The 116,175-nt window shown below is 38.0% G+C and overlaps 8 protein-coding genes, 2 long non-coding RNA genes, 1 other non-coding gene and 3 pseudogenes across 13 annotated transcripts; 3 read left to right on the top strand and 11 right to left on the bottom strand.

Annotated features, from left to right (window-relative positions):
* The first annotated feature begins 500 nt into the window (after positions 1–500).
* Positions 501–5,984, top strand: LOC147489792 (ARF guanine-nucleotide exchange factor GNOM-like). Its single transcript, XM_086570933.1, has 3 exons — positions 501–676; positions 1,286–2,094; positions 2,257–5,984. The coding sequence occupies exons 2-3, from the start codon at positions 1,366–1,368 to the stop codon at positions 5,866–5,868; spliced, it is 4,341 nt and encodes a 1,446-aa protein (XP_086427059.1). The 5' UTR covers positions 501–676; positions 1,286–1,365; the 3' UTR covers positions 5,869–5,984.
* Positions 5,985–6,119: 135 nt separating this feature from the next.
* On the top strand, positions 6,120–8,501 carry LOC147489791 (putative E3 ubiquitin-protein ligase ARI8 pseudogene; annotated as a pseudogene).
* A 1,455-nt stretch (positions 8,502–9,956) lies between these two features.
* LOC147489789 (ERBB-3 BINDING PROTEIN 1-like) lies at positions 9,957–15,838 on the bottom strand. The gene is made up of 9 exons (XM_086570407.1): positions 15,644–15,838; positions 15,465–15,549; positions 15,232–15,381; positions 14,994–15,147; positions 11,229–11,444; positions 11,002–11,138; positions 10,817–10,908; positions 10,515–10,694; positions 9,957–10,268 (listed from the first exon to the last, which is right to left on the bottom strand). Exons 1-9 carry the CDS (start codon positions 15,735–15,737, stop codon positions 10,189–10,191), a joined length of 1,188 nt encoding a protein of 395 aa, XP_086426533.1. The 5' UTR covers positions 15,738–15,838; the 3' UTR covers positions 9,957–10,188.
* LOC147489790 (small nucleolar RNA snoR69Y) lies at positions 13,140–13,235 on the bottom strand. Its single transcript, XR_015203449.1, has one exon. It is a non-coding gene; the product is annotated as a small nucleolar RNA snoR69Y (small nucleolar RNA).
* An 88-nt stretch (positions 15,839–15,926) lies between the features above and the next one.
* LOC147489788 (GDP-Man:Man(3)GlcNAc(2)-PP-Dol alpha-1,2-mannosyltransferase-like) lies at positions 15,927–32,135 on the bottom strand (annotated as a pseudogene). The gene is made up of 7 exons (XR_015200957.1): positions 31,687–32,135; positions 30,232–30,540; positions 29,601–29,791; positions 23,328–23,395; positions 23,029–23,245; positions 16,398–16,510; positions 15,927–16,302 (listed from the first exon to the last, which is right to left on the bottom strand). The product of XR_015200957.1 is annotated as a GDP-Man:Man(3)GlcNAc(2)-PP-Dol alpha-1,2-mannosyltransferase-like (transcript).
* A 39-nt stretch (positions 32,136–32,174) lies between these two features.
* Positions 32,175–35,139, bottom strand: LOC147489787 (putative B3 domain-containing protein At5g58280). Its single transcript, XM_086570408.1, has 7 exons — positions 34,869–35,139; positions 34,288–34,353; positions 34,014–34,094; positions 33,583–33,638; positions 33,358–33,511; positions 33,038–33,244; positions 32,175–32,569 (listed from the first exon to the last, which is right to left on the bottom strand). Exons 1-7 carry the CDS (start codon positions 34,935–34,937, stop codon positions 32,285–32,287), a joined length of 918 nt encoding a protein of 305 aa, XP_086426534.1. The 5' UTR covers positions 34,938–35,139; the 3' UTR covers positions 32,175–32,284.
* Positions 35,140–38,077: 2,938 nt separating this feature from the next.
* On the bottom strand, positions 38,078–41,685 carry LOC147489786 (receptor-like protein 6). The gene has a single exon (XM_086574952.1). It carries the CDS (start codon positions 41,389–41,391, stop codon positions 38,233–38,235), a length of 3,159 nt encoding a protein of 1,052 aa, XP_086431078.1. The 5' UTR covers positions 41,392–41,685; the 3' UTR covers positions 38,078–38,232.
* Positions 41,686–43,018: 1,333 nt separating this feature from the next.
* On the bottom strand, positions 43,019–48,554 carry LOC147489785 (clathrin heavy chain 1-like). Its single transcript, XM_086574732.1, is given in 15 exon segments — positions 43,019–43,283; positions 43,363–43,485; positions 44,021–44,206; positions 44,291–44,458; positions 44,591–45,076; positions 45,250–45,732; positions 45,734–46,253; positions 46,333–46,611; positions 46,689–46,821; positions 46,937–46,950; positions 47,040–47,189; positions 47,269–47,381; positions 47,498–47,566; positions 47,637–47,699; positions 48,480–48,554. Coding segments are annotated over 15 exon segments (3,099 nt in total). The 3' UTR covers positions 43,019–43,046.
* Positions 48,555–48,695: 141 nt separating this feature from the next.
* LOC147489784 (uncharacterized) lies at positions 48,696–49,771 on the bottom strand. The gene is made up of 3 exons (XR_015200810.1): positions 49,459–49,771; positions 48,990–49,076; positions 48,696–48,784 (listed from the first exon to the last, which is right to left on the bottom strand). It is a non-coding gene; the product is annotated as an uncharacterized LOC147489784 (long non-coding RNA).
* Positions 49,772–54,250: 4,479 nt separating this feature from the next.
* Positions 54,251–63,118, bottom strand: LOC147489783 (uncharacterized). The gene is made up of 2 exons (XR_015200811.1): positions 61,762–63,118; positions 54,251–54,451 (listed from the first exon to the last, which is right to left on the bottom strand). It is a non-coding gene; the product is annotated as an uncharacterized LOC147489783 (long non-coding RNA).
* Positions 63,119–63,402: 284 nt separating this feature from the next.
* On the bottom strand, positions 63,403–64,430 carry LOC147489782 (uncharacterized). Its single transcript, XM_086574731.1, has one exon. The coding sequence runs from the start codon at positions 64,201–64,203 to the stop codon at positions 63,403–63,405; it is 801 nt and encodes a 266-aa protein (XP_086430857.1). The 5' UTR covers positions 64,204–64,430.
* Positions 64,431–82,347: 17,917 nt separating this feature from the next.
* LOC147489781 (clathrin heavy chain 1-like) lies at positions 82,348–85,036 on the bottom strand. Of its 2 annotated transcripts, XM_086570072.1 has the most exons (8): positions 84,957–85,036; positions 84,653–84,751; positions 84,438–84,546; positions 84,057–84,136; positions 83,728–83,959; positions 83,567–83,632; positions 83,272–83,388; positions 82,348–82,475 (listed from the first exon to the last, which is right to left on the bottom strand). In XM_086570072.1, the coding sequence occupies exons 1-5, from the start codon at positions 84,966–84,968 to the stop codon at positions 83,795–83,797; spliced, it is 465 nt and encodes a 154-aa protein (XP_086426198.1). In that variant the 5' UTR covers positions 84,969–85,036; the 3' UTR covers positions 82,348–82,475; positions 83,272–83,388; positions 83,567–83,632; positions 83,728–83,794. The 2 variants fall into 2 exon arrangements, with proteins under 2 accessions (XP_086426198.1, XP_086426197.1); XM_086570071.1 differs by having other exon boundaries at positions 82,354–83,388.
* An 8,363-nt stretch (positions 85,037–93,399) lies between these two features.
* Positions 93,400–94,985, bottom strand: LOC147489780 (mitogen-activated protein kinase kinase kinase 17-like). Its single transcript, XM_086574730.1, has one exon. The coding sequence runs from the start codon at positions 94,870–94,872 to the stop codon at positions 93,400–93,402; it is 1,473 nt and encodes a 490-aa protein (XP_086430856.1). The 5' UTR covers positions 94,873–94,985.
* A 12,755-nt stretch (positions 94,986–107,740) lies between these two features.
* LOC147489779 (ARF guanine-nucleotide exchange factor GNOM pseudogene) lies at positions 107,741–110,576 on the top strand (annotated as a pseudogene).
* The last annotated feature ends 5,599 nt before the right edge of the window (positions 110,577–116,175 follow it).

Genomic DNA, 116,175 nt, shown 5'->3' with positions numbered 1-116,175 from the left:
TGAAGCAATCCCGTCCCTTATGTTTAATGCATTCCTCAAATTCCTCAATTTGTTTCGTGTATTGACATTTCTTCTCAAACCCAAACAGCCCAGCGTAATATTTTTAAATGACATTGAAAAGGAGTTTCAAAATGTTCTAGATCCCAAATCCGTCCCAATCTAACTCAGATCTCCAAATAATCCCAACCACCATTTGTATTGCCATTGTGTTTTATTATAATAGATTTAGTAATACCTCCCGCACTATTTTAAGTCACCTCCTTCCTGTGTTTATTATTTTGTAATACCTCCCGCACTATTATTATTGTCACCTCTTACATATTTACAAATTTTTGACGTGGAGCGAGTTTCCATAATTTGGGATTATAGGTTCAGTTGATGAACTGGTAGGAAATGTAGACAGTGGAAACGTTTGACCGTAACGGGTCGAGCAAAACCAGATTAGTACCAGACAAGGATTTTAAAAGGCCCGATCCAGAATAAAGCCCAAAATAAAAATAATATGGGCCGAAGTTGCTGACTTTCCAATCTCCTTCGTCTTTCTTTTCCTTGTTTTGAAGAATTGAAGAAGATCTGCCCACGCCATAAATCCTTCAAAACCAACCGATCTTCTTATTTAATATAACACCGAATATTTCAATACCCCGTTTCTATAAAACGTGACAACAGTCAACAGGTACATTTTTTTTTTTTTTTTTTTTTTTTTATTGAGATGCCAAATTTCTTTTGCTGTTGTGAATGAATTATGATTTAGGATTTCATTTGTGAATTTATAATTGAGGAAATGCAACGTATAATAGTAGAGTCTAATGGTGGTGGCACTTTTCTGTTGTTTCCTCTTACCATGTCCTCATAAGCATATACATTCATACATGTTACATCCACTCAGGTCTTCCTAATCAAGGACTATAGGGGATACTTGAACAGGACTAGGCGAGTTGGTTTCTGGATAACTAGGCTACCTACTTATAAAGGCGGATCTAAATTTTGGTCTAGGCCAAGGTTTTCAGAATCATTATTCTGAGTGCTGCTAGTGCTTCCAACTCATTGATGGTATTGGGATTAAAAGCTAGATTCGAGGGGAATCTCATCTTCCTCATGAAGGCCCTTTGTGATAGCTATAATCCGATTTATTGATAAGGAAATAGTGTGAGATCTATTTTTTTGGCAACGGTTTTCCTAGAAACAAAAGACATCTTTAATAGTATCCTGAACTTTATTGTGAAAGTTTGATGATATTATATGAAATTCCTAATGGGACTACTTTTCTTTTTTTCTGTCACAGTGACTAGTATCTTTGTGCCAGTTTTCAGTGCCTTGCCCCTGTAGTTTCTAGTACATTTGGTAATTCTTGGAATATATGAAATGGGGGGTCTAAAGCTACAGTTGGGTATGAAGGCAGTCAAGGAAGAGCGTGAACATGGTTACTGTACATCTAGCAGAGGGGCTTTAGCATGTACAGTGAATTCAGAAATCGGTGCAGTGCTGTCTGTCATGAGGAGAAATGTCCGGTGGGGAGGCCATTATACGTCGGGTGATGATCACTTAGAGCACTCTCTCATCCAGTCTTTGAAAGATTTGCGGAAACAAATTTTTTCATGGAAATACCAGTGGAATACAATTAATCCAGTCATATATCTCCAACCATTTTTGGATGTGATTATATCAGATGAAACTGGTGCACCAATTACTGGTGCTGCCTTGTCTTCAGTTTACAAGATTTTGTCTCTTGATGTAATCAATCTGGATACTGCAAATGCAGAAGATGCTATGCATGTAGTGGTTGATGCAGTGACAACTTGCCGCTTCGAGGTGACAGATCCTGCCTCAGAAGAGGTGGTATTGATGAAGATACTTCAGGTTCTCTTGGCTTGCATGAGAAGCAAAGCAGCATTTCTGTTGAGCAACCAGCATGTTTGCACCATAGTGAACACATGTTTTCATGTTGTTCATCAAGCAGGAGCTAAAGGAGAGTTGTTACAACGAATAGCTCGCCACACAATGCACGAACTTATAAGGTGCATTTTTTCACACTTGCCAAATATTGACAGCTGTGAACAACCATTGGCTAATGGGAGTGCTGGCAAACAGGAGGTATTTGTGCGTGGCTCCTTTTTATTAATAATTGTTCTTCACATATGAGTTGATAGGCAAGGACTGAGTATTGAGGTGTCCTTCCCCACCAGCTTTTTTGGTTAGTTGTGTCCCTAGTCTTTTATTCCTCATTGATGTGTAAAGATGCTATTATTTGCGCAGTTTGATGCTATTGTTTCTCAAGGAAGTAAACAGCTAGACAATGGTAACAACAGTGCTGAAGGTGGTGGCCAACCTCCTTTTGGTATTACGTCTCCAAAATATGTGGAGAATATGACAAGTGAAAATGCGATTGCGACTGTTAATGACAAGAACAATTCTTCAAGTGACTTGCTCCTCATGACAAAGCCATACGGAGTCCCCTGCATGATGGAAATATTTCAATTTCTGTGTTCCCTTTTAAATATTAATGAGCACATTGGAACGGGTTCCAGATCTAGTACCATTGCATTTGATGAAGATGTTCCTCTTTTCGCTTTGGGTTTGATTAATTCGGCTATTGAATTAGGTGGGCCCTCTATAAGTCGACACCCTAAGTTACTGGCATTGATACAGGATGAACTGTTCCGTAATCTCATGCAGTTTGGGTTGTCAATGAGTCCACTAATTCTTTCGCTGGTTTGCAGTGTTGTTCTCAACCTCTATCATCATTTGCGTACAGAGCTAAAGTTACATCTTGAAGCCTTCTTTTCCTGTGTGATATTGAGGCTAGCGCAAAGCAAGTCTGGGGCTTCATACCAGCAGCAGGAAGTTGCTATGGAGGCTCTGGTCGACTTCTGCAGACAGAAAACATTTATGGTGGAGGTGTATGCCAACTTGGACTGTGATATATCCTGCAGCAATTTGTTTGAAGACCTTGCTAACTTGTTGTCAAAGAGTGCTTTTCCAGTGAACTCTCCGCTGTCTGCGATGCACATTCTAGCTTTGGACGGTCTAATATCTGTGATTCAGGGAATGGCTGAGAGATTAGATAATGAATCTCCTATTTCAGAACAGGTTCTTGTAGATTTTGAGGAATATACTCCATTTTGGACTGTGAAGTGCGAGAACTCTGCCGATCCTAGTCAATGGGTCCCTTTTGCCCGTCGGAGGAAGTACATCAAGAAACGGCTGACGACTGGTGTTGATCACTTTAACCGCGACCCAAAGAAAGGGTTGGAGTTTCTACAAGGAACTCATCTGCTACCTGAGAAACTTGATCCACAAAGTGTGGCTTGCTTTTTTAGGTACACACCTGGATTAGATAAGAATCTAGTAGGGGATTTCCTTGGAAATCATGACGAGTTCAGTGTTCAGGTGCTCCATGAGTTTGCTGGTACTTTTGATTTTCAAGATATGAGTTTGGATACCGCATTGCGTTTGTTCTTGGAAACTTTCCGGCTGCCAGGGGAGTCTCAGAAGATACAGAGAGTGCTTGAGGCATTCTCAGAGAGATATTATGAGCAATCATCACATATTCTTGTCAACAAGGACGCTGCACTCCTACTGTCCTATTCAGTTATACTGCTTAACACAGATCAACACAATGTTCAGGTTAAGAAAAAGATGACTGAAGAGGATTTTATTAGAAACAATAGACACATTAATGGTGGAAGTGATCTTCCACGAGAGTTCCTGTCTGAGCTGTATCATTCGATCTGCAAGAACGAGATTAGGACATTCCCAGGACAAGGTATTGGTTTTCCTGAGATGACACTAAGCCTTTGGGTGGATCTCATGTGCAAAGCCAAGAGGACTTCTCCATATATTGTCTGTGATTCAAGACCCTTCCTCGACCGAGATATGTTTGCTATCATGTCCGGTCCCACAATTGCTGCTATCTCAGTTGTATTTGATCACGCAGAGCATGAAGATGTTCTTCAAAATTGTGTTGATGGATTTTTGGCTGTTGCAAAGATTTCTGCATGCCATCATCTTGATGATGTATTAGATGATCTTGTTGTATCGTTGTGCAAGTTCACGACCCTCTTGGACCCTTCTGCCATTGAGGAAGCTGTTTTTGCTTTTGGTGAGGATGAAAAAGCTAGGATGGCAACAATCACCGTATTCGCCATAGCAAATAGTTATGGTAATTATATTCGTTCTGGCTGGAGAAACATCGTCGATTGCATCTTGAGGTTGCACAAAATTGGTCTTCTCCCTACTTTTCTCAACAGTGATGTTACTGATGATTCTGAGCTTGCTCTGGAACCTGGTAAACCTGTCACGACTTCCATATCTGCATCTGAAGTACCTTCCATGGGTACGACTCAGAAATCCTTTGGGCTAATGGGCAGGTTCAGCCAGCTCTTATCTTTAGAGACAGAAGAACCCAAATCTCAACCTACAGAACTAGAACTTCAGGTTCATCAACATGCACTGCAAACAATTCAGAAGTGTCATATTGATAGCATATTTACTGAGAGTCAATTTTTGCATGCTGATTCCTTGTTGCAACTTGCGCGGGCTCTCATTGGGGCTGTGCGGAGACCTCAAAAAGGTAACACTTATCCTGAAGATGAGGACGCTGCAATCTTCTCGTTGGAGTTGCTTATTGCTATCACCCTCAACAATCGGGACAGGATCCTTCTTCTCTGGCAAAGTGTATATGAGCACATATGCAGTATTGTCCAGTCAACTGTGATGCCCTGTGCTCTTGTGGAGAAGGCGGTGTTTGGACTCCTAAGGATATGCCAACGACTTCTTCCTTATAAAGAAAGTTTGGCTGATGAGCTCCTAAGGTCACTGCAGCTGGTACTGAAACTTGATGCTCGTGTTGCTGATGCGTACTGTGAGAACATTACCCAAGAAGTCATGTGTCTTGTGAAAGCCAATGCCACGCACATAAGATCCCATATGGGTTGGCGCACAATCACCTCTCTGCTTTCCATTACTGCTCGCCATCCTGAAGCATCTGAAGCTGGCTTTGAGGCACTGGTGTTCATTATGTCAGATGGGGTTCATCTATCGCCAGCAAATTATGTTCTTTGTGTAGATGCGGCAAGACAGTTTGCTGAGTCTCGAGTTGGGCAGGCAGATCGTTCTTTGTGTGCATTGGATTTGATGGAAGGATCTGTTGCATGTCTAGCACGGTGGTCTCGTGAAACTAAGGAAGCTGTGGGCGAGGAAGCTGCTACAAAAGTATCACAGGATATAGGAGAGATGTGGCTGAGGCTAGTACAGGGACTCAGGAAAGTGTGTTTGGACCAGAGAGAAGAGATTAGGAATCATTCTCTTTTATCATTGCAGAGGTGCTTGATGGGGGTTGATGGTGTCTTCCTTCCACATGATTTGTGGTTGGAGTGTTTCGACCTTGTCATTTTCAGTATGCTTGAAGAGTTGCTAGAGATTGCACAAGGTCACTCTCCAAAGGATTATCGTAACATGGAAAGAACACTTGTCCTTGCCATGAAGCTCTTGTCAAAGGTGTTCTTACAATCACTGCCTGATCTCTCACAGCTAACTGCTTTCAGAAAACTGTGGCTGGGTGTGCTAAGTCACATGGAGAAATATATGAAGGCCAAGATCAGAGGGAAGAGAACTGAGAAGCTTCAGGAACTAATCCCCGAGCTTCTAAAAAACACCTTGTTTGTTTTAAGGACGAGAGGTGTGCTCGTGCAGAAAAGCGTATTAGGCGGTGAAAGCTTGTGGGAATCAACATGGTTACATGTGAACAATATTGCTCCATCTTTACAATCTGAAGTTTTTCCTGAACAAGTTTCCGAGCAGTTGCAACAAGAGCAGCGAATAATAGTGGGGAGCCCAGAGTCTGATTTGGAAGGTATTAAAACATGAGCACGAGATGTATCAATTTTTGGACAAATATCTCTTGTGGATGCGGTAGTTACAGTTGACTATTATAATTGTAGCACACTAGCTCCATTGTCAAATATACGTCCTGGTTTGTGATTTTTCCCTGAAGCAGTTGCATGCTCATGTCCAACACAGACTTAAAAACACCCAAATGCAGATACAGGTGTGAATTAATTTCAACTTTACCATAGATCTTTTGTTTAGTGATATTCCCAATCTCTTTTTCTCTTTTAAATAGCTTGAAATACAATTTGAGGAACCTGTTCAAACATTTGCACCTAAAATTGTATGACCCTTCATGGCAAAGCCATTTTTTTCAAAATAAAAGCCCATTGGCGATGTTGAATCGTACACAAGTTTCTAGACTTTCTAGCTTCTAATAAATTTGAATACATAAGAAACTGTTACAGGTTTTTGGAAACACTATTAAAAGCCTATTTTCATTTTATCCCTTCGTTCATATTTTGATTAAGCGATTGCATCCCATGATTATGGACATGATAGTCATCATGTTTAACATTCTTTAATAATAGAACAATGATTTAGTTTGTTTGTCATTACATTATTGTTTTCTCATTTTTCTTTCTTTAGTTTGTTTGGGTACTAATCAAACCTTCTAAATAAATTATAACTCCTTCCTTCGTTTTTCTCAACTAGTTGCCTCATTTGCACGCATTATATGCACATTGAATGAATGATGTAAAAAACAGAATAAGAATACATCAGCTATGTCGTAGCATTTTCAATGGTTCTTTGGGTTGGAGAGCTTTTGTTGTCAATGCGCATTCCAACAAATTTCTGTATGCAAGTAAAACAACCCAAAGCAAGAGCCTTACTTTCTCAAACATAAGCAAACTTCCCCACATCCAATACATAATAACAAAAGAAGTTCACAAATCTTTAGCTTTATTTTTTAAGGAGAATAAAAAATAGAATAAAGAAATTGATTGAAAACCAATTTATTAATGGAAACATATTTTAAAAAAAAAGATTAAACTAATAATAATCCACATAGAAAAATTTGAGATCATATCACCTTCCAGGTTATCATATGGTTAATCTAAAGCTCTGAATATGCCAATTCTCCGGCATTGGTAGAGATAACTTTCAAACCTCTACACCAACCACCAAGAATCAAACCTCCAATCCAACAACAGTTCAATGGAATATATATGATGCCTATATAAATTTGAAAGTAATTTTTAGATATCCTTGAAGCTTCTTAGTGCCTTGTGTTAGTGTTGTTAATTTACGCAAAGTAAATTTCGCGGCTATAGCTGCTATCTTAACTGATTTTACTGGCAACAACTTGTAGTTATGTGGCTGAATATCTTTGAAAGGAATTCAAAACTTTCATTGTACTGTTGGTAAGAATACTGAAATCAAACCCCCAAATTTTAGGGAATGCGTATCCAGTCAAAAAAATTCTATTTCAGCATACCCCAAAATTTGGAAGTTGGGGTATACAAAATTTTGGGGTACTGTCAGTCCAACTTCCAAATCTCCATTTCAGCAGATGATGAAGGAGGTAATAGTGATTATGAAGCATCTCATCATCAGCAGCAGAATTACACTGTTTTGAGTGAGTATAACATACAACAGCTTCAAGAGGAAGCTATCACGGCGATATCTAATATGAATTCTATATCAAAAGTTTCGGCTACTATCCTGCTCCTTCACTATAATTGGAGTGTCGCGTCGACAAATTGCAAGATGCATGGTTTGCTGATGAAGAAAAAGCCCGCACAACCGTTGGGTTGTTGGAGGAACCTATTGTTCATTATCCAAATTCTAAGAAAGTGACTTGCACAATTTGCTTTGAAATATTTATCCGCCGTAGAATGCATGCCGCTGCTTGTGGTCATCCCTTTTGTAAAAAATGTTGGAAAGGTTATGTTGGCACAGCAATTAATGATGGCCCTGGGTGTTTAGTGTTGCGATGTCCTGATCCCTCATGTCACGCTGCTGTGAGAATGCTGTAGATTTTGAAGTTGGAAGTGAGAGCTACAATGTTTCCTGCAACTGCACATATAGCTTTTGCTGGAATTGTGCGGAGGACGCTCATAGTGACCAAGTGGATCTTGAAGAATAGTGATGAGTCTGAAAACATCAACTGGATATTAGCTAATTCGAAGGCTTGTCCTGAATGCAAGAGACCTATTCAGAAAAATGACGGATGCATGCATATGACCTGCAGACCTCCTTGTCGCCACGCATTTTGCTGGTTGTGTCTTGCTCCATGGACTAAGCATGGCTACGATGGTCCGTGTAATCGTTATAATGAGAAAGAAAAGAAAGACGGGACAGAGAAGAGAAGAAAGATGGCTAAACAATTGATAGATAGATATACTGCAAAAGGCGGTTGGAGATTTGAAGCAAATGCAAGATGTGAATATGGAGAAGCTGGGAAAAAATCAATGCCAGACTCTATTACAGCTCAAGTTCATAACAGAGGTCTGGCTACAGATAATTGAATGCAGGCGTGTTCTCGAGTGGACCTACTATGCCTATGGATATTACATACCTGAGCATGAACATAAGAAGAGGGAGTTACTTGAGTTCGAGTTAGAACGTCTTCATCTATGTGTAGAGAAAGAGTTTCAATAAATTCCGTGCAAAGCTAAAATTTCTGACCAACACTACCTGTAAAATCCTAACTTTAATCGATAACAAAACACTCTTCCCTTTTGATTTAGAAATGGAATCGCAACCCTTGCAGTAGCAAACCAAGGTGTATTTAAAGAAGATGAGGGAAGATCATTACATTTGTTTTACCTAGCTTCAAATTTGAGTATGTTGCTGATAAACACACGTCCTTATCGTTTTCGATTCTTTCTTTTATCACTTTGAAGATTGAGAGAGAGGAAAAGAATTGATCAATGGTGTACCCGCGGGTGAGGGGTTTTTTTTTTCTTGTTTTGCTTTTGATTTTTTTTCGTTAGATTTGAGGAAGACTTTTTCATATCATTCTACTTTTTAGTTTTTAATTATTTACTTACCCCTGGTGGACATTCAAATAAAGGCATATGTTTGGTTTTTGTTTTTCATAAGAACTGAAAAGACTGAATAGACTTCTGTAAAATTACAAAGTAGACTAATTTCAGGCGTATTTAAGTAAAAAAATAAAATAAATATTTTCAAAACATGGATTCTTTTAAATTTTTTGCTGATATGGCTCTCTATGAGCATCATGGGAGAAAGAGATATTAATATAGGTAGGATTGGACCAACATACTAAAATCCAGGGCAGCCCAAAGTGAAGAATTGAGCACTGGGAAGTGTTTTTTTTTCCCACGTATTGTGTGTGGAGGCCTTTTTTTTTTTTTAGAAAGAAGGGATTTACATGTTTAGAGTCCTGGTTTAAGAGAAAAAAAATTGGGATTTATCAAAATTAAGACCTATTTTTAAAGTGAATTTTGGGGGCAACTTACGAGGATAGCGACACTGCTAAAATCTCTACATACTAAATTTTTCGTTCGTTCATTACTTACATCGACACAAGAACTATAAAATTGTCTCATTAAGCATCTCTATGGAACGTTCCCTCAAGCTGCTTATCCCTTGCTAGTTGCTACAGCCGAAGGGCTAACATATACGAGCACAAAAGGACCAGAAAAACACCGAAGCGTAGGAATCTTTCCAAAGTGGGGTGAATTTGTAACTATCACACACCTCGACTTCTTTTTTTATGTGTATTGGAAATGACCCTAATTTCCCATCTAGTTGGGGGAAAATCCTAATTGGCTCATACAGTAAATAGTAGTTAACCCTAGTACAAAAGTTCATAGTTCATTACAGACATCAGTTTTAAGCATAGGAATCTTTCCAAATGTGACAAGAAAAAAAGGAGAATCATCCAATACCCTACAGTAATTTAAAGTAAACGTAATTAAAATTATATCCAAAAACCATCTAACTTATCACCCCCTATAACAATCTACCGGATGGAGAGCATGAGAAAATGATGAACACAAATATGTTGCATGATATAGTTTTTCTCTTGAAAATAAGCTATCAGAGTGAGCTCAGTGGAACAGCGTACTGTCTGCCTCATTTAACTCGAGAGCAACTATGTAACTGTTTTATCTGTTATTCATATAAGTATAAAGTGGGTGTTGATACATCAAGCTTCACTTCATTGAGTCCTATTTTTTCAGAATTGGGAGCAGCGACATAAAAACAGGTAACCATGTAATGTACTGCCCGCTTCATACAAAACACAATTCAGCCAGACACCAGATACTCAGCTACGCTCATTTCAGCAATGAAAATACAGCTGAACAAAATTGCAGACCCTATTCTTCAGAGTTCAGACATGTCATTTGTAGTTGTATCCATGGACCCAACTTCTCCACCCTCGTCAGCTTTGTCGCTGTTCTTCCCTGATAAACACAAAAATACTTGGCATGATGTTGGAACAATAAAGTGGGATGTCATGATATACATTAGCATCTATAAAATCAATGTAAATGACATTTTAAGTACTGAAAATGTCCCACTTGTTTTGTAATCCAGCTAAAAACTAGCTATAGTATATACACCAATCAATTCAACTCTGACATGCTTCATCCCTTCTACTTGATTCTCATAATTTAGAATAATTTTGTACGAGTTTTGTCATTACGCACCTTTCTTCTTCTTTCCACCACCTTTCTTCTTCGTTTTTGTGCCTAGAGCTAACCAAGCCTTTATCTCAGGGTCATCTACTGCCTTTGTGGGCTGCAAATCCTGCAGAGCATGTGACGTGATTCGATCTGACCCATTTGGCATAAGCAAAACTGTGAATTTGATATGGGCAACAAAATCACCTGCACAATAACCAAACCATATTATAGCATGAATCACAGATGGGTAGATAAAAGCTTCTCAAAAAAGTGCATTGTCCCTACTATCAGGTTGTAATAAGACATCTATTCTATTTGATTCTCACCAGGCTTTTCATGAAGAACAGGATATGGCTGTAGTAAATCATGGTTTACACATTCAACCAACCCCAGCCGAGCTTGTTTCTCTTCTAAAGCCCTAATAAGAAAAATAGCTCACTAAAGTTAGCATGAAAAATTCAACAGGTTGACACATAGAAACTGAACGACAATTGGATGAAAACTAGCAGACCTTGCTGAAAATGGCATGATGGGGAATTTTTGAGTTATTTCGCTAAAGATGAATCTGGATGCTTTCATCTTCAAGTGATAATTCTTATCCACAGCTCTTTTGTAAATAGTAGTTTGTTTCTCATCAAGTAGCTTAGGCTGCAATTTTTGAACAATTGCAGATTACACAATTAGCATTGCCGCAGAATAATGAGTATTTGATAGAAGGAACACACCGAACATACTTGCCTTGCCATCTCCTGTGCTAGTTACTATATCAATAGCATAGACTTCGTTCTCCTCAAACTCTGCATCATCAACTTTGGTATCTGGACTGGGAACACTCAATATGACCTTATTCCCATCAATAACAAACTGCTTTAGTTGATGACTAAGAACGCCTTCAACAATTTTGCAGTCATAGGCAGCAGCCACCTTCTGAATTGCTTCTGTTACTTCTTTGTTCTGCCAGCATCCAAAGAGATCCAAGCATAAGACTTGGGAAAACAACGATAGAAAAACTTTTCAAAAATGCAGGTATCACAATAAAGAATATATAGGTGCTGTCATCCCGATTTGCAGTATATATGTCATGATCATAATAAGCAATAAATAGAAGCCACCCATCAGTGAAACTATGACAAAATGAAGCCTCATTTGGACAATCCGTCCATAGCCTCCAATGACCATTCATCCCAAGGGGGAGCAAATTTACTTGTGAACATAATAAAATATGCAAAACCACAACAGAAGCACATCATTTCCATTTCAACAATAAAACTCTGTTAGATCTTATATATCATAAAGCTCTTTTTCCTCTGAAGAACTTACAGAAAGGACTGATTAGATGGAGCCTTGATCAGCGTTACAAGAAACAAGAAAATGAGGGATTGATACGCAGTTGATCTTTTGGATGTATTGCCTTTTTTGTTTCAATAATTGGTAACTGATCACCTTCGTAAAGATGCTAACATAGTTATACCTAGTAGTTATTTTTCAGTGCCAAGGGGGTTAATGGCATCTGGAAACTATATTAACTTTATTTTCATACACAGACTTGAAGAACTGAAGTAATTGGTCTAGTCAGAAAATGTTGGCCATACTAGGTTAAGTGAGCAAGAAAAAACATTACTCCAGCCCACTCAAGTATAGCCTCTAATGTGAGCAACAGGGAAAAAGAGGAGAACCAATTGGTACCTGATCACCTCAGCAAAGTTGCTGATGTAGTTATTATACCTCCTAATTCTTTTTCAGTTAACCAAGGAGGTTCTTCTTTAAAGCATACAAGTTATTATTACCTAGTGGCATGTGGCAACTACATCAAATTTTGTATGATGTCTAACGTGTATACGTAACAAGGGGGACCAATCACACCGAGAACTAATGAGGTCATACTGCCTACGGAGGAGCATATATATATAGGGGAGGGATCCATATATAACACTTTTTGTACAACAATTTATACAACAGCCTATATCTCACTCTACAAATTTACCTCGTTTACAATATCTACCATAAACACTCGTGCATATTTTTTGCCAAAGATCTTATACTGTCAAAAAACTGGTCTCCCACACTTGTAGTACGAGGATTAATAATCTAGGTTACTGATAAAAGAAAAATACAGAATTTATTACTTGAATAGAGAGAGAACATCTAGGTGCTGTTATCCTGACTAGCAGTCTAGATGTCATGAGCACATGAGCATTAGATAGAAGCCTCCCATCAGAGTAACTATGACAAAAGGAAGCCTCATGTGGACATCAGTCCATAGCCTCTACTAATTATTCATCATAAGGGGGACCAAATTTACTCATGAACTTCATGGAATATGCAAAACCATAGAACAAGCACATGATGTCCATTACAACAAAAGGCGCCTTCAACAAAATAGTAAATTTCTGGCTCAAATAGAACTGAATTTATCAGATTTGAAAATAGTAAATCGAATGATCAATCTCAACATATACATGGAGTAAAAACTTTATCCGCCCAAATAAAGCTTAACCAGAGTAGTGCAGTACTCTGAGTACATCAAACGCCATTACAAAGAGGGAGAAAAGATAAAAGTGAACAGAGAATTCATTATTGATCAGTTTCAAACTAAGTTATATAGAAGTACCAATACAAACAAAGAAAAATGAAAACTTAAAGAAGTAACGACGTGCTCAGATAATTTGTTAAGGAAAGTCTTATCTTAGACCACTAGGGTCTCATAATGAGCTGGGTATTAACAATATCATCACTGCATCATCAATCCCCACAACTAACAATATTTTTGGGAACAAAAACAAGGTTTAAAACCCATGAAATCAAACTGAAGAAAACCCACTTTGAATTAGACCTCAAACAACAATAAAATGCAAAAAAGAATATTAAGTAAATTAAAATTGAAAGAAAAAAAAAACAAGAGGCAGAGGAAGGACTAGTTTCAATGGTTTGAATCAGATAAAATGGATACTTTAGAAACGAGGCTCTCCAGAGGAGAGAGTGAGATTGCTGCATTGATATTGACACAGAAATCCTAGTCACTCCCAACAGTACCATTTAAGGAAATTGCTAGTCGCTCCCAACAGTACCAGTTAAGGAAATTGAATAACAAATAGGGACTGGTATACTCCATCGCCAAATATACCTCATGTAGTCATGTTGTCAAAGATATATTATGCTGTCATACACATCAAAAAGTTACATATCACTAGTTTACCAAAGTACATTCACATCCGACGAGAATAAAATGCCCTATCAGAGTAACTATGACAAAAGCTTCACTTGGACGTTAGTCCATAGCTTATGACAACTATTCGTCCTTTAGGAACATTACTAGACCTGGAAACATATAATTGGTGCACCAATAACCAAATGGATTTCATAAAAGGAAAAATATCAAAAAGAGAAAAGAAATTCCAATTCTACCTTCAAAACAAACTACAAAGCCATCTTGTCTACATATATGATATATCTTACTGTCACATTGTTATATCGTTATATACATGTTAGAATCACAGATCACTAATTTAACAAATACAATAATATCAACGAAAAAAAAAATTACCTATCAGAGTAACTATGACAAAAGCTTCACTTGGATGTTAGTCCATAGCTTATGACAATTATTCATCATTTAGGAACATCACAAGCCCTTGTGATATGGACTTCCTAAATACAAACTAACTGGTGCACCAATCCCAAATGGATTTCCAAAACCTTGCGACAAGTATGACAAGAATTGTGCAATACTCCCATCATTAACACTTGCAGTATTTGTTCTTAAAACCTAGTCTATCCGAATATACTGAACGAGGCAAGTGAATACAAGAAAAGTACGGATATAAACTACCTCAACTAATAGACCTCATATTGTCTTAGATACATTATATTGTCATACATAAAATACCACCAAATAACGATCACATCAAACAAAATAAATTCCCTATCAGAGTAACTATGACAAAAGCTTCACTTGAATGTTAGTCCATAGCTTGTGACAACTATTCATCATTTAGGGGTATCACTAATCCTGGGAACACTTGGGTATATACCTGGTGCTTCGATACCCAAATTGATTTTCTAAAGGAAAAAGAACAAGAGAAAATCAACTCCAATTCCATCTAGAGTAACAAAACATAAAACATGATATGACCAAGCAATGCTGGTTAAGGGGAAAGGGAACACAACATAAAAGGAAATATAAAATCTGAAAAAGCTTTAATCACATAATCTTTTTAGCGTTAACTATGAAATTTACCCATTATACCAATATTGTCATAGACACATAGCAATTACCAATCACTAGTTCAGTAAAAATACATTCACATGATCACACCAAACGACAAACACCTACCTTTCCACTAGGTTTTACATGAAAGGTCAACCACATAGTTTAAGTGCTTGGAAGTTTAAATAACCTTAAAAAAAACAAGTATTCTAGCAACCACTCGATTAGTCAAACACAACTTTAGAGGTATTCATAGAAACAGAGTAATATAAAATTCACATGAAATGAAATCTTACCTTTCTACCTGGTTTAACAAGCCTCAATGCAACTTCAGAAGCAGTTTGAGCTGCCGCAATAGCATCGGCTGCTCTTCCAGTCACTGGCCCACCCTGAAGAACATGGGTATGTCCAACTACTGCAATAAACCCATCGATATGACACCCCATATCACTGAAAACCATTTTAAAACTCGTCAATTCAACAAAAACCCACAAAACAACCCCAATACAAGTAAAATCTAACAAACAAACTCACATTTTAACAATGTTGCCTTCTTCCAATACAGATTCATCACTAGCCAGTGGCGAAAAGTGACAAACAGTATTATTCACCGAAATGCAAGTCGGAAACGCAACACCCCTTTCAATCTTCTTCTTAACATTCTTGTAAACATTCCCTGTTTGCCTACATCACAAAAAAACACACTCAAAATCATCAAAACCCGAATAAAAAAACATAAACCACAATAAAAAAAAAGAGACACTTACTCTCTAATATAGACATCCCCTTTTTCACAAAGATAAACAATCTTCGCTTTCGGTTTACATTCCGAAAGTACCAACTGCAATGCCTCTGCATTATAATAATAATAATAATATTACAACTACAGCCTTGAAATAAACAGTGAATATTGCTTATAAAACAAAGTGAGAAAAGAGAATAATACTGTTGACAATATCAGCTGCAGTTTTGTATTTGGTGACGACTTCAGGTGACGTCAGATCAAGTTCCTTCTCCTCATTCGCTTCGTCGTCCGACATTTTGGCTAAATAATATTAGGGTTTTAGTAAGAAGTAGCCGGCGTCTCTTTCTTCTATTGTTACTTGAGATAAAATTCAGGGTTTAAGGGTTAGCCACAAACTAGCTACTTTTATAGACCGTGCTTGGCTTTCTTGTAGGGCTTTGGTCTGTGGTCCGCTGGACCGGTTTTGGGCTTTTTGTATGTTTCTATTATTTGTAAGCGTACTTCAAGACAACCAATTAAGTGCTTACGATGAAATAACTGTAAACTCGTATGTTTAGAGCCTACATTATCAACCAACTTCATTTGACACGTAGGACTTCTATTCTCATGCAAAAATTTTACAGCTCTTCACTTGGAAGGAAAAGATAAGATTGGGCAGATTGGGCAGATTGCAATCTTGAAATCTTGATAAAATCTTTGCTCTGAAAAATCTGCTGGCATCTCAAGTCTCTCAATATGTGGCATTCTTAGAATCTGTAGGATGGCATTTGCATATTCGTCTGGATCAGAAGCAAGGAATCCCGTCTGATGCCCGTCTTCTTCCAAAACAATGTCCATTTTGGGGCCGGCCGAATTGTGAGCTGAAAGAACGAGCCGGATTGTAAGTCAGAAAAACTGAAAGTTAAATGTACTTGAGGTAAAATGTAGATTATGCATATAATGGTCATGCTCCGACCTATTGGAATCGCGCCTGCAGCCATGTACTCCACAACACTGATACCAAAGTGCTCGTCTGTCATGGAATGGATTCCTGCAATTGCGCCTCCTAAAAGTCTTACCAAGTCCCTGCTCATGTTAATAATTCACCAAAAATCAATATATCTGATTAGAACTTACAATTAAAACTTAGCCATACCAAACCAAATCACATTTTTAAACATAGATATTGATGTTAAGAATTATACTAAAAGATAGAAGTGTATTTGAACTAATTCGGGTCTCTATTTTGAAGGGAGTGAGTGATGCCACTAAGATCCTTCGGCTGTCTGCGACAAATATATCCCCCCTTAACATTCGACCAAGTCTCACCGGCACCGTTTATATGAGTGGGATAAAGCAATCCAACAAAACCGATATGCTTTGCAACCGGCAGCTGATTTCTTGGAAATAGTGCTAGTAATATTATAATCTCATGACAGATAAAGGAATACATATGAAAAAAGATTACCCAACATTCTACGACACCTACCATTGTTTCATTGCTAACCCTATTTAGTTCGGCTATTTAGTTCGGCTTTCGCCTCTTGGCATGTGTAATTCATTTTCACGTACAAAACACTACATGCTGTTGTAGGACTTTTATGTGTTCTGATGGCATTAGGATTATTTTAAATAGCATGCAATTAAATTGGGGACCCTTGTCCCATGTCTATGAAGAGTTTCAGCCACATTATGGTAAGAGATTAAGAAGATTAGGAAGACCAAAAAGTTTCAAACCTCTATAGAAATTTATCCATGTATTCACAACAAAAATGGCAATTTCTTTAGTGGGTCTCATACTCTAATTGGATTGGTTAGCATCTGTAATGTGCTGGTATCAGTAGGTTAACTTTCAGACAATCAAGAATGTGTTGGAGTTATCCCTCACATGAGGAGAGAAACTGGAGCTGGAGAGAAACGGGCGAAATTCGACGGCGATTAAGTCTCGGGCGGAGATAGGCGACTCAAGGCCGAGTTCCGATAGAATAGAGGCGACCAGCCATAGAGGGACCTTAATCTCAATCTGGCATTCCAAGATATTGAAGGCCATCGAGGGAGGAAGTCTATTTTTCGTGGGCTTGCTACAAGATTCCCTTGAAATTTGTTTTTGGAGATAAAACCAAAATCAAGGTTTTGGAAAACCTAACCAAACAAGTCGGAAGGATTGGAATCCGGACTAAAACAAAAGAGAGAACCTTTACAGATACAACCCTCAGAAAGAGATAAGAGTGATCTAGTAAGGTGAGAGACCGAAGGAGAGATTGTAATCTTCCTTCCCATTTTATTAAGAACTGGCTCTTGTGGAAGTAGGCATCATTGGCGAAACCACGGTAAATCTTTGTGTTGTGGTTTGCTTTACCGCTTTACATTATTATTTGTTGTTGATAGTTGTTTAGCGAGTTGGGCATGTTAGTATAGGTAGTTTGTGATATTTGAGATTTATCCGAGTTGAAGTGTGTTCATACAAGTTATCCGCGGTAAGTGGGGAACCGATTAGTATTGGTATAAACCCCAACAAGTGGTATCGAGCCTTGGTTAGAATAGCCTAGGGTGTTATCCGAATCTTGGTCGGAAAGGTGTTTGACTAAATTCCCGAGAGAAGATTTGAGGTTAAATAACTTGTAGAGATGGACCATTCCGTGAACACTGTATGATGAGTCCGAATAGGAAGAACTACACCATCCGGAAAGCCAAGATGGAAGACTTGCTATATCGCAAGGACTTGGCACTTCCCATTGAGAATGAGGGAGTAAAACCGAAAAAGACCGATGAAGGCCGAGTGGAAAAAGCTTGTGACGTAAAAGATTGGATACATTCGACCGGTGGATTGACGCGGTGTCTTTCACCATGTGGCCTAAGAGACTGACGCCTTCGCCTATGGAATAAACTCGAAGACCTTTACGGAGAGGAAGTCGGGTGGAAACAAAGTGCTAGTCGTTAAGAAGTTTGCGGAACACGAAGTACCAAGAAGGTTCTTCAATGTCCGAGCATCTTAATGAAGTACGTAATATCATCAATCGATGCATTTGATGAAGATCAATTTGGGAGACGAAGTTGAGGCTTTGTTTCTATTAGGCTCTCTCCCCCGAAAGTTGGGAGACATTAGCGGTTTCTACATGGAGCGACCAAGGATGGAATTGTTACCATGGAGATGGCTACCACGCCTTTGTTGAATGAGGAGACTAGAAGGAGTGCAAGAAGCGTTCTTCTCACCTCGAGAGATCCTTTCACGAGAAATGGGGAGAGGTCAAAACAGAAAACCATCTCGCTCTAGAGGTGATGACGTAATAAATCTAGGGGTGAAGCTAGAACTCCTAAGGCGCAGAGAGCAATGTTACTATTGTGCCACCAAAAAGGCCACTTCCGGATATGAGTGCGAAACGAAGAGGGATGAGAAGAATAACCGCGGTACATGAAGACATTACATGGTGGAGGAACGGAAACACGCAGAGATACTACCGCGACTAGTCGGCGACCCACTCCAGTGGGAATTGTGTCGGTGTGGTGGTGTCAGGCCGCCTTAGTACCTCATGTCGATCTGAGTGGGTGATAGATACGGAGCATCCTATCACGCCACACCGCGAGGGGATTCTTCACTACACGGTGTGGTGAATATGGTGAAGTGAGGATGGGGTAACGATGGCGCCCTCAAGATTATAGGCATTGGAGATGTTCATATATAAACCAATGTCGGGCTACACCTTGACACTCAAGGATGTAAGACATGTCCCCGACATACGGGGTTTCTAAATTTCGCCGGGAAATTAGATGACGATGGCTTTGTAAACTCGTTTGGTAACGGGTATGGAAACCGAAAGGAGGTTCCATTCAGAAGCGGCCGAGAGGAAAGAAAACTTGCTCTCTTTACAAAACACGAGGCTAGTTTGTGTAAAGCGAAGCGAATCGCGCGAAAAGTTAAGTTTCATCCGAACCGTGGCACAAGAGAGATCCGCGGTCACATGGGCATAAAAGGGATGGAAGTTCTTGCTAAGCAAAAGGCCATGCCGGACATTAAAGGTACACATTTAAATACATGTACTCATTTGTTTGGTAGAAAGCAACACGGTGTCTTTCCAAAGATTCCCGTCTCACGAAAGCGACACCGCCCTCGAGCTAGTGCAATACGACTTATGTGGTCCTATGAGAGTGAAGTCCCACCGAGGGAGCTTTTACTTCTTGACATTCATTGATGATCGCCAAGAAAGATATGGGCCTATAGTCACGAAGACCAGGATGAAGATTTACTTGGCGTGTTTGAGAAATTCCACAAACATGGTGGAAAGAGAGACCGGGAAGTTGTTGAAGTGTATTCGCCGGATAATGGGGGTGAGTACATTGGGCCATTTGAAGAGTATTGCGAGAGTCATGGGATTTGTCATGAGCGCACCGTTCCCAAGACACCGCAAACAGAATGGAATAAAGAGAGAGAATGAACCGTACCATTGTAGAGAGGATGAGATGCATGTTATCTCACTCTAAGCTACCTAGAAGCTACCGGGTAGAAGCAACGCGCGGTACCGTGCATGTGATCAACCTCGTCGCCGGCAAAAGCCTCCGAATAGTGATTATCCGCAGAGAGTATGGTCGTGAGAGATGTTGATTATGGATACTTGAGGGTATTTGGGTGCGGGGCATTTGTGCATATTCCGAAGGATGAGAGGATCCAAGCTTGATGACAAAGCCAAGCAAAGGCATTTTTCCGGGTTATGGAGATGAAAAGTTTGGTTACAAACTCTATGATCCGATTAACAAGAAAGTAATCCGAAGTCGAGATGTTGTGTTCTTAGAAGACCAAACCATAGCAGACTTTGAGGAGGGTGAGAAGCTATAGGCTTTCACCAATGATCTTGTTGATTAAGAACCAGAAGTTCCTACTGTGGAACGTCGCGTAAGGCATTGAGAATGCAGAGAACCATGAGTTTGAAGCTCATGATGAGAATCCTATTGCTCATGATGGGATAGAACCTATTGGTATAGAAGATGCGATGAGATGCATGAACCACCACCGAGCAAGCGAAGTGCATCCTCCCGAGGCACCGGCCAGATGGGGCAAGGAGGTCCGAGGAGGAGACTAGCTTCAACCGGTATCCACCACATACGTGCGCGCTACTATCGGATGGTGGAGAACCTATGTACTATCAATAGCACACTGAAGCGTACGGACAAAGAAAAGTGGTTGAAGGCCATGCATGGCGAGATGGATTCTTTGCATAAGAATCACACTTATGAAGTTAGTTGAGAAACCCACGGGGAGAAAAGTTCTCAAGAATAAGTGGATATACAAAGTCAAGCATGAGGAGAACAATCCTCACCCAAGGCACAAAGCTCGCCCTTGTTGTGAAGGGATTCGGTCAAAGGAAAGGGATTGACTTTGATGAGATTTTCTCCCTCAGTAGTAAAGATGACTTCTATCCGGGTGGTATTGGGTATGGCCGCAAGTATGAACCTAGAGGTTGAGCAGACTAGATGTTAAGATGCTTTTCTTCATGGAGACCTTGAAGAAGATGTCTACATGGACCAGCCCGAGGAGGGTTTGAGGTCGAGGCAAGGAGCACCTAGTATGCAAGCCGATAAAGAGCTTGTATGGGTTGAAAGCAAGCACCGGAGACGGTGGTACATAAAGTTTGACTCTTTTTATGGCGAAGCAAGGATACAAGAAGTCCGCTTCCGATCATTGTCGCGTTTGTTGAGAGATTTCCGGATGGGGATTTCATAGTGCTATTCTTTGTATGTGGATGATATGTTGATAGTTGGCCCAAACATCAACAAGATATCCAAGCTAAAGAAAGACTTGAGTAAGTCCTTTGAGATGAAGGATTTGGGTCAAGCAAAGCAGATACTTGGGACGCGGATCACCGTGATAGAAAGAGTGGGAAGTTGTGGCTTTCAAGAAAGCTACATTGAAAGGTGTTGAAGAGATTCAACATGGATCAAGCGAAACCCGGTCGGTTGTCCGCTTGGTGGCGAGCCCGCATGACCAAAGAGATGTGTCCTAAGGGTGAGCATGAGCAGAGTCGGATGGAAAAGATTCCTTATGCATCCGCGATTGGGCAGTTTGATGTATGCCATGGTGTGTACTAGACCCGGATATTGCTTTTCGCCGTTGGGGTTGTAAGCGATTTCATCAAATCCGGGTAAAGAACATTGGGAAGCGTTAAGTGGATATTGAGATATCTCAAAGGCACTTCCAAATCGTGTTTGTGTTTTGGTGGAAGTAAGTCCTTACTTGAAGGCGCTAATCGATGCGCACATGGCGGTGATGTTGACTCGATGAAGTCTACCTCCGGTTATCCGGGTTACCTTTGCGGGGAGCGGTTTCTTGGCAATCTAAGTTGCAAAAGTGTGTTGCCCTCTACTACTGAAGCCGAGTATATTGCAGCCAATCGAGTGTTGCAAAAGAGTTGCTATGGATGAAGAGGTTCTTCGATTTAACTAGGGCTAAAGCGTAAAGCGGTTTGTAGTTCTATGTGATGTCGAGGCGCCATTCACTCGAGCAAGAATCCGAAGTTTTCATTCTAGATCCAAGCACATACATATGCGTTATCATGGATTAGAGAAGTACTTTCGAGGACAAGCATTTGTGTATCGAGAAGATCCATACCGACAAGAACGGGTTGGATATGATGACCAAAGTCTTCTTGAAAGGTAAGTTTGATGTTTGTTGCGGCTATTCACGGAATGGCGACACGCACCTCCTCTGATTGATTTGGAAATTGCATGGAGGAAGCCTCTCACCGCTCGGGGGGGGAGATTGTTGGAGTTATCCCTCACATGAGGAGAGAACCTGAGTCGGAGAAATGGGCTAAATCGGCATCGCGATAAGTCGAAGCGCCAGCGGCCAGATAGCGCGACTTCGCTCGAGTTCGATAGAATAGAGGCGACCAGCTTCATAGAGGCGACCAGCCTTCGATCTCCGATTACAGATATTGAAGGCCAATGAGAGAGCGCTTCAGCTTCAGTCTATTTTCGTGGGCTTGCTACAGTACCCACGAAATTTGGTTTTTGGAGATAAAAACCAAAATCAAGGTTTTGGAAAACCTAACCAAACAAGTCAGAAGGATTGGAATCCAGACTAAAACAAAGAGAGAGAACCTTTACAGAGATACAACCCTGTAAAGAGATAAGAGTGATCTAGTAAGGTGAGAGACTGAAAGGAGAGATTGTAATCTTCCTTCCCATTTTATTAAGAACTGGCTCTTGTGGAAGTAGGCATCATTGGCCGAACCACGGTAAATCTTTGTGTTGTGGTTTGCTTTTACTGCTTTACATTATTATTTGTTGTTGATAGTTGTTTAGCGAGTTGGGCATATTAGTATAGGTAGTTTGTGATATTTGAGATTTATCTGGAGTTGAAGTGTGTTCATACAAGTTATCTGTGTAGTGGGGGAACCGATTGGTATTGGTATAAACCCCAACAGAATTTGCAGTTCAACATCAAAGCCAGAGAGCTCATAATAATGTTCCCTGTAGGCATGATATTCACTATCCAGCACGAAAACTTTCATGTCTGTCATGAACTCAAGTATAATAGGAACATTCACAATTTCACATGCATTAAAACTTAAAAGGACGGTTTACGAGGAAAAGAAGGAAAGATGATTGGAGACCCACCGTACATCAAATTCTTATAAAATTCAACATCCTTCTCCACCTTTAGCTCAATAGCTCTGTCTTTCGGTTTTCGCGACCCTATCCTCGCCCCTCCTTGTTCTGCAGAATCGCCCACAAACTGGAGCTTTGGCCGGGAGAGTTTGCTTCCAGTTCCTCGAGAACAACGGAGAAGGCCTCAAGTTGAAGAATGTGGGCGAGAAATAGTAAAGCAAGCTCACCTAACTAAGTGAACTTACAATGAGCTTTCAATGGAACTGATGTGTTTCGTACACATTGTGAGAATAAAAACTATTACCTTCTTTGGACGAAATTGTGCCCTGACGGATATGAAAGTTGGGTTTCGTTTGACCCTTCCAATGGGAGCTCTGTTTAAAAAGTACGTGAGGTCAGAACCAAAGCACGACAGATATAACATAATGCACACAAGCACAAGTGTAATGCGCACACTAAAAAAAAGTTTTAATATGCCCCAAGGCACGGTTACCATCCTTCTAAGTACACTTTCGCCCGAAAAAAGCTTACTTATCGGTTCCGACACGACATTTGTTAACCGGTTTTTAGCACTTTGCGGGATTTACCCATTGGTTGAGCTTATTGATTCATTCCATTTTGCTCCTCTTGTCCAATTACGCATTACACTTGTTTTCAGCTTCTCTATATCTTCCTAACCTTTTAGATTTTGAGATGTGTTAGAATAGTTGTATGAACACAAAGAACTAAAGTAGAAACGGAAGGAACGAGAGCAATGAAGAAACAAGGACGGAAGATGGCGGGAATAACCAAGCGCTGGATTAAAAGGCGTCCTTAAGGAAAGATTTAAGCCCCTTCCAATGGTGCGAAAGGCAACGATGGCGTCTTCCTCCACGAGGATTCAATGGTTAACAAGACTGACTTTGCACTAGAAACGGACTACCCTCTAGAACGGCAATATAACTCTCCTCGGCCGAAGAAGAAGAGAAGAAGAAAAGGTTTGAGTTTTAAGTTTTCTCGAGTTGAGTTTCGATCAAGTCTATTTTTCTATGGACTCACAATCCTATTTATAGAGGTTAGGAGAAAGAGAGACCAACTCCTAATAGAACACCGAAACTTGCTGCTTTCAAGAAAAAAGGCAAAACAAGTTTAAAGCTATTGGTCAAAACCACTACCCACAACAAGAAGCCCAAGCCCGGGCCGAACCCTACCCGATGTGGTGGATAACCAATGTGGGACTATCTACTATGCACTAAAGTGGCGAGAATACCATTTGTTCATCTCCTCCACTTTGCACACACACACATTAGTATTTAGAAATACACAAGAGATTCCAACAATCCCCCACTATTTTGGAATAGGATATTACAAAAGAAATGGGTTAACGAAATGCCGAGAGAATCGAAAAACAATGCATAAGATCTCGGTGCTTTTTTACGGGCTTGAACGGTCATAGGGTAACATGTCTTATAATACGTGAAAGTGGTGGATTAAAAAATCTTTGAACCAACATTCCCTTGTAGTAAAATAGAGGACATGCACCCACATTGCTCTTTCATTATATGCCCTTTCGGCGGTTGTTCGCTTTTTGGCCTCTACCGTGTTATGTGAATGCTCTAGAGTACTTGCCTGAATACTCATAAGAACCAGGCCAGTTCTACATTCATGTAGGTGGATATCCATCAAGTGTACATAGCAATTAGAATACACTATCTCATAAAAAATAATGGACTATGGATTCCATTAAAGAGTAAAATAACTTCACCTTTTCTCATTGCTATTCAAGTTATACAAAGTATACAATAATGCTATCTAGTCATAAAGGGTGGGACGCCTCAAAGAAAGACAATAGCATACGGGCGGCGAGGTGACTTGTTTTTCCCTTTGAACCTAATTCATGGGATCTCCAATCACATAGGTGGGGGGGTCCGATTGTCGCCCTCTATCTAAGGCAAAAGTCCCATCCCTCTCGACGTATAACCACTTGCCTCCAAAGAAGTGGTGCGCTTAGACATGTGGCCAAACTAAGTCCAACCTAACATAATCTCTAGCGGTTGCTTGATTAAGTTATATCTCAACTTACATGTATTCTTTTTTCCCATCAGACATAAGATAACATGTCTTAGCTATTCTGAATGAGACGGTTGCAAAGCATATACACATTGGGAAATTGTTTTAGAGCTATGGGAAGATTTGCCAAGAGGTTGCTAACCCACTCAAGATCATCACATGCCTTTTCTAAAGGCGATTAGCTTGGATGATATCCAAGACACTCAATTTCCACCAAAGGTAAACACATAAACATTATTGGATCCGGTTTATAACATATTACCCTTCTAACAATGATGGAAATCTACTAAATATCGGTCCATAATCAATGTCTCTGCTATAAGACTTGGATAATCCGACAATATACATCAAAGTTCCTTATAAGGACACAATGGGTTATCATTTCGGTATGCCATTAATGTAGGCAATGTCATGTCTCACATACATTATCCATCAAGTACAATTGGCTACCAATGATATTAACATATTTAGTATGAGAAAACACAAGAAGATTATTTTTCATAAGATGGATATTTGCCACAAAATGTGTTAACACATGCTTACTATCATAATACCCATACTTTTCAATGAAAAATATTTCTACTAAGTGCTATAACAATATAATGAGACCAACATGAGTTTTAATTCCTATATTCACCAGCCATTCAATTCTGTAGTGCGAAATTCCCCTATACCATCCGGCCGGTCTGGTTTAAGGTACGTTGTGGCCTTCAACCATATTCAAACGTCAACATCTTGACAACTGAATATAGCAGTTACAGAAATGAGTTTAACAACATAATAAACTATCATTTTCAATGTCGGTTTATGACGTGTTTCAAATAGGAATTTCTCTGTCTCATACACATTCTCAATGCTAGCACTCATGATATTAAATCATCTAAACAAAGAGAGATTAACACATATGTCTTGCTTTGCTCTAAAGAAAGTACACATTTTTTTTTTTTTTTATCAACAACGGTACTTTGACATCCATATGACACTAATATGTTGTTGAATTGCTCATGCCATTTATAAGCGCTTGAATCAACTCATACAAAGATTTAACTAAATTGTATACCTTCATTTCATCACCGGTACTACTTGGTATTGTAGTTCCGCATAACTACTCAATTAGAGTCTTTAGAATTACGTAGAAGAAATTCTAGTTATATGAGCAAGGTTTCAAAATAGTATAAATTTTGTCTCGATTGAAACCCCTTGGCTATTATTATTAACATTGTATTTTGCAATACAACTATCACGTTTTAGTTTTCTCTTGAAGATCCAATTCAACCTATAGATCCCCAATAAATCAAGAGTCCGGTTTAGAGGAGTTGTATCCTTCAAAAAGACACTTCTCATAGGCGGACAACTTCCTTATAGGTTAATGAATCTTCCTTAAAAAACATATAAACATCATCACCGTTAATGGTGGAAATACTCATTGATAGTCTTCCAAATTTCTTGTGCGAGAAATAATGGGATTATCTTATGTAGTTCATTATGAACATTCAACCACTCTATGCCAATTTCTCGAGAAAACACAACCTCAAATAAAATTAGCATATAAGACATTCAATAATAGTGTGGTATATACAAAATTGTTATCACTCATGACATTTGAAAACAAACATCACTATTATGAGTTTCACCAATGAACATCTACTTGATAATTCTAGGTCTCAAAAAAAAAAATATATATATATTTCTTTTAGATTCATTCACAATAGCCTTGGCAAGACACCCCCACATTTTGAAACATTTTTGGATAGGCCCAAGACCTTTCCATACTTTGTAGTTGATTGTCTTTCCAATTATCTTGTGAGATGAACTATGGTAAAACAAATGTCATGCATATGGGTCACTACCCCCACAGTTCAATGGTTACTCAACCTAATCAAACTTACATGCAAAAACATTATACCGCTACAAACACTAAAAGAAACAACAACAATAAAATGCACTCTTATGACAAGAATATACTTTACTCAAGTCTATGATTCTAGATCATATTAAACATAGTCATATTATGTTCATGCTATCTATATGAAAGGAAATCCACAAGTGATTCAAATGAATTTTAAAGAATAGAAGAATTAGATGAAAAAGGTTTTACCCGATATAATATCATTATCATCCTTCTTTTCATCATTCAACATTCCATTGTCATAGGGAGACAATCCACGACTTGTACATCACCTTGGCTATTTATCCATAGTCATAGGAGGATAATGCCTAATAAGACAATCTACAAGCGTTACATCTCCTTGTCTAAAATAGTCATCTGGAGGATATTGTCTAAGAAGACAAACCATTACCTTTACATCTCCTTGACTAAATTAGGGTTTAAGAGGATATTGATTGTTTCCCATATTGTTTCCTCTCAGAGACAACGATGCTCATTACTTAATAATATATGACATGGTTAAACTTCATGTCATGTTGTTAAATATTGCATTCATGCCAAACATGGTAAATATCATATCATAGGTTCGGAAAAGTAAATTTTAACTGTACCCTCACAACAAAAAGTATACAATATTTAAGCAAATCTAGCCACTGAATATGCAAAACAACCGAGGACTCCACCTCTCCTCTTTTTATATGAGCTCAAGTAAGATAGAATACCCTATCAACAAGACCTCAAGTACTACCACAACATCTAATGGCTCAATCCATTAATGTCTTCAACTAGAAAAATTTACCAATAAACTATTATCAAGTTTTAAAGTAAATCCACGATGATTAATATCCAAAACTAGCATGCTACACAACTTTAACATATGCTATATTGGATATAAGCTACAAGTTACTTCATCTAACATGTATTTTCACAACAATTACAATTATAACCATCGCCTAACAACACGTTCACTCAATAAAGATAAACAATTATGCATTGAATACATTATAATTACTATCCAAGATTTGAGTGTGGTTGATATTAACTATCTTAAGGTCTCTCTTAGACCATCTACATACATCTACATATGTACAAAGAAAATTAATATCAAACTACTTCTAGTCAAACCAATTAATTCCTCGATTGATAAACACGATAATTTGTTGACTAGGTTATTAAAGAAGTTTAAGCTTAGGGATTTCCTCCTAAGAAAAACTAGTATGCAACTCAAGGCAAGAATATCACCATATAATCAAACCAAAAGAATTGCAAAGAGTGAAAGAATCGATACCTAACCGATTGAAAAATCGGATTACCATATTTTCCTCCTAGAAAAAACAGTTCAAAAGAACTGTAATTCTGAACCAGCTCATGAAGAATTGGGTATCAAGCCTTATACCACTGGAAAGCTCTTTGAATCAGCTTTTCAACCCAAAAAGCGGATTGCAAAACCGAGTTCTGAGCTGAAAGTTATAGCAGTTTTCCGTGAAGCGAGTGACGCAGTGATCAAAAAAGACGAACTTTGACGTTTTTCTTGATAGAAATCTCATATTTGACTCCCACAAACGTAGGACAAAGGTCTACAACCATATAGGGTTTGATAAACCACAAAAGATCAATAAATATTGAATCTTTAATTGGTTTTCCTAACAAAAACGAAATTATTAGAAAATTTCTAAAGTCATAACACAATAACACAAAAATAATTCAAAGTAAAAGACTTATCTTTTGATTCAGATTAAAGCATTCTCCTTTGTTCTACTACAAAACTCTTTCCTTAAGATTGTTAGAATAGTTGTATGAACACAAAGAGCAACTAAAGTAGAACGGAAGGACGAGTAGCAATGAAGAAACAAAGGCAAAGAATCGGGAATAACCAAGGCGCGGATTAAGGTCGTCCTTAAGGAAAGATTTAAGCCCCTTCCAATGGTGCGTAAAGGCAGCGGTGGCGTCTTCCTCACGAGGATTCAATGGTTAATGCAGCGACTTTGCACTAGAACGGACTACCCTCTAGAACAACAATATAACTCTCTCGGGCGGCCGGGAAGAAAGAAGAAGAAAAATTTGGTTTGAGTTTTACGTTTCTCCGAGTTGAAGTTCGATCAAGTCTATTTTCTATGGACTCACAGTCCTATTTATAGAGGTTAGGAGAAAAGAGACCAACTCCTAATAGAACACTTTGAAACTTGCTGCTTCAAGAAAAAGGCAAAACAAGTTTAGGCTATTGGTCAAACCACTACCTACAACAGTAAGCCCAAGCCCAGGCCCGAACCCTACCCGATGTGGTGGATAACCAATGTGGGACTATCTACTATGCACTAAAGTGGCGAGAATACCATTTGTTCATCTCCTCCACTTTGCACACACACACTAGTATTTAGAAATACACAAGAGATTCCAACAAGATGTCCATAGCACATCATCTTTCTTAGTGCAAATTAGTCACATGGTTCCCATGCTTACAAGAACAAACAATCTTACAAAGGCTATTCCATTGTTCCAGAGATCTTGTTTGTCAAGAAGATGAGAAATTACCCTTTGCACAGAATAAATGTTTTTAATATAGTTGTTATAATTTTTAAGAGAGGAGAAAACTATAAATAATTACCAATCAAGATTTCCTCATGTAGAGAACCATTAAACTAACCTGAAGGCCTGAAGTATCGCAGGGAGGGTAAACTTTCATAGTTCGTTTAGGAATTCCCCAGAGTTTCTCTATGTGCGATTGTGTCCAAGAGGAGTTGACCATTGCAAGGTGTGTGTAGGATCCCACGAACCCATACATGCAGCTAAAGATAGTGTAGTAGATGACCTTGCACCTGGATAGCCAAGTACTGCGACAAGTGAAGGAATTGTATAGTGCTGCATCAGGTAACAGAACATACTGTATAAAGAAAGTGAATAATTTACTTACAAAAATGATAACTCTTATACTACTGATACCTTGAGAAAAGAAAGAAATAGAAAAGAAAAGGGGAAAAGAAGAACCAAAATAAAACTGAGACCCTGGTGGTTGAGTTTTGTCCAAATGATCAGTTTGGTTCGCAAGATCTAGGATGAGGTCCAAAATCCCGTGGCATGGGCCGCAGACCTCAATGGCACAAAAAAAACAACTTTTCCAACTTTCTTGCCTTCAGTTTATATTTTGCCTAAAGGAATTAATAGGCCATTTGGCAAACACAAGTCAAATGAATTATGTCTCTTATCATTATTTCAATAAAGGTAACTTAAACAATGGTGGCCAAAATGACGTCCAGATGAGAAACATAACTACAATGGTTCAGAAGCGTAACTGTTTGCAACTAAAGCATCATTGTTATACAACAAGCTCCGGCGCCAAACACGAGAAACCATGTTGGTACTAATTGTTGGGTAATGTGTGTAGCAAATAACTTTGTATCCAAATATCCGGGCAAGTGGATAAGTAAATGCATATCCACTAGTATCAAAATAAAATGACGGTGTATATTTGCATAAAGCCTCCCATGCAAGATAAACCGACCCACCCAAAACTTTGACCAACCATAGTGAAACGAGGGTAGGTGCGTTCCTCAACCCACTTCCTTCTATACAAGTGAACCACATGACCAAACAGAAGAATACCTTAGGAAATGAAGACAAGTCAAAAGGAGAGATCAAAATACAATGTTTATGCCAGAAATATACTTACATGCCAGAATGAGATCATCCTCAATATTTATGCTAAGAGTAAGCTTTCTTTGAGTCCTAAAAATTCTATTAAAAATGAAATTTAACTTTTAACCAAAAACATACTTTTAGAAACTTAAAAAAAAAAAAAAAAAAATCGTCTGATTTGTAAATTGTGGAATTACTAAAAGGCAATAGGTAAAGTTAAGCATATGGAAGTTGATCCCATCCATACAGTTAAAATACAATACATCCTTAACAATAGAACCTGTCTTCTACCTGATCAACCAATAAATGAACATAGATGATAATATACACTCGTAGGTTTGAATACAAATATAACCATACCAAATGCAAATAAATATTTTTTTTCAGCTTGTTGCACCCAACGAAGCAGAGCTAATCAGCTAAGAAAGTATCCAAAACCCAAACTGAGATGCTACAATGGCTTAATAGGCAAGATTTGTTATGGAGTTGAAACCAGATAATATATGAATCTAATGAACTGCTGCTACTTTAGTAATATGAGTTTAACTAAGGGGGTAGTTATGTAATATTTATGAGTTTAACTGCAGCAAGATTTCTCATTTGTTATTTTGTTAGTTATGTAATTTTATATGTGTCTATGGGTAGTTATGTAATTTTATATCTAATCCCAACTTATAAGTTAACGTAAGTAGAATTTTCTCGCTTAAAACTTTCCGCCCTACTTATAAATATTTTTTGACCTTGGGCTACTTATAAATAGCAAAAAATAAATGGGTAAAAACAAGTGGTCCACCACTTACAAGTGTTTATAAGTGGTCTAGCATTTATAAGTAGGAAAAACAAACACTCCCTAAGTGAAGCAAAACTAACCAATTAACAAGTCACTAAATCTGTAATATATATATTTTTTAAGAGCATGTCTTCAGTGCGCAGGTCGAATGGTGCGCAGGTAATACGGGCCTTTGGATCAGTACTTTTGCCATTAAATACACACGCACCCCTTGGTATGAGTGGCCGAGATGTAATGGCGCACCATACATCTCGCGCACTATAGATTTATCTATTTTTTAAATATTACAAAAAATATAATTACCTGAGGCGGCTGAAGGATCTTGACTCCAAACCGATCAATTGCTCGAACCATCAAGGTTTCAGGCGTAGCATCATGATCTCCAGTATAGATAACAATATCAAGATTGGGATTCTCTTCTTGAATTGCTTTGACCAGCACACCAAACCACTCTCTCCCCACCTCCACCATCATTTGTATACGGATGGAAAAAACCAACTGCTCTTTTTATATTCTTTCGGGCTTTAATTACAACCAATAAAAAACTCGAAACAAGCAAAACTATCACAGATATCAGGACCACAAACAAAACCTTAAGCTCCATCATAGTTCTAAATTTCTAATCTCGTTGTCTTCGAATGACAATGCAAGTTCAACGTCGTAATAAGTTGACAAAACCCAACAAACTTCCAAAGGGGGTAAAAATAGTCTTTTCAATGGGTGAAAAAACAGAAAATAACCATCTGTTTCTTTCGCCCTTACAACAGAAATGATGATTTAAATATTAAATATTTACATAGAGAATTAGTTAGCAAATACAACAAAACAAAATCAGGTATGATCCGCATAACAAGTGTGCTCTATTTGCTTCCTCCTCTTTCTATAGTTTTTTTTTCTCAGTTCAATTTCTTTTCTTTCTTAACAGCTTTGTACCCATCTTCCATGGGAACAAGGGAGAAACAGAACCATCATTCTTTTCCACATCTTCATCTAAAGTAGCATTCTGCTTGCTGCTATTTCTAGTGGTCCTTTTAACTCCACCACTTGATTGAGCACTTTGCAATGTAGAATCGTCTTTTTCATCTGCGAATTTTATTTTCTTTTTCGGCTTGGAGGCCTTCTGGTTGCTACTCTTCGCCGCCTTCTTTTTAGCCAAACTCTCCATACGTGGTCTAAATATATATACCTGTAAGCAAAAGTTCGCAAATATGACATTACAAAGTTGTAAACATTTCCGGGAAACAAAAGAAAATGAAAATTGATATAGGTATCTTCTGAACACTAGTGATGGAATGTGTTATCAATCATACAGTGCAAAACAAAGAAGAAGGACTACACATTTCCTCTTATGCAACAATGGTTTGTAATGAGCCAGTCTGATTGCTATAACGTGCTTACTATCATAAGAGCTCTATAGATCCACCTAGATCTTCTCATTTAAACAATCAAGTGCAATCAGTTATACTGAAATTGTATCGAGCAAGTCTAGAGCATTCTGCTACGTATAGAATGGGCAAATTTCTTTCCAATGGGTTGTCATTTCAGTGAAATTAGTATAAACTAATGAAATTAGATATAACATGCCAAAACTGCCAAAGATATAAATCATATAATCATAATTGTGTGAATAAACAACATAAAATCGGGGTACTACCTTGAACCTATCTGACTCAGTAAGCTCAAAAACCAAAGCATCTCCGTCGTCCAGCTTATGATCCAAAGCAAAACGTCTCCACCCACCACTAAGGCCCCTCTTTCTCCCAATATAGAGTGATTCATATTCAGAACCTTTTTCGTTCTCTAAAACCATTGTCAAATCAGCAGCAGGGAGGTGGTTCTTACAGAAATTATGTGGAAGACCCTAGGATCCAGAAACAAAATAGCTTCAAGTAGAAGTACAATACTACACTAGTAATGGTATAAACTATAAAGCTATATTTTCAATAACTAAACAAGAATGGCGGTGGAACTTACCAGCCAAAAACAACTATATACATGGGAACGGACCATGGATTTCACAAATGATGGATGCTGTAGGTTTGCTTGAAAATCCTCAGCATATCTTTGTGCAGAAGTCCTTTCCTCATAGGATGCAACTTTCACGTCTTCATATGGTACAGCAAGGTAGCTAATTATTCAAATTAATTAGCATTCAAATTAAACAATAGTACCAACATAAAAATAAATGCAGAGTAAGACCTGCTCGTTGAGCTTGACCTGAACCTTTTGCGTGTGCGGGAAAACTCCACCTTCATCTATATCACATATTGAAACAGTTAAGGCTTGTTTCAAAGTAAGTCCTAAGACACTATCAAATGTACACCAAGTCTTAGATATCAATGTCAAATCATAAGTAACTAAGGTGAATGGTAAATTGTTCCATTTCCAAAACATGGCATTATGGCAGCATGAAGAAAGCAGATATGGTTCAAACATACTGTTTGTCATTCAGGCATGATTGCATATGAGGGTGATAGAACAATCTGATTAAAGTATTCCATAATCCATATATGTGATAGTTTACTTGGAACACATGGAGCACAAAACAAGTGAAATATGAAACACACAACAGAAGGATAAGAGGAAAAGGGCAGTGAGGGAGGGGTGGATGAGATTGTCGAATAGCTTACTTCTTCAGCATAGGTGGTAACATGATTTCGCTCTCGAGAAGAGCGCCTAACTTCTAGTATCTCTGTCTTCAACTTTGGTTTCTGTTGGAGTAAGATAGCATATAAGAAAACATAAGCAACAAAAGCAAAACAAAATAGATAAACAGAACAATTCATTTACAGAATGCCTGCAAAGTGGAAATCATACAAAATTGCTCGAGTTTAAGGTCTCATGAACTACTAGTTATTCTGAAAAGCATAATCAGAAAACTAAAGTAATGAACTAAATGCTTACCGGTGACTTCTTCATAGGTTTTATATCTTCGGATAGGCTTTTCGAAAGTTTCAGAATACCCATGTCCTATAAACCAAGCAAAAAACAAGAGCATAAATAAAAGAACAATTAAGATGTGCCAAAAACTAAGAACTCAATGCAATTTCTAGCCCTCCAACTTGTTAAGTGGCATACAAAAAAGGAAATGCCATATATGATATACAATAGAATCAAATGCCATCCAACACTTTCAAACAGATGGAAGCGATAGTAGAAGGGCGCATCGCGCATCAATAACTATTTAGTAGTAGCTCTAAATCAGTTAAATAATCTTAATCTTCCCAGGCTGTTATTTTGACAACCCTTATTAATTTATAGCATACCCTTCATCTTATTTTCCAGTACATACCAGTTTTGTCATTTTCAGTTTTAATTTCCCCAAGACAAATATTTTACGCAGTTTATCTGATTTAAGCCGATAAAAGATTATGAAATCCAAGTAAATAAACTACATTTAATTTTGAGAAATCATTAAATACCCATTGCCTTAAAATTTACTACATTATTAAGAAACAAAACAAGAAGAAAGAAAGAAAGCAAACCTGCAATCGTTTATTATTCTCTTCGACACGTTGCTTTCGAGTTTCTTCATAAGACTTGCTGTTTGCCATGGTCAAGTGTGAAAGAGTCGTGAATGCTGTCGCTCTCACTTCCAAGAAGACGAAGGGTTTAAGTTCAAGAGCACGTGTGACAAGGGTTTTGGGAGCTAAATATAATAATAAGAATATTGGCGCTTTTCTGAAATTTTAAATTTTGAACGTAGCCACCCACTTGTCTCTTCAGCAACTGAAGTCTGTTTAGGCTTTTTGGTTTACGAAAATTCAGCTGGGCAAATCCCAAAATGGTTGTTATGTCACTTATGTGACATGTGAGTCGTAACTCGTAAGTTCAAAAAAAAATGTCCAAATTTCAGGGGTATAATTGTCAATGTCGTGCTACTGCGTGACTATCACTCACAGTAATGGGTGGTAACTCATATCACAGTATCACAGTATCAGTCAATCACAATAAATTTACAATAGAAGTAAATAATTATGAAGATCGAAGCGCTCTATTACAGTAAGAGTTTATCTTATTTGCAAGTTATAGCATTTCTAGGTGGTGGTAGGATCACCTGTATGTTTGAGGCCGAAATTTGAAGAAAATATCTTCAAATTTTGACCAACTTTAGGTAGAGCAAATATGGGTCGCAAATCTGTATGTAAAGTTTACCACGGGCGGCATTGGTAATGTCGCGTGATATCGAGTTAAAAAACGTAAATTTCTCACACTGTTTTATTCTCACCCCACACTCCAAAACTATCTCCACAATCATTTCATTTTACTATGATTTTTTCTTCATCGTTGCAAAAAACTAGGCAATATACTAACATTGGCGAATTAACTCAACAATTATGCTATTTTGATACACTCGATCAAGAGGTGCCAAATTTGCACCTCAAAGAAACACTTTACATCATCATGTAAGTATCTGAATGTAAGGTGACCTAAAACACCATATTGTCAAGGTTATATGCTCATATATAGAAGGTGTAACGAAGATGGTAAAAAAGTAACATTTTTGAAATGCATGTATGATCTATGCCCTGGTATGAAAACACCATATATGCCCTGGTAAAAACACCATATATATATATATATATATATATATATATATATGGGGTTTGTTGATATGCATGTGTTGTGGCGAGAAAAATCATTGGTATATGTACTGCCCCTATGCACATATACAATGCCCAAATGGTTGTGATGGTGTTAAAGAGCTGAAAAAGTTCGCGAACCTTGAAAGAAAATGTCTTGATCTATTGAAGCGTATAATGTGTGGAAAATATAAGTGGTTGGGTGCTGTAATGAAAAATGTTAAAAATAGTTAATCAGTTTATTTTCTATGAATATATAACGTAATATGTTTTTTTTTTAATATGAATGAACTTTTATTTTCTATAAATATATGTTAGTTTAAATTAATTAAATAAATATATATTTAATAAAAGAGAAATTCATTAACATTGTTTATTGATGATTAAAAAGAAACATGCATCTACGAAATTAAATTAAATTACAACAATTGACTCAACGTCGATCACCCTTAATGCTCTATAGATGCTCGACAAGATCACTTTTAAGTCCATCATGTATAGTTTTTTTATTGAACTCGTAGAGTCCCCTCAATATAGTGTTCCCGAGTAGCTTCGATTATCATATTGTGCAATATGATACATGCTCTGATAACAGTACTCATTGTCTATACATGCCATAATTTGCAAGCTTTTGCCAAAATCCCAAATTTAGATTGCAAAATCTCAAAAATTCTTTCAATATCTTTCCTTATAGCTTCTTGTATCGTTGTGAACAACTTCGTCTTTAGAGCATTATGTTTTGAAATTGTTTGTATAAATGTCACATAGTCAGGATAGATACCATCAGCTAAATAATAACTCATATTGTAGCTATGATGATTTACATCAAAATAAACAGGTGAGAAAGTATCATTGATTACGTGCTCAAACACCGGTGAGTTGTCTAACACATTGATGTCATTGTGTGGCCCTGACATCCCAAAGAAAGAATGTCATATCCACAGGTTTTCAATTGCAACAGCTTTGAGAATAACATATGGTTTTCCAGAATGACTTGCCATTTAGTTGGACAATTATGTCATTCCCAATGTATGCAATCAATGCTTCCCAACAGACCCGACCATCCATGTTTGGCAAAATGTGCAAGCAAGCATTATGTGTCTGCAATATTTGGCCTTTGCAAGTAGACTGAACCGTATAATTTGATAATTGCATCACAGAAATGCCTCAATGGCTGGTTTACAAATTGTTCGGAAATGTATAATTGATCAGTCATCGTACCCTAACCAATAATACGCAAAGCTGCAGCCACTTTAATCAAAAGATCTATCTTAGGTTTACCAACATTATTAAATTTAGGTTGAAAGTACTTAAAATAAGTCTGAATATCGTTGAAGATGTGAAGGAATATTTTTTTTTTCAAACAAAAACGTCGTTTGAAATCCTCTTTCGGAAAAACAGGACGATCGACGAAATAGTTGGCCTTCAAGATTTCCAAAGTCAAAGCATAATTTCTAGGGTTAATCAATATTACCCCCTACTAGATGAGCCAATTAGGATTTGGTTGACCAATTTTTTTTTGTGTGTATTTAGGGGGGAGACCCTAATTTCCTATCTAGTGGGAGAGAAATCCTAATTGGCCCATCTAGTAACGGGGTAACACTAGTTCACCCTAATTTCTATGTTTCACTTTTTGACCATTTTTTGAACCACCACGTGCATTTGGAGCATACACTTGTGCTTGTGCAAGTACAACCAAACTGTGCTTCATAAGAGAAATGTTGTTAACAAATTCTTCATCAAGACTATCTAGTGAGTCTTCCGCCGGAGAAGATGAAGAAGAAAACGATGAAGATGAAGACAAAGATGAAGATTTAAAGGGAAAAACTCATACACTTCATGATCCATTTTTTTGGCCATGTGTGTGTGTTGTTTGTTGAGAATTGATGTGAAATGATTGAGTTGTTTGATTTAGAATGTTTGGGGTAAGTGTATGTAAAATAAAGAAAGAAATGAATGTAGATATATGGATGTAGAATTCCGACCGTTTTTGCACGCGACAACATATGCGGCTAGCCAGGTGATAACTCTGGATTTGCCTGCACATAGAGATGCTCTTATCCCAGTTTACTAATGTACTGGTTTGTTAGTTTGTTGATTTTGAAGTGGACTCTCGGCTTATAAGATTTATAATTGATAAAATTCTTCCTGAAAGCAGACTGAAAAACTCGAGGTTGTTACAATTTACAACATTGTGATGAGCACATAAAATTCTTTTACAGGAAGTTGAGTGATGACGATAGCTAGCTAAAATATTAATTCAATATTACCATCTCCGTCTATCTTTAAGGATCTTCTTGCTAATGGCCACGCATAGCCGGTTCCAGGATCCGCAAAATGTTACAACGCAAAAAGCTATCCCAACGCCTGTGCCATATCCCAGTGCAACTGATACGAGTTGCCAATTGCATGTCGGCTCCGAACTCTGTTTTCTAGATGTCGGATGCAATGGTGCCGACTTAGTGACATTTTCACAAGTTGTAGACAGTGGTGACCCACACAGCCCTTTATTTCCTTCGAACACATTTCCATTGAAAGTTTGAAACTGGCGGCCTTGTGGGATTCTGCCAACAAAGTTGTTGAATGAGAGATTCAAGACTGAAAGGAAAGATAAATCTGCCAACTGTGAAGGAATCTCTCCACTCAGATTGTTTGTTGAAAGATCCAATGACTCAAGCTGTTTGAGATCTCCCAAAGACCTTGGAATTGAGCCTGTGAGGGCATTGCCTGACAAATTAAGGACATAAAGTGATGTGAGATTTCCTATTGCATTTGGAATCTCTCCTGTGAAATTGTTGTTAGACATATCAAGGGAGGTGAAGATGGTTAGGATCTTCACCAGTTCCATCTGTAGCCCTTTACTTGTAACTGTCACAGAGTCCTGAAAGTACAGTCGGCTAAGTTCAAGGAATCCAAATCTTAGAATCTGGCGCTTGTAGTTTGACTGTGCTTCTTCCTCATCAGTCATCATTCCTTTCAATCTAAAAAATATTTCGGAAGGTAGATTACCGTTAAAATCATTGGAAGAGACGTCAATGATTTGCAACATTGGGAAGGTACTACTATTTTTTTCTGGTGGAATGGAACCTCGAAACTTATTGGATCGTAAAATAAGAACTCGCAAATGAGTCAGTTTTCCCAACCAGGAAGGGAAACGATCACTCATCTGATTGTTCCCTACATCCAGAACTTCTAGCATTAAGCAATTAGAAAGAGCCGTTGACACCTTACCTTCTAATGTGTTACTATTTAGATCAAGTGTTCTCAAGCTACATTCTTGATGGAAAGTCTCAGGCATAGTGCCATTGAATTTGTTGCTCCGCAGATTCAATACTCTTAGGGTCGAAATGCTACCAAGACAGGTGGGTATTGGGCCGCTCAAACTGTTATTTGAAAGGTCAAGAACTTGAAGAAAAGTAGCACTGCACATTGATAAAGGGATTTTCCCACTAAGAGAATTGCGTGAAAGTGAGAAGAAAATTGCAAATTTGAGGTATGAACCAATATCTGTTGGAATGATGGAAGTAATGTTGTTCTTTGAGTAATCTAGGAAGGTGGTGGATGGTGGTAGAATAGATAGTAGTGGCCCTTGGAGCAAGTTTGAATGTAGGTCAACGACAGTCAATGAGTTAAAAAGAAGTTTAGGTAATGGCTGGTCAGGATCCTCCAGGAAGTTGAAAGAGAGATTTAAATGAAATAAACCTCCTTCACCTATCTGCCCAATCCAATTGGGCATTTTCCCACCAATCTGGTTGTTGGACAGGTCTAAATAGCCCAATGTGGACTGGTTCCTCAAGAATCCCGGAAATGTTCTCAGGTTGCAAGAACCCAATTTCAATGTGCCTACTTGTGGGAACAATGCAGAATTTGTACCACTGGAATCGATCGATAACTTGCTACCTGAAAGATCGAGATTCGATAGGTTTCTCAAGTTCTGAAGCCTATCTAGTCTTAAGGTGTCACTGAAGTTGTTCGAAGCAAGTGACAACATTTTCAGACTGGTGAGATTGAAAAATGACAAAGGAAATGACCCTTCTAACATATTTTCACTTAAGTCAAGAGTATCCAACAGTAAAGAAGATCCATTATGAAACTCGCTAAGCGGACCAGTGAATCGATTTTGGCTCAGGTCCAACATCTGCAATGATGGCAGGGTAAATAGATTGGATGGGATTGTCCCATAGAACAAATTGTTTCGTAAGTTCAGACTTACAAATTTGAGATGCCTACTCCATTCAGAAGTAGATATAGATCCAGTCAATTGATTATGAGCAAGGTTTACTAGGGTGAGATTTTCAGATGAACCAAAGGAAGGGAGTGTTCCAGTGAAATTGTTGGATGAAAGGTCTAAGTACTGCAGTCGAGTGAGGTTCGACATGGAAGCTGGTATTGACCCACTGAAACCACAATTTGGAAGCTCTAATGTTGACAAGAATCTTAGATTTCCGATTGACACAGGAAGTTTTCCTGTAAAATTTGTGTCAGACAGTATTAAGTTCTCAAGAGATCCACTTTCTGGGAATTCTGGCAAAGAGCCTTGGAGATTTGGATTCGTGGATACGTCCAGACTTCGTAGTAATGGTAATAGGAAGATTTTTTCTGGAAATTTTCCTATCAACCCAGAACCACCAATACGTAGGAATGACAATTTGGAGAAATTTCCAAAAAACTCTGGTACATCAGCGGTGATATTGTTCTGACCAAGTGCAAGTCCAGAGAGTGATTTAAGATTTAGAAGTGAGGAGTCAAAAGGCCCTGAAAGTGAACAACTTGACAAACTCAATACTTCCAGATTGGGGAGGGCAGATGATAAACTCTGACACCACTCTTTCCCATTCATTGACACATTCACACCATCAAGATAGAGTTCTCTCAACTCAGACAGGTTCTTAACAAGTGTTTTAAGATCTGGTTTTTCAAGTTTTAAAGGATTTGAGCCTGCGAAAAGAGTAGAAAGATCGAGTGAAACCAACCTTTTCATACGTGAAATCTCGATTGGTGCCTGCCCAGCAAAGCCCGAATTTGATAGGTTGAGATGAGTCAGGTTAACAAGCCTGTCCAAACCAGATGGAATCGTAGAATTGAAGTTATTGGAAGACAAGTTCAAGCTCTTTAGGAACCCAAGCTCAGAAAGACTACTAGTATTCTCAACACCACTCGTAATGGATTTGTTACTGAAGTCAATACTGATTACATGACCATCCTTGTCGCATTTGATACCGTCCCAAGAAGAACAACAATCGGTATTCAAATCCCAAGATGTAAGGCTTGAAGCTGCAGTAGCAGAGAATGTGATATTTTGCTTCCATTGAAGTAATAATGCCTTCTGATCCTCGAGACATTGCCCGTAAACTAAAGTGTTTTCCACATTGAAGAGGCATAAAGATAGTATGATGAGCCATGCAAATTGTGGATTCACCTTCATTTTTGGAAATAGCGTGACATTACAAACTAAGAGAAGGTGCTCTATAAAGACTTTCGTAGACTTGCTCCGGCCGAAAGTCAACTCTTGAATTTAGTATGTCACATTAACTGAATTTCTATGGTCCAAACTTCGGCGAAGAAAGAAGAGAATATGATAGCAAGACCAAATTGCACACTCCCAATCCCAAAGATATTTACGAGTCCTGCAAGTCAAGTTGGATATTGTGCAATCATTAAAACAGGGGAATCAAAACTAGAATGAGCAACTAACATTTACTTGGCCCGTGACTTCAACGAAATATTTTCTTGCTCAAAAGTCGAGTTGACACTCAGACTGTGAGTTTCCAATTGAGGTGGTTATAAGTTATTATTATTTATTTTTTTTGAAATATTTAGAGGATTAAAACAAACCCATACCGGTTACATTGAAAGACTCTAGCCCGAAGACTTACATTGTCCGAGAAGAGAACCTAATTGAGGGTAGTCGTCAGTTAATTATTAACTTAACTAAAATACAATTTTCTATTCTTTTCACAGTTTGCATAAACAAGCATGACTAATTTCCTTTCCCAAACTTCCTTCCCTTACAGAAATGTGGAAAAGAGCCCGTTCATTTATCTTTTGCATTTTCAAAAGGACAATTAATATTTCTCAAATGGTGGTCAAGGCATTTTTGGAGCACTGTTAAAAACGGGTAAGTTTATCTTTATAGACATCTTAGTTCTGCTTCACTTCTTGTTCTTGCATTAACCATGGGTTCCTCAGAAATGCCGACTAGAATTTATCACTAGAAACAAAAACTCACCGAGTCCACTGGAAGGGACAGACAGGATTGCGGAAAAGATCGCCCCAGTGGTCTCCAATAACAAGGTTAGGCATGAAATTTGAATGGCACTTAAAATGGGAATAGAGTAACAGAAAAGGACTACCAAAGATAAACAGACTACAATATGTTGGCATGCACAGGTTTACAGAAAATGACTCTGCACCACAAACTGTTCCACCATGAGATCTTATATACAACAAGGAATGATACCTTGGGACCTTCTCAAGAGCAGTAAGAAATACCTCAGCTCAAAAGAATATGAAGGGAGAAAGAAGAAAGAAGCTAGCTCTAAAAGAAACACTAAAAGAGAATCCGGGACCAAATTCCTCTACCGACATGGAGGAACACATGTCCCCACACTGCTGAGCTACCCGTATATTTGCTGATGCTGCTGCATATTGTTCCATCATTCACCTGGAAATCAGTAAGTACCCATTGGAGGCATGCCAGATGGAGGCATTGGGAGCATTGCCATACCAGCCATTGGTGGGTGGGGTGCAAATCCTCCGCCCATTCCACTTCCTCCCATACCTGGCATCGGTGGGGCTGGCAAGGCAAGAGGCAGCAATTGTGCATACATGTTCTGCAGCGAGAAAGCGAATAGAGTTAACTTATTTTACAGCAGATCTCCACTTTACAAGTGAATACGAGGATGGTCTGGGGACTTCAAAATGGTCTGGGAATCTACTTCTGGGCTTTACAGGGCCAAAGTCGACCGGTCTAAAGGAGAGAAACAGATCGAGCAACCAAGAAGCCCAATTTGGAGCAACCAAAGAAATGACCAGTGAAATGAAACAAGGCATTGACAGAAAACTTATTGGCTTTGATGTTTAGGTAAAGTTCAATAATAAACCGAGATACATTGAATTCGTAGAGCCTAAATGATACTGTGAGGGAGGACAAAAGTCCCACCAAAAACTGAAAATAATGACATTTCCAAGTGCAGGAAACAATGCCTGCTGTGCAACCATGTCCTTCTCCTCTGTTTCTTTAGCTTTGACTTCACTTAGAGATACAAATTTGTCCTTCACGAATTCATCAACCTTGCTAGTGTACTCACGGATAAACTGTAAACAAATACAGGTAGGTAAGGAAAAGGCATTGAGACAAGATAACAAGGACCGAGGAAAGTAATGTGAAATTGACCTGCAAGAGGTAAGGGAAGGCAAAGTCAACCATATTGTTCATCCAAGCTAGTTCAAGCACAACTTCCGGCCGGATCAAATCATAGCAAACAAATAGGCATGAAGCAAAACATTCCTTCTTTCCCTGAATAAAAACCAAATAAGAAAATCAAATTTTTGGTTTAGCAGCATTTAAACCAAACTTCAGAATCCATTAACCGCAAGTTAAAGGAAGTAAATTGAACAAAAAAAGAAGAAATCCGGTCTTCATACATTGCGGCTCTGCCCCACATGGAAAATGGAAAGTGAAGCACACAGGAATCTATCAACGCTAGGATACAAGAATCTATCAACACAAGAATAGCAGACATATAGGCAAGACACTAGTGCACCTTTCTTAAAAGTCATGAATAAACCAGGATATGGTTATAAATACAAGTAAAGTTATTACCAAGTGGACTTGCTTAGTACTTTTACTAGCTTGTTAGTTACTAGATTAAACACAAAATCTTCAAGCTATGATACCCACAAGATGCCTTGACACTGACCCACCGTATGATTAGGGTGGTGAAGATGAAAGTCTCTCTCTGGGAAATAGTTTACCCGCTTAAATCTTATAATGTAATTCTTTATTCTAGAAGAATAGAGTTGAAGAAATTAAGGATAACAGAGTTTACTACCTGCTCAATGAAATAAGCAAGTAATTCTTCAGAGAATTCGTGTTCGCCCGACTGTGAACATGTCTCCATCGCATCTTTGTATTGGTTGTCTTTCGTTGATAAGGCAATGGATTGCTTCCATCTGCCTGCTCTCTTGTAAATATAAGCAGCTACCCGCCTCATTTCTAGGAGTTCATGTTTCTCAACCTGCAAAGATGAGCACCATAGGTTCTTTCAAAGTCATTCATTTAAAAAAATGGTGACATAAATTAGATTACAACTTCTCTTTACCTTTTGTGCAAGTCCTATCTGATCGAAGTTATCATGCAAATCAAGTGATTTTCGCAACCTATCATAGTCCTCCTCAACATAAATCTCATTCATAGCCTCATTCACAGCAGCAACATTGTTGCCCTGCACTGCTAGCATGTATGGCTTCACAAGACGCAGGTGACCAGCCTTAAACAATCAATATATATACATAAAAATAGGATAAACTCATATAAATTTTTTGAACCTTTATTGCAATCTCTGTGTTTGTGTGTGTGTGAGAGAGAGAGAGAGAGACCATCAACCAGCACATGTGATTACCTTGCGCATTATGCTCACAACACGTGTATGGTCCACACGAAGGGAAAGAACATGAAGAATATCATTGATAAGATCAGGATGTTCCTGCAAATAGAAGTGCACAGCTTTATAGTAAAGCTCCACATTTGCAACTTTAACTGCAATGTCTTTGAACTGCATGTGGTCCCACGCTTCTGGAGAGTGGTTCATTATGGTAGTTGCTGCATTGTCAAACTCGTCATATTGGATGTACAGGTATGTGAGTTCTTTCCAGTGCTGTTGTTCATCACAAGCCCGTATAAGCTTGGGAATGTTAAGACGAGTTGAGAACAGTTTAATGTGTTCCATAAGTTTCTGTGGACAGTATCTAGCATATAAGACCCCCAACCCAGTAAAGATGCCCATATGTGCACGCTCTAACCCTAGACCGCTCTCCACAAGAGATATAAGCTCATTGAAGCGGCCTCTGTTTTGATAATAATCACTAACCTCCTCCAAATCATCCACCTGAAATAGAGAACAGATAATACAACATAAAATCACCTTGCAACAAGAATATACCAAATTGAGGAAGAGATTCTCAGAAAGAAGAAATTGTGATTAAATGGAGAGCTGAACCTACTAGTAAGACATAATACCACATGATGACTAAAAGTAAAAAATGCAAGATCATGTGTCACCTGGACAATGATATTGCACCCACAAATTTGTGCCAAGCGGAACTCCTCGGCATCAACACAGGCAAAGCAAACTTCCTTCCATGTGTTTGAGCTGTTGGCTTTCCTAGCTGCATCAACTGCACTATGGAATTGTTTCAGCATCACAAGTGTGCAGGTCATCTTGGCCCAGTTAGAAATAAAACCATATATGATCTTTGCAGCCTCATAAAGGGCTTCATCAAACAGCTGGTCACCAATATTTTGGAGGTTAGCAACATTAGGCATGAGAATGAATTCTTCAATGTCACCCAGCCTATCAATCTTTGCATATGAATAGATAAGCTCGCTATCCACCTTTGGTTCCTTGGACTTCTGCCTAACCATTAGTAGATACCTCACCAAGTCATTATACACATTTGCATCCTCAGAAGCCCAGATAACACCTACGAATTGAGTGGTATCATCAGCACGGATAAACGACTCAATCGCATCGCTTACTAGCCCCCTCCCTGAGTTGGACTTTGGCTACCTCACTCCAAACAGCATCTTCCTTGACATGAAATGCAAACTCGACAGCTTGATCAGTGCTTCGGATGCTATCTAAGAGGACTTTCACAGCCTGGACATTCAAGTTGAACTTCTTGAAGATAGCAAACGCTTCTCCGTACAATTTTGCTTCAACAGCCACCTCTCCAACCGCAGGACCATCAAAGTTGTCTAGTCTATTAATGTAATCCATGACTCTAGATGATTCTGCCTTGATAGCAGTCAGAATTAGAAGATTCTGTAAATTAAAGTTCCGACTGAAAGCAGGGGTTTGAAGTACTATCTTTTCCAGAAGTTCAATAAGCTCATGTGGAAGATCTGCAGTCATGAATGCTTTAACAGCTGTGTAAACTTGTTCTGGGTTCTTGCTTTCTGGCAAGGCAGTAGATACAACTTGATCAATCAGCTGCCTTCTATACACATTATCAGCATTAAGAACCTTCTCCCATAGAACAGAATCCGACCTTTCCACAACATATCTGAAATGAAAATAATTCTTTAAAAATGACAAAATAGGATGAACTTAGTTAAAATAGCATGATATAAAAGAACATGGACCTGGCCTGTAGTTTGAACAAGGAGTTCTTGTTTGTGACATTAATAAGTTCATCATCACATTGCCCTCTACGATAAGCAACAACTGCCAAAGTGCGGTCCCTCTTCTCACAGTATATACCCACCACATGTGAATCATAGTAGGGATTGGTAGTGAGAAACTGCTCTGGATTATTATCACTGTTTATGATGATTTTACCAAGAGCATCATGAACATGTACATCTTGACTTCCCTCACTCACAAGATGCTCCAAGAACTGTGTTAGTAAAAGGAGGCGATTCCTGTAAACCAACAAAAGAGCATGATGCGTGGATTTTTTTTTAAAATATGAGCAAGGGAGAAGAGATGAACAGATCACCTTTTCTCACATTTCTCTACAAGGGGCTCCACTGGAAGAAGAGAACGGACTGAAAGAATTAGGCCTTTAATGAAATCCTCAGGACACTCATCATCAAGGAGCTGTCCGATAACTAATGGAGCATTTCCTGGATCTGTAAGCAAACAGCAGAGAATCCAATTAACTTTGCTGTAATTTTCTAACGTGGATGTTGCTGCTACAGTTTCTTATTTTCATATTATAGCATAAACTTAGCTTCAAGTTCTTACCTTCTGAACATATCCTTCAATGTATTGAAGCATGTTGTTAGAGTAGAGGTAATGAGTGAGATCTGGGACAAAAGCAAAACGATCACAGACATTAATCAGAGGCCGCGCATCTGAGAGCTTGGCTTCCATTAAAAAGTTCTTAGTTTTCTCAGGGTCGTAGAAATTCGACTCTCTTGTCACCTGTTCGACCTCTTTAATTTGTCCAGTTTTTGCAGCAGCCTTGATGTACTTGAAATGGATATCAGGGTCCTCACTGTCAAGGAATTATTACATAGGTTAAGATCAAGAAATAATTTTTAGATTTAAAAACTGCCAATTGGAAAAGAAAATACCTGGAGCTCAGATATGAACCCAAGAAAAAGTATAAACCTTCATAAGACTTGAATTGTTCAAAAAGTCTTATGCATGCGTCAACACCCAACTGCTCACGGTATTCTTTGGCAGTCTGTACCGAGAATTGTTGGTGAGCCTCATTTAAAACCCAGGAATTGTCGCTACAAAAACCGAAAAATTAATGATACAGACCTGCACAATTATCTAGAGATTCCCTCTCAAATTAACCAGCAATAGGTCCTTCATGCATTCCAGTGCCCATTCTCTGGAGAGGCTTCCAAAGAATTCTACAAGTGACTGAAAAATAACACATCTAGATAATATCTTACACATATTCAACCCAAAATGAGAGCATTAAGTAACAGACCTGTGGCTCAATGGCATGTGTGTTCATGATGACACGTTTTATATCCGGCAAGTCGCTATAATGCTGCAAGAACAAAAAGCTCAATTGAAAGAATACACCCAGCTATTATTTTAACATTTTTCATTTATAAAACTTATCCTAGATTACGCCTGCACCCTTCAATCCCTTTCCCCGCAGAGGTGGGAATTTAGACCTGAATTTCTTGAAAGTATGGAAGTTCAACGGAAACTTCGGTTTCTGGGCTGCTCAACACGACGGATACATATGACTGGGAGACTTGGTGTTCCACAAAGCACCAAATAACTATGTAATGGCTACTTCATATTCTCAAAAATACCAGTGTCAGACACACAGACACATGGACACATTGTGCATAAAATTTCAAACTAGGGTTTCTTCTATGCCCTAACAGACCAAGAAACTAAAGTATTAACAAAGTTATAAATCCGTGATATGCTCACTTTCATAGTTATTTCTTTGTAAAGAGGCACTCTGTAAGATCTTGAGCTTAAGAATAGTAATAGTTTTCTTTTTAATTAACTGTGTCTGCGTGTCCTATTTCATATAGGTTGCAGTGTCAGACACTTAGTATCCGTGGCGGACACCGACATGCGTTTCCGTGTCAATGTGACTTAGTGGAATAAGTGTTGAAGTTTTGATCTGAACTTTTGGGTTTTTAGCTTTTCAGAATTTGAAAAGTTTAGAAATTATTGACTACAGGTGGGAATTGATCCCACAACGGACTAACCACCAAGGTTTGACCGTTGTGCTACTGGACACACATATCCCCAGATCTACGTTAAAAATATCCATATGGCTTACAAAGATTTCCAGAAATCAAACCTGAAGGGAACGCATAAACAAACCAGCTTTTTCACAGAGTTGTGCAATATGAGGACGGTTGTAGTGACTGAACATACGATTAGCCAAAACAGCATCAGCAACATTAGGAAACGTCACTAGGTTTATCTCCAAGACCTGAATAGTACCCAAAAGTCACGGTCAGGAACAGAAAAGTGAATCCTGAAACGTCTGCAACTAGATATCCATCAACAACTAAATATCTTTGTTTGCAGGAAAGCATGCTCTGGTAAGTTTGGCTTCAAAACATCTAACAGAAAGGCAGTTGCTTCACTAATCATGTTCCTCTGGTGTAAAAACACAGAAAAACATCTAGTGTCATATGGTGTAATAACTTTACTGGTTAGACAAGCAGGAGTGAACAAATCCAGAGACATGAACCAAATGTCCAACTTCTAATCCTTTTTAACTTTGAAAGAAATGCATAAACATGGACGAACCCTGTTACATTTAACAATATATAACTAACATAAGAGTGAAAACTGGATGAACCTGAAGAAAGAGATCAGTTATTGTGTTGTAGTCAACTGGACACCCTCCCTCCATTTGAGATATCATCAAAGCAAAATTTACAGCTCCCTGTCATCCACAATTAGTTCAATGTTATCTTCTAAATCTTCTGACCAAAAGAAAACGAGACGTGCACTTTTCAGGTGGATTATACTCCAATCAAAAGGACCACTCAGCAAAAACGGTAAAGCATCCTCGATCAAACATTTTTTGGGAAAAAAACATTAATCATCCAGGTGTAATAAGTATGTGAGTAAAAAAAGAAACAATGTGCAAAAGAAAAATGCAAGGACCATCACAAGGACCTCTGGGCAACATGCAAAGAGGCATTGCCACAACACAGACGATAATGAAATGTATATTAATTACCTTAATATGGTACAAATTCTAGCAGAGACTGTAGTCTACAAGTAGCTATCAAAACTATTGAGATCTAAGGCAAGCAAGTTACCTGCGGATCTGACCGTAGAATAGTTTGCAGAAGAAATAGGTACTCAGGTGTGTACCCAACCTGCTAGGGTAAGAGAGTGCATTTGAGTCAAAGAACTACAATGTCGTTGAAATATTAGAAGACACGCATAGTCCCCATCCTCTAAACGATTGCGAGAAATATGGTGTCACAAAGAACAAACCACATGCCAACTACCTGCTTTGAGTATATGAGTATTTTGTCAAACTCTCTCCGTTCAGCAAAAGTTGAGACGACTTTCAGTGTAGCCCTAGCCTTGACGTACAGTTTCAGAGCAAGGTCATTGTTGGCGCTATAATAAATAGGTACGTAAAATTCGTGTTTTATTATTTTTTTCTAGCAAATATCGATTTCTCTACTATATTTATCTTTGATCCATTCTTAGTATGTGTTGTGTGTACCATTTATATATCTGTTTGTTTTTTTGTTTTTGTTGTTCTTTTGATTGGCAAAGATGTTTGAATGCGTTGGAAACAATTCCTTCGTTGTAATATATATTGATTAATCAACATGTTTTGAATGATGCATATAACTAGTATTGATTAATATGTGTTATTTATATAAGACTATCTAGCTAGTTAAGCATAGATTATAAAGTAAAAAGCTTTACATACTAAATGGGCAGATTCTTGTATAAGACGACCTTTTGGTTTTTGTTTATGGTTTAGAAGATGATCACATCCTGTTATTGTTTGGAGATACTAGGATGGTGGTCTTAAAAATTCAGAGGCATTGTGTCTACAAGGCAATAGTAGGCACACGATGTTCTAGTCGAGAATATCCTTTTGTTATAGGTTAAGAACCTTTAGAAAGTAACCAGGAAAGAGAACTGTCAGATCACTTCCTTCATAGTGGCGACCCCTCCGGTGGAGCAATTGATTCCGCGGGTGTCTGACAAACGTTAAAGTGAGAGGTGTGTAGAGACCAGCGTTAGAGTGAATACCCTTAGCTGTCTGACAAACATAGCAGCTCTTGAATAAAAGCGTTAGTCTCCTTACGCATAGTAGGCCAATAGAAACGTTCTCTGAGTGAAGACATGGTTTTAGCTATGCCAAACTGTCCACTCAATGCTCCCGAATGTACTTCTGAAATAATGGTTTGATTAAATATAAGAATACAGAAGTACAACTACTAAGCACTTTCTAAATATCCCATATTTGTATGTTCCACTACAAGCATTCACTTCTGCTTATGCGCTTTCATAATCTGTAAGTAGTAAAGATAATTATATATGACATTTATCTGATGAAGTCAAAATCAAATTGCTAATGGTAAGGTGCATCATTTTTCCACAACTGCTCAATGTGTACATGTGCTATTCACACCACGAATTCCAAGCAATATCCTCTAATCGTTTTTCAAGTAGGATTAGATGTCTAGATAAGGAGTCCCATAGGCTGTAGAGTCTATACTTTTGTTCTTGATTTAAGGTCAAGGTAAATTGTTAATGACAATGTAAATGGTATGTTATACTTGATCGGAAGGTGGTTTAATGAATAAAAATGTAACAGTAATTGTGAATATAATCAAACTATAAGAAATATTGAGAAGTGCTCACACTAGTAATACTTATACCCATTGCCCCCTGGTGAGAAGCGCAATCAACATAAATAGAAGCAAAGTCTTGGTCAGCGGCATATAAGGCATGAAAGGAATCAAAATCAGGCACATGAGAACGCAGCATGACCAGGGCATGAACACAATGACTAAGGGCATCTGCAGCCTGATTGTCTTTACCAGGCTTGTGCTTAAGATGATAAACATAAGCCTGTAGAATGTTAGAAAACCGAGCCTGTCTATCTGAAACCTTCTATTGGGTACCCAAAAACCTCAGAGCATCATGGCCAGAATTAATAATAAATTCACGATGGATGAGATAGTGTCGCCAATGAATAAGAGCACGACTAAGAGCATACAGCATACAACTCAGCATCATAAATGGAAAAATTAAGTTGCAGCTGTTTCAGTTTCTCACTGAAGTACTCAATAGGATGACCACCCTGGCTGAGAGTAGCACCAATACCGATCTTACTAGCATCACAAGTAACCTCAAAAACCTTAGACCAATCTGGGAGATAAAAAACGGGTGCTGTAGTAAGTCGTTCTTACAATGAACATAACGGACCTCCTCCTTACAGTCTCAAGGTAAATAATTAGAATTCCACTCTTTTTCTTGTTCAAAACAGTGAATACTAGTAGTAGCTTCACTGTAAAGAGCCTTTGACCCTTTGACTGCCTTCATGAAAATATTCAATCTAGAAACATGGCACTTTGTCTTTAAGACTGCTCTTCTTCTTCATTAATGGAAACACTTGGGTACCAAACTCCTCCTTTTGACGCCGTTCTTGGAACATGTTGTCCAAGGGATCTAATCTAAAACAGCTTCATGCATTGTCAGTTCAATTTGAGGTTTTTTTAGCAGGGGTCCCAGAAGTAGATCCAACATATCTTTGGCAGGATCCCCCATTCTGCTAGAACCCTGGATGAAGTCTTCACTTGCGGAGTTCTCCTGCAAGTAAACTGGATGAACAACCCATTGTGGAGAGTTCAACAATGTGAGATTAGAAATTTGTATCTGTTTAGAGTACAAAATTTCAATCAATGTCCGGCGAGTGTATTTCAATCTTGTCCCACCATGTTTGACCTTTGCCATCAATTGTTCCATTAGCACCTGAGAAACAGTGGCAGTCTCATTTAGTTTTGTTGCATTTTGAAGCAAAGTATTTTCCTATAGGAGTTATAGGCAAGTATTACCTAGATTCATAACCTATGGTGTATTTTGAAATGGTACCTGTTAGTATAACATCAGTGAGCTTGTTCCCATGGATGAAACTACTGTATCTTAAATCGTCACCTTTATATGCAAACACTCGAGTGTGCAGTGTATTTGAAACACGGATCATTCATGGTCAGAGATTGAGTCCAGCCAAGTTATGCATCATCCATTTCTGACCATTTCATGAATTAGTCTTTTCTATGTATTTTTTTATTTTATTAGTCAAATACTTTAAATTCATTTAAATGGCTAATGAATGACATTAAGCATGGGTCCTCGGAAGGAAAAATTAACTCCAAGAGTTAAGAAAGAGAAAAAAGCAACTCAGGAAATGGTTGAGAAATCTGCTCCAAATCTTAGGTTAAAGACTGATGATACGTGGAAAAAATATTTCATCGAAATGTGTTTGGACGAGGTTAATAATAAAGGCTTTAGTGGAACTTCATTAAAATCAGAGTCATGGACTAAGATTAATGAAAAAATGAGTAAGAATTACAATGTCTAATATACACAAAGGCAACTCAAGAACCAATGAGATTACCTTCGAAAGCAATATGCGGCATGGAGGTTACTATCAAAACGGACGGGACATGGAGTCGATTTTGTTGGAGGTGTCTTTGAATTCCCAGATGAAGTTTGGGACGACTTAATTGAGGTAGAAACCCATATTTTTTTGTTCATACAAGTTATATAAGCGTATGCATATTATTTTATTTGTTTAATTTGATTTTTTTTTTTTTTTTTTTTTTTTTATAAAGCGAAATATCCGTTGATCGGTCAATTCGGGCATGCTCCGTTGATGAATAGGGAGTTGTTAGAATCCTTGTTTGAGCCCACCCTAGCTTCGGGCGATGAAATGTTTAATCACAAACATCCAATTCAATGACCTAATCCCCCAATGATGATGTTGCAAAGGTTGAGAATATTGAAAGTGATGGAGATGAGGATAACCAGATTCATGGAGTGATTACTTCCCTAATGTCACAATTTGTGGGGACTATGATCCTTACACATCACAGGATGTACCCATGGATGACACACAATATAATCCTTCTCATGATATCCCATCTGATAATGAAGAATCTCCTACATATGTATAGAATACTCCAGCAAATGGACCACCTAACCAAAGACAGGTTCCGACTACGTCACGAGCAAAGAGTAATACAAGTAGCTCGCAGCAAAAACGTAAGAGAGATTCGATTGAGCCAGTAGATCCTCTTGTTAAAAGTATTGGGGAGCTTGTGGAGATGGTGAAGACTGAAACCATGGGAGACAAGAAGCTTGTGGATGAAGGTGATGCGCAGGTGCAAGAGTTATATGTTTTGGGTTTGCTGGATGATTCTCTTTATCTTAACTTCTTGGAAACTCTTTCTCTCCACGCTTCTCATAACAAGAAATTTCTGAATCTTCAATAAAATAGGCTTAAGATCCAATTCCTGAAAAATATTACTTATAGGATGACATAATCTTTGCAAGTGAATATTACTTAAGACTACAAAGTAGAGAAATGATCAAAAAGTCAATGCAAATGATTATATTTGAGAACTACTAGACACAGAGATAAGTTAATAATTAGTTTGGGTTTAAATACAGAAATATGCAACGTACTTAGGTCCTATTAACACTTGTATCAATATATAATTTTTTTTTTCACAAACGTATCAATGTACTATGTCCGATTTCACAAAAATAGCAATATGTTAGCATCCGTCAGTTAAGTGATGATGTGTCTATTTATTTTCATTTTTTTTTTGTATTTTCCACCCGGCAAAACACTAGGACATGATGTGGCGAAAATAATACACCTAATATAATGAGTGAGATTGATAACTGTCACAGCCCGAATTTCTAAACAATTAAAAAAATGAATATTTGAAATATAAATATCTCAAACATCACTATATTCAATTGTCTAAAAACCCAGGCTATGACGGGGTGGATACTACACATGTCAAAACCTAAAACCCACATCATAAATAATCTTAACAACAAAACTCCAAAAAGTCTCTCTTCCATTCAAAAATCATTAATATAAAATTCTAAGAATAACAGGTCCTCAACATCGTATTCTCATTCCATATGAATATGAAACTACACTATTACATACTTCCAAAAAGAACAGACCTAAAAAATTAAACTCCCGGACTGCTCCAGACAAGAATCCAAATCACACGCCACGGTTCCACTGCCTTCCACCTATGTTCCCAAGAACACACCCACGTTGCCAAAACAAAACAAACATGGGTCAGCAAATTGAATTTGCTGGTATGAGTAGACTAACCACATATAAACATTATCATACTTTAATTATCCAAATAACCACTTTATATTTTCCCATAACTTAATCATTATCAGCTTGGAAGACAGGTAGTTCCGTCATTTCAACCGGCATAGCGTCTTCCCAAACAAGACTTCCATTATATTAACTCATTCAAATCACTCATTTTAATATCTAAATCATTGCATTAACACTTACCGATATCCACTGCTGTATAAGGGTAGGACCGCGTCCCTGCACAAAATGTTATTAAGTCCTACCCTCCTGCAAAAGAAAGTTAGCAATTTTATATAATATGTGTAGATATCCTATAGGTATTCCAATGCAAGCCCAAATACACTCGCATAATCGAAGAATTTTATCTTATTAATTAATCAATTACTTTTCTTATACACATATTTCACAACCTATGTACCTTAGGTCATTCCCGCCACATTCAAGGAATACCCAACCTTACATTCCCGTACACTCAAGGAATACAACTAACTAACCCATGGCGAATACCTTAGTTCCTCTCTAGGGTAGTCAAACAACTGGTCATTCATGGCACATTCATGAATACCGGGTCATTCATGGCACATTCAATGAATACCCCTATATAACGCTTTAACGGGCCATTTATGACACATTCAATAAATGCCCACCTAACATATGACATCAGCCGGTCATAAAACTCAATTCTAAGACTTGAGTATGGAGAGTTCTAAAAGAGTGCAATAAATTTTGTTTTTACGATTATTGAACATTATTGTATAGATATCATTTTTCGAGAACGAAGGTGTATCTTGGTTCATGTATTTTTTGGTTTCTGGCGTTATTAATTAAATTGATGTCTAAGTGTTATAGCGTTGCATATCATAAAATCTTGCAAAATCACATAATATTTAATACACGCATGCATACGATATATAAAGGTCCTAGCCTAAGGCCAAGCATGCTAAAAGCCCTAGACCTATCCTAATAAACCGAATCATAAACCGAAGTTAAAATATCAAATCGGGTCAATTGGTCAAAGTCAACCCCGGTCAAAAGTCAACTCGGTCAAAGTCGACCGCTAAGGGTCAACCAGTCCCAAACCGATTTATCTAAGTGACCCGGGTTCAATAACTTAAGCCTTAACCCGCCCATACACCGGTTTGGCCCACTTGAAGATCCACTTAAAATACTATGGACCAAAATTTCAAAACCAAGGCCCAAAATCGAGGCCCAAAAGTCTAAAGTCAAAACAAATAACTTAATCCCACATAATAACATAAGCCCCAAAATAACTTAAGCCCACAAAACTTAAGCCCACAAAAAAATAAGAAACCGACCCAAAGTGATCAAACCGTGTGGTGGTACCAACTCAAATGAAGCCCAACCACAAAGATCGGGAGTAATGGCCGATCCCCTTCTTCTTCTCCAGCACTTCAACCCAAATTTCCGGCCACCCAAAAGCCTTCACACACCACCCAAAACTAACCAACCGAAATTGGTTAGGATGTAAAACCCCAAAACTTTAATTCCTCAAGAAACCCCAAATTCTTAGTTTTCAAATCGCTTTCAAATCACCGGATCCGGCCGCCATTAACATATGTTCAAAGCTTCAACCCCCACAAACTACCAACATTCAAACATACCTCAACAACCAACACAAAACAACCCGAATCCCGGTTTGAATTTCGTTCATCGGAAAGACGCCGGGTGTCTTTGCCATTAACGCGTCAGGATGAGCTTCGACAATCCACAAGACGACACCAACAAATTGCCGTCAATACCAATCAAAGAAACGATAGATACTTATCTAGTTCCACTTACGATGAATCAAAACAAATTATGTATTCGTTTTATTTCAAAGGATTGGGAGATTTTTTCATCGACAATGTCGACAATCTCGAACCAACAATAACAATGTTAGTTAAACCATATAAAATTTATCATGTGAACACAATAGGTATTCTCCAATTCCTCTACATAGATACGGAGGGAGTAAAACACGTAAACTTAACATGAGCAAGAAAGGTAAAACCGATAGAAGATAACTTTCTCGGTAAACCCGTAACATCTTTGTAAGAGTAAGAAATTTCATGTTTAAATGAATTGAGGTATTCTCTACTCACCTTTAGCTCCCAACCGGCTAGATCTCGTAGGAATAAAACTTTTCCTAGCCCGAAATCGTCGCGTTTCTACCTCTCCATCAAACCGGTTTCTTTCAGGCCTCCATTTTTTTTATATTTTATTCTCTTCTCAACCCCTATTCTCTAGAACAATGTGTTTATATACTTGGGTCCAAACCTAAGCCCAACACCGACTTCGGGCCCAAAACCAAGCCCACGTATTCGAGTCCAATCCGAATTTTAATTTTAAAATAAACAATTAAATTAATTAATTAAATAGAAAAATACGTGATAATAAAAACACGGGTGTTATAATATACACATTCTTAAAAGGATCTCGCCCCCAGATTCAAGGTAGAGTGTAGATTAACCAAACAAACAAGACACGTCAAACAAGTAAAATAAGACATACGTGTATACGCAAGTATACACACCTTAAAAGGAATACACATATACAATATCATATAGATAGACATACTAATATTCAAATCACATACTTTGAAAGTGTCTATATAATGTGATTGAACCCCAAAATACGTGTATACGCTTAGCATACACAACTCAAAAGAATAAACGTAATTAATTTCTTCAATTTCCAACACTTAAGTAAACCCATTATTTCACAATTTAGCAAAACTCATATTCTTCAAGTTAAATCATACTAAGAAGGCAATGTAGTTCCTCTCACACCGAGGCAGTTAGTTCCACTCTTAGTATTTCCCAACTAATCCAAGGCGTTTAAAAAATATACATATTATAATTTCCTTTTTAACGATCTTCCGTATAAGTTCTATTTGTTTAAAAACTCATATGTTTCATCCACCACCTTAGTGTTTACACATATATCAACATTTCTCTCAGTGTCTCACAAACACCACATGTTCAAAAAAAAAATAAAACGTGTAGACTGATTCATATTATCAACGGCCTACACTATGTCCACCATCACATAGGATCAAACACCTACAATGCGATGCATGCATACTGGCTCACACACCAACGATATGCAAGTATACTTTGGTTCACACACCAACGATGCATACTAACTCTCTACCATCACATAGGATCAAACACCAACAATGTGTGGTATAATTTGGATCACACATAACGGTGTACGTGATACACCGGATCAAACTCCAACGATGCATACTGAGAGATGTTATGTATATTGGATCACACACCAACGATATACATAACTTGGACAATATAAAACTTTTAACTCCAACCTTTATAAAAGGGTTTTCCTTATTCCTTGGGTAAATTCAAATTACTCAAATATGAAATTTTAAAATAACCATTTCTTCTTTAGTCAATACTTACTTAAAAATAGAAAACTCCGTTAGGAAAACAACACTATAACATTGAACAATTTCAATTATAAATTTCATAAGAAACTAACCATTAAAGCAACCAAAGATTTTATTTTCATAATCATAACGATAATTCCTTACACACTAAGTACCAATAAAGGAAACTAGCAAACAATAAATTCAAACATACCTAACATTAACCAAAGGTCAGCGGTTCTTCCCATAGTGTCCCAACCGGCCCACATTTATAACACTTGCCTACTAGTTCATTGGGTTTAGAACATCTTCGAATAGTATGTCCAACCTCCCCAGATTCAAAACAATTACCATCAAATCTTTTAGCGAAGCACTCGGCCCTTATCCACATGCTTACTTGTTTGCCTATTATATGGGTGATCTTTGACTTTTTCTGCCCCTTGGCGTGGGTGACTAGAAATAAGGTGTAAAGTTTGGCTTGTTTTGGGGCATTCTCTTTAATCTTCTCATCTCTCGGGTTTATTATCCAATTGTTCATATCTTAATGCCAAATCTAACACGCGATCAAAAGTTTTCAATCAAAGGGTATCAAATAACTTCGATAGACATGGCTCTAGTCCACGGATGAACTTAAGTTCGGGTTCTTCTTTACTTGGGTATCCACTAGATAAGGAACATACCTCGATAGTTCATTGAACTTAGTCACGTACTCGTAGCGAAATTTTTCCCTCCTTGGGTCGGATGAAAGAATTCCTCGGTTAATTGCTCCTTAACAACATTGGAACAAACCTTCCTCAATCTTACTTGGAAATCCTCCCAAGTCATATTTCCAACATCCACATTATCCTTGATAGACCTCCACCAAAATAAAGTCGATCCTTCTAACGGTGAGAAGCCAACTCCCCGCTTCGCACCTCAAATGAGTTGCATCTTAGCAAACACGGACTCACACATAGTAACCCATTTCTCAAAGATCAATGGCCCCTTTCTCTCCCTTGAACTTCGGCCTCCTAAAGTAACAAAATCCTTGTTTCTCCTAGCAAAGGATCTCCTAGATTAGCATGTTGACCCCTCGAATAGTTTTGCACCAAACCGAGTTAATATTGATCCCAAATCGCCAGATATGGTATTACTTCCGATTACCGATAACGTCATTGTCATCTCCGGCCATCACCTAACAAAACTAACTTCTATTAGTACTTCAAACATCTTAAACTCAAACACACCCAATCAATCACCACATTCCGGGGATCACCTAGACCTTCCAAATCTAGGCTAACCTAAGCTCGATACCAAAATGTCATGTACTGAATTTCTAAACAATTAAAAAATGAATATTTGAAATATAAATATCTCAAACATCACTATATTCAATTGTCTAAAAACCCAGGCTATGACGGGGTGGATACTACACATGTCAAAACCTAAAACCCACATCATAAATAATCTTAACAACAAAACTCCAAAAAGTCTCTCTTCCATTCAAAAATCATTAATATAAAATTCTAAGAATAACAGGTCCTCAACATCGTATTCTCATTCCATATGAATATGAAACTACACTATTACATACTTCCAAAAAGAACAGACCTAAAAATTAAACTCCCGATTGCTCCGGACAAGAATCCAAATCACTGCATACCACGGTTCCATCGCGCTTCCACCTATGTTCCCTAAGAACACACCCACGCTAAGCCAAAACAAAACAAACATGGGTCAGCAAATTGAATTTTTTGGTATGAGTAGACTAACCACATATAAACATTATCATACTTTAATTATCCAAATAACCACTTTATATTTTCCCATAACTTAATCATTATCACTTGGAAGACGGTAGTTCATCATTTCAACCGCATAAGCGTCTTCCCAAACAAGACTTCCATTATATTAACTCATTCAAATCACTCATTTTAATATCTAAATCATTGCATTAACACTTACCGATATCCATCGGCCAGATAAGGGTAGGACGGCGTCCCCCGCACAAAATGTTATTAAGTCCTACCCCCTGAAAAAAAAGAAAGTTAGCAATTTTATATAATATGTGTAGATATCCTATAGGTATTCAATGCAAGCCCAAATACACTCGCGATAATCAAGAATTTTATCTTATTAATTAATCAATTACTTTTCTTATACACATATTTCACAACCTATGTACCTTAGGTCATTCCCACATTCAAGGAATACCCAACCTTACATTCATTACACTCAAGGAATACAACTAACCCAAGGCGAATACCTTAGTTCCTCTCTAGGGTAGTCCAAACAATCTGGTCATTCATGGCACATTCAATGAATACCCGGGTCATTCATGGCACATTCAATGAATACCCCTATATAACGCTAACGGGCCATTTATGACACATTCAATAAATGCCCACCTAACATATGACATCAACAGTCATAAAACTCAATTCTAAGACTTGAGGCGTGGAGAGTTCTAAAAGAGTGCAATAAATTTTGTTTACGCATTATTGAACATTATTGTATAGATATCATTTCTGAGAACGAAGGTGTATCTTGGTTCATGTATTTTTGGTTTACGCGTTATTAATTAAATTGATGTCTAAGTGTTATAGCGTTGCATATCATAAAATACTGCAAAATCACATAATATTTAATACACGCATACACTGCGTATATATAAAGGTCTAGCCTAAAGGCCAAGCATGCTAAAAGCCCTAGACCTATCCTAATAAACCGAATCATAAACCGAGTTAAAATATCAAATTGGGTCAACTGGTCAAAGTCAACCCTGGTCAAAAGTCAACTCTGGTCAAAGTCGACCTGCTAAGGGGTCAACCCAGTCCCAAACCGATTTATCTAAGCTGACCAGGTTCAATAACTTAAGCCTTAACCCGGCCCATACACTGGTTTGGCCCAACTTGAAGATCCACTTAAAATACTATGGACTGACCCCAAAACCAAGGCCCAAAATCGAGGCCCAAAAGTCTAAAGTCAAAACAAATAACTTAATCCCACATAATAACATAAGCCCCAAAATAACTTAAGCCCACAAAACTTAAGCCCACAAAAAAATAAGAAACCGACCCAAAGTGATCAAACTGGTGTGGTCCGGCCCAACTCAAATGAAGCCCAACCACAGCATCAGGAGTAATGGCCGATCCCCTTCTTCTTCTCCAGCACTTCAACCCAAATTTCCGGCCACCCAAAAGCCTTCACACACCACCCAAAACTAACCAACCGAAATTGGTTAGGATGTAAAACCCCAAAACTTTAATTCCTCAAGAAACCCCAAATTCTTAGTTTTCGAAATCGCTTTCAAATCACAGATCCGACCGCCATTAACATATGTTCAAAGCTTCAACCCCCCACAAACTACCAACATTCAAACATACCTCAACAACCAACACAAAAACAACCGAATCCCAGTTTGAATTTAGATTCTTGGAAAGACGCCTGGGTGTCTTTGCCATTAACGCTCAGGATGACTTCGACAAATCCGGTCAAGACGACACCAACAAATTGCCGTCAATACCAATCAAAGAAACGCATAGATACTTATCTAGTTCCACTTACAGTAATCAAAAACAAATTATGTATTCGTTTTATTTCAAAGGATTGGGGCAGATTTTCTGTCGACAATGTCGACAATCTCGAACCAACAATAACAGCAGTTAAACCATATAAAATTTATCATGTGAACACAATAGGTATTCTCCAATTCCTCTACATAGATACAGAGGGAGTAAACACGTAAACTTAACATGAGCAAGTAAAGGTAAAACCGATAGCAAGATAACTTTTCGGTAAACCAAAACATCTTTGTAAAGAGTAAGAAATTTCATGTTTAAATGAATTGAGGTATTCTCTACTCACCTTTAGCGCGCTCCGAACCAGCTAGATCTCAGAATAAAACTTTTCCTAGCCCGAATCGTCGTGCTCTACCTCTCCATCAAACCAGTTTCTTTCTGTGCCTCCATTTTTTATATTTTATTCTCTTCTCAAACCCTATTCTCTAGAACAATGTGTTTATATACTTGGGTCCGAAACCCAAGCCCAACACCGACTCGGGCCCAAAACCAAGCCCACGTATTCCGAGTCCAATCCGACGAATTTTTAAAATAAACAATTAAATTAATTAATTAAATAGAAAAATACGTATAATAAAAACACGGGGTGTTATAATATACACACCTTAAAAGGATCTCGTCCCGAGATTCAAGGTAGAGTGTAGATTAACCAAACAAACAGTACGTCAAACAAGTAAAATAAGACATACGTGTATACGCAAGTATACACACCTTAAAAGGAATACACATATACAATATCATATAGATAGACATACTAATATTCAAATCACATACTTTGAAAGTGTCTATATATGTATTGAACCCAAGAAATACGTGTATACGCTAGCATACACAACTCAAAAGAATAAACGTAATTAATTTCTTCAATTTCCAACACTTAAGTAAACCCATTATTTCACAATTTAGCAAAACTCATATTCTTCAAGTTAAATCATACTAAGAAGGCAATGTAGTTCCTCTCACACCGAGGCAGTTAGTTCCACTCTTAGTATTTCCCAACTAATCCAAGGCGTTTAAAAAATATACATATTATAATTTCCTTTTTAACGATCTTCCGTATAAGTTCTATTTGTTTAAAAACTCATATGTTTCATCCACCACCTTAGTGTTTACACATATATCAACATTTCTCTCAGTGTCTCACAAACACCACATGTTCGAAAATAAAAATAAAACGTGTAGACTGATTCATATTATCAACGGCCTACACTATGTCCACCATCACATAGGATCAAACACCTACAATGCGATGCATGCATACTGGCTCACACACCAACGATATGCAAGTATACACTGGTTCACACACCAACGATGCATACTAACTCTCTACCATCACATAGGATCAAACACCAACAATGTGTGGTATGCACACTGGATCACACTCCAACGGTGTACCTGTATACACTGGATCAAACTCCAACGATGCATACAGAGAGATGTTATGTATATTGGATCACACACCAACGATATACATAACTTGGACAATATAAAACTTTTAACTCCAACCTTTATAAAAAGGGTTTTCCTTATTCCTTGGGTAAATTCCAAATTACTCAAATATGAAATTTTAAAATAACCATTTCTTCTTTAGTCAATACTTACTTAAAAAAATAGAAAACTCCGTTAGGAAAACAACACTATAACATACTGAACAATTTCAATTATAAATTTCATAAGAAACTAACCATTAAAGCAACCAGCATTTTATTTTCATAATCATACGATAATTCCTTACACACTAAGTACCAATAAAGGAAACTAGCAAACAATAAATTCAAACATACCTAACATTAACCAGTGCAGTTCTTCCCATAGTGTCCCAACTGTCCACATTTATAACACTTGCCTACTAGTTCATTGGGTTTAGAACATCTTCGAATAGTATGTCCAACCTCCCCGCAGTTCAAACAATTACCATCAAATCTCTTTAGCGAAGCACTCGCGTCCTTATCCACATGCTTACTTGTTTGCCTATTATATGGGTGATCTTCTTTTTTTTCTCCGCCCTTGGCGGGTGACTAGAAATAAGGTGTAAGCTGGCTTGTTTTGGGGCATTCTCTTTAATCTTCTCATCTCTGGGTTTATTATCCAATTGTTCATATCTTAATGCCAAATCTAACACGCGATCAAAAGTTTCTGAATCAAAGGGTATCAAATAACTCGATAGACATGGCTCTAGTCCACGGATGAACTTCTGGTTCTTCTTTACTTGGGTATCCACTAGATAAGGAACATACCTCGATAGTTCATTGAACTTAGTCACGTACTCCGTAACAGTTTTCCCTCCTTGGGTCAGATGAAAGAATTCCTCAGTTAATTGCTCCTTAACAGCATTAGGAACAAACCTTCCCTCAAATCTTACTTGGAAATCCTCCCAAGTCATATTTCCAACATCCACATTATCCTTGATAGACCTCCACCAAAATAAAGCTGATCCTTCTAACTGGTGAGAAGCCAACTCCTGCTTCTGCACCTCAGTGAGTTGCATCTTAGCAAACACGGACTCACACATAGTAACCCATTTCTCAGCATCAATGGCCCCTTTCTCTCCCTTGAACTTCTGGCCTCCTAAAGTAACAAAATCCTTGTTTCTCCTAGCAAAAGGATCTCCTAGATTAGCATGTTGACCCCTCTGAATAGTTTGCACCAACTGAGTTAATATTGATCCCAAATCAGCAGATATGGTATTACTTCCAGTACCAGTAACGTCATTGTCATCTCCAGCCATCACCTAACAAAACTAACTTCTATTAGTACTTCAAACATCTTAAACTCAAACACACCCAATCAATCACCACATTCCGAGGATCACCTAGACCTTCCAAATCTAGGCTAACCTAAGCTCTGATACCAAAATGTCACAGCCCGAATTTCTAAACAATTAAAAAAATGAATATTTGAAATATAAATATCTCAAACATCACTATATTCAATTGTCTAAAAACCCAGGCTATGACGGGGTGGATACTACACATGTCAAAACCTAAAACCCACATCATAAATAATCTTAACAACAAAACTCCAAAAAGTCTCTCTTCCATTCAAAAATCATTAATATAAAATTCTAAGAATAACAGGTCCTCAACATCGTATTCTCATTCCATATGAATATGAAACTACACTATTACATACTTCCAAAAAAGAACAGACCTAAAAATTAAACTCCCCGGACTGCTCCGGCACAAGAATCCAAATCACACGCCACGGTTCCATCGCCTTCCACCTATGTTCCCAAGAACACACCCACGTTTGCCAAAACAAAACAAACATGGGTCAACAAATTGAATTTCTTTGGTATGAGTAGACTAACCACATATAAACATTATCATACTTTAATTATCCAAATAACCACTTTATATTTTCCCATAACTTAATCATTATCAGCTTGGAAGACGTGTAGTTCCGGTCATTTCAACCGGCATAGTTCTTCCCAAACAAGACTTCCATTATATTAACTCATTCAAATATCTCATTTTAATATCTAAATCATTGCATTAAAACTTACCGATATCCACTGTTGTATAAGGGTAGGACCGCCCCCCCAGACAAAATGTTATTAAGTCCTACCTCCCGCAAAGAAAGTTAGCAATTTTATATAATATGTGTAGATATCCTATAGGTATTCAAAATGTAACCCAAATACACTCGCATAATCAAAGAATTTTATCTTATTAATTAATCAATTACTTTTCTTATACACATATTTCACAACCTATGTACCTTAGGGCCACATTCAAGGAATACCCAACCTTACATTCCCGTACACTCAGGAATACAACTAACCCCAAGGCTAATACCTTAGTTCTCTCAGGGTAGTCCAAACAATGGTCATTCATGACACATTCAATGAATACCGGGTCATTCATGGCACATTCAATGAATACCCCCTATATAACGCTTAACGGGCCATTTATGACACATTCAATAAATGCCCACCTAACATATGACATCAATCAACCATAAAACTCAATTCTAAGACTTGAGGCGTGGAGAGTTCTAAAAGAGTGCAATAAATTTTGTTTTACGATTATTGAACATTATTGTATAGATATTATTTCGAGAACGAAGGTGTATCTTGATTCATGTATTTTTGGTTTACGCGTTATTAATTAGATTGATGTCTAAGTGTTATAGCGCACAGATATCATAAAATCTTGCAAAATCACATAATATTTAATACACGCATACACACGTATATATAAAGGTCCTAGCCTAAGGCCAAGCATGCTAAAAGCCCTAGACCTATCCTAATAAACCGAATCATAAACCGAAGTTAAAATATCAAATTGGGTCAATCCGGTCAAAGTCAACCCCGGTCAAAAGTCAACTCGGGTCAAAGTCGACTGCTAAAGGGTCAACCCAAATCCCAAACCGATTTATCTAAGCTGACTGTGTTCAATAACTTAAGCCTTAACCCGCCCATACACCTGGTTTGGCCCAACTTGAAGATCCACTTAAAATACAAAATGGACCGCCCCAAAAACCAAGGCCCAAAATCGAGGCCCAAAAGTCTAAAGTCAAAACAAATAACTTAATCCCACATAATAACATAAGCCCCAAAATAACTTAAGCCCACAAAACTTAAGCCCACAAAAAATAAGAAACCGACCCAAAGTGATCAAACCGGGTGTGGTCCGCCCAACTCAAATGAAGCCCAACCAAAGATCGAGTAATGGCCGATCCCCTTCTTCTTCTCCAAAGACTTCAACCCAAATTTCCGCCACCCAAAAGCCTTCACACACCACCCAAAACTAACCAACCGAAATTGGTTAGGATGTAAACCCCAAAACTTTAATTCCTCAAGAAACCCCAAATTCTTAGTTTTTCAAATCGCTTTCAAATCACAGATCCGACCGCCATTAACATATGTTCAAAGCTTCAACCCCCCACAAACTACCAACATTCAAACATACCTCAACAACCAACACAAAAACAACCGAATCCCAGTTTGAATTTCGTTACTGGAAGACGTCTGGGTGTGCTGCCATTAACGTCTGTGACTGAGCTTCGACAGTCCAGTCGCACGACACCAACAAATTGCCGTCAATACCAATCAAAGAAACGATAGATACTTATCTAGTTCCACTTACAATAATCAAAACAAATTATGTATTCGCTTTTATTTCAAAGGATTGGGTTAGATTTTTCATCGACAATGTAAATAATCTCGAACCAACAATAATAACAAATAGATTAAACCATATAAAATTTATCATGTGAACACAATAGGTATTCTCCAATTCCTCTACATAGATACAGAGGGAGTAAACACGTAAACTTAACATGAGCAAGAAGTTTATAAAACCGATAGAAAGATAACTTTCTCGGTAAAACCCAAACATGCCAGAAGAGTAAGAAATTTCATGTTTAAATGAATTGAGGTATTCTCTACTCACCTTTTAGCCGCTCGAACCAGCCTAGATCTCGTAATAAAACTTTTCCTAGCCCGAATCGTCAGGTGTTCTACCTCTCCATCAAACCGGTTTCTTTTCAGGCCTCCATTTTTATATTTTTTTATTCTCTTCTCAAACCCTATTCTCTAGAACAAATGTGTTTTATATACTTGGGTCTAAAACCCAAGCCTAACACCGACTTCGGCCCAAAACCAAGCCCACGTATTCGAGTCCAATCTAATTTAATTTTTAAAATAAACAATTAAATTAATTAATTAAATAGAAAAATACGATAATAAAAACACGGGGTGTTATAATATACACACCTTAAAAGGATCTCGTCCCGAGATTCAAGGTAGAGTGTAGATTAACCAAACAAACAGTACGTCAAACAAGTAAAATAAGACATACGTGTATACGCAAGTATACACACCTTAAAAGGAATACACATATACAATATCATATAGATAGACATACTAATATTCAAATCACATACTTTGAAAGTGTCTATATATGTATTGAACCCAAGAAATACGTGTATACGCTAGCATACACAACTCAAAAGAATAAACGTAATTAATTTCTTCAATTTCCAACACTTAAGTAAACCCATTATTTCACAATTTAGCAAAACTCATATTCTTCAAGTTAAATCATACTAAGAAGGCAATGTAGTTCCTCTCACACCGAGGCAGTTAGTTCCACTCTTAGTATTTCCCAACTAATCCAAGGCGTTTAAAAAATATACATATTATAATTTCCTTTTTAACGATCTTCCGTATAAGTTCTATTTGTTTAAAAACTCATATGTTTCATCCACCACCTTAGTGTTTACACATATATCAACATTTCTCTCAGTGTCTCACAAACACCACATGTTCAAAAATAAAAAAATAAAACGTGTAGACTGATTCATATTATCAACGGCCTACACTATGTCCACCATCACATAGGATCAAACACCTACAATGCGATGCATGCATACTGGCTCACACACCAACGATATGCAAGTATACACTGGTTCACACACCAACGATGCATACTAACTCTCTACCATCACATAGGATCAAACACCAACAATGTGTGGTATGCACACTGGATCACACTCCAACGGTGTACCTGTATACACTGGATCAAACTCCAACGATGCATACAGAGAGATGTTATGTATATTGGATCACACACCAACGATATACATAACTTGGACAATATAAAACTTTTAACTCCAACCTTTATAAAAAGGGTTTTCCTTATTCCTTGGGTAAATTCCAAATTACTCAAATATGAAATTTTAAAATAACCATTTCTTCTTTAGTCAATACTTACTTAAAAAAATAGAAAACTCCGTTAGGAAAACAACACTATAACATACTGAACAATTTCAATTATAAATTTCATAAGAAACTAACCATTAAAGCAACCAGCATTTTATTTTCATAATCATACGATAATTCCTTACACACTAAGTACCAATAAAGGAAACTAGCAAACAATAAATTCAAACATACCTAACATTAACCAGTGCAGTTCTTCCCATAGTGTCCCAACTGTCCACATTTATAACACTTGCCTACTAGTTCATTGGGTTTAGAACATCTTCGAATAGTATGTCCAACCTCCCCGCAGTTCAAACAATTACCATCAAATCTCTTTAGCGAAGCACTCGCGTCCTTATCCACATGCTTACTTGTTTGCCTATTATATGGGTGATGCTGACTTTTTCTCTGCCCTTGACGTGGCTGACTAGAAATAAGGTGTAAGCTGGCTTGTTTTGGGGCATTCTCTTTAATCTTCTCATCTCTGGGTTTATTATCCAATTGTTCATATCTTAATGCCAAATCTAACACGCGATCAAAAGTTTCTGAATCAAAGGGTATCAAATAACTCGATAGACATGGCTCTAGTCCACGGATGAACTTCTGGTTCTTCTTTACTTGGGTATCCACTAGATAAGGAACATACCTCGATAGTTCATTGAACTTAGTCACGCATACTGTGAATGCAGTTTTCCCTCCTTGGGTCGGATGAAAGAATTCCTCGGTTAATTGCTCTTAACAAAGATTAGGAACAAACCTTCCCTCAAATCTTACTTGGAAATCCTCCCAAGTCATATTTCCAACATCCACATTATCCTTGATAGACCTCCACCAAAATAAAGTCGATCCTTCTGGCGGTGAGAAGCCAACTCTCCTTACGCACCTCGGTCGCGTTGCATCTTAGCAAACACGGACTCACACATAGTAACCCATTTTCAAAGATCAATGGCCCTTTCTCTCCCTTGAACTTCGGCCTCCTAAAGTAACAAAATCCTTGTTTCTCCTAGCAAAAGGATCTCATAGATTAGCATGTTGACCCTCGAATAGTTTGCACCAAGAAGTTAATATTGATCCCAAATCGCCAGATATGGTATTACTTCCAGCATTACCCGAACGTCATTGTCATCTCGGCCATCACCTAACAAAACTAACTTCTATTAGTACTTCAAACATCTTAAACTCAAACACACCCAATCAATCACCACATTAGAGGATCACCTAGACCTTCCAAATCTAGGCTAACCTAAGCTCGATACCAAAATGTCATACCGAATTTCTAAACAATTAAAAAATGAATATTTGAAATATAAATATCTCAAACATCACTATATTCAATTGTCTAAAACCCGGGCTATGACGGGTGGATACTACACATGTCAAAACCTAAAACCCACATCATAAAAATAATCTTAACAACAAAACTCAAAAGTCTCTCTTCCATTCAAAAATCATTAATATAAAATTCTAAGAATAACAGGTCCTCAACATCATTATTCTCATTCCATATGAATATGAAACTACACTATTACATACTTCAAAAAAGAACGGACCTAAAAAATTAAACTCCGGGTTGCTCGGACAAGAATCCAAATCACACGCCACTGGTTCCATCGCTTTCCACCTATGTTCCCAAGAACACACCCACGTTGCCAAAACAAAACAAACATGGGTCAGCAAATTGAATTTGCTGGTATGAGTAGACTAACCACATATAAACATTATCATACTTTAATTATCCAAATAACCACTTTATATTTTCCCATAACTTAATCATTATCAGCTTGGAAGACAGGTAGTTCCGTCATTTCAACCGGCATAGCGTCTTCCCAAACAAGACTTCCATTATATTAACTCATTCAAATCACTCATTTTAATATCTAAATCATTGCATTAACACTTACCGATATCCATCATGGCCAGATAAAGGGTAGGACCGGCGCCCTGCAAGACAAAATGTTATTAAGTCCTACTACCCTCCCAAAAGAAAGTTAGCAATTTTTATATAATGTGTAGATATCCTATAGGTATTCCAATGCAAGCCCAAATACACTTTCATAATCGAAGAATTTTATCTTATTAATTAATCAATTACTTTTCTTATACACATATTTCACAACCTATGTACCTTAGGTCATTCCACATTCAAGGAATACCCAACCTTACATTCCCCGTACACACTCAAGGAATACAACTAACCATGGCTAATACCTTAGTTCCTCTCAGGGTAGTCCAAACAATCTGGGTCATTCATGGCACATTCAATGAATACCCGGGTCATTCATGGCACATTCAATGAATAACCCCTATATAACGCATAACGGGCCATTTATGACACATTCAATAAATGCCCACCTAACATATGACATCAACTGTCATAAAACTCAATTCTAACTTGAGGCGTGGAGAGTTCTAAAAGAGTGCAATAAATTTTGTTTTACGCATTATTGAACATTATTGTATAGATATCATTTCTGAGAACGAAGGTGTATCTTGGTTCATGTATTTTTGGTTTACGCGTTATTAATTAGATTGATGTCTAAGTGTTATAGCGTTGCATATCATAAAATACTGCAAAATCACATAATATTTAATACACGCATACATATATATATAAAGGTCCTAGCCTAAGGCCAAGCATGCTAAAAGCCCTAGACCTATCCTAATAAACCGAATCATAAACCGAAGTTAAAATATCAAATTGGGTCAATTGGTCAAAGTCAACCCCGGGTCAAAAGTCAACTCGGTCAAAGTCGACTGCTAAGGGGTCAACCCAAACCCCCAAACCGATTTATCTAAGTGACTGTGTTCAATAACTTAAGCCTTAACCCGCCCATACACCGGTTTGGCCCAACTTGAAGATCCACTTAAAATACTATGGACCAGCCCCAAAAACCAAGGCCCAAAATCGAGGCCCAAAAGTCTAAAGTCAAAACAAATAACTTAATCCCACATAATAACATAAGCTCCAAAATAACTTAAGCCCACAAAACTTAAGCCCACAAAAAAATAAGAAAACCGACCCAAAGTGATCAAACCGGTGTGGTCCGCCCAACTCAAATGAAGCCAAACCACACAAGATCGAGTAATGGCCGATCCCTTCTTCTTCTCCAAAGACTTCAACCCAAATTTTCGGCCACCCAAAAGCCTTCACACACCACCCAAAACTAACCAACCGAAATTGGTTAGGATGTAAAACCCCAAAACTTTAATTCCTCAAGAAACCCCAAATTCTTAGTTTTCGAAATCGCTTTCAAATCACAGATCCGACCGCCATTAACATATGTTCAAAGCTTCAACCCCCCACAAACTACCAACATTCAAACATACCTCAACAACCAACACAAAACAACCGAATCGGTTTGAATTTAATTCTTGGAAGACGCGATCACGGGTGTCTTTGCCATTAACGTCAGGATGTGAGCTTCGACAAATTCAAATCGCAAGACGACACCAACAAATTGCCGTCAATACCAATCAAAGAAACGATAGATACTTATCTAGTTCCACTTACAAGAATCAAAACAAATTATGTATTCGTTTTATTTCAAAGGATTGGGGCAGATTTTCGTCGACAATGTCGACAATCTCGAACCAACGATAACAAAATAGCTTAAACCATATAAAATTTATCATGTGAACACAATAGGTATTCTCCAATTCCTCTACATAGATACTGAGAGGAGTAAACACGTAAACTTAACATGAGCAAGAAAGGTAAAACCGATAGCAAAGATAACTTTCTCGGTAAACCCGAACATCTTTGTAAGAGTAAGAAATTTCATGTTTAAATGAATTGAGGTATTCTCTACTCACCTTTAGCGCGCTCGAACCAGCTAGATCTCGAATAAAACTTTTCCTAGCCGAATAATCGCGGTGCTTTCTACCTCTCCATCAAACCCGGTTTCTTTACAGGCCTCCATTTTTTTATATTTTATTCTCTTCTCAAACCCTATTCTCTAGAACAATGTGTTTATATACTTGGGTCCTAAAACCCAAAGCCAACACCGACTTCGGCCCAAAACCAAGCCCACGTATTCGAAGTCCAATCCAATTTTATTTTTAAAATAAACAATTAAATTAATTAATTAAATAGAAAAATACGTATAATAAAAACACGGGGTGTTATAATAACTCTTAAGGCCCAAAAAGAATAAGGGCCCAGCCCCCAAAAATGACAGAACCCAACCCAACAATCTAACCCAAATTCAACCATCGCCCTCGCCCTCATCTTCTTCCCCAACCATCGAACCAGCACAACCTAAATTCAAAAACCAAAAATGAGAGAAATACTCCACGTGCAAGGAGGACAATGTGGGAATCAAATAGGATCAAAATTCTGGGAAGTAATATGTGACGAACATGGAATAGATCCAACAGGAAGATATAAAGGAACATATTTAAATTTACAATTAGAAAGAATTAACGTTTGTTACAATGAAGCAAGTGATGGTCGTTATGTACCAAGAGCAGTACTTATCCATCTTGAACCGGGTACTATGGATAGTATTAGATCCGGTCCTTTTGGTCAAATTTTTAGACCTGATAATTTTGTTTTTGGTCAATCTGGTACAGGGAATAATTGGGCTAAGGGACATTATACTGAAGGTGCTGAGTTAATTGATTCTGTTCTTGATGTTGTTAGAAAAGAAGCCAAGAATTTAGGGTTTGCTGGTTTGATGGTTGGGGAAGAAGATGAGGGCGAGGGTGATCCTATACACCCGGTCGTTGCTTAGTGTAAGAATTTGGGTTAGATTGTTGGGCCGGGTTATAATCTTTTGTTTCATGGGTCGGGTTCTGTCATTTTTGGGGGCTGGGTCCTTATTCTTTTTGGGCTTTACGAGTTATCAATCTCACCCATTATATAAGGTGCATTATTTTCGCCACATCATATCCTAGTGTTATGTCGGGTGGAAAATGAAAAAAAAATGGAAAATAAATGGACACATCATCACTTAACTGATGGATGCTAACAGATTGCTATTTTTGTGAAATCGAACATAGTACATTGATACGTTTGTGGAAAAAAATTCTATGTTAATACAAGTGTTAATAGGACCTAAGTACGTTGCATATTTATGTATTTAAACCATTAGTTTGCCATAGTTAAATTTGGTAAAATGATGGATGGATCAAAATTCAGAATGAAATTAAAAACAAAAAAAAGGTCAAAACATTGTGAATTATCAGGGAAACTTAAAATGTAAAACACAACAAAACAAAATGGGATAACAATTAATCATAACATGGTTAAGAACTCGAAGAGCTCATATACAAGTGATTATAAACTTGGAGCTATTTGACATAAAAGATAGGCCAATAATTATTCGTGGACGTTTGAATTGGTAAAAGGCATTTATAGAGAAAAAATGAGTTTTTTTTTTTTCTCTCGTGTAAGGCGCGCCCGCGCTTATGTATGCCTGGACAAGGGCGTGCCCGCGTTCCTCTCTTGGTAAACGATCAGGTTGTTAGGCGCGCACGCGCTCGAATGTTGCCTGGCCAAGGGTGCGCCCGCACCCTACCGTATTTCAGCACGACTTCGACTGTTTTCGGAAACAGTATAAATATAAAGTTTTTTCTGTAAAAACTTAACCTAACCAAAAGAAAGAAAGAGAGAAATTCTTAGTGAGTTGAGTGTTCATTTTTTGTGAGTGAATTGAGAGCTTTTGTAATCTGTTACTCTGAACATCTAATAAAGCTTGGAACTCGCAGTGTGGACGTAGGCAAATTGCCGAACCACAATATATTCTTGTCTTGTGGTGTCTTCTCTTTTACATTAATTGTTTTACTTTATATACTTGTTTAATTGACATTGAGAAGTGTTGGGATAGTACTTGGAGGGTGTTGAAGTCTTGTCTAGAGAGAATAATCAATCCTTGTGTAGGGTTAATCTATTTGTAGTGGATAACGTTGTTTCCGCATTGATTTATCCACAAAAATTGATATCAGAGCGAGGTATACGACCTAGGATTTTGAGTTTTGGTGAATAACCATAATGTTCAAAATTTGCGTAGATAAGGTGTTCAATCAAATTCTCAAGTGAAAAATATTTTTTGGATTATTGCGTGTAACTTGAAAAATGGCTCTCAAGATGTCAAATGCAAGGTTTAAAGTAGAGAAGTTTAATGGAAATAATAACTTTGGGATTTGGCAAGTCCAAGTAAAGGACATTCTCATCCAACAAGGTTTGCACAAGGCTTTAAAGGGGATTAAATCTAAGGCGGTGAGTATGAGTGAGGATGATTAGGAAGAGTTTGATCTACAGGCTTGTTCATCAATCCGGTTGTGTCTTGCAAATGAGATTATGTATAATGTGATGGGAGAAAATACCGCAATCGGTATTTGGCTCAAGTTAGAATCTATGCATATGACCAAGATCATGGCGAACAAGATGTACCTTAAGAAACATCTTTATCGGTACATGATGATGGGTGGTTCAATGATGCAAGAGCACGTTAGTGAGTTCCGTCGACGCCTAGCAGATTATTTGAATGTTGGCATGAAGATGGATGATGAGGATCAAGCGGCATGTTTAATATTCTCTTTGCCAGAAAGCTATGAGCATCTAATGACTACCTTTATGAACAGAGAAGATGTTGATCTTGATGAAGTTCAAAGTGCTCTTCTTTCTTATGAGTTGATGAAGAAGACACGAGTTAAGAATAACATTAATGCAGGTCAGGGGCTAGTGGTAAGAGGAAGGTCATATGAAAAAGCCTCTAGAAACAATGAAAGGTCTAGGTCCAAGTCAAAGAAGTCGTTGAAACATGTGAAGTGCTACAATTGCGATGAAAATGGACATTATGCAAGTAATTGTCCTCACCCGAAGAAAGATAACAAGATATATGGTAAAAAGAAAGGTAAGGCTAAAGTTGAGGCAAGTTTTGTTTCCGGCTCTGAAGGGGACGATATGAATCTCTGTGTGTCCACACAAGACTATATGGCCGAAAGGTGAATTCTTGATTCCGGATGTTCCTACCATATGTGCTTGAATAGAAAGTGGTTTACTTCTTATGAGAGCATTGATAGTGGTTCCGTTTTGATGGGTAATGATGTTGTTTGTAAGACGGTAGGAATTGGAACTATACTGGTCAAGATGCATGATGGTATAGTGAGGACTTTAACCGATGTGAGGCATGTTCCTAAGCTAAAGAAAAACTTTATTTCTCATGGTACCTTGGATTCCAAAGGCCACAAGTTTGTGGGGGAAGGTAGAGTCCTAAAGATTGTTAGTGGCTCTTTAGTTGTTATGAAGGGTCAAAGGCATGGAACCTTGTATACTTTGATGGGTAGTACGGTGATAGGTGGTGTAGCAGCGGGTGCATGTAGTGATGATTCTGAGTGCACTAAGTTGTGGCATATGCGACTAGGGCATATGAGTGAAAAGGGCTTGTCTGAGTTGTGCAAGCGAGGGTTCTTGAAGGACTTGAAGAAGCCAAGTATGGGGTTTTGTGAGCATTATGTCTATGGAAAGCAGTGCAGAGTCAAATTCAGTTCAAGCAAGCACATGACAACATGCATCCTTGATTATGTGCATACGGATGTTTGGGGACCCTCCAGAGTGGCTTCTAAATGAGGTAACTGCTATTATGTCTCATTCATTGATGATCATACTCGCTATGTGGGTGTATATGATGAAAACGAAAGATGAAGTGTTTGAGACATTTAAGAAGTGGAAGGCAAGGGTTGAGAATCGCACAAATAGAAAGGTGAAGACTCTATGATCTGACAATGGTACTGAGTATACCTATGAGCCTTTCAAAGAGTTTTGTGCACAATAGGAAATTGCCAAACACTGGACATGTAGGGGCACATCTCAGCAGAATGGAATGGCAGAAAAGATGAATAAACCTTGCTTGAAAGAGCTAGATGTTTATTGTCTAATGTCGGTCCTAGGCAAAAGAGTATTGGGCAGAATCATGTGTCCATGGCGTGTTACCTCTACAATAGGTCACCGGTTCTAGCTATAGATTGCAAGACACACACCTTATGAGGTGTGGTCGATAACCTAACCGATTATAGTATTTTTTGCGAGTGTTTGGATCGATTGCTTACTACCATGTGACATGTGAGGAAAACAAGCTAAATCCTAGAGCTAAGAATGCCATATTCTTAGGCTTCGCAAATGGGGTAAAAGGATACAGATTGTGATGTCTAGAAGACCACAAGTTCCTGGTCAACATAGATGTTACTTTTGATGAGACTTTGGTGTTATCTTTGAAGAAGGAAAAGAGTTGGGCGAGAATGGTGAGTCTATAGAAGTTCAAGCTACTGAGCTTGAGTTGTCTGATGTAGCAGATGACTAGTTGGTTCATGATGAGGTACCAGATCATGGAACCACACAACAACAGGAAAAAGAGCATGAACATTCACAACTTGTAGTGGCTGACCCTAGGCCGAAGAGACAAGTTAAAGAAGTGCACAAGTATGGGCACGAAAAGCCGGTGAAACACTATGGTTAGGTGGATTTAGTAGCATATGCACTGAATATTGAAGATGATGAGCTAGATAGCTTCAAGGAAGTTGTTAGAGATGTTCATTACATAGATTGGTTGGTTGCTATGCAAGAAGAGATGAAATCTCTTGATAAAAATCACACATGGGACCTAGTTTTATTGCCAAAGGGTAAAAGGACTATCGGCAATAAATGGGTTTTCAGAAAGAAAGAGGTCCTTCCTGAGTCTGATAATACTAGATACAAGGCAAGAGTGGTAGCAAAGGGTTTCTCATAGAAGGAAGGAGTCGACTACAATGGAGTATTTTCCCCGGTGGTCAAACATACTTCCATTAGGTGTGTTATTGAGTTTAGTTGCTCACCGACTTGGAGTTAGAGCAACTTTATGTGAAAACCGTTTTTCTTACATGGGGACTTGGAAGAAGAGATCTATATGAGACAACCTGAGGGTTTTGTTGTTGCTAAGAAAGAAGATTATGTGTGCAAGTTGAATCGGTCACTGTATGGTTTAAAGCAATCTTCAAGGCAATGGTACAAGCGCTTTAATACATTCATGATGCAACATGAGTACACCCGAAGTAAGTATGACTGTTGTGTTTACTTTCGTAGGCTTCGTGGTAATGACTTCATCTATCTCCTACTTTATGTGGATGACATGATTATTGCTTCCAAAAGTATGGTGGAGATAGACAAGTTGAAATCTCAACTTAGCTCTAAGTTTAAGATGAAAGACTTAGGTGGAGCCAAGAAGATATTGGGCATGGAGATTGACAGAGATAGGAAGAAGCGACGGATAGTTGTGTCTCAAAAGAAATACCTTCAAAAAGTAATTTCTCGTTTTGGTATGGAGAATGCAAAGTCAGTTTCTACTCCTTTGGCTGGGCATTTTAGGCTTTCAGCTAAGTTCTCTCCTAGTTCGGTGGAGGAACAAAAGCATATGGCTCATGTTCCTTATGCAAGTGCAGTTGACAGTTTGATGTACGTTATGGTGTGCACACGCACAGACATTTCACAGGAAGTTAGTGTTGTAAGCAGGTACATGGCAAATCCTGGGAAGCAGCATTGGGAAGTAGTGAAATGGGTATTGAGGTACTTGAAGGGTATCTCGGATGTGGGATTAGTTTATAGTGGAGGCACTTGCTATGTCAGTAGGTATGTGGATTCAGATTATGCAGGTGATCTAGATAGACGACGATCGACTACTGGTTATGTGTTTATGATGCATGGTGCACCGGTTAGTTGGAGGTCTATGCTACATGCTATAGTTGCTCTATCTACTACCGAGGCGAGTATATGATGCGATGGCGAGGCGTTGAAAGAGGCACTATGGCTTCGAGGTCTTCTGGATGATATGAGTATTGAGCAGAACAGTGTTGCTTTGTATTGTAATAGTCAGAGTGCTATTCATTTGGCGAAAAACCAGGTTCATCATGCTCGGACCAAGCATATTGATGTCCGTTATCACTTTATACGGGATGTCGTTAAGGATGGTGATGTAGCACTTGAGAAAGTGGACACCCATGACAATCCTGCTGATATGTTGACAAAGGTTGTCACCGGAGTTAAGTTCCAACACTGCTTGGACTTGCTCCAAATCCTACATGTTTGAAAGAGCCTTTTGTGGGCATAGCCCTTTGGGGCAGTTAACTGCGAGTTCCGGGACTAGTACTTCTTGCTGGATGTGTTCGCCTCGGTTTTATGTGTTAAAACCTCACCGAGGTGGAGAATGTAGAGAAAAAAGGAGTTTTTTTTTCTTTCTCTCGCGTAAGGCGCGCTTGCGCTTATGTATGCCTGGACAAGGGCGCGCCCGTACTCCTCTCTTGGTAAACGATCAGGTTGTTAAGCGCACATTACTTTCGACTTTGCGACCAAGGGGCCGCAAGATCCCACCGTATTTCAGCACGACTTCAACTGTGGATTCACTTTCCCTGCTCCCCCAAGTTCACAGTGAATTTGGAATGATCATAGAGGGGTAGCTCCTTGGCACATATTCCTCAATTTTATGTCCATAAATATTGAGATTTCATTTACGGAACACAATAAACTAGGTTATTGCAACTTAAATGGTGAGCCTTGCCATTGCAAAGGAAGCACGGGATGAAGGTGTATTGTTTTGTTGTTGTTTCTCATTGCAGATAAGCGGGAGGCAATTGGAGCAGGAGCGGTGATCTGCAATGGCAAGAAGAACAGAGCGAAATTGAAGGTTGTTAATTCAGTTGCCTGTATGTGGAAAGGCTTGCAGGTTAATTAGCTTTTTGTCTTGTGAATTGTGAAGATATGGTCTGATGTGAAAATCAGCTTACTTACATGTATAAATCCGCAAAAGATGTTTGTGTATTGATGATTAACAAATATATTCTTTTTGAAATGCTGAAGATTTAGGAATTACCAAATTCATTGGTTTTGAACTTTTTGGTAAGATAACAGTCATACTTCTGGTTGATTTTTTCTTGTCAATGTAATCTTATCTTACCAATGTTGGGGATGATTTGCATCTGCAACACTTTCCTGAACATTTAGATCATAGTCATCGTTTTGGTATATCATATTTTCAAATTGTACAGGAACGATATGTAATATACGTCATACATTTAGGAAATGGACAAACCTGAATAATCACCTAGAGTTTAAGAATTCAGATAGCTAATTGGATACCTATATTCATCACCACGTAGAGGAACTTACGAGATTCAATGTCTTTCCACAATTTCATTACTTTCTTATAACTTAAGGTTGAAGATTACAAGCATCGGCATCTTAAACACCAGCAGCTTCACTACTACTTAAATGTAAGATACAATAGTGACAGTAAAAAGCATACAGAGGTACTTGTAGTCTGTAAACCACTGTACAATCATCTTCTCCCCGGGAGATCTATCTTCTAATTATGCAGTCGGATAAGAGGATTCCATAGCAATACCACACATTCCCTCTGCTGCATCAATATCACGTTGCATTCTTATCCTTGTCACCCCATTCAGTACCCCAAGAGTTCTTCACCAACAAGTATTTTATACCATTATTGCTGTTTGTCCCATAGCCAACTACAGTAACACCATGGTCCAGTCTTATGCCACACTCTCCTTTTAATACGCCGTCTTTGTAAAACTGGAAAGCGGATCCACTTGCATCAATAGCTACTGAAATCGGTTGGTTAGCCAGTGTCTTCAACAAAGCTTTCTCATTGTTGTGTGGCACGTCTTCATGACCATTGATCTTTGCTGCATGGGACGTACGCTTCCTTCTTATCACAAGTTCCACCTGTGGTTGTGTTGTACGGGTACGTACCTTCTGTTGCCAAGCCGTGATTTTGTTGGATGAATTCGAAGGCGTAGTCCATTAAACCTCCCCCACAACCGTGATCCATAAGCGTACGTCGCAATCAACTAACTGAAAATAAACCAAGTTTTAAGAATAATCTCTCCTCATCAGTACAACTCAAAGTGCAACCACGAGCAAATTATAGTTAGTTACAACTCTAGAAGATTTTCACTTACCACATGGGCCTTGGTCTTTGATGGGTGTAACAGCTCCTTTTTTTCTCCAATTCATGCTAGTAGGCCGGAATGGCTGTAACATTTTCGTACCGGAACAATGTTGCTGATCTTGGTTGGAGTGGTTTTTTGTATCCGTTTCGAGATGCTATAAATTCTTCATTTGTTTGGACTACGAATTTATTTATGCTTAGCACACAGGATTGACCATCTAAATTGTTAAAATTATCAATGAACTCGACGTTGGCCTTGAATACTTGGAAACGCCTCTCTTTCTCCAGAGTGTCCTTGTATACTCGCCCGCAGCTGATCATCCGATCCACTGCTCATGCCTATCTTCCATGGATAATTTATGGAGTTCACGTGACATAATTTGAGGTGCAACGATAACCAAAATAAACAAGGCGAGACACATGCATTTCCATGGGGGCGAACTGGCGAAGAAGCCATGCTTAGTAAGCAGTATCAATTTGTGGAAGTGGAGTTACAGTATCAGGGATGAAGGATTGAATGACAGAGTTTGCACATTCTGGAGTGCTGTGGGAGCAGCAACTGATTTGAAGTTTGGAATAGACAAGTCTGTCATAAAATGTATTGTGCATATCATACATATACACACAACACAAAATAGGAAGCTAAAGTGATTCTATTGCATTCGGCCGAGCGTATACGTGAACAAAGAAGCACACAAAGCAAATCTAAACATCAAAGACCAGATTTAGTTACCAAATTAAAAGATTTTAATTGACAGGCTGTTTTTGGTAACACTGAAAGAAGACGGTGTCCACATAAATTTCCAATGAAATCTAACCAGATTGGGTGCGCCCACATAAATTTCCATGTGCTGAATCCGGACTCATTTACTAATAAAAGGAAATGTATACTAACTTTACCAAGGTGAAAAATATAAGAGCGCCGGGAGCAGGTAGGTTATGATAGACCGATCCTATGCTAAGTTTTGCAAAACCCTGCCTTGTTGTTTTCAGACATTTTACATTTTTTTTGGGTATCACATATGTGTGACATATCACACAATATTAACTTGCTAAATTCTAAGATCACACAATTTATAATACTAATTTATAGTTCTATCACTACATATAGTATATATGCTTTCCTTCCATCTAATTTGCATTGTGAACCGCTTGCAATCTCTTTAAGACATCATAGATTACTGAAATAGGCATTCATCTTCTATTTTATCTATTGTTAATTCTAGAGTATTCATAGATCAGTCTCCTTAGTTGAATAACAAAATTGAGTAAAATTTACATATTAGAAGGAACTTTTTTTCGGTTAATGAAATGTTGGAGGAAACTAAAGTACAATGAAATTTAAATTCAACAATTTATAGATCAAGTTAGAGAAAAAGAATAAAACTCAAATAAAGGATCATACATTTTTTTATGTTGTAAATATAAATTTTAGAAAACAAAGCATTTTTTTTTCTTTCGAAAGTTTAATATTCTTAGTAATATGATGCAATGAAGTTTTGGAAAAGTTGAAGATTTCATAGTCCCTGGACCGATTGAATGCCAATATATCTATTTGGTTGAGTTTGATATATGAGCGTCATTACAAACTTTATATTATCCGATTCCATAATTTTCTATTTCCTGTATTGATTGATTTGGATAAAAAACTACTAACAAAAAGGATGTCTTGCAAACCGATAAATTTGTATAAACCAGATTATTTGAGAATAGGGTTGTGATTTTTTTTTAATGTGGGATTGTGATTTGTGACAGCCATAATAGTATGATACACATTTCTCGTCTTTTCTTTAAGAAGGGTTGTATGTAGTATGTACTATCTACAACTAATTACGTGAAAAATAGAGAGGGAGTAAAAGAGAGGGAATAGCAGTGAAAATAAAAACAAAATTACAAAAAATAACCTTTATTCTACTATTTTAGAGACATCCAGAGAGCCAGCGAACTTTCTTTCTCTTCCCTCTTTTTTCTCTATAAAAAAAAATCTCCATTAAATTAAACAAACAAAAACCAGGGAAACTCAAGAAAATGTAACTATCAGAGACCAGATTGTGAAAGCCTGCGCTACAGGATTTGTAGAGAAAAAAAATGTGTTTTTTTCTTTCTCTCGTGTAAGGCGTGCCCGCGTTTGTGTATGCCTGGACAAAGGCGCGCCCGTACTCCTCTCTTGGCAAATGAACAATACTTTAGGCGTGCACGAGCTCGACTTTTGCCTGGCCATACTGCCCAAGGCCCACCGTGTTCACAGCAGCCTTCGACCGTTTCGGTCCAGTATAAAGAGAAAAGTTTTTTTTCTAAAAACTTAACCTTTCTTTGTGAGAGGGAACTTTTTCTTTGTGAGATAGTTGGAATCTAACCAAAAGATAGAAAAAGAGATTGTAAGAGAGAAATTTTTAGTGAGTGTTAATTCTTTGTGAGTGAATTGAGAGCTTTTGTAATCTGTTATTCTGGATATCTAATAAAGTTTGGAACTCGCAGTGTGGACGTAAGTAAATTGCCGAACCACGATATATCTTTGTCTTGTGGTGTGTTCTCTTTTACATTAATTGTTTTACTTTATATACTTGTTTAATTGACATTGAGAAGTGTTGGGATGGTATTTGGAAGGTGTCGAAGTCTTGTCTAGATAGAAAGATCAATCTTTATGTAGGATTAATCTAGTTGTTTCCGCATTGATTTATCCACAAAAAAAGTCACCAAGCTCCTCACTGCATTCAAGTTTATCCTCAGCCAACCAATTCTCCAAAAGAATCTTTTTATTTAGATTCAGAACTCGACGCGATAATTCCAATGACTCATACACATTTAGTTTTCCTTTCGTCAATAGAGTTCCAAAGTACAGCAATAGGGGTGGAGTTTGTTCAGCTTGCACGGGAACACTCAGCAAAACACATACACCATAAGCCAATCAGAACTTGTAGTTTGTCCGCACTTCTAGAAAACTATGGAAATATATACTGGACAAGGATGATAAGAAATTGCTACTTCCTTCTTAGTTAAAGCACTTTACTGAAGACTATAGAAAAACAATAACAGTAATCTTAACAGAAATAAAAACTATTTAGAAGGTCAAGAATTTGACCTCAAACCAAAACCACATTATAGCAAACATATAGTTTAGAAGGAATGAGAAAACCATGAAGAAGACCTGAAATTTTGCAACAGTATCAGGAGTGCGAAGGATTCCCTTCGGAGATTCTGCAGCAAGCTCCGCAGCTTCCTTATATTTAGCCTGCGAGAACAATTCCTGGAACCTTTGGACAACCTGGAAAATAGAACAAAAATTAAAACATATAAGTAAACTCTCAGGGAATGAGAGGCTACAAATGCTTGACCAGGAGGACATTACTATTTACTACAACTATAAAAACAAGAATAATGGCCTTGAAACGATAACAATAAACAATAAACAGTTCAACAAATATATTCAAGCAAGATTTTACCAGATTTTCTGACCCAGGGAGGTTTCCTCTTCTAGCTAGATGCACAGCAAGCTCTAGATTGTTTAACTGTAACATTGATAAAGTTACACATTACAGCAACGTTTATTGTTTAAGCTTCAGTAATTGTTCACAAAGGATAAAACAACATTAGATAAACATACTTGACCGCTGATGAAAGGCACAATTGTTGCTTCATTTACAGTGGCAACTAACACCTGACCTTGCTTATTAACCGCGTAAAAACCTCCACTTGATGTAGCTTCTGTCGTCAAAAATATAGGATCTGGACTTATTTGGTTTTTGTAAACAGCGCGCGGTTGCAGTCTCCAGGTCAAACACAAACAAAAGTCCGAGCTTTGTGATCACATATATCAAACTGTACTTATGGGATATCTGTGAAAGAAAAAAAATAATAAACAAGAAATTAATCATATCACGCATAAATACAATTATGGTAGAGATTTGTGCATAATTATGGTAAAGATGCTACCTGCATTGCCACAGGGAAGTCATCAGCAAAATCTGGAGGGAAGAAAAGATCTGCTCGCTTCTTTGTAAAAGCTGGCTTGCCTGCTATCCAAATTCACAAGATGAGTACTGGAAAATAGACGGGGCAAGAGTGAAAACATAACAATTTCCTGTGAGTATTACTATACAATGGTGGTCACTATGGATGTCATAGAACACTACCACCACACGGACATGGAGAAGAACAGAATAAAAAGGTAAACTAAATTCATCAATCACACTTGAAATATCATACGGCTGAAAAATGGAAACTGCACCTAATAAAGCAGAGAAAGGTAATTCTAGGTTTTCTTCTGATGAGAACTAAATAATAGAAAGGTGAATGAAGAAATGAAAGATAGACCTGGCTGGGAACCAAGTTCAATCACATGCAACTTTGACATAACTTGTCCAGCATTGGTACTCTTTGAGGCAAAACAGATAAGAATAGAAGGGTCTTCATTGCCAGGGACCTGTATATGACAAAAAAATAGATACAAGTCCACTAACTCATTAAGTAAACACCACCAAAATTCAATAATCAGATCAATGGTAGATAACAGAACCGAAGGCACTCACTACAGTTGCAGCAAACGAAGCAGCATGTGCTTCAAGAGCTTGACTACGCTGCTGATCGACAGAGAAAAGTTGCATATTTCCTTTAACAAGTTGAGGCCTCTATAGCCAGATTTGGGAGTATAAAGACCAATCAGAAATTTTAAGTATCATCAGAAATTTTAGAATATAATAAATTCACCAAAAATTTGCATATCTCATTGTCAACCAGATTTTCAGTAGTATAAAGACCATTCAGAATTCTAAACTATAATCAGAATATAATAAATTCGCCAATAATTTCTGTAAACTACTAGTTCTCACGTACTAAGGGTGCCATGTTCAATGTCTGAGCGAATTTGCGATTAAACAGGTAGTTTCCACTTTCCAGATACCCAAAATATAAGGGATGCCTTTTATGATGACTTGATGAGAATGTATGCATGGATTGTAATTTGTAACACTAAAACTGATAGTTAAATTCTAGAACTCAATCTATATAATTAATAAAATGAGGAGGCTATCCATCTAGGCTTCATAATAATGTTCTAAATTATCTGTGTTGTATTCTTCGCGATTTAAATTTTGTTGAACTACTGTGTTACTTCAGCATAGGATTATAGGAGGGAAAAGGTTGTTCGCTTTGTAATATGCCCCCTTAGTATTTGGCAATTGAACCACCTGCAGGTGATCTGCTGGAGAGTTTAGGACAACTTCTAGCAGGACACACGCACACCCACACGCACCAGGAAAGCACTGCAATATGATTCTGGTTTCAGGAACCACCAGGAAAGCACTGCGATATGATTCTGGTTTCTTTTTTTATCAACATAGCAACTTTCCAGCATAAACCAGTAATATTCAGCAGTAACTAAAATGTTATATCCAACTAAATAATGGAAAAATTAAGGAAAACCTTAATGATAATGATATAAGACAATCACCTATGAACAGATATACCTAGAAAAAAACCGGTATTATTTTCTTTATTATTTTTCTTTTCTTTTCTACCTAGAAAAAAATTAATACACAAAGTAATGTGACCCAAAGAGAAGATCATAGAATGCATATAAAACTGGAGGTCTTATATTATGATCCAAACTTACAAAGGACTACTGCATTCATAAACACCACCGTTCAGTCTTGCTTTTTTGTTTTTTTTTATTGAGTTCATATACTATTTGAGCACCTACAAATGCATGCTTTCTCTATTTACCACAAAAGAATCACACATTCATAGTCATTTAGCACATAACTAACCAACTTAAACTTAAACATAGAAAACATTTGAAATAACCAATGTAGTTTCAGTTGCTCACGCGCAAGTTCAATCACTTGTAACACCAAAGGATTATATTAATTACAATGTATAGAGATTTACATATTTTTACTACCTTTAAGGGCAAGAATTCGACCATTAGGATTCATCAAAGCGGAATCAGCCGTAATAGGTCTTCTCAATGGTTGCATAGGCATACTCATATCTACAATTACAACACTATTCTGCGGCGAAGTTTCTCGAACACATGTACTTGTTGGATTCCATTGTAACATGTGAAAAATTAATGGAATCCGGATTAATCCCGATACTTGGTAACTGCAATCACGAAATTTTAAAAAAGACAAACCAGCATTCACGAATCAGAACATACTATACCAAAATAAGCTTAGAGTTTAATAAGTATGAAATCGAGTGAACGAAGACATACTGTTAAAGTTTCTTTCATGGTAATTGGAGCATTTGCAGCAGCCATTGTTGTTATTTTCTTTCAAAACTGAAACAATGAATAGGAAAATGTTTTCAATATGCGATTCAAGGAGGGAGAAAGTGACGATTTGAAGTGAAAAGAGATATACATGCAAGTGTGAATACTGCGAGAGAGGGAGGGAGGGAAGATTTGTTTTTTTTGTTTCTTCACCTTCAAGTTGTTCTTAACAAGTGTCACAATGTGATATACGTGGTAAGTGGTAACTGTTGGTATAAGGTTACCAAATTCATATTGGTTTTGGTTTTGGTTTTGGTTTTGGTTAACTATTCTAAATAGGATTCCAATTTGATATCCACGACATCTATAAATACGAGACCGGTTTGTGGGATTTGTCATGCTCAAGTTTGTGAATTCTTCGGAATTCGTTTGTGAGTGATTGTACTCTATTTGTTTATCTCTTGATTAGTAAAGTTATCCTATTTTGCTTGATAGATTAGGTTAACGCCAAACCACGTAAATCTCGTCTCCACTTCTATTGGTTATTCGTTTTGCATTGGTAAGTATTTTAATTGATTTGTTTTTGTCGATTTCTATCACCACATTCAATCTTCTTTGTTTTAATTGATTTGTTTTTGTCGATTTCTATCACTACATTCAATCTTCTTTGTCCAATTGTCACGCTTCCGCATTCGTTTACGTAACAAATCCGCATTCGTTTACGTAACAGTAACAACTAACAAGTAGTAGGTGCGTTACTTGTACAGTTGTAACTTGTACACGAAGTAATAGAAGGAATAAAAAAAATACAAAGCAATTCAAATATTCAATGGATAATAAAAAAAAAAAACAAAAACAGTAGACTGAATATACTAGAGAGAGATAGCTCATGGCTAACATTGTTTTTTTTTGTTTTCACGGTGAAATTTAAATTGTGTACCTGGAGTCTTCTAGCGTCTACAGTGTAGTCTATGGATTATGCAGTATGAATCTATAAATGGTAAGCATGTGAGTGCAAATTTCAAAGCTAAGTGATCTTCACAAACTATATACCTTCGAGGCTGAGTTCCTACTATGAAGTAGCCTCTATTAATAGCATTTTTAGAGAACTTCTTGGTCGCTTGAGTCGTTTGGGCCTTTGGATTCATTATTACGCCTCATAATACACACGCACCCCGGATGAGTGGCCGAGATGTGATGGCGCACCATACATCTCGCGCACTGAAGATTTAGCCGCATTTTTAACTTAAGCGCTAAGCATTTTCTTTCCCTACTATTTAGGAAAGTAATAATAAGTTGACGGTTCTAACTTAACTCCCCAGTAGTCTTGAGGGGAATCGAACTAGTGACCATTGGGGAGCAAACCCAAAGCCGGACCAGTTGTGCTACCCCTTCCAAGATAGCCCCCTCATTTTTAAAATCATTTGAGTTTTCCCCACTCCGTCAATTTTGTCTGTAACATACGTTGGTATTTTATCTATTGACCATTTTGCCCTTATGATAAGATAGAGCGAGTTGGGTTTTATTGTTTTGGGGTTTTTTAACTTAACCCCCACAAATATGTAGCATTTTGAATTTGCACCGTGTTCAATAAGCTTTAGAGTTTTGTAAGTTTTGTATAAATCCCCCAAAATTTAGCATCGGATTTGAGTTTACTCCATTAGCAAAATTGAAAAAAAAAAAAACTAAAGAGAAAAAAAAATGTTTCTCCCATATAGGGTGTGCATGGGTCGGTTCGGGTCAGGTTTGAGTCTAAACTGGCAACCAAACCGATCAAATATGAAGAGCATCTCTAGGTGGTGGTAGCATACTCTTCATATTTGAAGAAGGCTGGTAAAATTCGACCAACTCTAAGTAGTCGCAAATTTCGACCGGAAATTCATTGTAGACCACACCCTGGCATTGACATTAGTAATCTTGACGCGCCAAATACTTATTAATGTCGCGTGCTATGCTTAATAAAATGTCGCGCGACAATCGGACTTTTGTCATTTCACAACTGTTTTTTTCAACTTAAATTTCTCTAGTTTTAGCAAAAAAAATGAATTCCGACGACGAATACGTGTAGTGGTGACGGTGAGGAAGAAGAAAACAGTGGTAATAGTGCATACGTTTGGAACAATCCCATTGGTGATATGATCTAGATGATGAACCAAACACTTCGAATTTGGAAATCGTGGAGTCGAGGTCGACGATCCACCATTGATGCTTTAGTATTAGCAAGTCGATTTTGAATTTCCTACTGAGGCTATTGATTTCAGCTATCTTAGGCCGGTGTCTATGAGGTTTCGTGATAGGCATGCCTCAAGAGTTGTTCTTGAACAACAAGTATGTATTTTAATTTCATATATTAGTAGTAGTAGTAGTTAATTTTAGTAGTTAAACACGTACATTTTTTTTTAAAAAATTGTAGTTTCATTTTGCGTACATCAGAAATGTGTTATATATCAAGTTCGGTGCACTCCACATGCGCTTAAGACGTGGTGGGATGATATTAAAAAAGTCGGTGCACTTGACCATGTTAGAGATGCAATTTTAGTGACTCCCTTTGGTCATCTAGTTGACATATCTTACAATAAGACTGACATTCAGGGAGTTATTAATAGTTTAGTTGAGAGATGGTGGGATAGTACACATACTTTTCACTTCCCTCAGGGAGAGTTGGGCTTCACTCCACTAGATTTTTGCATGATATATGGTTTGAGTATAGGATTAGGTAATCCATTGAGATGTAGCACTGAATTCCAGAGTTGTGCCCAAATGATGACTTTCTTCCCTTATCTGACCGAGGAGTCATATGACAGTGCCGGTGTTAGGATATCTGGTATCAAGGTTGTATACATTACACCGTTGACTACTGATTTAGGGTTGCAGTTTTTGATAAATTATTTGTCACTTGATTCTGATGATGGTCAAACACATGTTGATGAGTATATAAGAGCTTTCTGTATGTATTTGATGGGCGTCTTCTTTTTTCCTTCTGGCTATTCCACGATTAATTTGGGGTATCTAGCCAACTTTGAGCACTTGCATGAGTTGGGCGGTATTGATTTTAGTGGAGCCATATACTGTCATTTGTTGCGTTGTTTAGATAGGGCTTCTCGGCAGACTAGTGATGTCAGTAGTCCCCATATGGGAGGGTTTGTTATTCTCTTAGAGGTATGATTTTATGAGTATTTCCGTCTTTGCAAAAATCCTATCCTCCGAGTATACCGATGAGAGGCCTAGGCTCGGGGATTGGCACGGACCTCGTCGAGTCTCATCGACCGGTGAGATCGGTCATAACATAACTTCAATGCGAATCGGATCGAGCTTAACACACAAGCTTCTATTGTTTGGAGGCCTTGGAGGAGGACAGGTACATTATCGCCCATGAATGATTTGTAGATACATACGCATTGATGATTTCTCATAGGAGGATGGTATTCACTTGCGGGAGTGATATGGAGTGGTATTTAGGGGATAGATGTTACAGATAGCTCACACCATGCTTTGGTATCCCCCCTGATCCGCCTACCCATGTATTAGAGGCTAAGGACATGACCTTAGAGCAAGTCATTAAGAGAAACGTGCATTGGAGTTGGCTACAGGCTTTTGACCTAGTTACATTACAGACTTATGAGCAGTACTACCGTTATTGGTTTAAGGTATCTAATGGTCATTTGCTCCTAGCTGTGGGTCGTACAGGCAACATTCATACGGTTAACAAAATGGGTGTCAGATGTGAATTCCGATTGGCCAGCCGTCATAGCCGACGTTTCAGCATGGACCTGTACACACATTTGTTCCAGCGCCAGATCCCCCTCAGTCAGAGTGGCCTTGGGTTTTCAGTTTGAGTGATCCGAGTGGCCAGACGATTTACCAGCACATTCTTCTATTGATGACACTCGCGTCTTACAGTCAGAGCTTGAACTTGGACATCTACCTCTGGTAATTATTTTTATTGGTTTTGGTTTATTATTAATGCTTATTATGAAAATGTCATAAATTATTAATGAATAATTATTTTAGGATGAGCTACGCATGAGATATGAGACATATCTTCGTGTAATTGATGGCTTGCGCTTCTCGGTATTCGCCTACAGTGTTGAGAGAGAGAGAGAGTTATTTTGTAGGCTCATGTGGATTATGACAATTTGCAATGCCAGGTTGATGAGTTACAGGCTCAGATTGATCGCACAAGGGTGAGTTCATCACATGGACAGACAGAGAGTTCAGCACAAAGACAGACGAAGAGGAGTTCACGGCAGAGGAGGTGTATGTAGGAAGTGAGGACTTGATGATTTATAATATTAAGTTTGTTGTATGACGATTATTATTATGTTGTGTGATTTTGAATTGTTCATTTAATCATTTTGATAAGTTCTAACTTACTTCCTTTGATTAAGCAAATGAATTGCAATTTTTATTAATAAAATGACAACTAATACATGATTGCAAAAACATAAAATAAAAATAAATAAATAAAAGACAACTATTACATATCACCTTTATTACATACTACTAGAGTTACTCTAGTTATCAAGCCAGTCATCATTTTCTTCATCATTGGCTTCTTCGTCGTTGGAAGCTTCATTTGTACTACTTGATCCAACATTTTTTTTTTCATATTTAGCTAAAATTGCATCTTGTTTTAGCTCTAAAACCCTTCGCAAACGAGGATTGACTTTGTCGAGTGACATTGCCAACAACCTAGTCTCATTTTCCTCCTCTCTAACACGGAGTTTTTCTTGCTTTAAAAATAACTTTTTTTGTGTCTTCTCTTACTTCAATTTCAGCATACTTTGAAATTGCCCATTTAGATTCTCTTCTTTATTTCTTTAAAAGCTTCAAGAAATTCATCCATATTTTTAGCAGTGGATGCAACATTACCCTCGACAGTAGAAACAACTTTCTTGTTCTTTTCAATTTCTTTGCTCTGCTTCCTACCGACCGATCTCTCCAAAAAACCTTTGGTACTACTACGATCATATTCCGAGTACAGTGAAGGTGAAGGGGTAGAGTAAGGCGTTGAAGGGGTTGGGGTTGGGGTTGAGGGTGAAGAATTGAAACCTTCAATATCTCCGGATCTTGCTTTCTTCTTTGGTCTTGGAGCAAGCATTTCGTTGCGTAACTGAGTTCTTTGCTACTTTGGTGTATTTTTTACTAGATTATAACAATCTTGCCATATCCATGGTTTCCCAGTAGTAGTCGTATAAGTTACTGCCGCGTCTGAAATCTACGTTTATTAAAAAAAAAATCAATATCAAGTAGTATATAAAACGAAGTATAAATTAAACGAATTATAAATTAAACGAAGTATAAACGAATCTTACAATGTCTTCACGTCCCCACCCGCTTGGAGGTTGTTCTTCAAGCTTTCTTAGTATAACATGATATTTGTTGAAGAACGGTAAAATAATCGCCCAACGTTGTGAGACTCCCTTCCACTTACGGTTGCGGTCAAAACCTTGAATTTGATTCATCCTAGCCATAATTTGTTCCCAATAAACTTGTCCCGATTGATCATTCCCTACTATAGGATCTTCTCTAATCTCAATCCACGCTCTAGTAAGAGCAATATTTTCTTCATTTGTCCAACTTGGACCCATTCCTTGTTTTGGTTGTGACATTAAAAGTGTTGTATGTGAAATGGTTGAGAGTGTTGTGTGTGAAAATGAAAAAGGAGATGAGTGTAGATATATGGATATAGAAATCCGACAGTTTTTTGCCCTTTTTTTCCCGTTGGAGCACGCAACATTGGCATTGGCGCGCAACGTTACAAGTGGCGTGTGAAAGTACCACTGGCGCACCTGGTGCTGGTCTAAGTCAAAAAAAAGTTGGGCAACATTTGCAATGTCGCTCCGCATCCGCATCCAAATTGCCAAATTTGCGAACAAGCAGGTGATACGACCGGTTATACTACCACCCAGAGATGGAATTCCGAGATATTCCGAACTTTTCCTTCAAATATGAAGAAAAAGGCAGGCTATACTACCACCTAGAGATGCTCTTAGCTTTTTTTGAATCGAACCGAACCGGTTATGTTATACTAACCGACCGAACCGAACTAATTTCCAGCCGAACTGATAGCTAAACTGAACCGACTGGGTTACGGTTTAACCTATGTTAACCGACCCAAACTGACCATGGATAAACTCAAATTTGATACATATTTGTGGGGGATTAAGTAAAAACACTCTAAAATAATAAAACCCAACGGCTCTATCATATCATAAGGGCAAAATAGTCAATAGATAAAACACCAACATCTGTTATAGACAAAATTGACGGAGTGGGAGGCAAACTAAAATGATTTTAAAAATGGAGGGTTTAGTCAAAATGCTACATCGTTTTGGAGAGTTAAGTCAAAATTCCCCGAATGAAAAAGACTTTTACTGATGATCTGATATTCTGATACACACTGATGCTTATCCATGACCTAGCTATTGGATCCAGCCCTGGAAGAACAAAGGTCGTTAAGGTTTGGAACATTATGGGCTTGGGTTTAGTTCTTTTCTTTTAAAGTCCCAGTCTATGGACTTTGGGCCCTGCCATGAGCTAATCCACATGCGTACATAGCCTGGCCCACAGGTGTAGGCCCAAAGGTCTAACTCTCCATTCCTAGACGGCTGACCATTGAAATTTTCAGTTTTTCAGCTGCCTCCTGCTACAGAGTACAGACTAGGACGAAAAAAGCACTATATTTTGAAGGGTAAAAGATAACAGAAGTACGGAATAGTTGACGAAACACTGAATTTTGGTGAAAGTTTTGGGCATTTCAGATCGAATTTGATTATGCAGAATTGCAGCTCACCAAAACCAAGTACACAACTATCACGATTCACAAGTCACGACAACATGCACTTTATACTGGAACTGGTTGCGCGCTGTCACCTTTTCTGTTCAATTTACTTCGACATTAAGTATGAATACCGAACAGTCGAACACCTATCAACCTATGATCTATTTTGACTTTTTAATGGGGTTCCAATAACTGGTTCCAAACTTCCAATCATCTAAAGTTATCTGTGTTGTCCACTTTACAACAGAAGATGAATATATGACTTAATTGGGTCCCATAACTCACATTACTCTCCCAACTTCACTTCTGCATAGACGGTGATCACATGCCCCATGTTTGGAAAAAATAAAAGCCAAGAAATAAAATAATAAATAAATTCTAAATTTTATTAATAATAATTCAATAATAAATATCAATAGCAAGAATAAAAACAGTTCACACCAAATAAAATTCTGTTTCTCTCTCTTCACCACCACAAATTCCATTTTTCTAAACCCATACTGACAACTCACCCCAGCTTTGCAGCCACAACAATAACAACCAGAGCTGCTGGCCCAACTACAACCAGAATCCAAATATTCTTTTAACTTCTCATTTTCGACTTTTACACTCATAAAACCCAAATTTATCCCTTCTTTTTCTTCACTAACCGTAATTATATTCGAATATTCCAAATTTGTCCCTATTCTTATTTCCCCACTTGTCTCTGCTTCCCCTCCTCTGTTTGAAACAGAGCATGACCTTATTACTTCCCAACCATCAGATTCCCAAATTACCCCTCTTCCTGAAGCTAATTCATTAATTCTACCCTTAGCAGAGCTAATGACATCATCAGAACTTGAACTAATTCGATATTCTTCTTCGTCTTCCTCTTCGTTTTCGTCGCAAAATTCTGAACTAGCCCAATCCAATATACTTCTTGGGGACGATTCGACAACCATGTCTTCTGATAAAAATGGGTGTTGAAGAAGTTGTTCACAATTCCATCTTTCACTTGGTTCTCTTCGTAAACATTTATCAAGAAAATCGCGTCCGTAGTCGGATAACTGAGCTGGGAATTCAGGCACTTCATCAGAGAATCCAATTTTGAGCACTATACTTGATTCACAGTCTTTCCAAGCAGATTTTCCAGTGATCATTTCAATAACTGTACAGCCCAATGACCATATATCAGATTCTGGTCCTTGTTTCTCTTGTCGAATTACTTCTGGTGCCATCCATAGTGGCGTTCCTTGTGCTTTAATCTCCTTTCCTTGTTCTTCAACTTTTTGAGCTGAACCAAAATCAGCAAGTTTGCAAACTCCAAGCTTAGAAGTCACTAAAACATTCTTCCCCTTCACGTCGCAGTGAACAATTCCTTTTAAATGAATATAATTCAATGCAGAAACGATGCAACGAGTGTAAGAACGAACAATTTTCTCATTCAAGTGAACAGAATCAGAAACAGTGCCATTGAACATGAACTCCATGTGTAAGTTTCTACAGACTTCTGTTCTTGATTCATGTGTGAAGTCATTTCCAAGATACCCAATGACATAAGGAGAAGAAAGAGATTGAAGAATTTGAATTTCGTTTTCTAAAGCTTCAATATGAGAAGAGAGAGCTGTTTTTGTATTCACAGACTTCACTGCGAAAACTTGATTGTTTGATCTGTTTACAGCTACATGAACTTTGCCAAATGATCCTTTACCTATACAATCTCTTCTGACCCAAGAACAAGAGGAACTTGAATTGTTATTCTGTCTTTGTTCCATAGTTGGTGAAGAGTTTTTTGAAGTTTGGAATTTTTTTTGAGGTTTTGAGGTCTTTGGTGAGAGTATTTATATGGTTTGGAGGTGAGGCGTGTGACACTTGAGAGTTGGAGAGGGTCATTTGGCTGTTAAAATTTTCAAAACGGTCAAGTGATGCCAGTGAAAATTTTGAGATAATTGGTGACGTCTTACTATAAAGATTGGGACCTAGTGACTTACTCCTTCGTTCTAAACTTATCCACGAAGTAACATCACAAATTTTAATACCTTTCGGTGAGTGAGTGAGTCACTTAGGGTTCATTTGCTATATCCATTTGCCTCCAAAATATATTCTTTTTCTGATTAAGGTCAAGTTTGATATGGTACTTTGTAGTCCACCTAGTTTTGATACCAAAGCCGACTTTCTAATATTTAAACGAGACAATGATTCTTTATTTCATAGATCCGTGCTAAAAAGATCGATTATATCATGTTGTAATATATCTTAGCACGAATCTATTGATGGTACATTGTTGTAATATATCTTTTTGAAGACTAGCTACACGGAAGATCATAGTATTGTTGCCATTGTTCCTCAGCCTAACAATATTTTAACTAATCTCTGGTTCAACATCTTTTATGATGTTGCTTATGACAAAGAGCTCTAATAAATGTGTTGCTGGAGCTTTTTGTAAGAATCCTTAAGAAAATATCATAGGAGCCAGTTTCACTAGGTTCAAAGCAAACAATACTCTGGAAGTTGAACACTTGACAACAGAACTTTCATGTAAAATGCTTAAGTATTTAAACTTGTCCCCAAAAGTTATGGTCATCAATGGTGACAACAAATATGTTGTAGAAACGATAGAAAAGGAGTTGGAAGCCACTGGTTGGAACTGCTTACCAATTTTGCAGAGCATCTTTGCTTTTAGAGCTTCATTTACTTTTCCTGTAACTTTCAATTGGATCAGCAGGAACTCTAATGGGGAGGCTCACTCGATAGCTAAATGGACTATGTCTTATTTTGGATTGGAGCCCCCTCCAAGATTTTTGTTTTTTGAACCCATGTATTTTGAAGTTTTAAGGTTGTGTTTGTTTACACAATGGAAAGAAAAAGTCTAGTGTGGTTCACATTTTCTATAAGTTTAGAGTGTTTGTTTGCTATGGAAAAAAAAGTTGTTTTTCCCTTGTGGAAACTAAACTATGGAAAGGAAAGGGTTTTTGAGTCCGTGGCTCAACCCTCGGATTTGAGAGAAAAGGAAAAGGAAAATACTAGTTTTCATTTCCTTACATTTCCTTACCTTTTCTTATATAGTTATGGAAAAGGAAAATGAAGATAAAATTTAATAAAAAAATGAGTTCGTCTACCACGAGGATATCCCTATAGGGGGCCTTGGTAGATCCGTTGGATCAGAGATCTAGCGGTCCGAAAATAAAAAAACAAACCCATATTCTCTCTCTTCCTTTTTGTTTTTGATTTTCGGACCGTTGGATCTCGGATCCAACGGTCTCGAAACACTCATCCCTATAGGGATATCCTCGTGGTAGCCCAGATCTAAAAAAATATGTAGTTTTCTATTCCTTTCTTTTCTTAAGTTTTGGGCTCACAAACATCATAGATTACATTCTAAGTTTTCTTTTCCTTTTACGAAGTAACCAAATAGATGCGTCAAAAAGAAAATTACATTACATTCATTTTCTTTTCTATTCCATAGTAGACCACTCATGGGTTTAAGGGTTTTCTTTTCCTTCCCTCAAGTGAGTGAGTAAACCAACCAAATAGATGTTTGCTCACTCACTTGAGGAAAGGAAAGGAAAGAAAAACCCATGAGTAGTCCACTGTGGAATAGAAAAAAAATAAATGTAATGGATTTTTCTTTTTGATACGTCTATTTGGTTACTTCGGAAAAAGGAAAGGAAAACCTTGGAATGGAATCTATGATGTTTGTGATGATGTTTGTCATACCAAAACTTAGGGTGTGCTTGTTATGATGAAAACACTATGGAAAGGAAAGAAAAATAAGAGTGGTCCACCTTTTCTATAGTTTTTAAGGCGTTTGTTTACCCATGCCATGAAAAGGAAATGGGCTTTTCCATATGGAAACAAAATCATGGAAATGGAAAAGGTTTTGTGTCCTTAGCTAATTCCTGAAAATTTTGTGGAAAGGAAATGAAAGAAAATAGATAGATAGGGAGTTACTACTAATACACCCATGACCCAACAATACAATTATTCATTTCCATAGCTTTTGCAAACAAACATGATTATTCTTTTCCCCGCTTTTCTTTCCTTTCCCAGGTTTACCAAACACATACCATTTAAAATTATTTCCTTTCCATTCCATTCCATAGTGGACCACCCATTTTATTTCTTTTCCTTTCCATGAGTTAAAATTTAACAAACACACCCTTAAGAAAGGAAAGGAATAGAAAACTACATATATTTTATTAAATTTTATTTCTCATTCTCTTTTTTATTCTTGTTTGTTATGCAAAAGCTAAGGAAAATAAAGGAAAACTAGTATTTTCCTTTTCCTTTCCTCTCAAATCCGACAGTTGAGCCACTAACTCGAAAACCCCGTCTTTTCCTTTCCATAGTTTAGTTTCTACAAGGGAAAGACAATTTTTCCTTTCCATAGTAAACAAACACACTAAACGTATGGAAAAGGTGGACCACACTAGACTTTTTCTTTCCTTTCCATCCTTAAGTGTGTAAACAAATGTAGTCTAAGTTCATAAAAAGTAAGATTTATCAAAACAGAAAAAGAAAGAAATGGAAAAATCTATACCTTCGTGCATTTAAGGCATTCGATACTACGCTCACTCCCACGACTAGCTACTTGTATATTTGGCACTCCCAAAACATTAAACTCATTTAAAAGATGTAGAGAAATTGGTTTCAATGTTATTAGTACGAAATTATTTGATCATTCTATCATTTTCTCTTTCATATGCTCTTTGTTTACTACGTACGCACTGTTGAACTTTCAAAGTTCTTTGTATATTTCACCACTATAACTGCCTTCAGATTCACAAAGGTTGCTAGTCAACATTGAGTTTGAGTGTCTCTTTAATTTGTGCTTTGTAAGGCCATTGTAGCTATATGTGGAAAAATGTCCGATCGGCTAACGTTCACAAAGTGAATGAAGTATACATGTTACGGTCGACACTGTTGGTATGTAGGTTGGGTGCAGGCGAACATAACTTATATGTTTCCCAATTGAAACAGGAAAGACACTGTTTGTTTTTGGCTAGTGCCAAATCTAAATTGGAAACACGTCAGAATTAGAATTAGCACCCGCGGTTTGGAATTAGAGAGAAAAGCTTTGGTCCTCAGCACTCAGGATCAAAGTGCGTCCAAAGCGGCTTAGGACCACACATTTGGTATCCACATCAGTCTTCAATTTTTTTTAAAAAACAAACAAAAAATACCAAATGTGTGGTCCTCAGTCGCTTTGGACACACTTCGGTCCTAAGCGCTGAGGACCGAAGTCTTTTCCGGAATTAGGCTTTGACTCTTTTTAGGAAACCAATTGTTTCCATGTCCAAGTCTTGGGTAGTCTTTAAATACCGATCTACTTTGTGAGTTTTAAGTATGCGAAAAAACTAATTGTAGTGAGGAGAATTTTGTTAGTGAACTAGAGAAAATTTGTTTTTGAGTTCCAATTAGATTCTCTGGAAAATTTGTCGAGTCATTGTGATAACATTATCTCTATTGAAATATATTCTTTTTTTGTTGGTGGATGTTTGTAGGCATTGCCTAACCAGGATAAAATCATTCTCTCTGTTTGTTGGTGTTTTGGTAAGTAGTTTACATTGTTTAATACTTATATTAGGAGTTATTATTTAGTTGATTTTATACACCATTGTTGTGGGTTGTTGTTAGTTTCTACCACACGTTTTTGTTACTTGTTAATGCTTCCTTGCATTAGATTATTGGTGTGCTCCATAGTTTTAGGGGCACAATTGGTACATTATGCTCTTCCTGACCAATATAAAAAGTTGTGTTTTTTTCTTGGAGTTACGAGATGATAGATCATTATAGCTAAGTTGAGTCAATATAACAAATGACCTATATTTTGCGTATGATTTATTTTTGGGAGAACCGCATACTATAAATCCTATAAATCGAAGATCGATCATTGTCACAATTGCCTAACTTAGAGCATCATCAACGCATTGCCAAATCTCATTTCTAATGTGACAGATGGAAATGAATTTGATAATTTTGACCCCCAACGCGCTGCCAAAACACGATTTATATTATAACAATTGTCAAATTCCAAACCAAATTACTGAGAAAAATATAAATGAGCCGCACCAGACAAGTTGTCCCGTCCAAGAGTGGGACAGGACAAGTTTTGCCGTCCAGACCTTTTTCAATTTCCTTAATAAATAATTAAAATGGCTGGATATTTTTGGGCTCAACGAATATATTTAAATTGGAATGAGACAATTATTCCCGTCCAAAATAGAAATCCCAAATTTTGTCCAAATGCGTTGGTATTTGACACGTTTTTAGCAATTTAGATCAACGAAAAAAGCTGATGTGTCAAAAAAATTTAGCAGCGCATTAATGATGCTCTTAAACTAAAATTTGCAACTTGTTCATGTCATCATATGCAGGGGCGGATCTATGAGTTGGCTGACCCGGGCTGTAGCCCCCCCTAACTTTGCTCAAAACCCAAAAGTACAGTGGTAAACTGTGCACTCCAAAAAAAAAAAAAAAAAAAAGTAGTGAGAATTAGTGTTAGTAGCCCCCCCCCCCCCTATTGTTGAATCCTGCATCCGCCCCTGATCATATGTCAAACTTATATGCGTACCATTCTCATATTTTTTTTTTCTTCCGTTTTTGAAAGAAAAAATTATATGATATATATTGCCAACGGTAACAACTGAACATAAATTGAAATGGTAATAAATCAACACATCAATAATGACTCAACGAGTGTAAATTAATATTTGGTTTATAAATTACACGCTCATCCAGCCTGCAAACACACGAGTAATATTTGATCTAGTCTCGTACTGAACTATCTGCGTGACGTAAAATGTAACGGAGCGCAAGTTTATAAACAAGCGGTGAGAAGATCTTTTATTATCACGTGGATGGAACATATTCAGTTGGAATTCGGCTTCAAGGACTTGTGGGACCCAACTTTTTTATGTTTGATGACGTGTCAAGTGTTCATTTGCCCACGTAATGGTTGCATTGCAAGTTGCGGGTTTGTGGTGATTCTTGAATGTTGCTTACCGCACGATATTTGTGTGATTGTGTTATTTGTGTCTGGGTTTTGCAAGTAGGTTGACGTGCAACAACACCGGCCATACCAAATATAAAAATTGACCAAGCCATCTTCAACTTGCTTTTAGACAATTTACCCAACTACCCTCACAACAATTTTAAGGATAACTGAAAATTTAAGAAGAGCTTCAATCATAGGACTGATCTAGCCAGTTAGTGACACTGACGGCACAGCACAAAATGCCATGAAATACGGGACTTACAGGGCCAAGCTAAACTGTGTGTGGTGGCATTTTATTTGTATGATTTGAGTTCATAAATATTTGCCGACACGATCATCACACTTTGCTATAAACGTTTTCATAGGTCCCCATTTAGACCGAATGACAATTCGAACCTCAATGAAATGTAGTAGATTATGTATCTGTGTTAAGCATTCGAACCTATCAAGTTATCAACCATTCACTGTTCGACACATATATGTTCCTTGGATATCCATGTAGCGAAATATTTTTTGTTCTAATTCCGGATACTTGTAATAATGGGTTACGTGGTTAGTAATTTTCGTAAGTAAAGACCATTGAGAGTGTGCCAAATGTGTATGTATATGTTAATATGTAGGAATGGAATGAAATGAAAATGAAAGAAGATCCACATAGAATGTGGATAAGTTGGATTGTTGGAACTTTTTGTTATGATCATTTACGAAAAGGAAAAGAGAGGGACAGTTCTCCACACAATTTCCACAAGTAGTGTTTTGATTCATATAATAATCAGTTTCCAAACACTTGGAAAGAATAAATTGGCCGGTGGCCGTAACATGGTTATCCAAACACCTAAAACGTACAAATATAAATGGATTCACTACGGCATCGATAAGGCAACTAGACGTCTAGACTGCTAATAAGTTTGACATTGGAAGGTCGAAAGAGCAACATCATCCCATAATAGATGGATATATTTTTTTATGTTGTGGATGACTTTGGAGTTTGGACTTCGGAGATACCTTTTGTCCCAAAAATTCGTTCCGTTAAACTCTTTGATAGTAACTACCTTCCAATTTCTAGGGAAGTAAATTATAATAGCCCATACCTTATTTTCAAATAAAAATAGGTTGAACAACCAAGCAGCTGTTTATTTTGTTCATTAGCGGCTTTTATAGGTGAAAAAGGTTTTATAATTGATTGGCAGCCCATTATGGTCATTGTGAACTAAGAAGGGTGATTTGGTCTATTGTGGAAGAAGGATGAAATAATCGTTTTTAAGGATGGCGGGGTGGGGTAAGTTCCGGTGATAGGGGCCTTGTAAACTGGAGAGCAAGACAAAGCAAAGAAATTGAGTTGGGCTGACATTTGAACGTGCAAGCAGGAGTGCTGCGCCATTGAAATCCCATCTTTCACTCCTGATGAGTTCTGACATGCAAACCTCACCATTTCCCACTTGACACTATCCATGTTCTTTGTTTACGCAAAATAGTCCTAGTAATTGATCTTGCGATCACACCAAATCTGCTACGTTCATTATTAATAAATGTTCCTCTTAATATGGAATTTGTTCAAAAATTAATTAAAAATATTATTTTTATTTATATTGTTAGGAGATGATTATGAGCTTTGTAAATTTTCGATTTCAATATGTAAAAAAGATCATTATTTTGGATTGGATTTTTTTTTTGGAATAAATTTAAAGAATTTGTAGACTAATGTTATATCCACTATTACATATATGTGTAGAAAATGGATACAAAAAATTTAGTTGTTGACATATATCAATCCTTACGCATAATCTGAATATACAATGTAGTGATGGCCACCAAGACCGTAGTTGCAGATCTTAACCAGGAAGCTAAATTTGATGAGACAAACTATGATATATATGGCATAGGAAAATTCAATACCTCTTACATGAGCAAGATCGAACTCCAGGAACACTTAACCATTTCGATGGCCCAACCTGAAAATGGGACTACAACCCAAAATCATCGTGACCTTGAGACTTATCAAACATGGACCAAAAAAGGATCATCGTGCACGCTATATTATGCTGAGCAGCATGCATGATGATCTGATAGGAGAATATGAGACTTTCTCCACAACTAAGAACATGTGGGTGATGTCAAGCGTGATTCTCAAGTTAAAGGCCGCTGTAAATGTTCTTATTGACGAGCAGTAGATTTAAGCTGTGATCAAATCTCTCATTGATTCTTGGATACATATGAAGCAAATCATGACTCATAATGAGTATTAAGAATTTTTCGATATTTCACAACATTGTGAGTTTAAAGCGGCGCCGAGGAGGTGAATCATAATGCTTCGCCCTAATCGCATCCGGGCGAAATAAAAGACAAATGTGGTCTAAGCACAAGGGTAATAACAAACCCAAGAAGCAAGGACGGGCTAATAAATTAGCTCCTAAGGCATGCATAGCCAAGCGCCGTAGAGGCAAGCGTGGTGGAAAGAAAGAAATTGATACGACCAAGGTGAAATGTTACAACTGTAAGTAGATGGGATACTTCGCTCGTGGCACAGAGCCAAAGCAGGTATCCATTTCCCCTGACTCTCATTACATAAATGTATGTACACATGTTTTAGTTGCTCATTCTCTCCCTGAATGGATTGTAGACATAGGATCGAGCAACCAGCCATGTAGCTCGAGAGCGAGCAAGGTTATTTGTAGATTATCGTCGAATTCCAGCAAACACCCAGAGGATTAGAAATGACACTAGTGAAGATGCAATAGGAGTTGGTACATACCAACTCTCATTACGCAATAGGCGTGTACTTTTTCTACATGACGTGATTTATGTTCCTGAAATTCAACATATTCTGCTTTCTGTTTTAATACTTCTTTCTTTTGGGTATTTTTTTAATTTTGAGGCTGATAGGTTGGATATTAAGTTGAATTGTATTGTTTATGGACATGGATTCCTTAGGAATAATTTATTTAAAATTGAATTGAATGATTCTGTTTCTTTATTATTTTACATGGCTAGTGCAAGTAGAAATATTGATTCTATTACTTGGTATGCTAGACTAGGTCATATAGGACAAGATAAGATGACCAAATTAGCTAGAGAAGGCCTATTGGACCCACTTGCTAAGGTTGACCTACCTATATGTGAACCATGTTTAGTTGGTAAAGCATGTAGAAAGCTTTTTGGAAAAGCAGTAAGAGCGCTACTCAGCCACTTTAGCTAATCCACTCATATATTTGTGGGCCTATGAATGTTAAGTCACGTCATGGCGTCTCTTATTATTTTTCACTCTTATAGATGATTACTCATGATATGGTTATGTCTATCTGATTGCTCACCGCTACGAAGCTTTGAATTGTTTTAAACGCTTTATAGCAGTGGTTGAGACACAGAAAGAGAGGAGCTTAAAAACTCTTTGAACTAGCCGAGGACGTGAATACTTATCTTGCCAGTTCAATGAACTATGTGAGAAAAAAGGGATATGCAGACAACTAACTATTTCTTATACTCCGCAACAAAATGGTATAGCGAAGAGAAGAAATAGAACTCTTTTAGATATGGTTAGATCTATGATGGCACAAGGTAATCTCCCTTTTGGGGAGACGCACTTTTAACTGATACCTACATACTTAATCGGGTGCTTTCTCAGTAAGTTCCTTCAACACCTTATTAACTTTGGAAAGGCGAAAATCCCCGTTTGGAGCATTTGCACCCATGGGGTTCAATAGAGTTTGTTCACACAACATCTCTTATAAGTATAGAAAGTGTATCTTTGTAAGATATTCTAAAAGCACAAAAGGTTATGTTATGTATGGTGAACATCCTGAGAGGAATGACGGAAATAGAGCCTTGCGATATAGATTTCATTGAGAATGATTTTCCTAGCATACGTGATGCAAAGAAAGATCTTGACCTCTATGAGATAGAGGAGTATGAAGACATCCTACCATCTTCAAGTGAGGGTGGAGAATTAATTTCTCATCCTGTAATCGCTGAAGATAGTGGCCGGGATCAGAGTGGTTTTCAGCCTAGTGAGAGTGTTCCAGACAGTGATAGTGTACCACTAGATCCTCCACAAGATCCTCAAGTGCGTAGGAGTAAACGAGAAAATATTCCTCGTCGTCATTTCGAGATTGAAGGGGATATTTTTATGTGTACTCCATTAGATGAGGAAGAACCTACTTCTTTCAAAGAAGCAATTTCTTTTCCTACTAGAGACAAGTAGATGACTGTTATGCAAGATGAGATGAGCTCGATGGGGAAAAACGAGGTCTGGGAGTTAGTTGATCTTCCGCCTGGATATAAAATTGTTGAAAATAAATGGATTTTTAAAGTTAAATGCAAGGCAGATGGTTCAATTGACAAGCATAGAGCATGCCTTTGTAAAGGCTATACCCAACAAGAGGGTATAGACTATGAAGAGACATTTTCCCCTATGATGAGATTCGCTTCAATTAAGCCTCATTCTAGCTATTGTCGCGACAACAGAATTTATAACTTTTTCAAATGGATGTTAAGACCGCATTTCTCAATAGATAATTAAAGGAAAGGATCTATATGGCTCAAGCAACTGGTTTTGAGGTCTAGGGACAAGAGCACAAAGTTTGCCGCCTAAAACGTTCTATATATGGCCTTAAGCAGTCGTCTAAAGCAGTGGTATCTCAAATTTCACAATTCAATTACCTCAATTTGTTTTGAGATGATTGAAAAAGATCATTGTGCGTACACTAAACAATCCAAAAAGAGTTTTCTTATCATTTCGTTATATGTTGATGACATTCTTTTAGCTAGGAATGATATGGATTCTATTGTTGCCACTAAGAAGTGGTTGTCCTCCAATTTTGATATGAAGGATATGGGTGAAGCAGACTATGTGTTGGGAGTTAAGATCACGAGAGATCGCCTAAGGAAATTTCTTGGTTTGTCTTAAGAGACTTACATTAGAAAGATTCTTGAGCGTTTTCATCCGTATGCAAAAATCCAAACCAATAGACACCCCATTGGAAAAAGGATGTGTTTTAAGCCTTCATTAGTGTCCCAAAACTAATGAAGAAAAGAATCAAATGTCCAATGTGTCATTATGCACGGCTGCAATTGGTAGTCCGATATGATATAACGCCATGATGTGTACTCAACCAAATATCGGTTTTTGGTAAATGGGTTAGTCGGTCATTATCGAGTAATCCCGGTCCCGCTCATTGAAAGTTGTGAAAAGGATACTCAAATATCTACAAGGGACTGGCCGACTTTGTCCTAAGTTACCATGGTAGAGACTTGAAACCGAAGGTTACACCGATGCAGACTGGCTGGTGATAAAGATGAGCACAAGTCCACTTCGGTTAGTTATGTTTTTATGCTTTCGGATCGAGGTGGAATTATTACTTGGTGTACCCATAAGCAAAAATGTGTTATTTTGTCTACAATGGAGTCGACTATGTTAATTGCTTGCTCGAAATTTGCAGATCCAAGAAGTTGTTTGGCTAAGGAAATTCTTGATACACTTAGATATCACAACCAAATGCAGGAGAGGATGATGATTACTTTATAGTGATAACACCGCAGCTCATCATTTACAAAAGATCCTAAGTATCATGGGAAGGCCAAATACATAGAGACTCGTTTTCACTACATTCGAGATAAGGTTGCAACAGGAGAAGTGGTGTTGAAACATATCTCCATGTTTTATATGTTGGTCGATCCCATGACTAAACTCATTGCACGCGAGATCGTTTAAATCTCATGTTAAGAGTATGGGACTTTGTAGGATTTTAAATCTTTTGTTGACGCAAGAGTAATGGGAGTTAGCCATTTCCTAGCTTTGTTTTAAACACCTTATGTAGGTATTATAAACATAAAAAGAAAAAGAACAAAAACTATCTCAAAGATTTTATCCTCTACTTTCTCTATTCCCTAAAGAGTGGGTTTAAGGTGTGGATTCTAGTAACAATCCTACTCAAGAGACCTAAGCTTGTAACAACAAACAAGGGTTATCATTTTTATATTTGGGTTTCTTCCTCTAGAACTAAGGTATGTTCTATAAGTTTAATTAGCATGTTAATATATGATTTACAATAAATAGCCGATTATCTGTAAATATGAAGACTTGACTTGTGTTTGCATTATACAAGGAATTATTAATTTTGATGATCAATTCAATTTTCGTACGTGGAAGATTCAAGAGACTATCTATATATGTATTAATTTTATTTTTATTTTTTTTCGCTATTAGAGGAATAACTTATTTTTTTGATGAAGTAATACGAAGTAGGTCGTCTGTGAAAGTTAGCCCAAAATTAATCATAAACATGTGAAAATCAATTAATTTTGTAGAAAAATCTAACTGTTATCAACTACCGGTAATCCAAATTGTCCTAATTTAAACTTTATAATATGTTGTATTGGATTATAATAAAATTGGACATGGGTCAAAAAAGCCAGTGAGAATGAATTGAAACCATTTATACCTTTTAAACAATTACAATTTGTAATATGTTGAATTGTTTTCACCATTACCACTTGATAGCCAAAATAACATGTTTGATCCACGTCTTTGATAAACAGATTGAAAGATCACATTGCCAGTCACGCATTTCATAATCTAGTATCAAACTATCAATAACATGTTTGCTGGTTGGTTTTAGTACCAACATACAACATGATGAAACACTAAAAACCTACCTTAGCAAGTTGGCTCGATCTCAACTTAGATTTTTAAGAGGGTAGCGTACAAGTTGTGTCAATTTGTTGTGTAGGTAGGTTGCAGTCAGTCAACATGCCTACAATACTATGTATATGGACTCAACTAAATAGGCTACTGTACAAATTTTATTTGCACTCTTTTGGGCAAGATTAGTCACTTCACCTAATTCTTTCTATAAAAATTTGTTCAGCATTTTGACTGAAATGGAGTTGGTGATAAACTGATTACTGATGATATACATAATTGTTGTAAAATCGATCAATATTCTTTCTCAAAATTATATCAGCTGTGTCTATGCCAGTGATAATCTCTATATTCTTGAAGATATTATTCTTCCTTGCCAACTACAATAGTGTGGGGGGGATGGATTTGGTGAAGGGGACTTAAAGCTGAGAAAGTAGTCTACTTCACGTCAAGCTAAGCCTTATAATTAAAATGACACCAGCGCGTATTCTCTAATAATGGAGTTACCAAAAGGTTTCTTACAGTAGTTGAAGATCTCCAAAACCAATAATTGGCGTTCAAGGTGTAATGGACAAATGCTAGAATAACTAACTGACCTGTAGATCTTCATGTCAAACTCTTTTTTATCTCATTTCTTATCCTTGTAGGAGATGAGATCCATATACCACTTGACCGATCTGAAGAAATCAATATTGATCAAAATATTGTTTGGGCCATACTATGTGAGTATGTGATATTGCCTTACTGTATCATAAATTGAAAATAAGCATTATAAATTGGAAATTGTTAGTAATATTAATACGTATACACAATTGAATTCATTGTTTTCAAAGATCACAGATATTGTACGAACTTCCTTTCACATTGCCACTATGTAATATCTGTGATTCAGGGAATGGCTGAGAGATTAGATAATGAATCTCCTATTTCAGAACAGGTTCTTGTAGATTTTGAGGAATATACTCCATTTTGGACTGTGAAGTCGCGAGAACTCTGCCGATCCTAGTCAATGGGTCCCTTTGCCCGTCGGAGGAAGTACATCAAGAAACGGCTGACGACTGGTGTTGATCACTTTAACCGCGACCCAAAGAAAGGGTTGGAGTTTCTACAAGGAACTCATCTGCTACCTGAGAAACTTGATCCACAAAGTGTGGCTTGCTTTTTTAGGTACACACCTGGATTAGATAAGAATCTAGTAGGGGATTTCCTTGGAAATCATGACGAGTTCAGTGTTCAGGTGCTCCATGAGTTTGCTGGTACTTTTGATTTTCAAGATATGAGTTTGGATACCGCATTGCGTTTGTTCTTGGAAACTTTCCGGCTACCAGGGGAGTCTCAGAAGATACAGAGAGTGCTTGAGGCATTCTCAGAGAGATATTATGAGCAATCATCGCATATTCTTGTCAACAAGGACGCTGCACTCCTACTGTCCTATTCAGTTATACTGCTTAACACAGATCAACACAATGTTCAGGTTAAGAAAAAGATGACTGAAGAGGATTTTATTAGAAACAATAGACACATTAATGGTGGAAGTGATCTTCCGCGAGAGTTCCTGTCTGAGCTGTATCATTCGATCTGCAAGAACGAGATTAGGACATTCCCAGGACAAGGTATTGGTTTTCCTGAGATGACACTAAGCCTTTGGGTGGATCTCATGTGCAAAGCCAAGAGGACTTCTCCATATATTGTCTGTGATTCAAGACCCTTCCTCGACCGAGATATGTTTGCTATCATGTCCGGTCCCACAATTGCTGCTATCTCAGTTGTATTTGATCACGCAGAGCATGAAGATGTTCTTCAAAATTGTGTTGATGGATTTTTGGCTGTTGCAAAGATTTCTGCATGCCATCATCTTGATGATGTATTAGATGATCTTGTTGTATCGTTGTGCAAGTTCACGACCCTCTTGGACCCTTCTGCCATTGAGGAAGCTGTTTTTGCTTTTGGTGAGGATGAAAAAGCTAGGATGGCAACAATCACCGTATTCGCCATAGCAAATAATTATGGTAACTATATTCGTTCTGGCTGGAGAAACATCGTCGATTGCATCTTGAGGTTGCACAAAATTGGTCTTCTCCCTACTTTTCTCAACAGTGATGTTACTGATGATTCTGAGCTTGCTCTGGAACCTGGTAAACCTGTTCACGACTTCCCATTATCTGCATCTGAAGTACCTTCCATGGAGTGCGACTCAGAAATCCTTTGGGCTAATGGGCAGGTTCAGCCAGCTCTTATCTTTAGAGACAGAAGAACCCAAATCTCAACCTACAGAACTAGAACTTCAGGTTCATCAACATGCACTGCAAACAATTCAGAAGTGTCATATTGATAGCATATTTACTGAGAGTCAATTTTTGCATGCTGATTCCCTGTTGCAACTTAGCGGGCTCTCATTGGGGCTGTCGCGGAGACCTCAAAAAGGTAACACTTATCCTGAAGATGAGGGCGCTGCAATCTTCTGGTTGGGTTGCTTATTGCTATCACCCTCAACAATCGGGACAGGATCCTTCTTCTTTGGCAAAGTGTATATGAGCACATATGCAGTATTGTCCAGTCAACTGTGATGCCCTGTGCTCTTGTGGAGAAGGCGGTGTTTGACTCCTAAGGATATGCCAGCGACTTCTTCCTTATAAAGAAAGTTTGGCTGATGAGCTCCTAAGGTCACTGCAGCTGGTACTGAAACTTGATGCTCGTGTTGCTGATGCGTACTGTGAGAACATTACCCAAGAAGTCATGTGTCTTGTGAAAGCCAATGCCACGCACATAAGATCCCATATGGGTTGGCGCACAATCACCTCTCTGCTTTCCATTACTGCTCGCCATCCTGAAGCATCTGAAGCTGGCTTTGAGGCACTGGTGTTCATTATGTCAGATGGGGTTCATCTATCGCCAGCAAATTATGTTCTTTGTGTAGATGCGGCAAGACAGTTTGCTGAGTCTCGAGTTGGGCAGGCAGATCGTTCTTTGTGTGCATTGGATTTGATGGAAGGATCTGTTGCATGTCTAGCACGGTGGTCTCGTGAAACTAAGGAAGCTGTGGGCGAGGAAGCTGCTACAAAAGTATCACAGGATATAGGAGAGATGTGGCTGAGGCTAGTACAGGGACTCAGGAAAGTGTGTTTGGACCAGAGAGAAGAGATTAGGAATCATTCTCTTTTATCATTGCAGAGGTGCTTGATGGGGGTTGATGGTGTCTTCCTTCCACATGATTTGTGGTTGGAGTGTTTCGACCTTGTCATTTTCAGTATGCTTGAAGAGTTGCTAGAGATTGCACAAGGTCACTCTCCAAAGGATTATCGTAACATGGAAAGAACACTTGTCCTTGCCATGAAGCTCTTGTCAAAGGTGTTCTTACAATCACTGCCTGATCTCTCACAGCTAACTGCTTTCAGAAAACTGTGGCTGGGTGTGCTAAGTCACATGGAGAAATATATGAAGGCCAAGATCAGAGGGAAGAGAACTGAGAAGCTTCAGGAACTAATCCCCGAGCTTCTAAAAAACACCTTGTTTGTTTTAAGGACGAGAGGTGTGCTCGTGCAGAAAAGCGTATTAGGCGGTGAAAGCTTGTGGGAATCAACATGGTTACATGTGAACAATATTGCTCCATCTTTACAATCTGAAGTTTTTCCTGAACAAGTTTCCGAGCAGTTGCAACAAGAGCAGCGAATAATAGTGGGGAGCCCAGAGTCTGATTTGGAAGGTATTAAAACATGAGCACGAGATGTATCAATTTTTGGACAACTGAAAACAGTAATATCTCTTGTGGATGCGGTAGTTACAGTTGACTATTATAATTGTAGCACACTAGCTCCATTGTCAAATATACGTCCTGGTTTGTGATTTTTCCCTGAAGCAGTTGCATGCTCATGCCGGTGTGACACCGATGCAAAGTGTCCAACACAGGCTTAAAAACACCCAAATGCAGATACAGGTGTGAATTAATTTCAACTTTACCATAGATCTTTTGTTTAGTGATATTCCCAATCTCTTTTTCTCTTTTAAATAGCTTGAAATACAATTTGAGGAACCTGTACAAACATCAGTTGCACCTAAAATTGTATGACCATTCATGGCAAAGCCATTTTTATCAAAATAAAAGCCCATTGGCGATGTTGAATCGTACACAAGTTTCTAGACTTTCTAGCTTCTAATAAATTTGAATACATAAGAAACTGTTACAGGTTTTTGGAAACACTATTAAAAGCCTATTTTCATTTTATCCCTTCGTTCATATTTTGATCAAGCCATTGCGTCCCATGATTATGGACATGATAGTCATCATGTTTAACATTCTTTAATAATAGAACAATGATTTAGTTTGTTTGTCATTACATTATTGTTTTCTCATTTTTCTTTCTTTAGTTTGTTTGGGTACTAATCAAACCTTCTAAATAAATTATAACTCCTTCTTTCGTTTTTCTCAACTAGTTGCCTCATTTGCACGCATTATATGCACATTGAATGAATGATGTAAAAAACAGAATAAGAATACATCAGCTGTGTCGTAGCATTTTCAATGGTTCTTTGGGTTGGAGAGCTTTTGTTGTCAATGCGCATTCCAACAAATTTCTGTATGCAAGTAAAACAACCCAAAGCAAGAGCCTTACTTTCTCAAACATAAGCAAACTTCCCACATCCAATACATAATAACAAAAAGAAGTTCACAAATCTTTAGCTTTATTTTTTAAGGAGAATAAAAATAGAATAAAGAAATTGATTGAAAACCAATTTATTAATGGAAACATATTTTAAAAAAAGAAAAAACTAATAATAATCCACATAGAAAAATTTGAGATCATATCACCTTCCGGTTATCATATGGTTAATCTAAAGCTCTGAATATGCCAATTCTCCCAAGATTGGTAGAGATAACTTTCAAACCTCTACACCAACCACCAAGAATCAAACCTCCAATCCAACAACAGTTGAATGGAATATATATGATGCCTATACAAATTTGAAAGTAATTTTTGGATATCTTTGAAGCGTCCTAATGCCTTGTGTTAGTGTTGTTAATTTACGCGAAATAAATTTCGCGGCTATAGATGCTATTGTTGGGTTGTTGGAACCGTCGAGCTTTGCTCCGGTGTCCGTGATGCCACTCTCGACTTCGAACTGATGAAGAGGCGCGGTGATCAGCTCATCCATAAAGCGCTTTTCGCATCATGCTCGATGAAGAGGGCTGGGCTCATCCATAGGCGCACTCGCGCTCATGCTCTGATGAAGAGGGCCACAATTTATATGCCTTCGGCAGCTCATGCTCCAGAATTGCGGCCCAAGCCCATTTTTTCCTCCCCTTTGTCTATGTACACCTATATAAATGTAATAGATTAGGGTTTTGAGAGATAACTTTGAGAGATTCATTTCTAGGGTATTGTGGGAGCTCTATTGAGCTAGGGTTTGAGTGAGGCCTCTTCTTATTGATTCTTGATCTCTTGTAAACTCTCCAATCTTTGTTATAAAGGAAACTCGGCTCTTGTGTGGATGTAGGTAACATTTACCGAACCACCTTAAATCCTTGTGTCTCTTTGCATATTTACTTCCATTATTATTGTCTGCTTGTTATGGGTGATGATAAGTTAGTGGCTTTGCTTGTTTGAGTTTGTTGTGATAACTACCAAAGTCTTGGGTGGGTGATTTCCTTGGTGTGATCTCCAAGTTGAAATCATTTGGGATAGAAAGTAGCTAGATTGAGGTGTGACCTTCTAGTGAAATCTCCCAACAAGTGGTATCGGAGCTTCAGGACTGTGTCAGAGCTACAGAGTGTTTGAGGAAATTCCTCTGAGAGGTTCTCCACCGTGGTTTTTTGATTCAGTAAAGTCATGATGACCGACAAAGAAAGCTACAAGATAGAGAAGTTTGACGGCACAAACTTCGGCTATTGGAAGATGCAAATTGAGGATGTTCTCTATCAAAAGGATTTGATGGAAACGTTGATAAGTGAGAAGCCTGAGGAGATTCCGCAAGATAAATGGGATTTGCAAGATAGAAAGGCCTTGGCCACAATCCGATTGAGTGTTTCGAAGTCGGTAGCCTTCAATATTAAGACTGAGAAGACGGCGAAGTCTCTCATGGAGGCACTTACTACGATGTATGAACAACCCTCGGCCGCGAACAAAGTCTATTTGATCACCAAGCTATTTAGTATGAAAATGTTGGAGGGGACCTCCTTCAAGGATCACCTAAATGAATTCAACCAAACTAAGGACCAATTGAGTCGGTTGAGATTACATTTAGTGATGAGGTGCTAGCTTTGGCGATACTTGGACAATTGCCTCCAAGTTGGAAGGCGACTATAAGGCGGCTATTAGTGGCTCTGCGGGGAATGACCAAGTTGAAGTTTGAGCACCTTGTTAGTATGGTACTAACCGAGGAAATCGGAGATTTGTCCGTCATCTTGCCGGGATCAACTTCGAGTCGGCATTGAAAGCAATCGAAAGTAGGGGAAGAAAAGTCAAACAGAGTCGTAAGTAGTAAGAAAAGTGGAGGGGGGAGATCGAAATCTCAAGCCTCCCAATTGCAAAAGCGTTGAACACAAACCTCGAGACATAAGTGAAGTGGTGTGCTATAATTGTGGTAGGCCTGGCCACTATAGCCCCAATTGCCCGGCACCAAGAAACAACAACAACATTAATAAGAACAAGAAAAAGAATCAAGAAGCTAATGTTGTTGAGATGGTAGATGACGCTTTGATATGTTCGTTGGAGCACAAGAAGGAGTCTTGGGTACTTGATTCCGGCGCATCATTCCATGCTACCTCACATCGAGAGTTCCTTGAGAACTACACCGAAGGTGACCTTGGAACGGTCTTTCTCGGTGATGACCAACCTTGTGACATTGTCGGCAAGGGTGACATGCATGTCAAGATGAATGGCTCGTCATGGTTATTGAGGGACGTCAGACACGTTCCGAATTTGAGGAAGAATTTGATTTCAGTGGGGCAATTGGCAAGTGAAGGATTTGTTACAGTCTTTACTGGTGATACTTGGAAGGTCTCGAAGGGTTCATTGATTGTTGCAAATGGTAAGAAAGATGGTACTCTACATGACCGCACATGGTTGTGAGTCGATTGCGCGTGGCATATGGCAAAAGAGGATCCGGAATGTTTGGCACTTCAGACTTGGTCACATGAGTGAGAAAGGAATGAAAATCCTTCACTCTTACGGTAAACTCCCAAAGTTCTGATCGGTGAAATTGACTTCGTGGAGAACCGTATTTGGAAAGCGTAATGGGTGAGTTTTCGAAAAATGGGTCGAACTCGAAAGCAAGAAGACTTGAGTTGATTCATACACGATGTCACGGGGGCCGGCTAATGTCTCTTCACTTGGCGGAAAGTCATATTTTGTGACTTTCATTGATGACCATACTAGGAAGGTGTGGGTCTATTTCTTGAGACACAAGTCGGGAAGTATTTGAAGTGTTCAAGACTTGGAAGGCCATGGTTGAGAATGAGACAAGCTTGAAAGTAAAGAAGTTTGAGATCCGACAACGGTGGAGAGTATGAAGATTCAGGGTTTAAAAGTACCGCGGTGACAATGGCATCAAGATGGAAAAGACTTTGCGGGGACACCTCGTGAGAATGGGGTTGCAGAAGCGGATGAATAGAACAACGACAGAGAGAGCTAGGTGTATCGTTACACTAGCGAGGCTTACCAACGCCTCTGGGCGAAAAGTGTTAGCCGCGGCTTACGATCAATAGAGGACCATCGGTGCCTTTGGATTTTAAGATTCCGGAGGAAGTGTGGAGCGGGAAGGATGTGAACCTTTCCCATTTGAAGGTGTTTGGTTGTGTGTCCTATGTCCACATTAGTGACCAAGCTAGAAGCAAGCTTGATGCTAAGTCACTAAAGTGCACCTTCATTGGCTATGGTGGTGATGATTTTTGGGTATCGTTTTGGGATGATCAAAATCGGAAAATCATTCGTAGTAGAGAGATGTTGTGTTTAATGAGAAGGTGATGTACAAGGGCGGAGATGAAGCCAAACCAAGGAATCGGGTACGAGAGCGCACGAGTATGTTGAGTTGGAAGACTTATAAATAAGTCGTGGTATAGTGGGAGCCCACGTCGGATGATAACGATAGTAGTGACTCGAGAGAATAATGAGGATACTACACCACCAAGTCCATCTCCACCTCATGCCCCGAGGAAGACATCCGGGCCACATGTACCGAAGTTGAGATATCCGCCCTCCACCTATGTGAATTACTTGCTACTTCATCGATGGTGGCGAGCCCTCAATGCTATGATGAAGCATTGGAGGTGAGTGATGCAAGCAAGTGGGAGCTTGCTATGCAAGATGAGATGAAGTCCCTCATCTCTTGTGGCACGGGGGAGTTAGCCAAACTACCCATGGGCAAGAAGGCTCTGAGAAACAAATGGGTGTTTAGAGTCAAAGAGAACATGATGGTTCCCGAGATACAAAGCAAGGCTAGTAGTCAAGGGTTTTCGCCAGAAAAGCGGTTTGACTTCCGCGCAGATATTCTCCCGTGGTGAAACCGAATACTATTCGGGTCGGTGTTGAGTATTGTTGCGGCGGGAAGATTTGTATCTTGAGCGGTTGGATGTTAAAACCGCCTTCCTCCATGGTGACCTAGTTGAGGAAATTTATATCAAAGAACCGGAGGGTTTCATCAAGAAGGGTAAAGAGAATATGGTATGCGGGCTCGAAAAAGAGCTTGTATGGTTTGAAACAAGCCCCTAGGCAAAGGTACGAAAGTTTGATAACTTCATGCAAGGAAATGGCTACTATAAGTGCAACGGCCGACCATTGTTGCTACTTGAAGAGGTTCGACTCCAATTACGTCATCCCGTTGCTATATGTTGATGATATGTTAGTAGCGAAGTTACGATATGTCATAAATTGGGAGATTGAAAGAGAAGTTAGCAAGTGAGTTCTCTATGAAGGACTTGGGTGCGGTAAAACAGATTCTAGGGATGAGGATCGAGGAAGAGATAGGCGAAAAGGTATTCGAGTTGTCTCAGGTGAGTATATTGAGAAGGTATTGAAGAGGTTCAAAGATGGGTAGTCGCGAAACCGGTTTGCACACCTTTGGCGTCCACTTCAAGTTGTCCAAGGAACACTCTCCCAAGACTGTTGAGGAAAGAAACTTCATGGCTAAGGTACCATACATACCTCTGCCATTGGAAGTCTTATGTATGCCATGGTTTGCACACGTCCGGATATAGCCCAGCGTTAAGCCGTCGGTAGATTTATGTCTAATCTGTCCAAGCAACATTGGGAAGCCGTGAAGTGGATATTGAGATATCCGAGAGGTACTACGAGAAAATGCCTATGTTATGGAAGGGGTGTTGTGAACTGCAAGGGTATGTGGATGCCGATTTTGCGGAGAGAAGTAGATCGCGGAAGAAGCACTATTGGTTATGTCTTTACGATGGGTGCTACTGCAGATGAGTTGGATTTCGATTCTGAGGAAGATTGT

This window comes from Coptis chinensis, chromosome 7 (genome assembly GCF_015680905.1).
Source record: "Coptis chinensis isolate HL-2020 chromosome 7, ASM1568090v1, whole genome shotgun sequence".
Lineage (NCBI taxonomy): Eukaryota > Viridiplantae > Streptophyta > Magnoliopsida > Ranunculales > Ranunculaceae > Coptis > Coptis chinensis.
This window is presented reverse-complemented; position numbering and strand designations above follow the sequence as displayed.

Bases quoted from the DNA above. Each gene is read 5' to 3' on its own strand.
- LOC147489781 (XM_086570072.1), bottom strand. The intron at 84,547-84,652 runs GTGAGTGCCTTC...TGTCATATACAG, and splicing joins CTTCGTTTGCTGCAACTGTA to GTCCCTGGCAATGAAGACCC. The intron at 83,960-84,056 runs GTAGCATCTTTA...TTTCTTTCACAG, and splicing joins ACTTCCCTGTGGCAATGCAG to ATATCCCATAAGTACAGTTT.
- LOC147489789 (XM_086570407.1), bottom strand. From the start codon at position 15,737: ATGTCGGACGACGAAGCGAATGAGGAGAAGGAACTTGATCTGACGTCA. The intron at 10,909-11,001 runs GTCTGCTAGTTT...TTTTCTTATTAG, and splicing joins ATCATGCCATTTTCAGCAAG to GGCTTTAGAAGAGAAACAAG. The intron at 10,269-10,514 runs GTGCGTAATGAC...TGTGTTTATCAG, and splicing joins TGGTGGAAAGAAGAAGAAAG to GGAAGAACAGCGACAAAGCT.
- LOC147489787 (XM_086570408.1), bottom strand. From the start codon at position 34,937: ATGGCAAACAGCAAGTCTTATGAAGAAACTCGAAAGCAACGTGTCGAA. The intron at 33,245-33,357 runs GTAAGTTCCACC...TCTGGATCCTAG, and splicing joins TATATAGTTGTTTTTGGCTG to GGTCTTCCACATAATTTCTG. The intron at 32,570-33,037 runs GTAGTACCCCGA...TTTTGCTTACAG, and splicing joins CTGAGTCAGATAGGTTCAAG to GTATATATATTTAGACCACG.
- LOC147489782 (XM_086574731.1), bottom strand. From the start codon at position 64,203: ATGGCTGGAGATGACAATGACGTTACTGGTACTGGAAGTAATACCATA.
- LOC147489786 (XM_086574952.1), bottom strand. From the start codon at position 41,391: ATGAAGGTGAATCCACAATTTGCATGGCTCATCATACTATCTTTATGC.
- LOC147489780 (XM_086574730.1), bottom strand. From the start codon at position 94,872: ATGGAACAAAGACAGAATAACAATTCAAGTTCCTCTTGTTCTTGGGTC.
- LOC147489792 (XM_086570933.1), top strand. From the start codon at position 1,366: ATGGGGGGTCTAAAGCTACAGTTGGGTATGAAGGCAGTCAAGGAAGAG. The intron at 2,095-2,256 runs GTATTTGTGCGT...TTATTTGCGCAG, and splicing joins GGAGTGCTGGCAAACAGGAG to TTTGATGCTATTGTTTCTCA.